This window comes from Clarias gariepinus, chromosome 17, assembly GCF_024256425.1.
Source record: "Clarias gariepinus isolate MV-2021 ecotype Netherlands chromosome 17, CGAR_prim_01v2, whole genome shotgun sequence".
Lineage (NCBI taxonomy): Eukaryota > Metazoa > Chordata > Actinopteri > Siluriformes > Clariidae > Clarias > Clarias gariepinus.
This window is the reverse complement of record NC_071116.1, coordinates 23,712,090-23,856,268: the sequence shown is the minus strand read 5'-3', so window position 1 is coordinate 23,856,268 and position 144,179 is coordinate 23,712,090. Positions and strand designations below refer to the sequence as shown.

Here is a 144,179-nt window from a genome sequence, read left to right as displayed (position 1 = left end):
CCTTAACATCAGATGGCCTGAGAAGATCTTGAACACAGATCTGTGAAAGAGAACGAGACAGAACCCAGTCGGTCAAGACATCAAGAAGAGAAAATGGGGCTGGACACTTCGAAAACCATTCGACAATGTCACAAGGCAAGCATTGGAATGGAACCCACAAGGAAAAAGGAAAGTGGAGAGACCTAAACAGACGTGGAGAAGATCTGTCGAGAGCGAAGTGAAGGCCGCCGGAATGACGTGGACCCAGCTGAAGAAAATGGCTCAGAATAGAGTCCGATGGCGTGGTGTTGTTGCGGCCCTAGGCTCCACCAGGAGTCTACAGGCTTAAAGAAGTGACCTCATATAAAACGAGCCCCTCCCCAGCTTGCTGCTCAGTTCTACTGTTCTCTAAAGGTGTGTGGTTCAGCACTAGCTCATTTACATAGACAGTGAAACAGCACATTTGGTTAAAAATGCATTGTCTGATAAGGATTTTAGCTGGAGTAAACAGACACACTTTGCAGAAGCTCTGATGGTAAGAAACAGTAAAATATGGGACCTTTAAAAATTTTAGGTAACATACTGATAAGAATCTTGGACAGACAGACAATCCTAAAACCTACCATAAAACAGAATTGGAAAAACTAATAAACTGATTTAGTATAATAGGAAAAAAACACATTTTCAATGGAAAAGAATCATCTTTGGGGTGGTAAAGGCATGTGATTTTCTAAATATATGCTAAAGCTTTTATGCACTTACTTCTTAAGGGACTGTTTTTACTCTGGCAAGTAAAGAGGAATAAGGTTAACATTTTATATTTACCTAGAATTTCTAATGTGGGCTAGAATTCAAAAGATGTATTGTGAATTGACATCCATTAATTATGATCATTTACCAAAAGTTGCTGCCCCTATAACATAACAGTGTTTAGATCCAGGGTCGAGTTTTGTTCATAGTTATAGTTAATAGGAAATTACCACATCTGTATCAAGTCTGTATGTCATCACTAAACAACTAACACTGATATTAAACATATCTTGGCTGTCTGAATACGTTGGTGTACATAAGAGCATCATATAAATATTACTTCTGGCTGACCCTTTCATTTAAATCAGGTTTAAAGATATAATCTCTAATTCAGCATGCATACTAGCTATAGATATACTATATTAATATAATATACTATTGTCCCAGTGTCCCAGCCCCGCTCCTAAAACAATCACTAAGTCTTGATCTGCCTGAAATTTTTTTTTTTCAGTTTTATAAGACAGTAAGCACTCTTTGATTTAACAGCCAACATAATTAACATGAGGACATTGATATCTTAAAAGCACAAAGATATGCAGCATTTAATACCTTCCATTTCTTCACAGAGTTCATAATCTTCTTGCAAGGGCCAAGTGGAATTCCAAGATCTCTCAGGTCGTTCTCGGTGCAGAGCATCTGGAACAGTTTGAAGCAACAAGCAATATATTATGCAGATACTGAGTGTATTACTGAATAAATCTACCTGAATTTCCTGTTATTACACATCATGTGAGCACATCATTAACACATACACTGATCAGTGATAACCTTATTACCACTCGCCTAATACAGTATTTGAAAGGGGGCAAACTGTGATGGCCAGATGACTTGGTCAGAGCGACACCAAAACATTTTTGGACATGATATTACAGATGGATGTATAAATTCAACACAAACCGAAATATTACTGAATCATTGTTTAGCTCCTCTTTGTACTTTTATTTAATTAAATGTGCAAAAGTAAATTATCTTCATATTTATTACTTCAAAATGACCTGAAAAATATGCAGATGATGATAAAAAAAAAAGTTTAGTTTTTATTATCTGAGAAAAAAACATGCTTCTGGCTTCTGGAAAACTGGCTTCTTCTTTTTTTTAACTATTCTGATGTAATCTGATCAGTGATCAGAAATAAAAAAGTGGAGCATCTTGTATAACTGTACTGTATATTACAGTTTGGTAACTGCTTTAATTATTTGGGACCCATATGCGCACATAATTAATATGTCCTAATACAAATTGTGTGGGTATTTGAATTGAATCTAAAAAAGAAAACACACCAGAGCCTCCATGTCAATTTGTTCCTTCTGTAGGATTCTGAGATGTTCCTCTACGCCGATGCTCATCAGTGCCTCTTCTAGGTTCTTACAGGAACTGCAGTTTGACACAGAGGAAGTGCCCAGGTCTTCATTATACTGTCCGTTCTAAATGACAAACAAAATTCACATAAAGCTGATATTAATCCACAGTCACATTTGGAAATTTATTTGCATTTACAATATAAATAAAAAAAAAGGTTTCAAATTTTTAAAAGGTAAAAAAAATTCAATTCGACCCAACTTTTACAAGCTCATTCATTTATCGATGCCAAACCTCACTTCATAACTGTTATAATCGGAACATAATTAAGCCATGTAACAAACCTGTGCTGCATTGGTGCTCTCTGCTGCTGTCTTCTGATTGGTCAGGAGGTCAAAGAGGATTAATGAACCTAAGAGGAAAAGGATCTTTAGTGTTAGTTCCCAAGATAATAGGTGGCAACATTTTACTGTAATCATGTTTTTTGTTATATATTTGTTATATATAGCACATCACCCCTATCTTATCTTCACTCCATTGGCTCCCTGTGAAATTTCGCATTGATTTTAAAATACTACTCTTGACATATAAAGCATTAAATGGTCTCGCGCCGCAGTACCTGAGCGAACTGCTAGTGTCTTACGATCCGCCACGCCTACTTCGATCAAAGGATGCAGGCTGCTTGTCAGTACCGCGTATTATGAAAAATACAGCTGGGGGCAGAGCTTTTTCTTACAAAGCCCCAAAGTTATGGAATAGTCTTCCAAATAGTGTTCGGGACTCAGACACAGTCTCAGTGTTTAAGTCCAGGCTAAAAACCTATTTATTTAGCCGAGCATTTTTATAAATAGATTTGCCATAGGTAAAGGAGCAGATCTGGGGGACTCATGGACGTAGAGTATTATGGTAAACTGGTATGTTTGGATGCTGTCTTCCTCACTCTCATTGATCACTCAGGTTTGCTGACGGTGAGGTGATTGTTTGCTTTACATGTCAGGAAGCCCTCATGTTTGTGTTTCCTTCTGGCTCCTCCCTTTTAGTTATGCTGTCATAGTTAGTCCTGCCGGAGTCTCTGCTTGCACGCTACAGTTAATATACATTCACATTATACATTGTGTGACTGTGACCATACCTAACTGCCATCTCTCCTCTTCTTCTCTTTCCCCCCCTCTTTCTTTTTCCTCTCTCCTCCTGTCCCCCCCTTTCACTCTTTCTCTCTCTCTCTGTCGAGCTACACATGTCGTTCCTGAGCTGCCAGTGATCCAGACTCCCTCTGCCCTCCGGACCTGTCTGACCCATCCTGGTGCCCCGCTTCTGGCTGAAGATCTCGTCACATGGATGCCCCGTGTGTCTCTCTGGGATGCGTCTGGTGTCTGGGAATGATTCTCTCTACCTAGAAAATGGTTCTGGCCTTGACTGGTGTTGGCAACTGTTTCTCTGGGGACTTGACAGTTCGATAGTTCATGACTGGAACTTCTTACAAGTCTACCTGGGTCTTCAATAACTACCTGGACTCCATATTAACATCAATTAACATCAGCTATTATAGCTGAACTGCCTCCCACCCTACACACTGTATAAATGCAGATCATTTACTGCTTTTTGTTTCACCCAAATGAGGATGGGTTCCCTGTTGAGTCTGGTTCCTCTCAAGGTTTCTTCCTCTTACCATCTCAGGGAGTTTTTCCTTGCCACTGTCGCCCTCGGCTTGCTCACCAGGGACAAACTGACCATTTTTGATTCATACAAATTCACATTTCATACAAACCTAAATAATTCTTTTGACTATGTAAAGCTGCTTTGCGGCAATGAAAATTGCTAAAAGCGCTATACAAATAAAATTGAATTGAATTGAATTGAATATAAAGCTGATTTACAGACCCAGGCTATGTAAAGCTGTATAAAATTAATCAGTCTGTAAAAAGTAAGATGTATAAAGTTGATTTACAGACCCAGGTTGTGTAAAGTAGGTGTATAAAGTTGATTTACAGACTCAGATTGTGCAAAGTAGCTATAAAAAGTTTAATTACAAATTCAGGCTGTGTAAAGTAGCTGTATGAAGTTTATTTACAGGCACAGGCTTTGTAAAGTATTCTTGTATGGTCTACTTGAAAGTAGCTATGTATGGTTACTTTACAGACTCGGATTGTATAAAGTTGTGTACGGTTGCTTTGAAGACCCAAGCTGTGTAAAGTTTTGTAAAATAAGTAGTTTTGTAAAGTAAGTTGTGTATTTGTTGGTTTACCGACCCAGGCTGTGTCCGGCCACTGATATGGCTCCAGTGAATTGTGGGTTTCTTTGGAGAAAGATACGGTATAGTTGGTTGATCTCTGAGGCTACGGTGTCCACGATGGTCTGACAGTAGGTGGCACTGTTGTAAAAGAACAGGTCCAACACTGTGTCATTGGCGAACTGGCGCAGGCCCCTGATGCTGGGCAAAGTGATCCGCTCAATATCTCTGCAAATAAGCATTTAATAAAGATCAGTATTTTTTAAATTAGCACCACTAAGACCTTACACATGATGCTATTAATGCTGTGCATTAAATATTCTGTAACCTATATTTAACCACAATAACCTGTCGACCCCCGTAGTTTCTCCATGTAGGACTCTGTGCCAGTTAACAGGCAGAAACTCCACTCGACCGCCAGCTTTGTTGCCATCATGGATGCTGAAATGACTTTTAACGAGAGCGAGAGCAGCGCTGCGGAACTCATTTACTGAAAAGAGAGAAAGGAAGTAAACCTTAGGCAGTGTTGTAATCACAGCTACACTTCACAGCATCAGTAAAAGAGCAAAGCAAACTCTCTGCTGGAATAATAATTATATTATATTGGTTCGACAATATAATATAATGTCGAACCAATAACCCATGTCGAAAGATTAAAATCAGAATGTTTATTTATTAAACAGGCGGAGAAATATAGAGCAAAAATCAATGTGAAGATGTGTGCCTGTATGTGTAATCTCACCACACTGCACGATTCCTCTTAAGCGCAGATCACATGCCGGCCCAATGCCATGAACCATGAACACCAGGTGGTCCACAGTATCTGGTTCTCCTGCACACATACACACACAACCCTGAATGCAAATCCTAACAAAAAGCTTTGCAAATTAATAATAAAATCTACATACTTTGAAGCAAACAAAAAGTGTATATAACACAGATCTTGGGATTAAATGCATTCAAGAAAATATTTTTGAGTTTGCTGAAAATTAAGCTGACTGAATTATCGTTTTGATTTTTACCTTTTTTTTAATCAAATATTTAAGTTAGAAAGTAAGTTTAAGTTGTTTTTTTTTTGTTGTTTTTTTGCAGGCAACAATGCATCCAAATCCCATATGCAAGTGTAGACCACACAAAGAGACTGGGTGTGTAAGGCTGGAGGCATTTCTGATTTGACTATTGACAGGATCTGGAGTTTTGTTTCTTTTCATGTTGAGTCGTGTTTATATGACAGCAACATCACATTAAGTTCAACAGATAGAAATATTTAATGTCCGAAAAACCAGTCACAGATGGCCGTATATAGCTTCACTCACCCTCTGGGATTTCCACCGAAATATTCTCCACTCCTCTCTTTAGTGTTCTGGGTTGCGTTCTTTCACCCGGAGACGGAGGACAGTCCAAGGAAAAGTTCAGGTGCTGAGTGATCAGCTGGTGGATAACACAGACAACAAGCTAAATTTGGTTTTCTATTTAAATCTTAGGCCTGAGGGAACACACTGAAAAACAAACAAAATGGAATACTCTGTTTGCCCTGTAGGGGGCACTCTGCTTTATGTAACAGATTATTATTAATATACCTTTGGGTTGTGAAGGATGACTGTTTCCCCTGTCGGCAGCTCCAAGTTTCTTTTCCACTCGTTGAGGGTCACGGAGATCATGTAGGAGTCCTGTTTAACACCGAACATGTTATTTTTGCAAAGTCAAAGTAAAACATGATCAAGTAAAGAACAATTTCCCGAGGAATATGGTCATTCAGTACACTCAGGTCCTCAGCTGACTTCATTTTATTGCCACATAACGTGGCTAAGCCTACACCCAACCAACTGAAGCAACCCCAGATCATAACACTACAGTGAGCACTATGCATGATTTGTACATCGGTTCATAGCCTTCCCTTTTTACCCTGACGCGATCTCCATTCATGATTTTTTCCGACCACATTCCTTCCACAAAGTTGAAGGTCCAGCACGATCCTTGCAGGTTTTTATGTGTTAAAGGGTTTTTAAACTTAGTTGTCTTCATGCTTGATGCTGACCAATAACTTGACCCCTCTGAAATGTATTATCATCTGTATGATCAGAAACCACAGGTGAAAGTTGAATGAAGGTTATAGACTCTGACCTCCAGTAGGTCGCTGTTCTCCTCGGTGTAGGGAGTAAAGTATATCTCCTTGCTGCCTTTGTGAAACCAGGAACATCTGCGCACTTCAGATGGAGGCTGATCCCAATAAACTGCATAGCGGCGACGCTCCTTCAATCTCACATCGTAACGCCTGCCCTCTGTGGCCACCACCACCTCATCAGTACAACCTATACACACACACACATACATGTTGCATGTAACAGTTTCATTAAACTGAGTGTGTACTCGTGTGTGTGTTAGTGTGCACTGGTGTGTGCTTGAGTACTGTAGCATGTAAATGAGAGTGTACTAAATTGCACTGGTTTGTACTGTAAGTGTGTACTGTTGTATATACTTAAGAGTTTATATTGCACAGTGTGTATTTAATTGTGTTTTTGTTGGTCTTACTGGTGTTTAATAGACCATGTTGTGCATTAATGTGTAGTAGAGTTTATTAGCTTGTAATAATGTACTAGTGTGTATTTGTGTGTATAACTGTAGCATGCGCTATTGGAAAGTATTGGTGTTTAATAGAATAAGCTTTCTACTACTAATATTGTACTGTGTTTGACTGTTGGTGTGTGTGTGTGTTTAAGTATACAGTGGACCCTTGGATTACGAGTATAATTCATTCCAGAAGCAGGCTCGTATTTCAAAACACTCATAAATCAAAGCGATTTTTCCCATAAGAAATAATAGAAACTCAAATTATTCATTCCACAGCCCAAAAAAAATAAAGTAAAAAAAACCAAATTAACCTGCACTTTACCTTTCAAAAAAGTAGAAATAAATCCAGACAGATAATTGTTTCCATTTTATCAGCCCCTCCCCTCTTCTTGTCTTACACAGTAACACTTCCCTCTCTCTTATTTGAGTTTCTCACATATACACACACACACACACACACACACACACAAACATTAACAGAAAGACTGTTTTATCGGAAAAAATAGCAAGGAACATCGGTAACAACTCACACACTAACGGAATCACTGCTGTAAAGTAAAAATAAAAAACAAATGAACCTGCACTTTACCTTTAAAAAGAATCGCGACAGAGCAGTGTTTTTGTGTAAAGCAGAGAGAGAAAGAGAGTGTGTGTGTGTGTGTGAAGGCGCGCGTGTGTGTGAAGGCGCTAGGAGGAGGGAAGAAGGTTTGTGAAGGCGAGAGGAAGAGTGTGTGTGTGAAGGGGCACGGTGTCAAATTATGCATGCACACATAACGGGATGCTGAAGGAGAGAAAAAAAAATTGACTCTCTAATGAGACTTTCTTTTGCTTAACACGCGCGCACACACGTGTTATAATAAACAGTACATGCGCGCTGTACACACGCTTACAAACACAAAATAAAATGTTTTACACACACATGGGGTGACAGTGTTATACTAAACAGTACACACGTGCACGGATGTTGATTATACCAGTAAGAGACCCAGCAGGGGAGACGATTACCCACAATTCCGCAGCACAAGAAAGAAAAAAACTGTTGGCTCAGTTGTGATCACGTGACGCTCGGCGTCTAAACGAGAAGCGCATGCGTAATACATGATACTCAGTACTGGTAAACCAAGACTTGTTCATTTTTCAAGTCAAAATGTATTAAAAATCTTCGCTTATCTTGCCGAACACTCGCAGACCGCGTTACTCGTAATCCGAGGTTTCACTGTATTAAACTGCGCTAGTGTTTACTGATGTGTATTGTGTGTGCTGGTGTGTATTAGAGTACATTAGTGTGTATTCATGTGTATTAGTGTGTGCCGGCATGCACCAGTGTTTAACTGAATATGTCAGAGTGTTTTATTGTGTTTGTGTGTTTCGGTATTAGATCGTATTACCATTTATCAGAGTGTACTGGTGTGGGTCTGAGTGTTTATTAGAGTATGTTTGAGCGTATTGGCCTTTAATTAATATCTTCCGAGGTGTTGTGGTCTGAGGCTGTGTTATAAACATGCACACAAACCGTGTGTGTGAGCCGCCTCCAGCCTCTGGGAGTCTTCTGTACTGAAAGGTTTCCAGGAGTCTTTGCCGTCCGCCGTCTGCTTGTAGAACCAGTGACAGCGCACAGGCGTATACAGCTCAGGCTGCGTGTCCATCCTCCTGTCTGTCTGTCTGTCTGTCCCTGAGACCACAATCACACACACATTATCCTTCAGCTTCACTACTTGCATTATGTAGACTTTACTTTTATTTGAAAGAAATACATTTGTCTACTTATTATTATCTTTAATCACTTGATATCATGTTAAACAGGACAACGACATGAGGACAGGACGTCCAACATCCACCTTCATCACTTGGAAAAGGAGATGATGTGATAGGTAGCTTCTTGAATCACAGAAATCTGTTAATTCCACGTTTTTATTTAGCAATGGACAGCAGAATTCTGCATCTGTTCATACTGACGCAACATTTAACACAACAGTTCTTCATTTTATCGTTGTTGCTTTTTTATATAATGCGTCCGTGTTCAACTGGTTTTGATTGTGATTGTTGATTGCCTCATCCAGATTTCTTTTTCTGAATAGTTGTTTCATTTTGTCTTGAATTAATACTTTGTCCAGCTTTACGTTTCCCCCTTTTTCTTCCCTTTTCTCTTTCACTCCCCATCTATTAGCAATGACTTTAATAAATTCCCTTTTTTCTTTCTTTTTGTTCCTCTTTTGCTACCAAATTGAAGTGGACTACAGCACCGGGCAAAAGTACTTATACATCGACCATTACTTTATATTTTGCTTCCAAAGAGCCAGACTTTCTTGCATCTTTAATGCAGTCTTGAGGAGTAGTTCTCCAGGCTTCCTGGAGGACTTTATGGCCCTCAATTTTGTCTCGCATTTTCAGTCCAGTCCCTGTACCTAAGCGGGAATTAATTTTGTATGTTACGCCAATTACAACAAAATCTAACTAAAGGCATGAATCAGTAAAAAACAGGTGCAGGGGAAATGAGGTTGCTGCTGCGGTTCTTACATAAACAACCATTTTTTCCACTGTGTCTTTAGGCACTTTGCAGCATTTATTCCCATTTAATTATAGAATTTCATTTAATATGAAGATATAAGGGGTGGCTCAAGACTTTTGCACAGTCAGAAAATAAGAAATGCATTTATTTTTTTTGTGTTTGTTTTACCGCTTCTTTCTTTCTTTATTTATCCTTTCTCTTGCCCCCAATGCCCCATATACACACATACAGAGAGGTTTACCATTATTTGGCACATTTTTTGCGATGCTCCAATTAATCGCTCGAGGTGTTTTGAGCAGCATGCACGCTTTAAAATCGATAGAACATCACTGGAAGACGGCGTGAAGTCAGAAAGACCTTTAATGAGCTCAACCCCCGAAAATGTTGAAATCACTCGCCAACTTGTGCATGATGATCATGAACTTCCGCACCCACCCTACTCGCCAGATAATATTACTAAATAAGTCATAAGTAATAAAGTACTTTCTTGTAAACAGAGCTTGATACCACCTCATGTATATACTGTATATATACACACAGTATATAGATAAGTAAAGATTTATTAACTTGTATAATTAAACAACGAAACAAAAAAAATTCTAATCTGATTCCACATGAAAAGATAAACAAATAATTCTAAAGTTAGTGTTTTAGTCCAAAATCAGTACCAGTATTCAGTATAGGATCAGTGTATCCCTAAAAACCTCTATAACCTTTAACCATACATTATCTCATTCTGATGTAAAATCCCCTTAAAATGATTTCACTCATTACACTACTGCCAATATGAGATAAAGATCATCGCCAACCTCAATGTGCCAACATATCGCATGTTGATTCTGACTCACTGCACTGGTAATATTGTTTCTATAAGCAGAAGATGAGTCAGATATATGCTGAAGGTCAAACTGGAGTAATAATATTACATAATAAACTTTGTGTTCTTGTATTCAGCCCATGTAATCTATTTATCATTTCATACAAGTATGACTTACAGAGATATAACTTTATACTTATTCAAGTGTGGAAAAGCTCTACACAATCTGGAGGGAAGTAAATCAGACTATAATGCACAGGAAACTCTTTGACAGCCACTCAGATACAGAATACTGAAGATTCCTGCCATGTTTAATAACTACAGGAGATATTATTCAAATAAAGGTCATACCTAAAAACACGGGAAATACGTCTAAATAAGACGAAACGTTCAGGTTAGAATGTAAATATAATTACAACACATGATACGATTTAATTGTCCTAATTACATGCTCAATAATAATAAATGAACAATATTATAAACAGCAGAACCTACCAGGCTGTGTCCTGCGCTACGGGTACACCGCCTGGACAAAAAGGAGAGTAAACAAACGGCCGAGCGCTTCCGGTAGAGTAACAAGTTAAATTCGGCTCGACCACAGATTCGGTTAAAACTGGTTCACTCGTGTATTAACCTCGTTTAGATAGACGTTTTTATTAATATTTTTATCGGAATGAATAAGAGTTACCGACTGAATGTGCTATTTGTAGTTCCAGTCCGTGGAATGCTGGACCAATCAGAAGCCGAGGAAACATCCGGGTACTGCAGCCCTGCTGTTTATAACGGGCTCGAGGCGACCGTGGCAGATGTAAACAGCAACAATATAGTGAGGGGAATTTTGAATCATTTTAGTGACTCGGTTCTTTGAATCTCGTTCGTCAAAATGAACGGAATTTTTTTTTTTTAGTCATTTTGTTCTTTTGTTCAGAAATAAAATGTTGCCTTTTCAATAAAAGACCCCCGATACGTCTACATAAACAAAATTTGGCTAAAGTTCCAGGAATGAAAATATTACAGAATGAGTAGCTCACCCCTTCATATCTTCCAGTCTGAGTCGTTTGTTATTTTGAATCTATTGCACCGCATAACGTCTATGGGAGTCACGTGACAAAGGAACGAACGACTCGGGACTTGAAGACTCATTGAGGAGAACCGTTCAATTCTGTCTCCTGTGTACTGCACTGCATAGCGTCCATGGGAGTCACGTGACGACAGAACGAATGACTCGGGACTAGGGTTGGGTACCGAAAACCCATAACACCATATTGGCACCGGTACCTATATAACCAGTATGTACCGGACCGAAACAGAACGTGAATTTCAGTGCCTCATTTCGGTGCCGCTTAAATTCCTGAACTGTCGATTAAAATATTTATTCCCTGGGGCTATGACGACACAGTTGTAATAAGCATCAGTTTCATTAACACACATGATCGCAAGTAAAATTTACTGCATTTATCGGGTGTCAGAAATGATCAGAAAAATAAATTATTTTCTTAATTAGAAAAATCTTGAGAAGCTTTGATAATACAAATCCAAAACATTGTTGCAGTAATGTTACTGTCCATTTTATTTTTGTAGATTAAAAGTTTATTAGATCAGATAAAATAAAGAGATGCGCGTGAATGCAGCAACTAACGTTACACTTGCTCTGACGGCAGCAGGAGGTCTAACGCTACCTTAGCTAGCTAAATTAAACAACTTTCGTTAAAATGCCTAACTAAACGGTCGAAAGCGTGGCTATATTTCACAAGAAAGGATTCCGACATCGGGGTGTAAAGGGGGAAACACATCAAATCTAATGAAACATTTGAGGGCACACAGAATAAACTTGAAAGCAGAGGGAGGCACCGTGTTTGACAGCTTGCGGATAACAGCTGGCACTATCGGTGTGGATGATCCCAGACCCAGTCATACCAATCGTAGCAAAAAGGAGTCCACAGAGAATAATGACGACAGCAGCCTTTCCGCAGGTTAGTCGAAGGCTAATGTAATGTTAATTGCAAAATGCAAATCTTGCTTTCATGCTAACAAACGGTAAGCCAATTGATAAAATACTAATGTAACATGGATTCTGTTTATAATTATGGCTTTCCAGCTAGTACTAGTAGTACCACAACAGTACTTATATATTAATATATACGTTAAACTTTTAATATATTGTTCAATTTTAAGCATAACATTTTTTGTTCAATTAAAAAGTATTCTTGAGTCATCCGCCATAATTTTTTTTGCTTTTGTAAAGTATCAGTTCAGGCACTGTTTTGGCATCGGTACCGTTTCGAAAGTTTTAACATGTTTTTGGACTGTGGGAGGAAACCAGAGTATCCAGTGAAACACACCAAGCATGGGGAGAACAAGCAAACTCTACGCATGCAGACCCAGAGGCAGTAATCGAACCCTTAACCCTGAAGGTGCGTGGCAACAGTGCTAACCACTAAGCCACCATACCACCTATGAGCACATGCACATGTGTAATATTTTATTATATTTTATTTTAGTAGTGTGTGAATGATATATTTTTTCTTTTTTCAGTTTTTAATTTACAGTTTTTGCACTGCTTTTCTTTTTCCTCTTTCTTTTCTTTCCTCCGTTTTCTTTACTCTCTCCTATTAGTGCCAAATTGAGCTTGATCATTTTTTACTTCTGTCTTTTATTTTATTTTTTGTGAGAATAACCTTGCTTTATGCTTTTGTTTATGTTGGGTTTTTTCCTTATACAGGGTAGGCCACGGAAAAAGTTGCCTGCATTCAACGATTGTATGCAAGATAAGGTTTGGTATATATAATAACATTTTTATAATTACATAATTATTCGAATTTTTATTATTTTATTTAGAATTATTGTAATGATATGATATAATTATTATAATGATAGTGTGACAAAGAGCTTACAATCAATCAAACAAATATATGTTATATGTTCTAACTGGAAACAACATGAAAGGATAAGCAAACAACCAAAAACAGAAGCCAAGAAGAAAAAAAAACCTCCTGACACGTATTTAAGCTCCAAAACCGATAATTATGATCAGTCTGGGATCAGTGCATCCCTTTTTAACCTTTACCATAGATTATCTCATTCTGGTGTAAAATCCCCTTGAAATAATTTTCCCTTTTACACCACTGCCATTATCAGTTAAAGATCACTGCCAACCTCATGTGCCAACATGTGCCAACCTATCACATGTTTATTCTCACTCACTGCAGTGGAATTGTAAATATAAGGAAAAGGGAATGACCTCACTTTTTAGCAGGTATGATACAAGTGAGAAGATTATCTAACTTGTCTTTTAAAAAATCTTGATTGTTAAATCTAACTTCAGTGTATGCCATTAAAGGGCACCATTTATACAGCGTTCACTTTATGACAATATTTGTTAATTTAATGTGTCTTTAGTTTACACTATCAGTCAAACGTCTGGATTTGTTTACTACATTATAGAACAATACTATATTTTTTAAAACTATAACACAAATTGCAGTAGGTATTTAAATAACAACAACAGTCACTTTTAATTGACACAAAGGTCAGCTGGCAGCCGTTATGAAGGCTTTACAGAGCATAAAGCAGACTCATTTCAATATCAACTGTTCAAATGAGTTTATTGCATATTTTGGACGCCTTCAGCATTGTTTTACAGTGTAGTAATAAATAAAGTTTATTACAAGTCAAACTTTTGACTTGTAATGTATGTATGACAAAATATAAACGAAAACAATCTCCTCCTTTTCCCTTTGTAAATTTTTGTCCAAAAATGTGTTGAAAACATGACGGTCAAATTTCCAGCCTGGTATGACATCATTACACACACACACAAAAAAAAGGTGGGCAGGTGGAATAATTTGCCTTCCCCTCCTTTTGCTCAACCCCTGGTCACTATTTTCATGGAAGTCCTTCTTTCTCATTTTAAAAATTGCACTTCTGCAAAGGGGCCTGTGTAGACAGTAGCTCACTCGCATTTAAAGCAAAGCGAAACAACACATTTAAAAGGGGAGTGAAACAAAGAAATTCAAGGGTGCCAGAGTCCAGGAATTTATTTATTTTAGCTAGTACATTAACAGACACATTTTAGAGATCTCCAAGACTTAATTTGTTTAAAGAGAAGTATACCATGGCACATTTGAAATGATTGACTGTACACTTATGTTATAGCATCTATAATAAGTCTTTTCCTTGCTTGTGTCTTCATACAGGAATGTAATAATATGCATGAATATATCATTTTGAATATGCATGAATTTAAAAAATGTGATATTTAAAAAGGGGTGAGTAAATTGTATTGCGTACTGTATACACTCATCACCATATTATGTCCACCCACCTAATAATGAGTAGGTCCCATCTTTTTCCACCAAAACAATAATGAACTGTGTCTTCTGACACCTTTTTTGGAACCAGCATTAGCTTTTTCAGAAATTTGAGCCTTATTAGCACTTCTATTGGATTTAAATACACTGGCCAACCTTTGCTCCCCACGTCCAGCAGTGAGCCTTGGCCACTCATGACCCTGTCAACAGTTCACCGGTTTTCCTTTCTTTAATCACTTTTGGTATGTCCTGACCACTGCAGTTCTCTATTCATCACATTTCTGACCTTGTTACAGTAGCTACAGATACTGTACAACATCTCAATACACTGGCACCTGGAAGTGGGTGGGATATACAGTATTAGGCAGCAAGTTAATCTTTTGTCTCTGGGGTTGATGTGTTGGAAACAGGAAAAAACAATGTTTTGAGTGTCAGGATTTGAGTGACTTTGACAATGGCCAAATTGTGATGGCAAAGTCTGATAAAAGTGAAATATCACCTGGTTTATACAATACTGTTATGCTCTAATGTTTCATGTACTGTTTTTTTTTTTAACATTTAGTGTACACACCAACTAACTTTGTGTTCAACTAAAAACTATTAAATATGCATTCTCTAAACTTCAAGATCTGAAAGTGTCAGAAACACTGTGCAGATTCCACAGTGTTGTGCTCAATAGGTACATTGAGCACAGATGTACAGTATCAGTACAGATAGCACAGAATGGTGGCCAACAGTAGTACTACAACACAGAAAAGCATTTTACAACCCAGAAGAAAGCTTGTTTAAAAAAAAAACAAAAAAAAAATACTAATGTCAAAACTGTGCAGTTGGCTGGCCCCAAAAGTGAGACAATTCCCACAGAGCCTCATGTTACAATGTTAGACTTTACAACAGAAATACACAACGCCCTTCTAGTGATATTAGGGGAAAATATTCTTTGGCCATGGCTAAGGTGTGGGAATGAAGTACTATGTTGTAGCCACGACTTACTAAGGTGTGGAAACAAGATAATATGTTGTGATCATGAATTACTAAGGTGTGGGAACAAGATAATATCTTGTGGCCATGACTTACTGTACTCCTTCTTTGTCTTTCGGCTGTTCCCTTTCAGGGGTCGCCACAGCGAATCATCTGCCTCCATCTAACCCTATCCTCTGCATCCTCTTCTCTCACACCAACTACCTTCATGTCCTCTCTCACTGCATGCATAAATCTCCTCTTTGGTTTTCCTCTAGACCTCCTGCCTGGCAGTTCCAACCTCAGCATCCTTCTACCGATATATTCACAATCTCTCCTCTGAACATGCCCAAACCACCTCAATCTGGCCTCTCTGACTTTATCTCCAAAACATCTAACGTGGGTTGTCCCTCTGATAAACTCATTCTTAATCCTATCTATCCTTGTCACTCCCAAAGAGACCTTCAACATCTTCAGCTCTGCTACCTCCAACTCTGCCTCCTGTCTTTTCTTCAGCGCCACTGTCTCTAAGCTGTAGAGCATCGCTGGTCTCACCACTGTCCTGTACACCTTTCCTTTCATTCTCGCTGATACTCTTTTATCGCACAACACACCTGACACTTTTCTCCACCCATTCCAACCTGCCTGTACCCGCCTCTTCACCTCCTTTCCACACTCTCCGTTGCTCTGGACCGTTGACCCCAAGTACTTAAAATGACTTACTGTACTAAGGTGTGGGAATGAGATAGTATGTTGTAACCACGACTTACTGTACCAAGTTGTGAGACAAGATACCATATTGTGGCCACAGCTAACCAAGATGTGGGAGCGAGACACTACAGTATGTTGTGGCCATGACTTACTAAGGTGTGGAAATGAGATACTACAGTATGTTGTGGCCATGACTTACTAAGGTGTGGAAATGAGATAGTACAGTATGTTGTAACCACGACTTACTGTATCAAGTTGTAAGAACAAGATACCATATTGTGGCCACAACTTACTAAGATGTGGAAACGAGTTACTATGTTGTGATTACAACTTACTAAGGTGTGGAAATGAGATACAGTGTTGTGGCCATGACTTACTAAGGTGTGGAAATGAGATACTGTACTATGTTGTGGCCATGACTTACTAAGTTGTGGAAATGAGATACTGTGTTGTGGCCATGATTTACTAAGGTGTGGAAATGAGACAATATGTTGTGGCCATAAGTTACTAAGGTCTGGAAATGAGATACTATGTTGTGGCCATGGGATACTAAGATGTGGAAATGAGATACTATGTTGTAGCTATGACTTACTAAGGTGTGGAAATGAGATACTATGTTGTGGCCATGACTTACTAAGGTCTGGAAATGAGATACTATGTTGTGGCCATAGACTACTAAGGTGTGGAAATGAGATACTATGTTGTGGCCATGACTTACTAAGGTGTGGAAATGAGATACTATGTTGTGGCCATGACTTACTAAGGTGTGGAAATGAGATAGTATGTTGTGGCCATGACTTACTAAGGTGTGGAAATAATAGTAATGTGATAGTATGTTGTAACGACGACTTATCAAGTTGTGAAAACAAGATACCATATTGTGGCCACAACTAACTACGTAAGATGTGGGAGCGAGACACTACAGAATGTTGTGGCCATGACTTACTAAGATGTGGAAACAAGTTACTATGTTGTGGCCACGACTTTATTTTTCCATAGCTAGATTTCTCCTCAATTGTATGTGGAGAATTTTTATGTACAGTAACTCATCAGTTAAAATGAAAAAAAAAGTGTTTTATTTTGATATTTTAATGAATCCCCATTTATTTAAAACATTAAGACATTAATTTTGACAGCCATAATATATATGTATACCAGTATTATAAAAATAAATGTTACTAGTGTAAACAGTATTGCTTCACAGATTTGACTTGGTATAAAATTTAAAATATCCCAGACTCAGATTGATATTTTTTTTCTATTGACAGAATAGTAGCACCTGAGCTGTATATCATTACATAAAAAAAAATCATTAATTTTTTCCTTTTCCATTGGGATCCACTCATTGGGAGTTATTCAATGAGAGTTATTCAATGAAAATGGAAATTGATCAAAATTAACATGTGTCAGCCTCCAAGTAAAATTGATGGTCACATATCATTTTGACATTTTTACTGATATAAACTTTTTCACTATAAACTGTACTGTACATGGTGCAGCTTTGGTACATGTAAATAGAAAACAGAAATACGAAAAAACTGTGGAAAAAACATGGGTTATTTACATTCAGTGTATCCCCCCCTCCCCCCGCACATTCACACCTATATACACATATATTTAATATTTACTAAATTTACATTATACAAGTAAAAGTCATCTCTTGTGTGCTAAAGCGTACAGTAGGGCTGATGGATGTGACTTTTTATTAATTTTTAAGTAAAATGTTTCTTGTATATCAAGCATATATTTATATATATATACTGCTATACTCCCAGTTTGACTTGAACACAACTCAGATGTGTATGTACTGTATGTTTTAACGCAAACCAGAACTCAATGTTCCCTTCAATTTTTGAACAGTATAGTTAAAGCAGGAGAAGAACGATTGTTTATATGTTAGTCAGTGTTATATATAAATGTGTTACTGTTGGTGATCTGTCTGTTTCTGTCTGTCTGTCTGTCCCTAATTCTATATAAGTTTATGTATATCTCTCTTTTTATGCTCTATCTGTCAGATTTTTAATCTATCTTTATGTCAGTTTATATGTGTGCCAGCTTGTTTTATTTTAGAACTGCTTTATATCTCTCACTTCTGTCAATCTGTCTGCCTCTCTCTCTCTCTCTATTTCTTTGCCGTCCTGTCTGACCATCTTCTGTCCATCTATCTGAGCATAATGCATTATATACAGTATGTGTGGTACATAATGCTCACCCACACTGCACACTAGCTTTCATGACATTAAGGGACAAATGCAGCTCAATGTTTATAAAAGAGGACATTGCCAATGCTCAGAGTGCATTTAAAACATATATCTGTAAACACATAAACACATGTACACACTGAGTTGTTCAGTTAAAACTGAGGTTTGGGAAGAATCTGGCACGTCGACCAAATCGCGCTTCTGGTTCACTTCGTCTTCTTGTTCCCTCATACTCCCTCTTTTTCCGAGCCAAGTCTTCTTCCAGTGCCTTCACACACACAATTAATAATGCAGCTGATTAGTGCTACTGTACAGTATGTCTTAACCTGTTTTTATACTCAGTAACCAAAAGAAAAGATTTAAACTTTTATAAATGTTTAAAAGCTACAAAGGAAAACTTCCATGCGATCAAAACTCGCTGACATTCCTATCCTTGTGTGGACGCTTAGTCTCTAGCAGGACATTAATACACACCCACATAAATAAATTCCCCTGTGTATCTCTTAGATGTGAGGAGGGGGCAGGTTCCATGTCTACAAACACACTTTACCTGACCATATTACTCTCTGCTCTAAATGTCATTTGCTTTCTAATTATTGTTTTATTAGTGTAATGTATTTACTGCGTGATTTTACCTCTTTCCTGCAGGCTAGTTTATCTCTCCACTCGTTCAGTTCTAGTGTGTGCTCATCTTCCAGCCTTTTGATCTTCTTCTTCTCCATCTCCACCAGAACCTGCAGTTTCTCATTCTAAAACAAACACACATCCTGTGTATGTAATGCATGTCAAATCTATAACGTAATAAATTTTAAACTTGTCCGATTTTAAAAGTGATGAACTGTACAGGGTTTCAGGACATTGTCTGTTGTTAAAGTGTCTGGAGCTTTGGTTTCGCTCAAAAGCAGGAGCTTATAAACTCCAGGTTAGCGCCCATCTTCTTTTAACTCAGCAAAAGCACCTTTAATTTCTTTAATAGTGTAATCAAACTCTTCCCAACATGATGCTGTTTATACAATGAAATGTATAAATGTAAGCAATTAGTTGTGGAATTCAGACAGAGTGATGGTAAATGAGTGCAGATTGATATAAGTGTGTCGGTGTGTTTACCTGTAGCTGATGGAGCTCGGTGATGTTGAAGTCGCACTGATCTTGCAGTTCCTTTAACTGGATCTCCTGAGTCTCCTGCAGAGTCTTGAACTCCTGCTTCTGCCTGATCTCCTCCTCCGACATGACCTAAGAGAGAGAGAGAGAGAGAGAGAGAAAAGAGGATAAGACAGACACATAGAGCAAACCAGCAGCAGGAGAAATAAAGAGGGAAAAAAAACAGGGAGATCCAACCATAAAAACAAAAAGGCCAAGGATTTTTCATTCACACGCAAACTGTGTTTTAGGTTATTGAAAACAGACAAAATAAAAAAAGGTGAAGATGTTTAGAAACTCAGCCTTTTCTGGGTTGTACGAGGGTTTGCTGCATGCGTGTTTGATGTCAAAGTGTGGTCTACTCAGAGAGAACTTTGTTTTGATTATCCACAATTGCTTAACAGTTACAGTTCTACAGTATCTCCTCCTGTTTGTTTGACAAGTTTGACAAGTATTTAAAAAGATGGAGGGAAAAAAATCCCATTAAAAAAAACTGTCTAGGTCTTAGGTGCCACGGTGAGATGATGAGATGATACACATGACATTCACCATTAATAACTCTATTCATTAAAAGTTAATTGTGTTTTGCATCTTTACAAAATAACATGATAAACTGTAAATTGTCATTTTTTAAATTTATTTGGAAGTTTACATACAGTGCATTACATCCATCCATTATCTATACTGCTTTTCCTAGGTACGGTCACAATCTTAGGGCACAAGTAAGGGTACACCTTTACTACACATTGTATGGACAGTACATCTATTTCAGTATTCTTATTATGAGAAACCGGAGGGTAATTATTAATCTCTTAGTACTCTTAATTTGTCTACAATTTGTTTTGCCCCCTGTCATTTAAAGAAGAAGAAGACACATCTTTGCCTTCTTTCTTTCCTTATTTTTTTTTTCAGTCATTTCGCTGGAAAATTTTTACTTTTGAGTTTTTATAGTTACTGAATTCTCTTCTTCTTCTTCAAGCTCTTTTTGCTATGTTTGGTTATGTTGGTGTAAATGTTTAGATGTACAAAAAGATGTAAATAAGTACCAGATATAAACACTAAAATACTGTTTAGTAACTCATTAGGAACTGAACAGGAATGTATGAGGAGTTTTTCATTGTAAGCTAAACAATAATTACTAAGTTTTGTATATCTCCCAGAGAACGATTACGTACTGAAGCTAGTAAGTAAAATCATAAAAATATGACCGGAGTACTTTGGGCTGGGCAATTAACTAAAAACTGACATTCAGATCCTCTAACCAACATAATCCAATGTCTATAAAAAAAAAAATCTGTTAATACTTTCATATCTGTGTGTGATCATATACTATTCTATTAAAATGTATAGTCACATGATTCTGTGACATGGAAGCACCATGTAGGAGACATCTTTTATTAGATAAAAAATGCCAGCTTTAATACTTGAGCATATTTACAGTACAAACCTTGCCAGTAAACTATAAGGGGAAAAACTTTAAAAAATAAAATAAAATAAACATCCAAAAGAAAATTGTTAGTTAATCATACTCAAGGAAATATGTTTAATTTATCTTGAAAATTATTTAATATCACCCACCACTAGGAGTGCTGTTATTGGAAAATAGCCCTTGCTTAGGTAGTATGAAGAAGCAGAAGTGGAATCTTTTCCCCCATGAAATCATACTCTAAAACGTTTCATTTCTCTTACACCACTACACTTTGTCAATAATTACAATTATCAAGTAATTTAGAAACAAAACAAGCAGAGAGAGCTCAGTGGGTACTACATTAGACTATGACTCTATATCCGCATCTTAGGAGGACACAGGTTCAAATCCCACCACCATGCTGCTATTGTTGGTCCTTTGCACAAGGCCCCTAACTTGATAAGGGAGTCTGATAAATGCTGTAAATGTAAAACCTTTCGCTTTTTCCAGATTATACTCTTTCACTCATTGTCTATACCGCTTTATCCTGCATTGGGGGGCCGGGGCTTGAGCCTATCCCAGGATATCTATCCATAGGGCATGAGGCAGCTTGCCCGTCAACACACTACGGGCAATTTGGGAACACCTATTAGCCTAAACCACATCAACCACATTGAGAACATGCAAATTCCATGCACACAGACCCGAGGCGGGAATCGAAGGAGGTGCAGGGCAACCATGCTAACCACTAAGCCACCATGCCGCCTCTCAGATTATAGTCATCTTTAATGCTGTTCAATGACCATGACACAAGTCATTTCCTGTTCTCACTTTTGTTGTAAGCAGTCATTCCCTCACCAGCCTCTCTATGTCCTCTCTCTTGAAATGATTAGGACATCATGCAGCTTGTCATGTTAGGTAATATCAGGATGCACATACATTTCTGTCTACTTTTCCATGAGACATTTCAGTCTACCCTCTCATGAGACATTTCTGTCTCCTTTCCCATGGCAGAAAACCTATTTAATATTACAAAGCACTGACACTCAAGACTCCTTCAGTAAATATCTTAATTATTATATTTATATAAATCAATGATTGTATGTTTTGTCTAAATAATCACACATTTTTATGATCTTTTTACACAGACTCAAATCCTGTGAATGAGCTGTTACTATAATATACAATAACGTAAAGCATTGACATAAAGTAGTGATTTACATACAGACAAGACTACCTTTAAAGCTGCTATTATGGAAAATGAATCAACAACTTCTCACTTATTAGCCCTGTGGTGTAATGGTTGTGTCATTAGTGTGCACATACACATGCAGCTTATCTTTTTAGCATGATACAAAAGATGACATTTTTTTATTACTCAAAATCTCAGTGGTCTACAATTTATACAAATAGAGATAACAGGTGCATCAGGTATATTGGTACCCCTTGTGTTAATAAAGTCACATTCTTTTCTTGCCCAAATCTCTTCAGCTTCTGGGTCCATTACTGAAATATTAAATCATGTCTAAAATACTTACTGTAAAATATAGAGTATCTCAAGGTCTGTCCTGCTCTGCAAGCTCCAGTGGTGTCAGAGGATGGAGTATACAGTATGTCAGGTTACTTCTGAACACTTAGATATTTATATTAGCTAGATGCCATTGATTATTTCACCAGAAATCCATCAAAGCACCAGCTTATCGCTCAGTGGATTAAGAAGACTCCATCTTTCCACAGAGGATTAGATGTGAAGCCACTCTGATAAATTCCTTCAAAGCTATTTTACAACCTTAGCTCTCTAGTAACTTTCTCTCTCTACTATCTAAGCTCCCTCCTTCTCTCTCTCGCTCTCTCTCGCTCTTATTTGTCTATTTTTTTTTATTTTCACCCTCCAGCTCTGATCATATGGTAAAGAAAAAATGCTGACTGGACTGTCTTTGGGTTGATATGAAATAAAAGATATCTAGACTACATATCTAAATCAGGTTAAGATTGGCTTAAATATGGTTCTATGGAGTTTGTATTGTGGGTTTTTTGGATGCTTCTCTAATTCAACTGAAAATCAAGAGAGGAGGAGCTGCTTGTTTGGGTTTCCTGTTAAAGTTGTAAATGAAAAATGGCAACAACGACAGCGCTTTTTAAAAACAGCTATGCGTGACGTAGCATTACATCTGAATCAGCCATAACATTAATATTATAACCACCTAGATTTTGGGTCCCCCTTATGCCACTAGGGTGCATATGCAGGGCCTCTGGGGGTGTGTTGTGATGTCTGACACCAGAACCTTGGCCTTGGGTCTAGGGGTGTGCTGTGGGTTGCAGGGGTGGGCCTCTTTAGATTAGACTCGTTTGTCCAGTACTTGATCAAATTGGAATCTGGGGCATTTAAAGGCAGAGTCAGTGGCCTTGGGCTCTTTTCCTGCTAGGCCCCATGTGCAACAGGCTGTGGTGCATGGGTCTTCTGGGGTGTTTGTATTGTGGCCAGCAGTGACTGTTTTGGGTAGGCTATTTGTGCTAAATTGCCTTTTCTGCAAGATGAGATGTGCCCAATTAAAATCCATTATGTGCTCATGATCCTTTTAGTAGTTTCCTGGTGTATAAATATTAACAAATGCTAATGTGGTAATGTTATGTGGTGATAACGTTGTGGTTGTTCAGTGTATGTAATTACAAAGCAAACTGACATTGTACTGAGGCCACCCAGCCTGTGATTACAATCAATCGATTGATCCCAAGATGAAGAACTTTTAGGAGTGGCTGTCAGAGCAGGTACAAAAATACCCACATGGTTTTGTGGATTATACATATAAATCAGGAAATGATGTTACCTGTGTGAGTTTCTGTCTCTGCTCAGCCCCGCTCAACCCCTGCCTCCTCAGATCTTGCCTGACCCGGTTTAGGTGACTTTTGACTTCGGCACGTTGGGCCCTTTGGACTTGAGCTCTTTCCTGAGCCTGAGAAGACTTCTGCTCATCTATTAGGCCCTGCTGGAATCGGGACACGCGGTCCACATCCTGTGCAAAACAGTAAGAATAAGAAAAAGCATTAAATAAAAAGAATTACATTTTTGTGGTTCAACATAGGCCATTCAGATCATTTAAACGTCACCTTGCTGTGTCTCCGGCTAAGCTGCTGTCTCTGTAAGGAGTACTGCTCCTTCACTTGCTGCTTAAATAAATGATATTTCTCCTGCAAATGGCGCTGTTCCAGTTCCCAGATTACTGACTCACGGGCTGCAGATAAACAAATACACACAATCCTCAGCTCATGACTACTGAAAAGGGGGTATGTCTGCAGAGCACTCGACTCTATGGGCATATGAAACGGGTTTGTCATTTAGTCCATACGGAGTGTGACATTTCTAAATAGATAGAATCAACGGTTAAGCAATTTAGATTTTTGCATACACATGAAATATGATACATACATACAACTTTATTCAGTATACTTGACATTTGGCATTGCACACAACTGCTCTCCTAAGTGACTTCTTCTTCTTCTTCTTTGTCTTTCGGCTGTTCCCTTTCAGGGGTCGCCACAGCGAATCATCTGCCTCCATCTAACCCTATCCTCTGCATCCTCTTCTCTCACACCAACTAACTTCATGTCCTCTCTCACTGCATCCATAAATCTCCTCTTTGGTCTTCCTCTAGACCTCCTGCCTGGCAGTTCCAACCTCAGCATCCTTCTACCGATATATTCACCATCTCTCCTCTGAACATGTCCAAACCACCTCAATCTGGCCTCTCTGACTTTATCTCCAAAACATCTAACGTGGGTTGTCCCTCTGATAAACTCATTCTTAATCCTATCCATCCTTGTCACTCCCAAAGAGAACCTTAACATCTTCAGCTCTGCTACCTCCAACTCTGCCTCCTGTCTTTTCTTCAGTGCCACTGTCTCTAAGCCGTGGAGCATCGCTGGTCTCACCACTGTCCTGTACACCTTTCCTTTCATTCTCGCTGATACTCTTTTATCGCACAACACACCTGACACTTTTCTCCACCCATTCCAACCTGCCTGTACCCGCCTCTTCACCTCCTTTCCACACTCTCCGTTGCTCTAGACCGTTGATCCCAAGTTCTTAAAATCCTGCACCTTCTTTACCTCTGCTCCCTGTAGCCTCACCGATCCTGCTGGGTCCCTCTCATTCACACACATGTATTCCGTCTTGCTGCGGCTAACCTTCATTCCTCTGCTTTCCAGAGCATACCTCCACCTCTCCAAATTTTCCTCCACCTGTTCCCTGCTCTCGCTACAGAGCACAATGTCATCTGCAAACATTATAGTCCATGGGGACTCCTGTCTTACCTCATCTATCATCCTGTCCATCACCAGAGCAAACAAAAAGGGGCTTAAAGCCTTGATGCAGACCCACCTCCACCTTAAACTCTTCTGTCACACCTACAGCACATCTTACCACTGTCTTACAGCTCTCATACATGTCCTGCACCACTCTAACATACTTCTCTGCCACTCCAGACTTCCTCATACAATACCACAGCTCCTCTCTTGGCACCCTGTCATACGCTTTCTCCAAATCTAAGAAGACACAATGCAACTCCCTGTTACCTTCTCTGTACTTCTCCGCCAGCATCCTCAAAGCAAATACTGCATCTGATGTACTCTTTCTAGGCATAAAACCATATTGCTGCTCACAAATGCTCACCTCTACCCTTAACCCAGCTTCCACTACTCTCTCCCACAGCTTCATTGTCTGGCTCATTAGCTTTATACCTCTATAATTGCCACAGCTTTGCACATCTCACTTGTTCTTAAAAATTGGCACCAATACACTTCTCCTCCATTCCTCTGGCATCCTCTCACTCTCCAAGATCTTGTTAAACAAACTTGTCAAAAACTCTACTGCCACCTCTCCTAAGCACTTCCATACCTCCACAGGTATGTCATCAGGACCAACAGCCTTTCCACTCTTCATCCTCTTCAACGCCCTTCTCACCTCACTTCTACCAATATTTGCTACTTCCTGTTCCACAACAGTCACCTCTTCTATTCTTTGTTCTCTTTCGTTTTCCTCATTCATCAACTCCTTAAAGTACTCCTTCCATCTTCCCATCACCCTTCTGGCATCTGTCAGTACATTTCCATCTCTATCTTTAATTACTCTAACCTGCTGCACATCCTTCCCATCTCTATCTCTCTGCCTTGCCAACCTGTACAGATACCCCTCTCCCTCCTTACTGTCTAGCCTAGCATACAAGTCATCATATGCTCTTTGTTTGGCCTTTGCCACCTCTACCTTCACCTTACTCTGCATCTCCCTGTACTCCTGTCTACTCTCTTCAGTCCTCTCAGTGTCCCACTTCTTCTTAGCTAGCCTCTTTCCCTGTATACACACCTGGACTTCCTCATTCCATCACCAAGTCTCCTTGTCCACTTTCCCCTTACCTGATGATACACCAAGTACCCTTCTACCTGTCTCCCTGATCACATTGGCTGTAGTTGTCCAGTCAACTGAAAGCACCTCCTGACCACCCATAGCCTGTCTCAACTCCTCCCTAAAGACTTCACAACATTCTTCCTTTCTCAGCTTCCACCACTTTGTCCTCTGCTCTGCCTTTGTCCTCTTCGCCTTCCTTACCACCAGGGTTATTTTACACACCACCATTCTGTGTTGTCTGGCTACACTCTCCCCTACCAACACTTTGCAGTCACTGATCTCTTTCAGGTTACAACGTCGACACAAGATGTAGTCGACCTGAGTGCTTCTGCCTCCACTCTTATATGTCACCCTATGTTCCTGCCTCTTCTGGAAGAAAGTATTTACTACTGCCATTTCCATCCTCTTTGCAAAGTCCACCACCATCTGTCCTTCTACATTCCTGTCCTGAAGACCAAACCTGCCCATCACATTTTCATCACCTCTGTTCCCTTTCCCAACATGTCCATTGAAGTCTGCACCAATCACCACTCTCTCCCCTCTGGGGATGCTCTGCATCACTTCATCTAACTCACTCCAGAATTTCTCCTTCTCTTTTAACTCACATCCTACCTGTGGGGCATAACCACTAACAACATTGAACATTATCCCTTCAATTTCCAGCTTCAGACTCATCACCCTATCTGATACTCTCTTTACCTCTAGAACATTCCTTACAAACTCCTCTTTTAGAATAACTCCTACTCCATTTCTTTTCCTATCCACACCATGGTAAAACAATTTGAACCCTGATCCTAAGCTTCTAGCCTTGCTACCTTTCCACCTGGTCTCCTGGACACACAGTATATCCACCTTCCTTCTCTGCATTATATCAACTAACTCTCTTCCCTTCCCTGTCATGGTCCCAACATTCCCTAGACATGGTCCCTACTATCACTCCTAAACTCTTGCCTTTCCTCTTCTCTCTCTGCTTACGAACACGCCTTCCTCCTCTCCTTCTTCGACTGAACTCTACTTTAATTTAAAAAGTGTATGGTGCCACTTTGCATCCTGGTGGTTTAGTGGTCGCCTTGCTCCTCCAGGTCCTGGGTTTGATTCCCCTAGTCGGGACTGTGCATTGAGTTTGCATGTCCTCCCCTTGCTTGGTGGGTTTCCTCTCACAGTTCAAAGTTATGCATGATTAGGCTAACTAGCGCTCTCAAATCGCCTGTAGTGTGTGAACGAGTGTGTGAATGTTGCCTGGAGGTCCTACCACTGTTGCACAAATGAGAATAAATACAATGGTCACCACTGGCTTCCACAGTCCCTAGTTGGACTACTGAGGTTCCTGAATAAACGCATGAATAGTGCTACTTTATGTCTCTTCTAATAGTTTACCATTTGCTTGTGTATCTTTCTTTACAGCTCTGCTTCAGTCATGTTTCTATCTTAAATATTATAAAGAGTATGAGTTATGTGACTAAATATGCTTTTTAAAAATATTTCTGAAATGTTCATGAAAAATTGCATATCACTGTTTTTATTTTTATTTTCATATACAGTACAAATGTATTTTATTTATTACATTGTTTCCTATAAAACCATTTATAACAATGTAACTTTTAAAGAGGCTATTTTTGTGATTCTTTCACAAAAATGAAAGATAAAATATAAGCCAAGTACATTGTTAAATATCCTCAAAGAAATACCCTTAAATCTAATTCATGGAAAAATTAAATCCTGTCAGGTTAGCTCATGTTAGCTACACCCAAGCAACCACATTAAAACCTAATAATATGTCTTTATATTATCGTTTATATAATTAAAAACATGACAAACTAAAACTATTTTTATTTCCAAAACATACAGTAGGTTTACTGCCTCAAAATCATTTTAGCATTGCTGCTCAGAAATCAAACTATTTCTCTCTTGTAAATTTGTTGCCTGAATAGCTAATGTAGCTACTGCTACAAAGCTAACCATTCCCCCTCAGTGTCTGCCTGCTGTCTAGAACATCTTTCTCATTGGTGGTGAAGGTGCTATTGAGTTTGTGTGTATTTGTGTGTATTTAATACACCTATACACTGTTAGATTTGCCACCTGGTAAATTGAGATTTCTGTTTCAAAAGTAAATACACCATATATATTGCGCTTGTGTACGGTGTGGCCGATGTACCTCTCTTAAGCTGCTGAGATTTGACAGTGATGTCCCACTCCATGGAAGCCACTTTCCTCTTGTGTTCCTGTACAGCTTTCTGTAACGCTTCATTCAGCTCCTGCTGCTGCTTCTGCAGGAAACGTTGCTCCTGAGATAAACACAAACATTGTTGTTTATATCTAATTTGAAATAAGAAACTGTGTGAAGAACAAAAAGTCAACTATTAGATGAAGCACCATTTCATTTACATTACACTAATTGAATGGTAGTAGCACTAACTAGGTCTTACAAATTCTTCTTTTATCACAGGTGTTAGGAGCCCTTTAAAGGCACTTTACGTTGGTGAACTTTGATTTTGGCATCTATGTTTGGTTTCGATTCTTGCTTCACTGTTCGTGCATGTTGTTTTCCTACTAGCCATCATTTAAACTCCTTGTTTTTCCTCGATCGGTGTCTTGCATCTGTAAACCCTCTGCTCATTTTGTCATCATATATACAGTATTGGTAATTTCACAGTGGTTTCCAGGCTGCTGGTGCTAACACTGCTAGCACTAGTTCATAGTTCCTGGGTCATTAAGATTAACACATTAAAGTATTTGTCACATGTACCTTACAGTACAGTCAATTTTTTATTTTTTTTGTTGCATATACCAGTTAGGAAGCTGGAATCAGAGTGCAGGGTCTGCCAGGATTGAAGCAGATAGAGCTAACATAACGTTGCTGAGCCAAGACTTGAACAACTGAAACAACCCCAGATCACAACACTGCGTCCAGAGGTTTGTACAGTGGGCACTGCATCACTTCATGCTCTTCCCTTCTTACCCTGACGCACACATCACTCTGGAATAGGATCAGTCTGGACTCATCAGACAAGATGACTATTTTGCATTGCTCCAAAGTCCAATCTTTATGCCCCCTAGCAAAATCTAAGTGTGTTTATTTTTCTTGATTGGTCTCACTAACAAGTGGTTTTCCTATGATCACACGGCGGTGAGTTTTTGTAATGTTGTGCATGTGCAATGTTCTTACTTTCACTATTAAACATAGCTGTGTTTCTATTGTAATTTTTTTACCACGCAACTTGACCAAGCATTTATGTGATCTCTATATGTGATATTCTTCTACGTTTTATTAATGTGTCGGCCAGCTCTTAACCCAATTTCAGATGTCCTTTATTGTTTTTGGTTCTTGATGTACAGCAGGCCAATAATTTAACAGTTCTAAAGTGATGCTTTTTTTGGCCTGACAGTGTAAATTCCTGCTGTTTGTTCACTGGTGAAGAAAGCAACAAGAACTTGAGTTTTTCTTACTTGAGTTTTTCTAACAAACTTCCTGCCCAGACAATAGTCCACCTGTTCATCTTATATGAGGTGATTTGTTACCTCTTTAGGGTCCATCTTAAGCCCTCGGAGCTCTTTCTCTTGCTGAGATTTAAGACGTCGTGCTTCCTCTCGGAGACGTGCCGTGTGCTCAGTCTCCATTTTTTGGCTCTGCTGTTCATACTGTTTTTCCAGACGCTGCAGTTCACTATCATAGTACTGTTTCTTACTCTGTAGTGGGTGACAAAAAGAGATGGATGGATGGATGGATGGGTGAATGGGTGAATGGATGGAAAACAAGTTTTTGTGCACTCTTGATTCGTGTATAGTGTGTGTCTGGTGTGTGTCTGTGTTGTGTAGTGTGTGTGTTTGCATACGTTGTGTATGGTGTGTGCTTGTGTGTTTGCACATACGTACATATGTGTTTTAATGGGTATTTGCGTGTGTTTGTGTTTTGACTTACAGTCATTTCCTGTTCAATATGGCGGAACATCATCTCTCTCTGTTGCTGCAGTTTCTGTTCCAGCTGTGTAAACTCTCGTTGCTCCTCTCGCTGCAGCAGTTTCAGAGCATGCAACTCTTGCCTTCTGCTCACACACACACACACAAGCACACACACGCGCGCGCACAAAGTGTGTTTATTTTTATGTACACACACTAGGTGGTGGATGGACTTTTCCTTTCCTTCACACAAACTTTCATTTTTATATTCACAGTTACTGCGATTATACACAATTTCAAGCAAGTACTGTACACAGGACTATACAAACACACACAACTTAATTAAATTATTTATTAATATTTACTTACTCACTTGACTCACTTCTTATTACATTTAAAGTGAAAATACCTGATTGAGCGCATCTGCTCTTCTTTATTATTTTTCTCGCTGATCACTTTTGACGTGGTGACGCTCACCTCACGGCCATCCACCATAAATTTCCGTGTTTTCTTCACGGTTTTTCGGCCTGGAGGTAAATTCTTTAGGTAAACAACAAAAGAGTGAGTTACAGTAGTGCTTAAGTTTCAATTCACAACCAGAACGTGTTGATACATATTTATATCTTTCATTGATGAATACAGTAAAGTGTTTTCTGATTGTTTGAAAGAAGGATCATTAGACAGAACATAAAAAAAAGTGTTTTGATACTGTTAGTAATGTACACTAATCATACATAACATTATAGTTACCTGGCTAATATTGAGCAGCCCCTATCACCATAACATTGATGCACTGTGCTTGTCCTTTCTATTACAACCATCAACACTCACAACAAATCGGCCCTTGTCAAAGTTACTCAAACCACGCCATTGTAACGAGATATTAAAAATGTAGCTACTGTGAGAAAGACCAAATTGTAATGGCTAGACATCTGTAGTAGAGCAACTCCAAAACTGCTGCCCTTGTGGGATGTTCCCAGGCTGCAGTGGTCAGGACATGCCAAAAATGATCCAAAGAAGGAAAACTGGTGAACTTGAGACAGGGTCATTGGTGGCCAAGGCTTACGGATGCACATGGGGAGCGAAGGCTGGAAGGCTGATCCTAGAGCTACTGTAGCTCAAATTGGGGAAAAGTTTAATGCTGGTTCCAGTAGAAAGGTCTCAAACACACAGGCCATCACTGATTTGGTAGCAAAACTCAATATTAGGTGGGTGGCAATAATGTTATGGCTGATTGGTGTCCATATTAGGTTATGTTAAGATTGGACATGTTAAGAACTGGACATCAGCTGTCTCTTTTTTTATAGAAGACATAAGGTCAGCCTCGGATGCCACTCATAATTTTACAATCCATATACCAACCAGTCACAATTTCATAGTCATAATTGCATTATCCATTTAAAAATCATTACACTGGCATACAATGGCAATCATGTGGGCCAATTAACCTTACACCTTACACCAGCCAGTCAGACTTTCACAGTCATTACCACATAAAAATGTTAAAGCTATTATGTATTAACCAATTAAAGCACAACAGACAGTATTCTAACTAACGAAAAAGCTCACAGTCTTTAGACTGGACAATCAGGATTTTCCACCACCAATGCAAACCTCTATCCTAATACATTGCATCTCAATCCTCATTATTGTTCAACAGACTAGGTGTATAATGGTTTTTACAATAATTGCAGTTGGTACACTGTAAGAACTTTGCGAAAGGCAGAAAAAAGACAAAAAAAAAAAAAAAGAAAGTGAGAAACAGAGAAAACCAATCACTTATAAGATCTTTTAAAAGGTGTGATCTTGTATGAAAGATGACAAATAAGGAACTTGCGCAACTAATCACAACACAGTGTCGGAAATACTGTGTTATGTTGAAAGGAAACTCTTCCCCGCATAACTTACCGTTTCATTTTTTGCTGAACTCGCTGACTCATCGTTATGATGTAGTAAACCATTTGACTCTGCGTCAGGTGCTTCCGTGTTCGAGTTGCCGTTCAGGATGCTGTGTGACTTTTCGCCCAATTCCACTTGCTCGGGCTCATGTGCAAAGCTAACCTGCTTGGTGGTTTTGGTAACTTTATTGTCTAAAGCAACACCATTGATCTTTTCTGAGCTCACTTCTGCTTGCTGGATATCGTTTATAGCGTCAGTTTGAATGTCTGATGTTTCTGCTGAGTCATTTGCAGGTAATTCGTTTTGAATATCAGGCTCTGTGAGATTGCTAGGTGTAGCTGATTGGTCAGTTTTTACCTCCTCCGTCTCATGTCTGTTCTCCACACTCTGGATCTCCTCGAGGCTTTTTTCATGCCTGGACTCCTTCTCTTCCGGTGAATCTTCTTTCCTCAGTTCAATTTTAGATGGTTCATCTTGCACAGTTTCTTCTTTCAGTTCTGATTCTTGCTGATTTTCATCTTGTGGCGTTTCGTCTTCATTTGAATCAGCCGTAAGCTCTGGTTTTTCAGCATTCTCAGACTCCTTCACTGTTTCTACATCTTCTGTTTCTTTTTCCCTAACATCTACCTCTTCTTCATCTTTGCCTCCATCCTCAGCTATCTTAACTCCCTCCTCCTCTTTAGCATCATCTTGTCCTTCTCCATCTTCTTTCAAATTCTCCTGCATTACACTCCCTGTCTCGTCCTCACTTGTCTTTTCCCCAGAACCAGGAACACACAGTTCCACAACTGTGTGTGTCTCGTCCTCGCTTGTCTTTTCCCCAGAACCAGGAACACACAGTTCCACAACTGTGTGTGTCTCGTCCTCGCTTGTCTTTTTCCCAGAACCAGGAACACAGAGTTCCACAACTGTGTGTGTCTCGTCCTCGCTTGTCTTTTTCCCAGAACCAGGAACACAGAGTTCCACAACTGTGTGTGTCTCGTCCTCGCTTGTCCTTTCCCCAGAACCAGGAACACACAGTTCCACAACTGGCTTTCTGATTAACTCCACTGTTGTTGTTGTCGGGAATTTAGAAGCTCCAGCTAAATCCAGATAATCAAGCAAACATCTCTCTTTAGTTTTATGCTTCCTGTTAAAGTGCAAGGTTTCCAAACATAACGTGTCAATCGGAACATTTTGCAAATCAGCTGCTCCAAGATTATTGTCTTTTTCTACCGGTTCACCAAGACATCGCCAGAAAGTTTGCTCGTCTTTAGATTGTTCAGCATTTGGACTATTCCTGACTTCTTGATCCTGTAGTGTTTCCTGTGTACATAAATCCTCTTTCTGTTGAATTTCTGCATCTTTGCAACTGTTTGCATTAATGTCCTTGCTCTCCATGTCACTCTCTGGCTCTATGGGCTTTTCTTCTGTTACTTCAGAGGGTTTATCCTGGCTCTGAGGAGGTCCATCTCTTAGCTCCTCATGTTTGTCCTCGTTTTCCGTCCTTTTCTCCTCTGTTTCTTGTGGACTTAAAGCTGATGCAGCTTCACGGTGGCTGACAATGGCTTCATGTTGTTCCTGATTCACCAGATTTTTCATATCATCAGAATAGATTCCTGATTTACGTCGACTCAGAAACGATAGCAAGTTTCCTGGAACAGATAGACGCCTGACTCTTTTCTGTGCCTTATCTAAGGCACCAGATGCCCGACGTGTCACTTTGGGGATTTTGTTCGACTCAGGATTAGTAGGAATCTCAGGAGGTTCTTCACATGTAGGTGTCAGAGGGATTTCTGGCTCTGGAGTTTTAGCCTGATCCTGAATTACTGCTGCTTCGGTGAGGGTTGACGGTTCATTCACAGACAAATGCAGATCTAAGAGAGACTTATAGAAAAACAAAGACCTAAATTAATGTTCAATACAAGACAACCAAGTACTAATAACCCAGTAGTATACTGTATTTGTATTCGTAATGTAAAATATTGTTATTGTGGATGTTTTAAAAAAATTCTCATTTTTGAGAAGAAGCCTTGAAAGTTGGACCAGTCATGTTGAGTCCTCTGACTGTAGTGATATGACTTAGATGTGAACGTTTACATAGTAAAAATTTTACAAGTTTCTATTGTACATAATGCAACCTGACTTAATATATGAGCTAGAATTCTATAGTCAGTTAATATATTTTTATAACAGCATGCTTTAAAGTGTTCAATATCTCACACATTAATCTGCCGATTTGACATCAAATGTTTTAATTAGTTCATAGTTATATTTAGAAATGTAGAAGTCCTCAAAACAAGTTGGGTTCTGTTATCTCTTGTTATGTCAGCTATAAACAGTCATTTCCTTTACCAGCCGCTCTCTTTCCTTTCTTTCTATCTTTATAAGAATGTCATGTTACTGATAAGCCAAAGCTCAAACTATACTGTATCTTGACGGGTTTCTCATGTAACATCTCATTGGAAACTTATGCAATAAATAAACACCACCTTACACAAAGTAGGCATATTAACTGTTTGATGCTTTTCCTTGTTAAATTAAAGTATGCTTTTTTTTTAAGAAATATAAATTATTGTAAATAATTAGGCTATTATCTGTGAATAATACACAGCTGTTATTTGCCTTCTAGCTAGAATTTACTGTTAAACCTGCTGGACAATAAATAGACAGTTTCAGACCAATCAGACTTGCCAATGAGACATTTAAACAATGTTTGTTTATCAAGCAATAAATATAATATGGTTACAATTTAATATCCAGAATGAGTAGTGAAGATATTTCTGGTCCTAGTTTTGTAGTAATTTCATTTTAGTAATTGTACCTCTGCCTCTATGACCTCAGTGACCTCTGCTTTAGCCTCAGCAATAAGCTCCTTGAGGGATTGTCCGTTCCGGCCAGCATATGAGAATGGGTGAGCGAGGAGTTGCTGTGCTCCCCATCGTGACTCAGGGTTTTTTTGTAGCGTCCTCTTAAGGAAATCGTGAAAATGGTTTGACCTGGTGAAAGAAAAACACGGAAAGAGCATTTATTATTGAGCTTCTGTGTGTTGTATATTCATCTCTATCAACAATATAAACAAAAAAAAGTCAGCTTTTAGTTCCAGGAGAAGATTCCCATTTTGGGTGAGTGAGTAAATGAATAAACAAGTGGACAGATGGATGGATGCATGAATGGATGGACAGGTTCAATATAAGTAAAGTCGGAGACATTGTTTCAATGGGTAGCATGGGTGACTGCTTCACCATAGACATGTGTTGGATATAGTGGGTAGTGGGTTTGATGGATGAACTGGATGGATAACTGGTTGGAGGGATGAATACATGGCCTAGTTTACTACTGGTGAAGTCAACGACAGAAACATTGGTTAAATAGGCATTGTGGATATACAGATTCAAAATAGGCATGTGTTGGACATTGAGCGGATGAATAATGAATGGACAAAATTAAGGTTGGAACAATAAATGCATGGATGGTCAATAAACAGACAGATTTAAGATTTTTTATGCACAGTTAGAGTAAAAAACAATGGATGTTTGGACAAATGAATGGATGGACAGATGGATGAGCAAGTTTGGGTAGAAATTGAGACAGAATTCCTGTTTAAATGGGGAACGTGGTTAAGTGGATGGATATACAGGATTACCATTGACACAAGTTGATCTTAGTGGATAGATGGATGGATGATGGCTAGATAAATTTACAACTGGTGTATTTTGGACTTTGTGGGTAGGTGGATGGGTGATAAATGCATGGTTGGAGGTATGAATGGATGTGTCATGGTTATTGTTAGACAGAATGGGTGAAAATATGGCAAGATGGATAAACAGATTGCCCATAGTTGAACACATGACAAAGCAATTAGAGGAATGGATAAATGGATAGATGGAGAGAAAAGATGATTAAAGGAATAGATTGGTGAAGAGATGAACCAAATCCAAGTAGTGGATGAGTGAGTGTAGAAATGGACAGATGACTAGATAGATCCACTAGGTTTGAGTGTTGGTCAGTGGGTGTGAGTGTAGGAATGGACAGATGGATGAAAAGGTTCACCATATACGAGGATTGGTCAGTGTGGGTGGAGAAGACTTGGTGATCTTCAGCAGCACTCTCATGGGGTTCAGATTGTGGTGTGGAGGCTCCATCTCAGCTGCCTCAATCAGCGTGATGCCCAGAGACCAGATATCAGATTTATATGAGTACGCATTCTCCTTTGATGTCTCACACATGATCACCTCTGGTGCCATCCTGGAATACACAGGAAAACACTTTAAGTAAGGTTTGTGCACTTGACCTGTACTCTACAAATAAGAAATGAATAAAAAGTGCTCACCAATATGGCGTCCCGATGAAAGTCGATCGTCTCTGGAGGGTGTAGTCATTTTTTGCTGAAACTCCAAAGTCAGCTACAAAAACAGAGCATGGGAACAACTAAACATACACATTCTTTAAAAACGTGTACGTTATGTGCATGCACTGAATAGCTGTAACATTATGACCACCTGCCTAATATTGAGTAGGTCCCTCTCTTTTGCAACCATAACAGATGACTCTGTGTCTTCTGACGCCTTTCTATCACAACCAGCATTAACCTTTTCATCAATTTGATGTATCCCAGCGCTTCTATTGGATCGGACTACAAGGGCCAGACTTCGCTCCTCATGGGCATCATTAGGCCATGGCCACTCACGACCCTGTCAGTAGTTCACTGGTTTTCCTTTCTTGAATCACTTAGTAAGTCCTGACCACTGCAGACCAGGAACATCCCACAACAGCTGCAGTTTTGGAGATTTTCTGACCCAGTCGTCTAGCCATCACAAATTGGACCTTGTCAAAGTCACTCAAAACTGCAGCTCTTGTGAGATGTTCTTGGTCTGCACTGGTCAGGACCTACCAAACATGATCCAAGAAAGTCCGATCCAATAGGAGTGTAAGGAAAAACTTAATGCTGGTTCTAATAGAAAGGTGTCTGAACACATTACTGTTTTGGTAGCAAAGTGGGGACCTACTCAATATTATTTTGGGTCATAATGTTATGGCTGATCAGTGTACTGGTGTGTGTGTATGTGTGTGTGTGTGTGTGTTTGTGTGTGATGTATGTTTGTGTATACCAAGTTTGATGTTGCCCTCCATAGTGAGCAGAATGTTTCCCGCTTTCAGGTCTCGATGGATGATGTGGTGCTGATGCAGGTAAGACAGAGCCTGCAGGGATTGGAAACACACCTCACTGATCTGCTGCTCTGAGAGGCCACGCTCCAGCTCTGCACACACACAAAAACATGTCCATATACTGTAATTGGATTATTCAGAAAAATTAGGGCATTTAGAGGATAATTAGGGTCAGGTCACACCCACCCAACATGATGTCATCCAGCGCTCCGCCAGGACAAAACTCAATGATGATCTGCACACAGAGAGCACAGTCGATAAGCCATGATAGATAGATAGATAGATAGATAGATAGATAGATAGATAGATAGATAGATAGAGTTTTTACCCATAACCATCCTTCAAAATAGATAGCGTCTAGCAGGGTGATGATGTTGCCATGGCGACAGGTTGCCAGGATGTTGATTTCAGTGATGTAATCCTGCACCTGATCCTCACCGTGAACACCTATAACTTTAGCTGCTGCTAACATACCACGTTCATTGTTTTGAACCTAAACCATGCACACACACATATACACACACAAACACAAAATTAGCTCCTTTTTAGGTAAATGAACAGTTGTATGCAAAAGTTTGGGAACTCCTAGACAAATTATATTTTCAGTTGAATTTTCCGTTTCAAAATAACTATTAAAAAGACATTTTTAGAAATATTGATTAACATGTCCATATAATAACTTAAATTTAAAAAAAAAATAAGGAAAAAAAAGTGATTGATGCTTAAAAGTTTAGCCACCATACTAAATAAGTATTTATTAACACCCTCTTTGACAGATCCTCAGTTATCCTCATGGTTGTTGAATTTTAAAAAACAAAACGAAATTCAAAGACAGGCATGGGGGAGGAAACCTCTAACAGAGCTTTTAGAGTTTGCTTGAACAGGAAGTGAATTTAACCACACTGTATGTCTGAACCTGTGTACACAGTTACCAAGGAACCTAAAAAGAAAACAAAAAAATAAAAACCAGAAACAACGAAACTTCTGCAGTGATAAAGAAGGAAACATCTCTGTTCTAATTAGGAGCATTGCTCATTTTCTTTCTATGCTCTTTCGTGTCCCACCACTATGAGTCACTGACTTCACATTACTAAAATTACCACAATAGTTCGACCAATAAGAGAATGTTAACGTACATCACACTGTGTTGTATGGGCGCTGGGATGGGCGCGCCATCATGTGAAGTATGCGTTCTGCATTCTATGTTGGTGATCTATAGAAATTGTCAGCTTTTTTCTTTGTTTTAGATGAAAGGGTGGTGAAAAAGACAGAAAAGGGACCCTCGCAGCAATTTTTTTAAACAATTTAAGAGTGACAAATAACTCACAACCTGATGGGCTACCTCCACACAGATCATAAACATTTCCAGTTTATACAGGTTCGCACAAGTTTAAATTTTTCACCTTTTTTGTCTCACTTCTGACAATAGCTCCATTTGTGAACACTGGTGGATCAAATGGTTAAGGCTGTAGGTTACTGGGTTTGTAATTGGAAGGTTAGGGATTTGAACCCCAGCACTACCAAGTTGCCGCTTTTGTGACCTTGACCTATGCAATAAAAATTATTTAATTGGGCTGTAAAATATATGTGACAAATAATTGTATTTAAAATATTTTAAACTCTCAAAGGTAATGAACAGATTCGTAGTTTCTGCTGTTCCCAAACTGGGAAGCTCTGAGAGCCCACCCACACAGGTAAGGTGGCACGCCTTCATTTGGCCAAAATATTAAATAAAACAGAATATTAATTTTTTATTATGTAATAGAGAGTGAATTTGAACTTTGTGTTATTAATTAATACAGATCTTTTATTATCTCTGACCTTTTTGACAAATGCAGGCCACAAAACGTTTTCTATTGCCCTGAATGCAGGCGTGACACACTGTGGCAGGTCTTGATGCAGTAGCACTGACCTCCCATGGTAAAAATCAAAATACAGCCTTCAACTCACTAACAGAAAACCACTGGGATCCTGATGGTTACACACTGTTACACAACATTCAATGGTATGTCAACTTCAACTTTATAAAAGAAAAGTAAAAAAGGAACTAGAAAGTCTGTGGACAGATACAAGCCCAGAGTACTCTCATTGTGGTGGTGTGGTGTTGTCCCCAAACTTGAAAAGTGTCACTCCTTCTGCATTCTGCATCTTACTCCTGTCATCTATAAGCCATTTCTCCCTCAGGACACCACACTGAGGTCTACAAAATCCCTGAGACCTACGAACTGCTGCTTTCCATTTGGCCTACTTCTTCTTTCAATCTGCTTTCCACAAGCTCCAAGCTTCTCAGGACAAAACTCACTGTAGCAGTTCACTAAAGACAGCAGTGTAGACATTCTTTACAGAGAAGACATACGGTTTGAAAGAACACTACATCTACTGTACATTTAAATGGAATGATGCTCTCTCAACAGATGAAGGTAATCACTCCTGAAACAGATTCATTCTTCAAGCAGAAGGTCATTCATAGTTTTGGCCACATACAACGTGACCGAAAGGGTGTCAATGACTTAATGACTTCGCAAAGTGTATGTGCCTGCCACGCAAAGCCAGTTAGTTAATAAGACCTTTTAGGTGAAAGTTGAAATGTCTTCAAGTGCTTCAAGCAAGTCTAGTTGCACAACACCTTAAAGATTACCATAATCTGATTTAAGGAGAATCACCACAGGTACTACAACCCCTTGCTTCCATTTATTGCTAATCCTGCAATCCCAAGGTCTACAACCCTCCACTCAGATCTGGCTGTACAATTCTACCTTTTGTTATAAGCTCCTGCCCTCATTTAAAACCTCTTTCCATCCTGAGGTCTACGTAATCATGCCTACATACAGATCCCATCGGACTTCTGCCATTCCATGGTCTACTGCATGGGCCCTTGCTTCCATCTGGATGCTATTCATGTAGTGCGTCATTTATAATATCCTAAGGTCTACAAGATCCTGCTCTTATCTGAATCCTGATCTTGAGGTCTACCAGCATCTACACCCCCTTCTTTAATAGCCTGGTGACATAGACTGGTGATGTTGTAAGCCTTTTGGCTGCTCCTGTTGAAGGGTCGCCACAGCAGACCATCCGATCCGTGCAAAAAACTTGGCACCGGTTTTACACCAGATACCCTTCCTGTTGCAACCTACCCGTTTTATCCGGACTTGAAATCAGCACTGCATTCAGTGGCTCGAGTTTGGGCATTGGCTGGGAATCGAATCCAGGAATCGAATCCTTCATGGCAGGTGAAAAGTCTGGTGATATTACCTAATACAGTATAATACTATTGATTACAGTTTTAGGGGTACAGTATATTAGTGTCCTTGTTGCTAGCAGTAAGCTTAAGGGATCCCACATTGTTCATCTTAGTTCTTCTCAGGAATTTAACATATCGTTAGCTCCTTCTTTGTTACTTTAACTTTTGGCCCATTTCACCCAGGGTAAATATTATGGAACAATCTGTACTGCAACAATTGCCAATTGATTATGAAATTACCAATTTTTATTACATAAATTTATCCAGTTTTTTGGGACAGTGGATCCAGACCTCACCCCGTGTAAGAAAGCGTGCAATGCAGGTCCACACCCTTGAAACACAAGCCAGCACTCTTTCTAATTCTCACTAATCTACTGTAAACATGAGCATGATTGTCAGTGGAAACCAGAGCAACTGAAGCAAAACAACATTGATTTTTCAAATTGTTACAGGCATGAATGCAATTACAAGGTGAAATTTCATAATTTGTGATACACTGACAACACTCACTCGACCGCTGCTGACATACATCAAATAGAAACTTTATATCTGGGATTCAGGCATCAATGGCTGCCTAGTAAGGTCAGTAAGGTTTAGAACGTTTCCACCAAGTCAGGTACCAGAAATGCTGCTTAGTTCAGGAAAACCTTACTCTTAACCTGCTTACATGATTTAACACCGAAACACAGTCAACGCTTGAACAAGACTATACCTGTCTATAGTCCAGTAATGGATTGGCACTCTAAGTCTCCATAAATTGGCTTCAGCCCCCCCTCCTGTATTCAGGATAAAGCGGTATAGACAGTGAGTGAGTGAGTGAGAAGTTAATACTAAGAATGAATATGGTTATCAGGAACTCGACAATTAGAGATTTATTCACGTTGTCACGTGACAACAATAAAGTCAGTAAGTCAATAGTTCTGTAAAACTGGCCTCAATATTTTATTATAGACCTTTAGCCCTGGGATACTCAGTATACTGTAAATTTAAGATTGTGGTCAGTGTCTAAAAAGCAACACATCAGCAAGTAGGTTTTACTCCATTTAGAGCATGGCAAGCTCTACATTCGTAAAATCAAGTCCAACTAAAATCACTCGAGCGTCCATTTTCTTTTTGAAAAGGGGCGAGTCAACCTGACCACACTTGAGTTATAACCTCAGACTTCCACTATCTGCCAGACTGTCATGTGGTAAAAGGTATTTAATGGGTGTTTAAATGTTAGTATGTGTATGTTGATGGTTAGAAGTGTTTCCTCAGGCATCTGAAAGACTTCTTTTACAGACTTCAGAGAATCAAACTAGTCTTTCTTCATAGTCTAGTCTTTATTGATTAGGGTTAGAGGTAAGTACTGTAACAATCGTCTAATTGCAGTAGGCATTATTACTGTCTCTGTATGTTCTGGTGACTTGAAAATATTTTATTTTCTATTCACTTTAGAAACCTCATGATGTTTTTTATCATAGAGTTACTGTATAGTGCAGCAAACTGTAAAACACACATTCACATCCTCAAACACTAACATGACTGAAGCAGTGCCTTCAAATCTCTTGCATGAGTCTCAGATTTTAAACACCACACAAGACTAACTTCCTCCACCACAGTTGGTTACCTTATATACTTTGCCAAACGCTCCATCCCCGAGTTCTCCGAGCGTGTCCCAGGTCTGACGTGGGTCCACGTCCCTGCGCAGGTGCTCATAGTGCTGAATCTTCTTCTTCTCTGCACCCACACGAAATAAACGCATCAGGAGCGACGCCATTGCGTCTTGCTCCCTAATTTATCCCGCCAAACTCCCTAATAAGGAAAGAAAAGGGTATATCAGGTACCCTGGAGAACCTCCTGAGTAAACACATACAGCTTTGTCAAAGAGACAGAGAGGAAAAACTGGTGTGCGTTTCGTTGTCGCACACCTAACAGCGTGTCAGGAAGCTGCTGTCTGAAACCACATCCTTCACAAAACATAAATGCCGTGTTCAGAGAAAAAAACACGCACGCACACACACACACACACACACACAATGCAGCATCTCAGCTCTGATGCTAGAGCTTGTTCTTCTTGACCAGGTAGTATGGCGATGTTCAGGCCATCACGGTATCAGCTCGAAGATTCCCAAAATATTAAATTCCTCATCTTATGTCAAATAACTTTTTCTACAACATACTGATTGAGAACACATCCAAGACATTTGTACACACACACACACACACATATAGATGGTAATATTGTAGGCGTCACAGAGTCTCTCTTCTTCAGTGTAATGCCTCCTGGCCTGTATTATGTGTATAATATGTGAGTATATGTTTCCTGTGTGGTTCTCTTTGTCTTGTTCTCTCTGTAATGATCAGCTCACATCTATACTGTGCACATTGATCTACACAACAAGACCTTTAACTGTGTATCCACCAATACCAAAAGCGCCACTTGTGGTCTTGTGGGGATTCTGTGTGTAATCAAGTCAATTTTAGATTCAAGAGGTGATACTAAGATAATAAGCAAAAAGTCAGTTCACACCTAAGTTACGTTTAATGGAGCAGCATATTTTATGAGCAGCATATTTTCCTGGAGTACATGTTTTTTTGGAAAATACTTACATGAGTTTTTCAGTCCCTAGTTACACATATTATCAGTGTGGTTATGTATAACTTATATTACAGATCATTTGATAAAGGATAAGGAACAAATGAATACAACATTTTTTTGATGTTTGAAAATGTAAAAATTTATGTCTGACCTATCCTCACAAGTTCAGTCCTTAAGTGTAATACTTACACAGATGTATTCTGAATGGCAACAAGTACAGATACAAATACACATCTGTGCTCAGATGTTTACATTCTCTCATTATGAATCTTACAACGTCATGGCAATATTTGGCACACAAAGATTTCTTTAAACTGGGTTTTTTTTTGTACAACATACACTCACTCATTCATCCTCTATACCGCGTTATGTTGTATACAGGGACGCGGGGGGCCTGGAGCCTATACCAGGAGACTTTAGGCACGAGGTGGGGTACATCATGGATAGGGTGCCAATCCATCACACTCACACACTACGGGCAGTTTTAGAAAATGCCAATTAGCCTAATCTGCATGTCTTTGGACTGTGGGAGAAAACCAGAGTACCCGGATGAAACCCACTAAGCACAGGAGAACATGCAAACTCCATACACACAGGAGGTGGGAATCGAATTTTTTGTTTGGAGGTTCTCTGATATCAATACAATACAAAGATGTCAGATCTGCACTAGGATCCTTGGACTTTCTCATTGTACTGTGTGTTGGCACGGCGAAACTACCAGCTGTAGTCAATCAAGATCAATAACAGGAAGTTAAGAGGACTTGGCAAATTAAAGTACATTTTGGAACTTTCAGCACTACTGAATGAATACTCTACAGTGTAAGTGGGTGTATGTTTTTGACCCTGAATGTATAATTTTAACCCTGTGTTGATTGCAGATATATTAAAACTTCTGGCCTAAATTTTTGGGACTCTGTTTGGTTATCTAATAAGTGTAGAAACAGTTTGACAGCAAAATGAGATAATTAAAATTAATATAAATTAAATAAATTAAAATTATTATTATTTATAATATCTTTATAATTTACTATACCTTCTGTTTGTTATAATGCATTGATATTTAATATTTATTTAATTTAAATACCCCACTTTTGCCCTTTTATTGGCTTTGAATAATGATAATAGAGTTATATACAGTACTGTATATACAGTACAGTACATATACACTAATACAATATATTCCCAAAATTCATGCTTGATGGATCTGACTCAAAGCCAATAATGATGTAGAAATATAGAAAATAGAGATATAAAAAATAAGAACGTGAAAAGATATTTAAAACCATTAACCATTAATAATTTCTTAAATTCTATGATTTTTACAGTGACACTATAGCCATAAATTGATGCAATTTGGATTTTTTTTCCACTATGGAAGGACTTTTGGAGGGTTGCTTAGTGTAATTACAATGTCATTCTAGTTTTATAGACCGGGCTGCCAGCTGGCGACTGCAGACTGGTATTTCAGCAAATTGAACCAAGTACGTTAAAAAAATACTGAAGCAAAGCTATAAACATGAAAAAAAAGACTGCTTCTTTTACACTCGTTCAAATTCCAAAAATAGACAATAATGAGCAAAACATTGGTTTAAAAGCTTAATGGCTATCTGTTTGTTAGAGCTAAATCATTTGTGTCGCAGTTGGTGTCCATACCACGTACTTACCTGGATAGTGTTTTATAATTTGAACATCAAGCATGTTTCTGTGTTTGCTTTACTGAGCATAAATTCAGGCTAAAAAAAAATTAAAATATGAAAGTCTAAGTAGAGCTCTGGAGTTTAACCTGTAAGATTTCCAAGCAACTAATTTTACTCAGCCAAAGTATGCTGAACCTGCTGATTTTGGGAAATCCACCTCCCAAAAGAATACAACACTGGTGAGAACTTAGGGAACAGATACAGAACTATTATACAAAAAATATTAATAATGGAACATAATGGGTTGTGCAGATACATGGATAGATATAAAAGTATTGTTTTAACATTTTGCAAAAACTAATTAAATGTATGAGCAGTCCAATACTCAGCTTCTGCAAGGTGTTGAAAACTACTGTAGTAAAAATGAGTTCATGGTTAATAATACTAAATGTTAAATCCACAATCCAAGACTAATAATTTATTATCTCGAAAACTACTTAGAACATTTTAAAGCTTTGGGTCAAAGATTTCTAAGTCAGAACACTAACATTCTTCTTACTCTGCAAGACAACTTCAATAAAATATATACTTAGATTAGAAACTCTGGCCTGCTGTGGTACCCGCTGTATACGTGTGTGGTTATGGGAGGGTGTTAGTTTGGAAATCAAAGTATTTTGTATAGTTTTTGAATAGAATATTTTTTCAGACAAACCAGCTGCATGACTGTAGTGACAGTTTTTGTAATGTCTGTATATATTAAAGTGACTTCAATATATATGGTTGTCAAGCCAAATGTACCTTACATACGACACAGCCTGGTCAAAAAAAAAAAAAAAAGGTTGAACATTCTAAGCTTTTAATGAACCAATTTTGTGTTGCACAATGTGGTGGTCAATCTATGTGTAAAAATGATTCCTCGTGCTCCCAGAAGCACTCTTTGCCAATTTGAGTCCTGGAATATCCCCGTGCCATAAGGACAGTCCATAGATGTAATAACCTGGTCATTCAGTACATTTCGGTCGTCAGCTTCAATCTATTTCCACTGTGACGCTGAGTCAGCATGAATAGGATCCATATGCAACTTTATTGAAAACAAACTCATATACAAACAAATCAGGGTCAAACCGGAGCAATAAGAACAGTGTAGACAAACCAGATGATCGGAGGGATGGCATTCGGAGGGATTGAAGCGTTCCTCTGGTCCATACCCCTCCCAGTCCACCAGGTACTGAAGACCTTAGGCTCGGCGACGTGAATCCAGGATTTCGTGGACCCGGGAGGGGTACTCTGGTCACCAGCCACCTCCTGGTCCTCCATTCCTCAGAAGATCTCGGGTAGACCGTCATACCCACTGACCAGGATGGTAGGCTGGGTTAGGACGTCGATGGCGGTCAGCCTGCTCCCTGGTGCGACGAACTCTGGTGGTGTACATGAGCCTTACGGAGACAGTCCTGAGCGTATTCTGCCCAAAGAAGGTAACAGCTCCAGTCTGTCTGGTTCTTTTGGCAGTATGATCTGAGGAGGCGAGTAAGTTCTTGGTTTAATCTTTCAGCCTGGCCGTTGGATTGCGGATAATAACCAGATGTGAGGCTGATATTAATGCTGAATAGTTTACAGAATGAGCCCGGGAGACTCGGGAGGTAAATTGGGGACCACGGTCAGAGAGAATATCTTCGGGGAGGCCGTAGAATCGAAATACCTGGTTGCACAATGCCTCAGCCGTCTCGAGTGCAGAAGATAATTTGGGTAGGGGGGTGAAGCGACAGGCCTTCGAGAAGCGGTCGACAATAGTAAGGATGGTGGTATACCCTGAGGAAGGTGGCAGACAAAGTCAATGGCAATGTGAGACCAGGGGCATCGAAGATATGGGCAGCGCTTGGAGGAGGCCGGCAGGGAGTTGGTAAGTGGATTTGGAGGTATTGCAGATGCAACAAGAGATGGTGTCGGTCTGGTGTGAGGGCCACCAGTAGTGGTTGATAAGGAGTTGGGTGGTTGCAGTGATGCCAGGGTGACCAGAACTGGGTGTGGAATGGCCCAACTGAAGGAGTCATTGTCTCAGTGTTCTCAGTACATAGGTGCGGTTAGGTGGGCACAGGTGATGGAGGATTAGATGGGCCTCAAAAATCTCTGTTGTGATGTCCCACCGTACAGGGGCCACGATGATGTTGGGAGAGAGGATAAGTTCATCGGTGGAAGTAAATGTGAGTGAATCGTGGAGGTGTGATAGAGCATCGGCTTTAGTGTTCTGGAGCCTGGACGGTAGGTGACTGAAAAATTGAATCGAGTGAAAAACAGAGCCCATCTGGCCTGCCTGTGGTTGAGTCGTTTGGCTGATCGAAGATATTCCAGGTTGTGGTAATCTGTAAGAACGGTGAACAGATGTTTTGCCCCCTCCAACCAATAACGCCATTCCTCAAATTCCTCCCGATTGCCGACATCAGAGTTCTGTTCAGTGGGGGTGAGAGATGTTGAAGGACTGACCGAACATGATTTACATGATTGTGGAAGGAGTCAGAATAGATCAGGATATCATCAATGTAGACGATGACCCAGCGGTTGAGCATGTCCCAGAAGACGTCATTAATGAAGGCCTGAAACACAGACAGACAATTGACCAGTCCAAAGGGCATAACGAGGTATTTATAATGACCAGTGGTGATTGAATAGCCCGTTTTCCATTCGTCACCCTCCTTTATGCGAATGAGATTGTAGGCACTGCGTAAATCCAGCTTGATGAAGAACTTGCCAGTGCGTAGTTGTTCTAATGCAGCAGGAACAAGTGGGAGCGGGTAGCGGAACTTGATGGTCATCTCGTTAAGACCTCAGTAGTCGATGCAAGGGCGGAGGCCACCATCTTTTTTTAAGACGCCAGCCGATGCAGGGGAAGTGGATGGACGAATAAAGCCTTTTCTCAGTTCCTCCTCTAAGTAGGCCTTTATGGCGATGGATTCAGGTTGGGAAAGGGGAAATATGCGACCCATGGAGGTATATGCGAGGATGAGAGCCTGGCAGAAAGTCAATGGCACAGTCGGTGGAGCTATGAGGAGGCAGTTGTGATGCCTTGGTCTTACTTGAGGCCTCAGCGAGGTCCCGATATACACTGGGTAATTTAGTAGAGTCGGGTGATGTGAGGCTAGTCCCGTCAACCTCTGTTTTGGGTGAAATGTGATTGAGGCATTTTTTCTGGCCGAGGCTGAATTTGTGACACCCACATAACGTTGCTGCACCTAGACCTGAGCAGCTTAAGCAACCCGAGATCAAAACACTGCCTCCAAAGGCTCGTACAGTGGACACAAAGCATGATGGGTACATTCCTTCATGCGACATCCTTCTTACAGTATAGAGTATCCGTAGGGTCAATCTGGACCACATGACCTTTTTCCCATTGCAATTTTTTGTCTTTATACATACTTAAAGCAAACTTAATTTTTTTTCCTAATTCCTCACAAACAACTTCTAATGACCACACAGCTGTTTAGTCCCAATCCTATGAGTTCCCATTACATTGTGTTTCTCTCACTTTAACAATTACCATAGCTGTGATTCTTTATAACCTCAACAAGATTTTAGGGGTCTCCGTTTATTATTTTTTCTTGACTATCATACTTTGATGAAGTTGACAGTTTAGCACTAACTTTCCAGGTTTTAATAATAATAATTTTCTGTTATAATGATTTAATCTTACTCCAACTTCAGTCATTTTAAATCTTTCTTCCTTCTTTCTTTGTTGTTTCTTTATAATGCAGGCAAATAATTATATGACGTTTGTTGAAAAAACATTTCATTGTAATTTGAGATCCTGCAAGGAAAACAACGTGAGATTGGTAGATGTTAAAGTAGAAGTAGAAGTGTTTCTGTTACTTTTGGTTGCCCTTCAGTTTAACAACTACGTTCATCTGTCAGTGATGAAACATAAAATTATATCTAAATGAATATATATTTTTGGATACATTTTGTATAAATTATTTGGAAAAAAGTTTAATTCTTATAGATTATTTCTAGGCACAATTAAACATAAGTAGTACTTTTCTAACCTAATTATCCATATAAATGGTTATGTATGAATCTCTCTCTCTCAATTCCCTCCTCTTTTTTCCAATTCTACATGCTCTGTTTCTCTCTCCTCCTTTTCTTTTTACTTTGACATGCTCTCGGTTCCTCTCGCTCACTTTCTCTCTCTCTCTCTCTCTCTCTCTTTCCCTCTCTCCTCCCAGTCTTCATAAACTCTTCAAATTTTATGAGCAGCTGCAGGAGGAATCAAACACACACACATCCCTTGTCAGAGCTCCACTTAAGTTTTTTTTTCTTTTTTGTTTTTGATTCTTCACCTTGCTCAACTCTATTTCTCCCTGCTGGAATAATGTGTGTGTGTTGTGTCAAGGTGTGTGTGTTGGTGTTTGTGTTGGTTGGGGGCGTTGTTGGACAGAGTTATGGACCATCATGTTACGGTGGATTTGACCTGTACTTCGTCCTGGATAAGTGAGTTTCCTCCTGTTGCTTCATATTCTCATGATTAATTACAGTTATCTTTAGAATTTAAAATAATTACAGAGTGTGGGGCTGTGTGAGGCAAGAGGAGCCAGTTATTGCTCAAATGCAGATAAAGATATCATGTCGTGTATGTATATGTGTGTTAGGTACTTTCAGGTAATATTTACTCAATACATTGCAATATACAAAACTCAGTGAAAAATACTGTCTTCACCATATAGATTTACTGTGTAAAATGTTGGTGTAGTGAATAATTAAAAGAAATAATATATTAATAATAGTCAATATTGGCAATAAAAAAAACTTTAAATGCATTTTAAATTGTGAAATTGTTTTTTAAATTTTTACAGACATTCTTCATGTTTGTTTATAATAAAGCAATGATTCTACTTTAATTTACATAATAATAATAATAATTTGCGCTCACTGGCTTCATAAACAGCATATTTAACCTTTTCATCAAGTTAAAGTAAACACTAAACTCCTGAGGGACTGTTACGGTTATTGCAATTGTTTATTGAGTTATTGAGTTGTTGTAATAGCATGTGTGTGACACACGGGGCACTCTTTCCTCATTTTACCCTCACACTTTGCTCATAAGGAACCTTTTCCATGCAGGAAAAGAGCGCCAAAAGTTTGAGCCGGAAATTTGGTCACTCAGCATTATAAATAAAAACAAATATGAACAAAAATATCTCTTAATAAAATGAAAGTGCAATGAACGGCTCAGGAGACTCAATACTGAGTATTTATTTATTTATTTATTTATTTATTTATTTATTCATTTAAAGTTTGTTCAGAAGATAATGAACCCATTATTTACATGTTCTTTGTTTTTTTTAACGTAATTTATTAAGTTTTATTATATATTTCAGAGTGATGCAATACCACTCTCGTTAATAAAGTTGTGAAAAAAATAAACATTCAGTCATTCAATTGTAAGTAAGCGCTTTATCCTGGTCAAGGTGATGATGGCTCTGCAGATTGACGTGACCAGAGGCACAGCTTGTCAACAAGCAAGGCAGGCCATCTGCTCAGAGCCCCAGGCCAGTAGCCCCCCTGAGGGATGGCAAATTTATTTATTATTTCTAAGACATTACTGGTTTAGGTGTTAGCACTGTCACCTTGCACCTCCAGGCCTACAGTTAGTGGTTCGATTCCCATCTTGGAGCTGCATGGAGTTTGCATGTTCTCCCCATACTTGGTGTGTTTCCTCCAGGTACTCTGGATTCCTGCCTCAGCCCAAAGACATGTAGATTAGGCTAATTGGCATTCTCAAATTGTGTGTGTATCCCAGTAGCGTGTGAATCTGTGTGTATGCCCTGAGATAGATTGGCACCCCATCCAGGGTGTACCCCGCCTCAAGTCTCCCTGGATAGGCTCCAGGCCTGCGACTCTGTTCTCAGGATAAAGCAGTGTGAGTGAGTAAGTGAGTGAGTGAGTGAGTGCGTATAAGATGTAATGTTGATAAATGCTGTTTGGAGACTCTTGAATCATCTGTGGACATGGCCCAAGAAAACTTCCTGGATGGGATGCTAGTGCACCATTCACACACTTTTTCACATGTAGGCAAAGTTTGCCAAAGCCAGTTAAGCAATAGCAATCAGATCACTGACTACATCAAATACACTTGTAGTCAATTAATAATTAATTAATAAGTGCACAAAGCATTATTAGAGTCTAAAACCTTTATAAACCTAACTGTGCTGGGCAGCCAAAGACATGCAAATGCACACAATCCTATTATTCCTTATAACAAAGGCACATTGGGTTTGATCACCATGTGCCTTTAGATAAGAGAATCTTATTAAAAATATATAAACTTTGCCCAAAATTTGCATTTTGGTTCTAAGTGAATTTCATAACAGGTCAAAGGTCAGACTGAGCTCAGCAGAATTGAATGGAACCTTTTTACCAGCAGCACCAGATGTTCCCGAGCTGCATGGCTGCGGTGTGCACAAACACACACACACACACACACACACACACACACACACACACACACACACACACATCTAAGAGAAGAAAAGAAAATAAGTGAGGAAGCCAGAGGGAGGGAAAGAAAGAGAAAGAATGCGTGTGTGTGTGTGTGTGTGTGTGTGTGTAGAGTCACTTCAATGTCATGCATGAAAACCAGATTTAAAAAACAGCTGTGAGACAGATGAAAGTAAAATGAAAATTGCTGACCTATTAAAAAATTTACCATATATTTGTTCGCACACGCAGTATTTATACACAGCAACACACAGTATGTAACATCCGGAGCGTTTAATTAACACCCTACAGTGTTTATATACAGTAAGTCCAGCTGGAATCAACACTGGGGGCTTTATTTGGTAGTTCTGCAGAAATTACATCTCCACCATACAAGTGTCACCATATCTCGTGTTTACATGTGGCCTTATTATCACCAATATAATAATATCTTGTACAGATATAGATTGTAAATTTTATTTGACTTGGCACTAAAGATTTTATGCTTTCAGCTGTTTGTTTAGGGTTTTAAAAAATTTCTTGGCAGTTATGTAAATTTGGTCTAGTGTGTGTGTGTGTGTGTGTGTGTGTGTGTTTCTTACATTTCTGAATGATGATTACCCCTGCACTTAATGGTCTCCCTAAGCACTTGATTCCCAGCTCTGTGAAGGGTCGGCGTTTCTCTCGGGAGCTAAATGTTAGGTTAACAGCTCAAGAGTTTAACAAAGTAAAGCTGAAGATTTAACAAAGTAAACATGCGCTGACTGTTTTAAATTATTAGTTAGAGGCAGATTTAAATCAATTACCTAATGTGTGTGTGTGTGTGTGTGTGTGTGTGTGTGTGTGTGTGTGTGAGTTAAATGGGAAAGAAACATTTAAGAGGGTCAACAAAAGGCCCTGACCTAGTTTTAGAAGAAGCTTTTATTTGTCACAGCTATATCAGGGTCAGTCAAAAATTATCCGCACTCAGGCTGTAGGATTTTTTACGATTATTATTACATTTTAGAAAAGACAAAGACATCATTTCCGACATTATCTTCTTGCTTATAAATACACTGTCAACAATAGCCGTCCTTTGTGTTTAATCAGCTCTAGGCTTCAGCTCTTCAATAAACCTCTCACTGTAATGAGCACTGTTGATTGTTGAACCTTTTTCCTAATAATGTTTCAATCCTGGCTTTTGAAAATCCCAGAAAACTGTAAGCATTAATTTTCCAGCTGATGGTTGACTTTTATATTTTTTCTTGCTCGGCAATTGAGGTTGTTTTCTATAAATCATTCATGGGCAAATGGGCATCCATCCACTGCAGTTACAAATGAACTGATGTAACATGTTAACACCTGCACAGTAGACTTTTACTCAGACAGAGTTTTATTATAAGAGGAGTGCAGATCATTTTTTTAGTATTACAGCATAGTGATTTTTTTTTCTTCTTACATATCCCAGTTTGTTAGGATGCTGGGGTCAGAGTTCAGGGTCAGTCATGATACAGCACATGTGGAGCAGAGAGGGTTAAGGGCCTTGCTTAAGGGCCAATGACATTTGGGTTACAGTAGAAACTACTGTTAGAGCTCGGCAAACTAATCAAACACCTTCCCACCATTTACAGTAAGGAATTTTACAGTAATGTGTCAGATCTTATATTATTTAATTTACTGTTTAAATAAACATTGTGGATATTGTCATAAAACAGAAAATATTATCATGGATGCTAAATAATCCAACACACACTGTCTAGTTAAGGTTCTGTGTGATACGAGCCACACTTTTGACTCAGAACAGGTTTTTATGTCGGGTCCCCCTCCCGACACTTCCTATTTTAATCCAGGTTTGAGAATTAGGGCCTGCCCTACAGTCCCAGTGGCTGAGTATTAAACACTACAATTGAGTCAGAATAAATGGTTCAGCCCAGATAGTCACCTGAGCTCTTGCCTTTCTGTCCTTATTAATACAATGTGGCCAATAGTATTAAGACAAAAGTAAAATTTAATGTTTTAATGACATTCTCATACTTTTAAAATAATGATTATTAAGATATTAAGAATAATGTGTTATTTTAATTTACTCATTCATCTTCTACACTGTGAAGGCCACAGGCCTGAAGCCTATTCCAGTAGACTTAGGGCACATGGGCAGGCCAATCCATCGCAGGGCACACACACACATACACACACTATGGGCAATCTGGAAAAAATAAACAATTAACCTGTGGGAGGAAACCCAACAAACACCGAGAGAACATGTTAACTCCACGCACACAGACCAGAGGCAGGAATAAAACTCTTGGCCCTAGAGGTGCAAGGGCACAGTGCTAACCACTACGCCACCATGAGGCCATGTGTTATTTTATGCAATGAAATGGCAGGCTTAAACTTGAAGTATTTAGAATAAATTAGATATTTAGTTGTCCTTTATTCTGCGAATAAAGTCAAAAATATGTCTGCAATACTATGGTGTCACTCGCTTAATTACTTCTTAAGATCATGTACAGAAGACGGTTTCTTGACTGCTGCTGCCTTCTTCGTCATTGTCTAACAGTTTTATATTGGCTTTAAGTCTGGAGGTGAGCCAGGCCGTGGCTCCAGAAGCTGAATACCATTGGGTCATAGCCAGTTCTTGACTTTTTATGTTTTTTAGTTAATTCGCACAACTTTTCAGCCTGATACAGTAGGCAAATGAAATCACCTGTTTTGTGAACAGGCAGAACTATAAGGTCCCAAAAGTCTTTTAAAGACTTTTTCAATTTAAGCCAAAAGTTTTCATGGCAAATGATATTAACAGCAATAGCATGGGTGTAGAATCTTTTTATACGTCCTCAATGACAGTGTGCACGTGAGCAGGTGTGCGTGAACTCCACAAGCATGTGGCTCACAGAAAATCTGACTTTTTGTATGAAGATATCAAAGTGTTCAACGTCACAAATTTGCATAAAGATTCAAACACTGAACTAGAAATTGTGCAATTGATCTACTATTATACTATTAAATAATCAAAATATTACATATTTCCCAGGATTTATTGTAGAATTTCCAAAGTTTTATTTTATTTTAAAGAAAGGTTCGACATGGTCTCCGATATTTAGACTCCACTGTACATGAATCGATATAGTACGAGGGGCATTCTATTCAAAAAGGGATCGTGTGGACATTTCTAGCGAATGAAGGTGTACAACCAATTAACATTACCAGAAGGCCTCAAGCACAAAATTTGAAAGAAGGCCGTACATCCCATTTCAGCCTATGGTGGCTTGGAGCCCATTGCTGTCGTTCCCATTAATGTTCAGCAAATTAAACACCTGATCCTTGAAAATCGACAGATAACTTGTCGCCAACTTGTGGAAACAACGCATCTGTATGTGGAAACTGTACACAATCATTCCATCAACTCAGCTTGGAGTTATTGCCACTACCCATGAACAGTCCTGAGCTTCTCATTAAAAGAGTTCCTGGGGGCCAGAATTTCGGACATGAAGCGGGCAGTCTGAAGTCACAGGGTGAACGCTTATCATGGCTTCAGCGTACTGAGAAAATCTTCTACCTTGATAGTATCCAAGTATCCCGGTTTGATGGCCTAGAACATTAACTACATTAATGGGAGTTACTAGAGCTCCTTTAAAACCTTTGTTTTAAATTTGTATGGATGTTTCAATTATATTCATAAAGCATTTTAAACAGTGAACATTTCCACAACTCAGCTTTACTGAAATCTAGCATTAACTAAAGCAGCTCAGCTTGAATGACCCAGTTTAACTTGTACACTTACCTGAACCATGTTCTGACTTACCTTTTTATCATTTGTCTTAAAAATAAATATTCAATGTGTTCTAACCCAGTTTTGTTAACCTTTTTTAAAATCAAAAACAGTTCATTTGCTCCATTTTATCCTGATGGTTCTAATTTACTTTCCGATAAGCTCAAGACAAAATATTTTATTGGATATTTTCTCTCATAAATCATAAATATCACTGCTGATTAAAATCCCAAGACTCCAAATCTAGCTCATTTATCATGGCTTATTGCACCCAAAAATCCAATCAATGTTTGCTAGCACAGATGGATGACTCACAATACACACAGAGAGGCATTTTAATTGTGTTATTTCTAAACCATTAACTCTACAGAGCAATGGCTTCATGCAAGTATTATATAACCTGACATTTGGATTTTTTTTTTTTTTTTCATTCATGACATCAGTGCATTACTAAAGCCAGGGCTCAATTCCAAAATAACAGAATTCCCAATGAGCTTTATAACAGGATTATAATAATTCTCTCAGTGCTTAGTCCTTTCACAATGGAATGGTTATTTATCATTATATCCACATACTTAGTTTAAGTTTACATTTCGAAATGGTTAGCTCTGTGGCCTTGCAACACCAGGGTGGAGGGATTAATGAATTATTGTCACCTTAAATTACTGTCACCTTGAATTACTGTCACCTTGCACCTCCAGGGTTCGGGTTCGAATCCCTGCCTAAGTGAATAGAGTTTTCATGTTCTCCCAGTGCTTGCTGGGTTTCCTCCGGATACTCCGGTTTCCTTCCATAGTCCTTAAGTCTGTTTGCATGAAGTTGGCATGTTCTCCCCATGCTTAGTGAGTTTTCTTCCAAAGACATGAGGATTAGGCAAATTAAAAGTTACAAAATGTCTGTAACATGTGCCTGTGTGCCCTGCAATGGATTGGCACATATTCAGGATGAACCCTGCCTCATGCCCTTAGTCCCCTGGTATAGGCACGAGGCAATTCCCATGAACATTATAAATGGTATAGAGAATGAGTGAGTTACATAATAGTAAATAATATATGGCTGTTCTTGCTATTCTTTTACACATTTTAGCCAAATGCTACGTAGCACTATTTTGTCCAACATTCTGACAAAGCTTACTCAAAATAATAACCAGCTGTGACATTCTTTTTAAATTGTTTTAAAAGAATTTAGCTTATTATGCACCAAACATTTAAAAATAAACTCTTTAAATTTCACAGAGCTTGAAAAGCAGGCTAGTGCCTAATCAGCTCGATGCTATCATGCTAGTTTGTGGTTAGCCTGTTTACTATAATGCTAGTTTGAATGAGCTAACTTTCACAAGTGTTTTTAATAGCAGTGTGTTTAATGTGTCCCAAAAATGCTGTACTAAAAACTGTGACTATTAAAAACATATCATATTACCCTTGAATGCATTTTCAGCTACTGAAACTCTCAGTTTAATAACTTCTTTAGCAGAGCAGCCGCAACAAATGAATGTGCCATGTGTAAAAAAAAAAAAAAAAAAAAAGAGGTTTTCTTCCAAATTCACTGAGGTAAGGCGAAAATTGCTGTCTGATCCATCTGCACCGCACACAGACTGAAAACAGCCAAGACTACCAAACCAGACACCCCCTTTTTTTTGTTCTTCATGACTATTTTTGTCCTCAGGCATGTAGAAATAGGACGTTCTGTCTCACATCATATGATCAGATCAAAAATATATTTTTGCCAAATGTTTCTGTTGTGCAAGTAGATACAACCATTAATTTCATAAGAACACAAACACTCATCCTTTCAATGATTCTGGGATTTTTCTTTCCTTATTCAGTCATATTTTGTGGTCAGAAAAAAACAAATACAAGGAAGATTAATGTGCATTTATCACTTGAGTCATCACCAAAACAGTTAAAAAACAATCCTGACTTTCGTAAAAGGATGATTTTATCTATTTATCTATTTAACTAAATTTAAACTCTTGTCTTAAGCACATTTATAGATAGCACAGTACCTTTATGCTAGCCGTGTATACCTTTAATAGCCGTGTGTATACTCTAGCATATGTACAACCTTGACAAAAAGCTAATCTGTGCTATATCATTAGTTTCAGAGTAAACCCATTTGGTGTAAAGCTAAATATTATTTAGGCAGCGTGGTGGCGTAATGCTAAGTACTGTCACCTTGCACCTCCAGGGTTCGGGTTTGAAGCCCTGCCTGAAGTGCATGGAGTTTTCATGTTCTCCCAGTGCTTGCTGGGTTTCCTCTGAATACTCCGGTTTCCTCCCATAGTCCAAAGACATGCAGGTTAGGCTAATTAGTGTTATAGTGTGTGAATGATGACGGCAAGTCCTACCTTGGGCATAAAAATGGGAGTAAATACAGTGGTAATCACCATTGGCCTCCACGGTCCCTAGTACAGAGGTTTCTAGATGGATGGAAATCATATGCTATTTTCCATGAATTTGAAAGTTTTTTTTCCCAAGATAAGTCAGGTTAGGCTTTTTATGAAATTGTTTCTAGTGTTAACATTCTACTTTTAATGTAAGTTGGTGGACCTTTTCTGTCTAACATGCTTACTAGGCTTATGTAATTTCCTACAGTATATTAGCTCATCATACTATCAATTATTGTGTCAGTCTGTTTAAAAAAAAAAAAAAAAACAAAAAACACTAATTAAGGCTCACTGTCAATTTTTTGTGTTAGTATTTTTATCTAATCTAAGGATAAATTAGGTTTATATAATATAATATAATATAATATAATATAATATAATATAATATAATATAATATAATATAATATAATATAATACCTTGTTTGTCTGGTGCATCCCATGGCTGCTTGATTGGATTGAGCCTGCTGGGCCTCATGCATTGTGTGCGGTGGAGTTCCTGCGCATTGAGTTTTTATTGAGGATTTGTTCTGCATTAGCTTTTCTGTCGGATCAGACCAGAAAGTTGGCCTTTGGTCTGTGTCGTATATAATTGGTGATATTCAGTTCACCAGAGTCAAATTATTGTGCTGCATCAAACAAAGAAAACAACTAAGTAAACTAAAGTAAACTCCTTTTCTGAAACCATTTAAATTGGTGTCAACAGAATGTTGTATGGCCATAAGAAAATCACTTTTTACTTAAGTTAAACCTTTATTTGTCACATATACATTACTGCACAGTGAAGTTCATTTTTTGCATAGCTGGGGTGAGAGCGCAGGGTCAGCCATGATATGGCATCCCTGGAGAAGATCAGGTTAAGCCATGCTAAAGGGTCCACCAAAAGCAACTTGGGGGAACTGGGGCTTGAATCAGTAACTCATTTCCTAAACCCTTTGAGCTACTAGAAAGAAAAAGGCTGGAATTTGTTAGAAAGCATAAAGGTCATGTTTTCTGATGAGTCCAGATTGACCCTATTCCAGAGTGACGGGTGTTCCTGGTAGGAAGGAAAGTGTATGATTCCATGTACCCATCAGGTATTTGGCCCTCTGGAGGTGCCGGTGTCAAATAGTACAAAGTGTACAAGTAAACCCATCTGATTTAAAAATGGTAAAGTTTTTACCCATATGTTAAAAATTAATCATTCTTGTTGTTGTGTTCAGGTCTGGAAGTGTTCAACATCACTGGAATGAGATTTATTACTTCGTGGATCATCTGGCACACAAATTCATCAGGTGAGATTTTGAAGGTTTTAAAATGGTTTTGAAATGTCAACCAGACATTAATTCTTTTCTGAAAGAACTTGTCATGAGGGCTTATTGTTATTTAGCAGTGTTAACTCATGTTGGGTACTGTAGCACTGAGGATTAACCATTTACTGTAATTAGCTTAATTTACTGGACAGAGTAAAAAAAAAAGTAAGCAAAAAAACAGGCTAACATTCATGAATATGAGAATTCCCTTTTGGTTAACTTATATAGATGCAATGGACCTATCACCAAAGTACTTTATGTTAGTCAAACAAAGAAAATCACCAAAAAATATACTTTATAAGCAAATCAGTCCTAGTGATTTCCTATGTTAGTCTATAATACTGTCAATTATTGTGTTAGTCTTATTATAAAACACTAATTAAGGCTAATTTTTGTATTAGTATTTTTTAACTAAAGATGCAGGGTCAATAATAGAATAGAATAGAATAGAATATCAAAATAGAATATCAGTAATATACACAGATTAGTCATAACAATAAAACGTTTCCCTTGTGCATTTACATTTGAGCATTTAGCAAATGCATTTGGCAGACTTACATTTTATCTGTTTTTTTTATTTATTTATTTACATTTGAGCAATTGAGGGTTAAGGGCCCTGCTTAAGGGCCCCACAGTGGCAATCTGGTGGTGCTTGTGTTTAAATCTGGGACCTTCCAAACTGTAGTCCAACACCTTAATCACTGAGCTACCCCAGATTCCACCAGTATATTTATGGCATTTGGCAGACATTTTTTTCCAGGGCCACTTACACTTACGATTTGTGCTACTGGTGTTAACCTGGGACCTTCTAATGAGTAGTTAATACAATAACCACTAAGCTAACAACGCCCACTCAGTGGCTTCGCAGGGCCTCTGCGGGTGCGCTGTGGCATCTGGCACCATGACATCATTGACCTTAGATCTGGGGTGTGTTGGTGTGTTGTGGGGTGGGGCCTCAGTTGGTCGGACTAGTTTCTTAGTGTATTCATGGGTGATTGATTGAAATGAGCCTGCTGGGCCCAATGTCTGGTGTCCTTCTTTTTATAGTCTGCATTGAGTTTTTTCATTGAGCGATTTGTGCTGCATTAGCTTTTCTGTGGGATCAGACCAGACAGCTGGCCTTTGGTTGGCGTGGTATAAAGTTATTGATGTTCAGTTCACCTGATGGTGGTGTTGATGTTATGGCTGATCGGTGTAAGGTTATTTCAGAGTTAGACTCTTAAGTACGTAGCTAATTCACATTCATCTCATTAAGTTCATATAATAAATTATATTTATTATATACACATGATAATGTGTTAGTTTATGTGGCAGCCCATTAGTATGCCTTAAAAGGAACGATATCAGGATTATAAACTGTTACAGAATGCAGGCATAGAATGTTCATATGAGCACATTGTGAATAAGACTTCTGAGACAAGAACAGGACAGTTTGTCAGGTCTTTAGGGTGTGCATGTGGGACCATGTAAAGGGAGAAGTTGAGGTTGAAATACAGAAAGCTCCACTCAGAAGCAGAGTATCAGGATGAATAAAGCAGGTCTGCAGAGCAGGAGCAGTGCGTCAGGGTCTGGCACTGCCACCCGGATTGTGTATTTTGTCCGTGCTGCTTCTTGAACTCCGCCCTGACCACACCCTTTAACCATAGTTACCACATTTTCCATCATTATTAGCGTCTTTACTTGGCATATACATAGCTGCGTCCCAAATTCTAGTATTTGATAGAAGAAATTTTATTCAATTTCATCCTAATAAGTAACAGCTGACGAGTAAAACGAACATCTGGTTTGTCAATTTCAGCTGTCTATTTATCCCTCGTTCTGTTTTATATAAGCCTCCTCTTATTTAATGCAGCTCAATTTCATCAGCATAGTTAGATGGATTTTACCCTCGAGCACCAAAATCCATCTTTAAACAGTTGACTTTGGCCATATTTAGTTATGATAGTGATCGTGAAAAGAAGAAGCTGCAATAAGAGCAGAACTTACGATAACTCTTAGATACAGTTTTAACGCCTCACTCAATCTCTCTCCCTCTCTCTTTCAGTCCTAAGCTCCGGATGTCCTTCATCGTTTTTTCGACAGAAGGCAGAACACTGATGAAGCTCACAGAAGACAGGTGAAAACAAGAGGTCCAGGTCAACGTGGCCTCACAAACTATCAGACGTGTTCTTCATTTTATTATCTGTTCTGTTTAGAATAGAGTGACTTAATAGAATGGTTTAGATTAATAAACAGTTTATTCTTAAATAAAGTCTGTGTGTGTGTGTGTGTTAGGGATCAGATACGAGCAGGACTAGAAGAACTACAGAGAGTTTTACCAGGTGGAGACACTTTCATGCACAAAGGATTCGAGCGGGTAAGAAAGTCTCCTGTCTGTCTCTCGTCTCTCTCTGTTTCCCCTGATCCATATCTTTGTCCTAATAAAAAAAAATGCTTTGCTCTTTTACAGGCGAGTGAGCAGATTTATTACGCAAGTGGTGATGGTAAGTGGTGATAATGCGAAGGGGAAAAAAATGCATTAAAAGTACTTAAGTAATTTTTAAAAGTTAAACCCACAGTAACACCCAATGCCAAGTGTCTGCTTAAGTTATATAAAAGATTCTAACATTTTGTCTGCGTATTTACACATGTTATTATTATACATGTTGCTATTTCTTTATTTACGATGGGTGTTCAAGTCAAACCAAGACTTTTGATTGTGCAGAAAAACGGAACTCATGATTGGTTTTCTCTTGATTGGACTGCCTGCTTCGCGTCTGAAACACTGGCCTCCCAGAAACCTCTTAATGCCCCGAACATATGGAATTGTCTTGGAGCAAAGTCAGGTCTGTACAGGGGATATGGCAAAAACTCCCAGCTGAGTTCCTGTAATGTGGGGCCATTTATTAAATGTTTGCACCATTCGGATGATTTACTATGTTAAAGAGTCTCATCACAGTACTGTGCTTAAAGTATTCTATAAACGTCTATCAGTTTTTATACCTTCATTTACATCGGGGTTTGACTTGAACGCCTCTTGTGGTTAATGTTCTGTTCATATTTCTGTAATAATTCCACATGAATGACCTGCTGTTGTGTAGTTCATGTTTTTGGTCAACACTGTTGCTGTTTTTCTTCATGGTCAAGCCCTTAAGAGCTAGATGCTACATGGAAAGGTGATATTTCTGATGGCTTTAGCTTGTGTTTATTGTCCCTGTCCCTTTACATCGTTTGTATCTAAAAGGTTTAAGGTGTACTAGCTAAATCTAATGGACATGTTTTCTGGTTGCCTAGCAACACAGTTCCTTCAACTTTTCCCACATGTAAAAAGCACCGAAATTTTAGTCTTGCACCTCTAGGGTTGGGTTTCTGTGTACATGGAGTCTGCAAGTTCTTCCTGTGCTTGGTGGGTTTCCTCCGGAAACTCTGGTTTCCTCCCATAGCCCAAAGACATGCAGATAATTGGCGTGCCCAACCTGCCCATAATGTTTTAATGCACGCGTGAATGTTGGCTAGAGGTCCTACCACAGTCATAAAATGGGAATGGATACAATGATAATGACCTGGGAGGTCTAGAGGTTCTAGAGGGATGGATAAAAGTTGTCGTAATCTGTTTAGGGTATATCATGACTCCAATACATTATTACTGCCATGGTGGCGTACAAGTTAGCGCTGTCACCTTGAACCTCCAAGGTTCGGATTCGATTCCTGCCTTGGGGTCTGTGTACATGGAGTTTGCATGTTCTTCTCGTGCTTGGTGGGTTTCCTCCGGGCACCACCGTTTCCTCCCACAGTCCAAAGACATGCAGATTAGGCTAAATGGTGTTTCCAAATAGCCCGTAGTGTGCGGAAATCCTACCATGGTTTTAAAAATGGGAATAAATTCAGTGGTTACCATTGGCCTCCCCGGTCCCTAGTTAGACTACAGAGGTTTCCCGATAGATGGATGGATTACTGCCATAGCATTTAAAGTTCAAATACAGGACAGTAAATATTAAAACAGTCGTATTAGTAAGTATTAACAGGTGTTCTGTTTGCAGGTTATCGAAAAGCAAGCGTCATCATCGCGCTGACAGATGGAGAGTTACGTGAGACCCAGTTTGATCTGGCAGCGAGAGAGGTGAGATACTGTCAAGATAAAGGTTGCTCACATTTATTGTAGACAGTGACATACTTAAGAACAAATTAAGCAATAAAAAGTCAGCAGCACCAGCAGCCCATTATGGACTTGTCCCAACCACACATCCCAATATTCCCAATAAAGTTTTTTTTGAATTCATCTAAATAAGGTATTGTGTTTAACAGGCAGGACGGTCACGTCAGCTCGGAGCCACGGTGTACTGCGTCGGAGTGAAGGACTTTAATGACACGCAGGTAAGATATTCAAGTTGGATAATAAATTCAGTTCCACTCTGTTGAGCAAATTTGATCTATCTGTAAACTTGTCTTAAAAAGAATTCACTGCTTTTTTTTTTTTTTTGCAGCCTGCCTCCCCAATATGGCTAAAATAATTTGATTATAATGTCAAAATCCAATCTTCTTTCCTATATGTTAGAAATGTAAATCTTTACACATTCTCGTATGATGTAACATATGAAACTCAGGCAGAGTCCATAATATGAGGGAGTCTGAATGATTCAATGACGAAACCTTACATGAGAAGGTTATAAGGTTAAGATACTCTGTGTTAAATGTTAGTGATTGACTGTAACACACTCCCTCACACACAGAAACCAGCAGAATGGGAAGTAGTACCAGAAATATCTACACACGTGTAAATCAGGACCACTCATGCTACATATTTAATATATTTAATAGCATGCTTTTCTTTTTGTCCTTCGTAGCTGGCTACAATCGCAGGCAGTGAGGATCATGTCTTTCCTGTGAATGATGGATTCGAGGCGCTGCAAGATATCATCGACTCAGTAAGCAGCCAAATCACTTTTTCCAGTTCAAAAAAAAAAAAAAAATGCTGACTTTCCCACTGGCTGAAAAAATAGATTTATATATATCAACATCAGGAGCAGAATTTCCACTTAAGTAAAATATGAATGATGAACAAAATGCATAATGGTAAATAATGGTTAAAAATGAATACGTCTGTTAAGTTAATTTAATAAAATGAAGTACACTGCATACTTAATTAATTTTAGTAAACATGATGTCAAATATGTAAAAGCTACATTAGGCCAGAATCCTCTTTTTGTAGACAAGCCATATTTATATATTTATATCATGCACTTTATCTACAGTTTACCCTATGTTTGTATGTTTGTACCCTATCTATCTTTTGGCTGCTTTCAATAAGGGGTCGCACAACAACTTGGCACAGGTTTTACGCCGCATGCAACCCTCCCATTTTATCCGGGCTTGGAACCCGCTACATCCACTACACTACTGTACATCCAGCGGTTGGGGTTTGGGCAGTGGGTGGGAATTGAACACAGGCCTTCAGCATGACAGGCGAGGAACCTACCACTGAGCCACAGTTTACCCTACATCATGGAGTAATAACAGTTAGCATCATAATTTTATAACACAAGCTAAGTTATCGAATGTATTAAAGCATACTAATAAACTTTAACATTTCCTTTATTCCGATATTAAGCATCTCACTTGGTGGTGTAAACAATCATCAATTCAACTAACGTATGTTAGCTAAAGTTTTCTTAGCTAACATACCATAGTTCACTGTTGTACTGTACTTATACAGTATAAACGCTCGAGGTCATGCTGTTATGTAGTGCGCTAGGGTGTACAATCACTTATCCAATACACTTACAGTAGTAGTGCCCTTAATTAGGTGTTAGTGAGGGATTTGGGATTCAGCCTTGTGTTGGAAGCTTGGTAGCTTAAAAGCAATCATTAAGTGTTAATTAATAAATAAATTTTGAAAAAGTGTGGTTTAAAATGATATATCGTTATCAGGTGTTTTTTTAATTTATTTTTGAATGTGGATTATGGATACTTTTACCCATTCTGCGACCGACATTTAATGTAATGCTGTAATTCTTCTGTAATACCTTCTGTTAAATCAGATTGCTTGGTCGGAACTGATTATTGATTAAAGATAATTTCTGCAGCCAATAATGGCTTCACCATTTCGATTTGATTTAATGCTTACAATGTTTTTAATCATGTCACAATCTATTGTTACAGTCCTACAAACACCGTAATTAACACTGGTATTCCATGCAAGCTATCTTGGATGAAAAAAAAAAAAAAAAACTCTTCACATTTACATTTCAGACAACCGCGGTATGTCTTTATCTTCTCTATTTCAGATCCTGAAGAGATCGTGCATAGAAATATTATCTGTTGAGCCTTCAACTATATGTGCCGGAGGTGAGCGAAGACAAATGTATTACAGTAAAAACCTACTGTGTACGAAACCGGACTAATGTTTATGTAATATGCCTATTAATATATTATTGCATCTGCAATGAATTTTATTTACTGGAATTATTTCTCTATATCTGTATTTCATTTAGAACACATCTGCTTAGTTAGGCTGAAGTTTTGAGCAGCGTTTTTCAGGCATTATGACAAAGGGGTCTTCTAAGGTTCCTTGCTTTGGCTCCATTTATCCTTTCCAGCAGAGGAAATCCAATAATTCTGTTCACCTTAACAAGCCAGCTGAATATTTTACAGCTTAATATTGCAATTTGTTTTTCCAGGCATTCATAGAACTTTCATCCAGTGAACAGATTAATGACGTAAAGGCATAAAAATTATACTGCCTTTAAATTTGGTGGAAATAAGGAATCTTTGGAAATGAACCGTCCTTACGCTCTTTCCTGGACACTGATTTTACATCCAAAGTATAAAACTGCAGTGTTTGTCAAAATCTGTCTCCTGAATGAAATGCAAGATTGATCAGAAATAACTTCCTACTTCCTGTTGCTTACACTGAATGATCAGGAGAACTGGACAAGACATGGATCTGGTATGATAAAAAGTTCTTAAGATGTTTTGTCTGTTGCTCTTGTTGTATTGCAGAATCCTTCCAGGTGGTGGTGAGAGGAAACGGTTTCCTCCATGCGAGAGATGAGAGACGAGTGTTGTGCAGTTTCCACATTAATGACACCTTTACTGTCAGTAAGTGCTTGTCCAAAAAGAGAAATAATAATACTAATAATGTACATCTATCATGGTCCTACATCACAACAAAGATTGTTCAAGTCAAACCAGAACGTTCCTCATGAATGAAGGCGCAGGTGATTAGACTTTTAGGCGCAGGAAACATTATAATGGTGCAAACATTTTAAAGAACACCGTACGTCTGTGAATAGCTAAGGTGGCTCGGATTCCCCTGCACTGGTTCCTGTGAACATTCATCAAGTGGAACCACTGATCCTTGAAAATTGACAGATTGCATCTGTAAGCGCCCATTGAGGGAGTTCCTGGGAGGCCGGTATTTCAGAGATGAATCTGGAAGTGTCCGATCATGGCCTCGGCGTCCTGGAAAACTTTCTATGTTAATGGTACCAAACATTAGTGAAACGCTAAGATTATTGCAATAGTGGAGCAGAGGGTTTGTATAAAGAAATGAAGGTAGTTTTTGTTCTTACAGCTGGGTTCTGTTATTCTGCACAATCCAAATGTTTGGTTCAGCTGGTACCATGTTAATTGTGGTATCCTATACATTAACACCTGATACCGATTTACTTAGCACCCTAGGGGTATATACTGTATAATATATATATATATATAGAGAGAGAGAGAATCTATAGAATGCAAGAATTATAATCAGAGTGCTTATTGACAGTGAAAACATAGGAATGCAGGTTTATTACAGGACAACTAATCATTAAAAAAGCGAGGGGACTGACCCTGGTCAGGGTGCACGGTCCAGGAGATCCATTAGCAAGTGGTATAGGCTTTCAAAATTGGCTTATTTTTGTGGTATTTTTTAAGTTCAGGCTTTATCCCAGATGTGGCTTTCTTGCTGATTTGTTATCACTACTTGCTTTATACGAAACTAAAATTTAGGTCTTTAGTTCACAAAAGTAGGTGTGTAATTGTTAAAAGTCATCAGCTAGAAAAAAAAGATGTAATCACTGACCGGTGAAACTGATGTAGATTTATGAACATATTTATTTACTCTGATATTTTCTCTGAATGAACATTTATGCACGTCATGCTATCAAATAAATCACATTAGTTCTAGTCTACTTGCGGTGTTGCCTCTCTGTTAACACACACCAGTAACACTTCCATATATGCACTTTTTTTTGTCGTCAGGGACCTATGCCTTTTTGCTGGCACGGATCTGTGCCCTTTGGGTTTTATTTAAAAGAAAGTTTCAAGATTGATTTGGCATGCTCATGAAAATTGTGAGATACCCTATTATACATACTGAGCAGAAGTCTTAACCCACCGCTCCTTTCTTTAAAGTATTTTGCTGCAAAAGAGTCCGACATTCTTTATTTGAATGCAGTCATGAGGAATAGTTCCACAACCATCCTGAAAGACTTTTTGGCTCTCATTTTGGCAAAATCATTTTGACCTGACCTGAGCAGTTTCAGAGGAATGTTTTAAGCCACACAGTGACTTGAACCATTCAAGCGTAAAAAAACCTAACTAAGGTCAGGAACCAGTGGGAAAACCGGTGCAGATGATGACAGATGATCAGGCCGGTGATTAGTGTACTGGTGATGATGAATGCTGAGCGGTTGGAACAGACGAGAGGGGAAATGAGGTCGCTGCTGAGGTTGTTACATAAACAACCAGTTTTCGGTTTATCTTGGAGTTTCTTTAGGCATTTTGCAACCTGAAAGTCCTATTTCTTTAATTTACATAATTACATCTACATAATTGAATTTTATTTGATATGGAGAGATGAGAGCTGACTCTCACTTTTGCGCAGTCCTGTAGTTTTGAATCTGATTCACTATAATGTCGTTGGCTTTGCTGCTCAGTCCTAATCAGAGAGACGCATTTTTATCAGTGAGAACTGATAAAATCAAAGTTGAGACAAAACTGCAGGAATAAAAGTATCTCTCGTATGTGCCCTCAAACTCTCAGACCCAATCATTTTATTCAGGTTTGAATAAAGGAAAGCAGATTTTAGATTCCAACAAAAAAAGAGAGAGAGAGAGAGAGGAAAAAGGAAAAGGAAAAACGTATGACATTGAAGAAGGTAGATGCCGTTTTTGCTTTCCGCAGAGCCGCACAGGACAGCTTTTCACATCTTTTTAACCAAACCGCACCGCTGAAATTGCAGTCTGCATAAAAGGGTAGAGATGCCTGTGTGCTGGTTATAAATCGAGGAAGAAAATGTCTGGATGGGGTTTTCGCTCTGGAGAAATAAGAGAAAGAGTTCGATTTGTTTTGGAAGTGAACGGGGAAGGAGTGCAGTCTTCAAAAAGCCACTAATCTCTTCTGAATTTGGCTGCCTTCATTCATCCAGCTGCTAATGCACTTAAACACCATCACATTACAGAAAGGAATGTAGAACCGTGTGTGTGTGTGTGTGTGTGTGTAAAAACGTTTCTTGCTTGTGGAATGCTCGAGTGTGAGAATTGGTTCCTAATATATTTATTCTGTACTGTATATACGTTGTTCATTTTCTGTAGTCTTGTACTCGTGCTACAGGAGTAATGTAGATAACAAGCATTTATGCAACAACTTTGCATAAACCGAAACTGACAGCTCTTATCGTTTATTATTATTTATTAATTGCTAGCTATTATTCTTGCAGCTTTTGAGCAAAATGAAGTAACGTGATCTAAGACATCTTGGCCGACTGCATTAAGAGTAAAGGTCTCTAAATCTGTGGGTGTTTCACTTAAACTGCTTTTTTTTTTAAAGGTCTGTTTTGTGATTCACTTCAGACAGAGTGGGAGGAAGTGCACTTTTACTGTACTAACTATAAATAACCTGTGTGTGTGTGTGTGTGTGTGTCTGTGCATGCAGTGAAGAGGCCTCTCGCTGTGGAGGACACATACTTACTTTGTCCAGCTCCTGTGCTGATGGAGGACGGGACGTAAGTGTAGCCTCTTGAGCCCCCTGCAAATCTTTTTTTTTTTTTTTTTTATGTAATAAATAAATCTTTAGTGGAAAGAAACACAGCCAAGTGAAGTCCCCATAAATTTTGGCCGATAAATACTGCTTAAACCATAGTTACTAATCTGTTTTGGAAACATGCTTACCTGTAAAACTGTGTGTGTGTGTGTGTGTGTGTGTGTGTGTGTGTGTGTGTGTGTGTGTTAATGCTCCTGCTGAAATACCCCTCAGATAATGTTTTTTTCATGCTTCAAAGACCTTCTGATTCTCCAAACATGTGGTTCTGTAAGCAACAAGCCCATGAGGGAATTTCTTATATGAGGTCACAACAGGGGGAAAAAATCTCATTTTTGCATAATATGTCTGTTGTGAATGAAGGTGAATTTCCCTAAAACACACTCTTTCCAGTAATCGCTCGTGTTATATTAGCCATTGATTGTCTTGTGATGTTAACGAAACAATCCAAGAAACACAGCTGGTCATGTTATCGTGTAACCCATACAGTTCATACGGTTCACTCTATTGGTTATAGAGCAAAACTAACCTGTGCCACTCAAATCCTGACTTGATAAGAAAGGTTAGATATAATCCTGTGATTTGTCAGAGCTACTGGTATAAGGTTGTAAGCTTTCAGAATGAATAATTCAACAGCACTTAACATAGTTAACATTAGGCGGCAGAGTGATTTAGTGGTTAGCGTTGTCACCTTGCACTTTCAGGTTCCGGGTTCGAGTCCCTTTTCGGTCTGTGTACATGGAGTTTGCGTGTTCTCCCTATGCTTGGTGGGTTTCCACAGGGTTCTCAGGTTTCCTCCCACAGTCCAAAGACATGCACATTAAAATAACTGGCGTTCCCAAATTGCTTGTAGGGTGTACCCCGCCTCGTGCCCTGGGATAGGCTCCAGCCCCCTCCCCCAACCCCCCACGACCCTGTATACAGCATAAGCGTTATAGACGATGAGTGAGAGACATTTAAACAGATGTTTGTGTAAATTGTCTAATTTGCTAGCACGCTTGTTAATAAAGCATTAAGTATATCTCATTCTTTCATAGACTGAACTATTTCCGAAAGAAAAGAGACTTGTCTCATTTAAAGACACTGTTAGAAATCAATATGTGTATTTTTTTTTTATTCACTTTTAAGCATTTAACATCTATCCTCAGACTTGCATTATAAGTGGGTTTGCAGAAATGTATCATACTGTATTTGGTTAATAAATGTTGTTCTTTTTTCCTCTCACCTTTAGATCTGCGTCGCTCTTCGTCAGTCTGAACGATGGCGTAAGTTTTATCTCCAGCTCGGTCAGTATTTCAGCACACGGCTGCATGAATACGGTCCAAACTCTCAGCACCTCCACTACCGCAGACCTCACCACTGCAGCTATGCTGGACAATAACGCTCCTCCACCATCAGTCTGTACAGTTAGTACACACACACACACACCCACACACACACCCACACACACACGTCAAGTATCTATCGCTCTGATATGAGTATAACCATCAGTGGAAATGACTCTGTATGTGTGTGTGTGTGTGTGTGTGTGTGTGTGTGTGTGTGTGCAGATGGGTGGGACAGTGTTGGCCATTGCTCTACTCGTCCTTCTGCTGTTGGTGATTCTGAGCCTGATTTGGTGGTTCTGGCCGCTCTGCTGCACTGTGGTCAGTCCATCACCTGTGCATCTCTCTCTCTCTCTCTCTCTCTCTCTCTTATAATAGAGTATTTACCATGACAACTTTTAGATCCTCTCTATTAATCCGTCAAATCAGATTAGCTAAGATGGTGTTTTTCCCCAGTTCTCTAAATACAAGTCAAACCGGTGGTGTTCAAGTCAAACCGGGACTCTTGATATAATAGAATAACTAAATCAGTTATGAGAGTGCTTAGATATCATAAAGGTAGAAAGTTTTCTTAGTATGCTGGAGCCATGATTAGACTACCTCCTTCACGTCTGAAACGCTGGCCTCCCAGCAACTCCTAACATGTGGAAATGGTCTGGCGTGAGGTCAGGACTATACGGGGGATGTGTTACTAACTCCCAGCTGAGTTCCTGTAATGTGAAGGTGGCGTTGGTTCCCACAGATAGCTACGTCTCTTGTTCTTCATCACAAGTCCCGGATGGGTTTGAACACCCTTTGTTGACCTACTGTAATACACTAAGGGTCTAAAGGTTCTAAAACAGTTTTTCTCCATTTACTAAGTCATCATAAATCAAATTAAATTCGTTTTAATTAACAACCAAAAAAGTATTAAAAGGACTTAAATGGAATTTGGAAATAGTCTTGCAAAAGTATAGAATTTCTTTTTTATTTGAGTACAAATGTAATATGTATTTGAAAATGCAAAATTTTGTTAATAATGAGCTTAGAATTATTAGTTATTGGCTTTTTTTTTTAAATCAAGTTTCTTAAAATGACACTTTTGTCCCAACAGGTTATCCATGAACCGCCTCCACCTGTCATAGAGGAGAGCTCGGTGAGATGCAATTCTCCCACGCACCCCCCACCCCCCACTCCCCCCCCAACACACACACACACACACACATACACACACACACACTCACTCACATACAGGGGTTGGACAATGAATCTGAAACACTGGGCAATTTAGTTTTGGAGGTTTTATGGCTAAATTTGACCGGCCTGGTGGTCAATCTTCATTGATTGCACATTCCACCAGTAAGTGCAGAGTGTGAAGGTTTAATTAGCAGATTAATAGCACAGTTTTGCTTAAAATACAGTGATTACAAAACATAATTCGTCCCGGAAGCGGGCTCGTATTCCAAAACACTCATAAACAAAATTAAATTTTCCCATAAGAAATAATGGAAACTTAAATTATTCGTTCTATGGCCCAAAAAAATAAACACAGAAAAATAATTAATGAAAAATATAAAGTAAAAATAGAACAAATTAACCTGCACTTTACCTTTAAAAAAGTAAAAACAAATCCCGACAGATAAGTGTTTCCGTTTATGCGCGCAGGCGCTATGTGTGTGTGTAATGTGCGTGCACACACACACACATTAACAGAGAGACTGTTTTATTGGAAAAAAATTAGCAAGGAACATCGCTAGTCACACTTGAGTGAGCGCATACTAAGGGATCCACTGCTGTAAAGTAAAAAACAAAAACAATACAGAACAAAAAAAAAATGAACCTGCACTTTACCTTTGAAAAGAATTGCGACAGAGCAGTGTTTCTGTGTAAGGCAGAGACAGAAACAGAAACAGAGTGGGAGAGAAAAAATAGATCTTTACCCTCTAATGAGACTTTCATAATAAACAAAACATGCGCGCTGTACACACACGCTTGCAAAAATGTTTCACACACACACATGGTCACAGTGTTATAGTAACCAGTACACGCATGCACGGATGTTGACGTAGAGCAACGTAGCACTAAGACCCAGCAGGGAAGACGATTAGCACCAATTCCGCGGCGCAACAGAGAGAAAAAACATTGGCTCAGTTGTCATCACGTGACGCTCGGCGTCAAAACAAGAAGCACATGCGTGATACATGATACTTGGCACTCGTGAACCAAGACAATGCTCGTTTTTCAAGTTAAAATGTATTAAAAATCTTTGCTCGTCTTGCGGAACACTCGCAAACTGCGTTACTCGTAATCTCGTAAGTTTCACTGACATATCATAGTTCAAAAGAAGACAAATTGTTGGTGCGCGTCTCGCTGGTGCATCTGTGGCCAAGACAGCAAGTCTTTGTGATGTATCAAGAGCCACGGTATCCATGGTAATGTCAGCCTACCACCAAGAAGGCTCTGGATAAGAGCATCTGCCAAATACCTAAATGTAAATGTAAGAAGGACGAACCACATCCAACAGGAGTAACTGTAGACGCAAGAGGAAGCTGTCTGAAAGGGATGTCTGGGTGCAAACTCACTGAAGAATTTAATGTGCACCTCAGCTCTCCTGTTTCCAGCAAAATTGTTTGTCGGGAGCTCCACAGGGCTAATATACATGGCTGGGCTGCCTTGGTCACTCGTGCCAATGCCAAATTAAAAGTCTTTGCTCGTCTCAAACGTCACTTTCAACGGTGCCAGCAGTGAAAATCTTGGGACAATGGAAATTCACCTTCACTGTCTTTCCCACATCCGGGAGAGTTACAGTATGGAGAAGCCCCAAAGAAGCGTACCAGTCAGACTGTTGCATGCCCAGAGTGTAGCATAGGGGTGGATCAGTGATAGTTTGGGCTAAAATATCATGGCATTCCCTAGACCCAATACTTGTGGTAGATAGACGCGTCACTGCCAAGGACTACCGAACCATTCTGGAGGACCATGTGCACCCAATGGTTCAAACATTGTATTTTGAAGGCAGTGCCATGTATCAGGATGATAATGCACCAATACATACAGTACAGCAAGACTGGTGACAGAGTGGTCTGATGAACATGGAAGTGAGGTTGAACATCTCCCATGGCCTGCACAGTCACCAGATCTAAATATTATTAAGCCACTTTGGGGTGTTTTGGGGGAGCGAGTCAGGAAACATTTTACTCCAGCAGCATCATGTAGTGACCTGGCCACTATTTTGCAAGAAGAATGGCTCAAAATCCCTCTGGCCGCTGTGCAGGACTTGTTTCTTGGACTTGTAAAAAGGAAAAGGAGGCCCTACACAATACTAATGAATTATTGTGGTCTAAAACCAGTTTCATCCCTGTATATATATATATATGCACTAATCACCAAACTTTGGAGATGTACTTAATTTTTTTAACATTTCCAAACCACATGGCAATCCTGAAAAAGAAACTCCAAATTGCAAATCTTTGAAAAAAATCCCCAAACCAAACCTCAACTATGTCTAAGAGATTTAAGCAGTTAACTCTTATAAAGCAGTGTCTGAGGATGTGTGTTTATGGAATAAAATAAAAAAACATTCCTAACCATTCCAAACCGTCCCAGACAAACAAATCTAACTTTTTGAAGAAAATATCTTCTTAAATAAAACCAAGCTTGGGGCTCTGAAACTGTGGAAAGGCAGGCAGTTTGAATAGTTTATACATCTGCATATGAAATACTGTACATAGTGAACACACAACTGATACTGAAAATTATATAATATATGTGTACGCACACACTTTTAAAGTGTTCGGCGGGCAGTTTGGGAAATTCCAGAGTTTGCACATTTATTTGCCCGTTCTTAAACTAATTTTCAGATGGTTTACCATTTGCGACTGCGTTTTGTAATTTTTGCTTTCCTTTTCGTGATCACTCGCTGGCTCGTGATTCTTCTTCTGTGCAGTTTTACCAGCTGAACTCATTTTAACACAGCCATATAAATGTTCTGTTTTTTCTTACTTATGTATCCTTTCAAGCCTCATCCTGTTTTTAAGCACTCCTAAAGTTTTAGAAATGTGTCAGAATATGGACATTTCTTTGCTGTTTTATTATTTTTGGCTCCATCACGATGATAAATTAAGCAAGAGGAGTTTGAGGGGGAAAAAGGAATTGCATGTGTAAGTTTGGAATTTATCGATTTAATAGCCCAAAACCACTTAATCCAGATGAGTTGCGCTGGTGCTGGAAAAGGGAATGAAAAACAAAAAAACAGGAAATGCCGTCGACAGAAAAGACATAAAAACACACTTGTACGTTTTTCTTACCTGTTTTAAACAAAACTTTATTGCACAAAGCTATAAATCTTTCTTCAGTACAATTGAATTGACATTGAACAATCCATGACTTTAAGAAACGTGTATTACTGTAGGATACAAACCCGACTAAAAGGGAAGAGATGGTACAAATCGTACTGTGCAATTAATGTAATACAACTGAGTTTATCAACTGATTCAGTTTGTCCTCCTGGTCTATGCTCTTTCTACTGTCCAAAGGATGAAGAAGAAGATGAAGATGGCTTCCTAAAGAAGAAATGGCCGACGGTGGACGCGTCCTATTATGGAGGAAGAGGAGTAGGAGGAATCAAACGTATGGAGGTGAGGAAAAGATGGAATGGAAGTGGTTGATATTTTGAAACTGAACTAAGACTCAGTTAGAAAAAATTAACTTATTTTGCCTAATTAATCTGCTTATAGTGCAGTTCAGGTTTATTTTATGAACACAATCCAAGAATTAGGTGGCACGGTGGCGTAAGGGTTAGCACCTGTGGCCTCGCACCTCCAGGGTCCAAGGTTCGATTTGTGCCTCAGGGCCTATGTGTATGGAGTTTGCATGTTCTCCACGTGCTTGGTGTGTTTTCTCCAGGTACTCAGGTTTCCTCCCAAAGTCCAAAGACTTGCAGATTAAGTTAACTGGCATTCCAACTTGCCCATAGTGTGTGTGTGTGTGCGCCCTGCGATGGATTGGGACTCTGCCCTGGATGTACCCTGGCACAAGCCCAATGTCTCCTGGGACAGACTTCATGTCCCCCGTGACCCTGTATACGGGATAAGTGGTATGGAAGATAAATGAATGAACTACTCCAACATTTCAAATACTATGCTCATCATTTAAATGTTTACAATTATACGCTGCACATTTTTAAACTTTCCTTTGTCCAAGTTTGATAACTTGATGATGATGTTCTCCTGGCTGCTCCCCTTAGGGCTCTCTACAGCAAATCATTTTATTCACATACTTGATTTGGCACAGATTTCTTTTGCCAGATGTGCTTCCCAACAGAAACCTCATCATTTATGGAAGGTTCGGGACCAGCACTAACAGTGCACTGACACTTCAGGCTGAGGTTCCCCGTCTGGGAATTGCAAAGCAGGTGGAGATACTCCCACTGGACAAATGGAGTCCAAGTTTGATAACTTTGTAAAATGAATAATTTTACAAAATGAAACAATGCAGAGCCGCAGCTCTGCTTCATAAATGTTCAGATTTAGACCTTTTAAAAAGTAATGTCACAAATGCTAAAACCAAGTCATGAAAGGTTTCTGGCTATTTTGTGCCTGATCATCCATTGGCGTTATGCACAGACCCACTCAGTCATCGTCTATACCACTTCATCCTGTAATTTGGGAACTCCAATTAGACTAATCTGCATGTCTTTGGGAGGAAACCCACAAAGCACAGGGAGAACATGCAAACTCTATGCACACAGATCCACAGTGGGAACCAAACCCAGATCCTAGGGTTCCAAGGCGACAGAACTAACCACTAGGCCACCAAGCCACGCCATTGATGTTAACCATAATCTAACAGTGATACATTTTGCAAGTTATTAATGTCAAATTCAGTTCTGTGTCGCATCATTAGCTGGAGGTTACATCAGTCTAGACTTCTTGTAAGTTGCTCTGGATGAGAGTGTCTGCCAAATGCCTAAATTTAAATGTAAATGTGAACTTATGGTCAATGGGTAATTCTATACAGTATGTACAGTATGTATAACTCTGTGTATGTGTGTGTGTGTGTGTGTGTGTGTGTGTGTGTGTGTGTGTGTGTATTTGTAGGTGAGGTGGGGTGATAAGGGATCGACAGAAGAGGGAGCAAAGCTGGAGAAAGCAAAAAATGCCAAAGTGACGCTGCCTGAAGTGGAGTACGAGTTTGAGTTTCCACCTTCGCGGACTCTCAATAACGGCATGCGCAAACCCATCTCGCCTCCTAAATGGTACACGCCCATTAAGGTAAAACAAAAACAAACAACACATACATATTATCGACATACATATTATTTACAACCTACATATTTTGACTTTCATCTAAAACTGTAAAAAATAAATAATATAAATAACTATATAATATTAAATCTTATCCTTTGGCTATGGTAGCTGTTACAGGGAAGCTCTTTCAGATTAATCAAATAAACGCCAATGAAAGGTCTGCCTCATTTATACATACAGTTTTAAATATTAAAATTATTAAACTGTACCTAAAATAGAATAAAATAAAACACTAAAGCCATACATTCAAGGATGTTCAAATGAATCAAATCAGTTAAATGAATCATTAATACTGTAAATTTAGTCATGTTTAAAATAATCAAGTCAGTAAATATGAATTACCGTGTCATTAAGATCAGGGATGTTTAAATGAATCAAATAAAAATATATTTGAATCACTTTGACACTGAGTTTAGGGAGGTTCAAATGAATCAAATCACTAAATTGAATCATAAGGACAGCTCAGGGACGTTCAAAAGCGCCAGATGGGAAAAAATCAAAATGAATCACTGATACAGTGAACTTGGGCATGTTTAAAAAATCAAGTCAGTATAACTGAATCATTAGGACAATGAGATCAGGGACGTACAAGTGACTCAAATCATTCTGTTGAATCACGAGAACTGTGAGCTCACGGACTCAAAAAATAATTGAATGTGGAAATTAAATCAAATGAGTAAAATAATCACTAATACAGTACAGTGGATTCAGTTATGATAAAAAAAAAACGTCAGTAAAAAGTATTGAATCACTAGGACACAGGGTTTGGGTAGGTTCAAAAGAATCAAACCAGTAAATAAGATCACAAAACAAAGAATTTTTGATGAACGTTGAATGATGCTACTAATGATGAACTAATCAAAGCTCACAGTTTAATTGTGTTTAAAAGAATCAGAAGAGTAATGTGGGTCACTAATACAATGTGCATCTTTATAAAAGTGGCTGGGATTTGGACTACTGTTTAGAAGGTCATGAGTTCAAATCCTCAAAAAAATTCACACAGTGTTTAATGATGTCTTAAAAGAGTCACATAAACTATTGATAAATCAGTAAAACATTGAGATTAATTTGATCCTCCAAAAGAATCAAATCACTGAATGCACACTCATTGGGTTTAATAATGGATTTGCGGTTTGGGACGGACCCAGAGTTCATTGGTTCAAGTCAAGCATGAGCGCTTACAGTGTTTATGTGCGACAACAGACCCTCGTCATGCTGTAATCACACACACACACACACACACACACAGTCAACAGACACAGTATGAGTGTATATGAACAGTATTTAAGAAGGGATGAGTATGGCATGACAGTATGGCCATGTGTATGTGTGTGTGTGTGTATACAAAGCGGTAGTGTGGCACTCCTGAGGAGTCAGATAGCCGTGTTGTCTCATCATTCATCTATCAACTGCACTGAAGCATAAGATCACAGTCATTTCAGTTTAATCGAAAGCAGACACTGAACTGAGCTCAACTCTGTACTGTGACTGGACTGTGTGCTCACGACACACACTCGTCCTCCACTACATACATGGTGGATTTTGATGAGCAGCTCTGAGACAAGTACAAGACATAGAGAAATAGATAGATATAAGATTAGAAAGCTTATGGACTTGCAATAATCTTGAATAGTTTTGTATTATTGCTATGTAATTGCCAAGAGATACCTACAGTAGTTCCGTTATATAAGATTTCATGTTTTTTTTTTTTTCTGACTCGGAAATTTACTTCACCTGTCTGCATGCTCTTGAGTGATTTTTTTTTTTTTTTTATCATTTTTTAAAATCTCATTAAAAATGTTCTTCAGCATAGGATTTGTTATTTTTTCCAAGTGCACATCTAGTTGTTTTGTTTTGTATCCGGTTTCCTCGGGAGGATAATCGACAGAGCACAGATGAAAGCATGCAAAATCTGGAAGTGCTCAGCATTGCAAAGGCTCTGCACCAAACACATTCCTCTTACACACACACACACACACACACACATACAGTACGAGAATGCTACGGTCGTCTGTCTGTATCATCACGTTTGGCCTACGACCCTCACTGGATTTAAACTAACACGATTATGATGATGTCATCGACTATATCCTGTTAAATGATGCTGTGCAGATTTTTATTAACAATGCTTTATTATATGCATGTTGTTGATGTTGGTTTTTCGGCTGCTCCCGTCGAGGGGTCACCACCGGACCATCGGATCTGCACACAACTCGTCACAGAAACACAGCGGCTTGGGTTTGGATGTTGGGTGGGATTTGAACCCGGGTCTTACTTAACAAACAGCAATGAATAATCAAAACTTATAACAATATAGTGACTATTACCTAATCCACATCCAATCCAGTATGTCATGCTCAATGTTTTAACTATATCCTAAAAATAGTCCTTCAATTTGCGATATGATGATAACTGATGATAATGTTGTGTTAATGTAGTGAATGCATCTGTTTAAAACATCTAATTGTTGTGTCTTTCAGGGCAAGCTGGACGCTCTGTTTGTCTGGCTAAAGAGAGGATATGATCGTGTTTCTGTGATGAGACCGAAACCTGGAGAGAAGGTGAGAATCTGTTAATCCGATTTATCCCACATGACTTACTGAACGGCACAGTGGCTTAGTGGTTACCGCTGTCGCTTTGCACCTCCAGAGTCCGGGTTTGATTCCCGCCTCTGTTTGCATGTTCTCCCAGAGCTTGGGGTACTCCAGCTTCCTACCACAGTCCAAAGACATGCAGATTAGGTTGATTGGGGTTCCCAAAGTGTATGTGTGTGTGCCTTGCGATGGATTGGCACCCTCTCCAGATCGTACCCAGCCTCGTGCCCTAAGTCTCCTGGGATAGGCTCCTGGCCTCCTGCAGCACTGTATACAGGATAAAGCGGCATAGACAATGAGACGACTATTTTCTTAACACATCCTGCAGTGTCGCATTGCAAAAGTGCACCTCAATGTATTTACAGTTAATTTGTAAATTTCTAGAACCCTATGAGTTCTGTATGGCCAATAGGTAATGGTCAAAGTTTCTCTTTATTCAAAGCATCCAATGCACTCAGGTTGTTTTTAGGTTTCAAGTTGTACGCTATGCCTATAGGCTGTTCCTTGTTTCCCTCACAGAAAAGTTATAATAACTGAAGATACCCCTATTAGCCGTTTAGATTAAAATCACTGCCAGGTGAGATGAATTACATTGATTATGTCATTACAATGCCAGTGGTCAAAATATGGGATATATTAGGTAGGAAGTGATCAGACAGTTCTCAAAGCAGTTCAAATGGTCAAGTGTAAGGATCTGAGCAACTTCGACAAGGGCCAGATTGTGTGCCTAGATGACTGGCTTATAGCGTCTCCAAAACAGCAAGTCATGTAGGGTGTCCCCAGTATGCAGTGTTTTGTACCTACCAAAACAACAATTAGGGTCATGGATGACCAAAGCTCAAGCTCAGCGCTTTGGAGAGCAAAGGCTATCCCGTCTGGTCCAATTCCCCGAGAATAGCTACTGTAGCAGAAATTGATCAAATAAATAAAAAGGTAAATGCTGACTGTGATAGAAAGGTGTCAGAACACACAATGCATCAGAACTGGACCACAAAGCAATGCAAGAGGGTGGCCTGGTCTGATGAATCTGATTTTCTTTTACATCATGTGGACAGCTACAGTAGGCATGTGTGCATCGCAGGGTGCACTATGGGAAAAAGGAATGGTTTGAAGAAAACGACTTGGCCTTAGAGTTCCCTGATCCAAATCTGTTTGAGCAGCTGTGGGACGTGCCGGATAAACAAGTTTGATTCATGGGACACACACCTGGCAGCTCACAGGACTTAAAGAATCTGCTGTTAACATCTTGGTGCCAGATACCACAGCACACCTTTAGAAGGCTGTCGGAGTCCATGATGACCTGTTTTAGCGGAACAAGGAAGAAAATCACTGCCTGGATTTAAGAAGGCAAGTAGGTAAGAGCTGCCATTGGACAATTAGTGCATTGTTTAAGCTGGGAACAAGTTATTTAACCCCCCCAAGTTCTTAAACAACCATGGCAGAAGACAAACCCTGTGGTCGTGGCAAAGATGTTACTCTGTTTCAGAAGAGTCAAATTATTGTCCCGCATCAAGCAAAAAAAATAAATAAAGATATTGTTGAAACTACTTAATTGGGTTAATACCCGTTCAACGCATAATTAAAACCTGGAAGGAAAGTGGTTAACCATCTATTAGTTGGAACCATCCACTGTGGAAGAAATGTGGTTAGAAAAACATGTTGAATGATCACTATTGGAGAGCACTGAAATACTTAATGAAATCAAGACATAAACAACATAACAGTGGAACTTATGGCTGTATTTAATAGTGAAAATGAGATTTCCACATGCACAATGCCAAGAGAACTCATGGAATTGGGACTAAACGGTTATGTAGCCTTAGGAAAACCATTTAGCAGTGCTAATTGGAAAAAAAAAATCTATTTGGTAAGAAGCATAAAGAATAACTGTAATGAAAAAAAGTTATGTGGTCTGAAGAGTCCAGATTTACCCTGTTCCAGTGAGTGATTGGTGCACCAGGGTAAGCAGAGAGGCAGATGAAGTACCTATCTTGCCTAGTGCCTACCTACTGTATGGAGCAGTATTATGATCTGGGATTGCTTCTCTTGGTTAGGTCTACATCCCGCAACGATATGTGGCCAAATAATTAGGTCATCTGACGACCTGAAAATACTGGATGGCCAGATTTTTCCATAAATGGATTGTTTCTTTCCTGATAGCACGGGCATATTCCAAGATGACGATGCAAGAATTCAAATTGTGAAAGAGTGTCATCATTTTTACACATGGATTGGCCATCACAAAGTCCAGACTTTAACCCCATTAAGTATCTTTGGCTGCATTGAGAAGAGTTTATGCAGCGGTCCAGCTCTCCCATCATCAATACAAGTTCTTGGAAAGAAATAAATGCAACTCTGGATGGAAATAAATGTTGTGAAATTGCACAAGCTTGTCAGAAGGATGCAATGCTGACTGCATGGCATAATCAAAGCAAAAGGTGGTCATACAAAATATTAGACTGTGATTTTTTTTGGCCGGCCGGTGTATTTTTAGAAACATATATACCCGGGGACCTTTGTTACTAGCATCCAGACTTCCAGGTGCCTGATTTGTTATATTTGTCAAATATATGACTATGTATATATAAATTTTATCAGGTTCTGAGTTATGAAGATAAAGAGCAGAAAGTCTCTGTGACTCTAATACACATTGGGTGCAAAGTGCCTTGATATACAAGCATTTATTTCATCAATGTTTATTCCCTCCCATGACTCTCAGCAGTCTCTTATATAAAAGTGTATAAAAAGCTCTTATATAAAAGAGCAAAGGAAAAACAAGCAGAGTCAGACATAATCAAGTAATTTAGGAGTGAATTAACTGACTGTCTTCCTGACTCTGCACGAGATGAGTTTGGAGACGTTACAGAGAAGTAAAGGATTTGCAGATGTTGGGAATAAGAGTGCCAAGGAATGAAGCAGACTGGTAATGGCACTCCTCTCTGAAGGAACGCAAATGCTTCTCTAAGGGATATCTGCTGAGAGCATTAGAGCGGAGCGTTAAAAGACAGCAGGTCTGTGGGCTGAGATAGAAAGTGTAGAGAGGAATTGTACTTTTACGACAAATTCTACCCAGGTTTGAGATTAGCACTTAGGATATCTAGGATTGGGCATTGGCTGAGATCCGGCTGGAAATCAGACCCCAGGTCTTTCTCACAGCAGGCGAGAAGCCTACCACTGAGCCAACAATCTCCCTGAATGCTTATTGTAATATAATAATACTTTTGGCTGTACTAAAAAGTAATGCAAAAGAGCCTAACCTTTTATTATTATTATTATTATTATTATTATTATTATTATTATTAACTGACAGGCTCAAGGTTTGTACAAACTATTGTACCTAATACTTTTGCACAGTGCATCTGTACCCTCCTTGAACCCAACTGTTAAATCCTCTTTGAAAATCGTTTATCGTAGTTGATGATCTCCCACTGCGCTACAGAACATTTACAGTGATGAAACGCCTAATGAGATCCACCAGCTTTAAAGACCAACCACACAGTGGGAGACAGTGAGATCGAGAGTTGGTTTCAATGACAGTGCAAACACATGTGCTTGTGATAGAGACTAGGTTGAGTAGTACCTTTGTATAGAGGAAGAGTTTAATAAATTCAATTAAAAGATTATTAAAAGTAATGCCCACTTTTTGAATTATTCTCAGTACAAAGGTCGGTACAGTAGTTATAATAAATTATTTGTATGGGTGGCACAGTGGCTTAGTGGTTAGCACTGTTGCCTCGAACCTCCAGGGTTATGGGTTTGACTCGTCTCAAGGCTATGCATGAAGTTTGCATGTTCCGCCTGTGCCTCCGGGTACTTGGTGTTTCCAGACTCGTAGTGTTTGACTGGGTCTGGGTGTGTGCTGGTGCTCTGCATTGGGTTAGACCCTGAACTCAATGGGAGTACCCTGCTTTGTACCATTACACAGAATAAGCAGCACAGATAATAGATGGCTGTATAGATGGATGCACACCACTGCTAACTACCAGCTTACATTGACGAAAGCCAAATACGAAGTATTATACATTTTTAAACATTAATTAATAAGATTAGACTAGAATTTAAAAATAGGGATGAACACAAACCCTAAACTTGTCTTTTTTTCCACCCAGGGTCGCTGCATGAACTTCACCAGGTTGAAATCATACCCTCCTCCTCGTTATCCACACAACAACAGCAACAAGAGCAAAGGCAGCCCCAAGCCCATCTACAGTTTGCCCCTTAATTCCACCCCACCAGCCCCACAATGCAAACTGCCTCCCACCCCAAACTGCAATTACGCTGCCTACTCTTCATATCCTGACCACTTTTCCTACAACTCCTTCCCTTCTCAATCCCCAACATCCTCTCTTCCTCCTCTCCCATCCACTCCACCCCCTCCTGCCAGCACTCCTCCTCCATACTCTCCTCCACCTACTAGATCCCCACCCTCCCTCCTGGCCCCACCGCCATCCCCTCCACCTTCTCCTCCTCCAAGTTTTCAGACTTCGACTACTTCCTGTCCGGCTCCACCTCCATACTCGTCTCCATCCATGCGGGCTCCTCCTCCATCTCGCCCACCACCACGTCCCTCCATCTAAAAGGAAGAGGCTACTAAAGTGAGGCGGAAATTGCGACATGGGCTTTTTTTCTGTTTCCACATGATGAGTCCAGATGAACAGCTTGACGTCATCGCATGAGTGGAGCTTATAAACAAGTTCATCCACCGTTTCAAGTAGGAAACTGTACCAATGCATCCTGGGTATGTTTCGCTCTTGATGACGACAGGCATTTAAGTTGGTTTAGAAATTAAACAGGAATTAAGCGTAGTGTACATGAGATGATTTTGAGAATCACAAGATGTTCCCTACCTTCCAATCTTGTTCTTGTTCTGGGATGACTTTTTGGGAAAAATGATTGCACAATCATTGTGTATGTGGAAGTGTGGAATGGAGAGCGACCTGCATTTAGGAAATGTGGAAGATTTCCTTTAATGGAATGGAATTTTCCTTTGATGGAATTTTGGAGTGCTCCCTTATGATGTCATAGTGCTACAACAGCTGACCAATCACCAACTTCACATAAATTCATATGAAGTAAAACTGCACCATCATTACAGTCTTATCTTTCTAGCATTTAACTTCTCTTTCGTTCTGGCCTTCATTCATTTTCTTTTCTTATGTAATTGTCCTTCATTCTTTCAGCACAGCTTTGTTTTTCCCTATTCTTCATCTCTGCATTATTTTTCCCCAGTATTTTTACTTGAATCCTGTTTTTATTTTTATCTCTAGATTTTATCTTTTTCCCCATATATTCCATCATTCCTCTATTTTTATTTCCTTTCCCTTTGTTCTTTTCCCTCTGCGTCATTTTTGTCTTTTTTTTTTTACTTAAAGTAAGAGCAAAAGCAATCCTCTGCATCTCTTTGCACTTGATCAGTATCACGCCTGGCTTTCTACTTTCAGAACAATAAGCATGTATTTGCACAAACATTTGCTTTAAAGTAATAAAAATTTGAAAGGATGATGTAAAGGTGAATGAAGTTACAATTGGGTGTAAAAAAACTTTTAAGACTTTAAATGTGTATATACAGCCGTATTGTATTCTGGACAGAAACGGAATAAACGTTGGCAAATTTTGCTTTCAGCTATTGATCATTTTTTGATGACGTAACATTATTGCATTATTCCGATATCCTGATGCCTTGTAAGTAATTGCAGAAATAATTACATGGTCAAAAGGGCTATTTCCATTTTTGTAATTAATTTTCTTATTTGGAGAACATATCTGTATTTTCTGGATGTAAACTTTATCTTGCTTGTGAAAATACAATAGTAGCTCTTTTTTTTTGTGAAGACTTTTTTTTGAGGCATTAATGTAATCTAATCACAGAGCATGTTTTGTACATTCTTACTTAACCTGATCACACAGTTTGTCATGTAACTCTACAATTTTTTTTTAATAAAAACAAATAAAATTTAAATCAGTCTGTATTTTAGCATGTTTTTCTTTAATATTTTTCCACAGTTTTACAGTCAATCTTGAGCTGTCCTACAGAAACAGACAGGTAAACAAAAAATGATAGTACATACATAGAGAGATGAAGACAAATTGACACATGGACATACAGATATATGTGATTATCATGCACTATTCCTAATGTTTGGAGCATATTAAGCTCCACTTGCTGCGTTTACTCCCAAAAAGAAAGAAAGGAGACAAAATGACCCCCTTCGAGCCCACGATGACACAGCAGCTTTCACTCTGAGACACTTAAACTGTAAGTGACATGAGAGTGGAAATGGAACATTTCTAAACGCCAGCAGACACTGACAGCTGAGGCTTATATACGGCCAATAAACACCGCAGGCGAAGCACAGCAGAAGCCAAAACGTCTTCATAATACGATTTAACTCTCAGAAAAGATTTAACATTTGCCTCATTCTTTAAACAGTACAGCGAAGAAGAACATACCTCCAAATAATAATATGAACTTACAGAGCTGTCCATGTGACAATTTACAGCAAAAAATGTACCATGATTAAAAAAAAAAACCTTAGAAATTCTTTAAACAGATTGAAAACGCTGACCTTTGACCTATACAGTATAACTTAGTTAGCAATCTCAAAATTGTACCTTTAATGCTGTTGTCACTGCTTTCTCCTCATTACAATATCCTCATTATTTATGACAGAGGTATCAAAGGCTCATTTTCATTTACACAGCACCTGCTAATGAGAAATTAATGCTACAGTACCAAAACGCAAAATATTCTCTGAAGAAAATTTGAGACGTGATTTAATCAGTCTGTTTAAATATTTGTATAGAAATTAAACAAAGAAACGTAACCTTGTAAAATGCAAATCTGTAATCAAATCTGTAAACCTGCAGCTGAACTTTGTAAGCACTGAATCCCTATGTTAATATTACAGCTACATTTCTTACAGCTTTGCATAATGATTGGCTCCAAAAGGTTAGAAGCAGGACCTGGGGAATGGCTCTAGGGAGATGAGGGGTGGAGCCAAGGGAATTATGGATGTAACTAGGAGAATAATGTTAAAGGGGCCAAAGGGAATGGCTCTAATAAACAAAGGGGTAGGGCCATGGAAATGGCTCAAAGGACGTCAGGATTGGGGCCAAGAAGGGGGTCTCCAAAAACTAAGGCGTGGGGCCAGGGGAATAGCTCCAAAATTCTGATGGATGTTGCTAGGGGAACGGCTATAAATAACTGAGGGGTGGAGTCAAGGGACTGTCTTTAAAGAACCAAGTAATGGAACTAGGGGAATGTCTAAAACTGAGGGGTGGGGAAAGGGAATGTCTCTAAAAAACTAAGAGGTGGGGTTAGGCAATGTCCCTTAAGAACTGAGGGGTGGGGCAGGAAACCATCTCTGTAGAACTGAGGGATGAAACCATGGGAATATCTTTAAAGAACTGAAGGGTGGGGCCATGGGAATGTCTCTAAAGAAGTGAGGGGTGGGGCAGTTAAAATGTCTTTAAAGAACTGAAGGGTGGAGCCAGGGGAATGTCTCTAAAGAAGTGAGGGGTGGGGCAGTTAAAATGTCTTTAAAGAACTGAAGGGTGGAGCCAGGGGAATGTCTTTAATGTACTGGGGGGTGGGGCCATTAGGATGTTTTTAATGAACTGACGGAATGGGACAGGGGGCATGTCTCTAAAGAAGTGAGGGGTGGGACATTGGAAATGTCTCTAAAGAACTGAAGGCTGAGGACAGTGGAATGTCTTTAAAAGAACTGAAGCACGGGACCAGGGGAATGTCTTTAAAAAACTGAGAAATGGAAAAATGGGAATGTCTCTGAAGAGCTGAGAGGTGGGGCCAGGGGAATGTCTCCAAAGAGCTGGTTTATAATCAGAAATAAAGATGCCTATGATTTTGCATTGACGTATGGTATTACAGGCAGTTTATGAATTAAGATGTAAAGAAAAATGAAACAGTTTTACATTCTAATTAGCATTTTAAGTTCTATTTGCTTAATTCACATTCTCCTTCGTTTACGTGTTGAGTATATATGTCTAAATACTGTTGTGGTTATATGGATAAGTCATAATTTACTTATGTAAAAACATAAAAAGTAATATACGGAGGTGCTAGGTCTAAAAATGCTTTACTACTTCATACCTTGGAGCATTATGTTGATGTATAAAGAAAATAAAGTGCTGCACAGAAGAGGCGGCTAGTTGAGTCCTCCTACAGTCCCACACATTTCTGAGATAACGTTGTGCTTGAATTGTGTGGTTCTGTTTGTCAATAATCACTTCCCCATTATTCACTTTTATGACCAAACATGATTTTTTTTATTTATTTATTTGCAGGATAAAACTTTAAACGATGTGCCTGTTGAACAGTTCACACTGTTTAAAATGTGCCTGTTAACCAGGTCATATACCGAATATCCTGACACACTGAACAATGCTGAAACTCACTTCAGAGAGAACCTGTTGCTCAGCTGGTGCCATCTCTGTGAAACAGATACTAATTTAGTTGCATGGTGTTCACTCTAAATAGGCCTTTACCACTGCAATTCTTTGTTAAACACGTGTGTGTGTTTGTGTGTACAACATTAAGGCTTTTCCTGATGACACTTGGGCTGAAATGTTGTTCTGACATCTAAAGTCCAGGAATAAAGTGGCCCAACAGAGACAGAGCCAACCGCAGCTTGCTGTCCCACACTGGACACGACACGGTGCGCTGTGATTGGCTGCTGTCCCACACTGGACAAGACACGGTGTGCCGTGTCACGCGGCTGAGGATTGCCATCAGGCAAGACATGCTGTGCTGTAATTGGCTCCTGTCGGACATTAGATGTGACTTGGGGCACTTTGACTGTTTGCTGCCTGACAGCAGAGACAGCCTGGTGCCCTGTAGCTGCCTGCGAGTTGACACAAGGCGCTGTGATTGTCTGCTGTCCCTCACTGGATGTCTCATAGTTCACTGTAAATGGCTGGAGCACTGAAACATTTTTACGAGGCCCAAACGGAGCCTGAAGAAAAACATCTTGTTGCCTGGAAGGGAAGGGAGCGAGGGAGAAAACGTCCACAGACGAGATGCCAGCGAAATCCTCTTTCTTCTCCTGGTCTTGTTCAGGAGCTCCAGGTGTGTAACCGTTCATACTGATTGGCTCACCTGCACATAGAAGAAGAAAAGATCAGGTAATAATTGAATGATATTCAACATGGTGTGACTCCACAGAGCCTGCAGTTGATACCATCATCTGGAGGTTTTAACGGCCACCAAATAAGACTGTGCATTAAATTACCTGAGATGGAAGAATTGAGTCCTGAACTGGCAAATATTAGTCACACACTGATTGAAACGTGGGTTTAAAATAGAAGCGTAACTATTCTGTTAGACATGCATGAAGCTGTGCAGATGAGGAAAAAATGCCCCATTGTTAAAAGATCAGGAATCCAAATCACGAAGCTAGAGCCACAGTCAGAAGTCCCGAAGGGCACGAGTGTCTTGAGCTTTGGTGTAATTTTAGACAGCACCATTTGTTTAACTTTATCTCTCAAGGCTGCACCGTTGTCTCTCTTAATCCTTAATCGAGCACCGAGTCCTGGTCAACGCTCTAGTTACATCTTGCATTGACTATTGTATCTCTGTTTTATTTGGCACCCCCCCAAAAAACAAAAAACATTTACAGCGTTACAGGTTATTCATAATTCTGCAGAAAGAGTTGCACGATAAAAAATAATGAAACACATTACATTTAGGCATTTGGCAGACGCTCTTATCCAGAGCGACTTACATTTTTATCTCATTACACATCTGAGCAGTTGTGGGTTAAGGGCCTTGCTCAAGGGCCCAACAGTGACAACTTGGTGGTTGTGGGGTTTAAACCTAGGATCTTCCGAACCGTAGTCCAATGCCTTAACCACTGAGCTACCCCTGGCCCCATCACAAGTATCTCATCGTGTTCACTTAAAATTTTTACTGACATTTAAAGCTTGGACCAAACACTGCAATCTGCCTCACCTTATAATAGTGAGACTCATCAATACAAAAGCTTCTATTTACTGAGGAGTATGAAGATTGGATTTTGAAGCGATGGAAAAAGGTCATGTGATTTGAGGAGTGCAATTTTTCCTGATTCCAGAGCGATGGGCACGTCAGGGTAAGAAGGGAAGCGTATGAAGCAATGTACCCATTATGCTTTGTGACCACTGTATAAACCTGTGTTCTTCTGATCTGGGGCTTCTTCAGTCGGTCAGGTTTAGGCTCACCAATGTTATGTTGTTGTTACCACATCTATGGAGTTTTTCTTCCCTGATGGCACGGGATATTCCAGAAAAGGTTTTGGGAGCATGAGAAATAATTTTCACAGATTAACTGGACACCACATTTGATTACACCACCTGTGATTAAATCTAAAAGTGACTGAATGACAGTGCGTTACTTTTTTTTTTTTTTTTGTCTTCCCTTTTTAGGTAGTGTGTTTAGTACTTATTTTACTTTCTACACAAGGATTATCAGCTTTTACTAATTAATTGTTTATTTCAATTTAAACAATACTTAACCTTGTTTATTTCACTTGTCTACTATTTTTAATGACTTGCTTTTAATACTTTTATTAATATATCAAATACTTTGATATTTTGAGTTTTCGGGCCTTTTACTTTCAATGTAAAGAGTCTTTGGGTGCTTAAAAGGTACTTTTATGCTCTTATTTTCAACAAATCAATTCGATTAAATTTACCACTGAAATGTTTATCTGCTTCTTAGAAGAATGTATATATATAAAAAAAAAAAAAAAATTTTTATATAGAATAGACGATTAATAAGATGGCGGCACAATGGCATAGTGGCCCTTACGTGGTCCACACACACAACTTTGCTCTACAAAGAAACACTGTGCAGGTTCATCTGTTGTTTTACTTTACATCATTGATTCCGTTAGTATGCGCTCACGCGAGTGTCATTACCAATGGTCCCTGCTTTACACACACACACATACACAGCGCCTCCGCACATAAACAGAAACACTTATCTTTTGGGATTTATTTTTACTTTTTTTAAAGGTAAATGCAGGTTAATTTGTTTTTTTTTTTTACGTTATATATTGTATTAATTATTTTCATGTATTTATTTGTTTGGGCTGTGGAACACAAAAATTTGAGTTTCCATTATTTTTTGGAGGAAAATTCACTTTGATTTAGGAGTGTTTTGGAATATAAGCCCGCTTCCGGAACGAATTAAGGTTCCACTGCATGTGATTATATATGTGCTTTTGTGCCCTGAAACAGACTAGCACCCCATTCGATGTGTAGCCTGCCTAGTGTCTCAAGTCCCCTAAGATGGGCTACAGGCCACCTGTGACCCGGTACGGGATAATGTGGTATAGAGAATTAGAAAGAGGGTGAATAAATTGTTAATTCTTGTAAATCAGTGAAAAATAAATCTTACCTGAAGAAGATGAAGCAGAGGCTGTTAACCAGAGTAAAACCAAAGCAATTTTTGCTTTAATTTCTGAGTTTGAGCTTGTTAGTGATTACTTGTCTGCACTTGCAGGTGCACTGCTATAAAATAAAATAGCATTTTTTTTATGACTACATATTTTTACTTAATTGCTTATAAATGAACAGAACAATGAGACTTCCTGCTACACCATATGTGTTCAATATTTTGGCATACTGCATAAGAGTTTATACCACAGCTATGCTCCATTCTCAGTCCTGACTGGTCATGAGGTGTTGATTAAGTATGAAACACAAACACACACACACATGACAGACTGTGGAGCTATACGGAAATAACCGCATCTAAGGAGTTGCACATTTTAATGGTTTATAGTTCAACTTAATGTTGTGTAAGGTCTGAGAAACTTATCACTTATGATATAATAGTCTTTCTCTCACCAGACTCTCTCTCTTTCCTTTATTTGGGACTGTTGAAATCAAACCATAACATTTGATTGTGCAGGATAACAGAGCACAGTTATGAAAGTAAAAACTCCCTTTATTTCTCTATATAATCCCATACTTCACTAATGCACTATTAAACCAGCGTTTCACTAGTGCTTGGATTTCCACGTCTGAAACGCTGGCCTCCCAGGAATTCCTTTAATGACCCAAACATGTGGAAATGGCTTGAAAAGAGGTCAGGACTGTATGGGGAATGTGGCAATAGCTGTAATGTGCAAATGGTATTCATGAATGATTCTGTGTACAGTTCCCACAGATAGGTGTGCAGAAGGCATGTTGGTGACAAGTTTTTCAAGGATATGTTAGATGTACGTTAAAAAAAAAACTTTTGCACCATTTGTATGATTTACTGCAGCTAAGAGTCTCATCACCATATTGTACTTGAAGACTACTGTAAACGTCAATCAGTTTTAAGTCTTGAGTTGATCACCTCTTGTATTTCGATATTTCTGAGTGGGCAGAGTCGCACTCTCTAAACCAGAGGCTTCTATAGTTTAAGGAAATGAGTTTAGAAGATTCGGCATAGCCGTGGGCCTATTCAGTTAGCACTTTACCATACCTAGAAAAGGTAAGATATGGTGTATGGTGGTTATGCTGTTGTTGATTTAAAGTTTTCTCTAAGAGATGATGGTTTTGCATTTATGGAAGGAGGCTCCAGTTCAGGTGTTTTGTAACAGCTCTGTAGCCTACAGCTAGCGCCTCTTACCATGTTCATGCTTTTCGCTCGACCGGAAAAATGAGACCAAGGAAACCCTTCAGCACCATGGCCAGCTCCACGGCTCGTGGGGGGGGGTTCGTCTCGATACGCTAAGGCTGGCAGTGTATTGCTCTCCAAGGCCTGCTATCCTGCGGTCACGGGCTGATTATGTAATGCCAGCAACACATTGGTATGGACGAGAGGTACGACTGTTCTGTCTCTGTGCGTTTCCAGTCCGTCCGTGCTGGAAACTCTCCCACACGGAGCAAGCCACCAAGGAAGGGTCAGCACCATGCTTCAACAGTCTCTCCTGGTTCCTTGCCAACTATTTGAACCGTCTTTCACACATCTGCCATCAGAGGACACTGCTTCCCGATTGCGGGAGCTCAAAGACACCCATGATTTGCTAGTGTAGCTACGATGGATGTGAGTGCGAGTATGCCATCCCTCCTGCTCTCTCTGTGCTCCCAGCTGCGGAGAGCTGCAGCAAACACCTGGACTCAAACTCGCAATCTCAGGACGATAGTGATGAGCACTTGATGGTGCATGTTATATATTAACTTTAATACAGAGATTAAAAAGAGAGACTAGTGAGGGAATGACTCCTTATAACTAATACATGAGTAATAGCAAAAACTTACAATACATGTTATGACCACCATAACGATGAACAAATAAAAAGTATGTGTTAAAAAAAACAATAATCACTGGGAAATGTTCTACTGGGACTATTAAGAAGACGTTGTGTAGTGTTTCATTCCTTGTTGCTGCTGAGAGAGAAAAGTGAGGTGTTTGCACCAATGAACACTACTGACCACTTACGGTTCACATGTACATGTTTATTGAACACGCGTTCTTCATTTTTTTTCTTCTTTTTTTAACCTCTTTTAGACAAAAATATAGAAGGTGCACATGGAGTCTCTGCTCTTACACACAGGTTCCGGATTTTGCTACGGTGACAATTCGAACCCCGACAAACAAGAAAAACAACATCTGAGCGCATAAAAGGAATTGTAGGTAATCTCCGCACAAACACACAAGAAGTCTTAACTGCGGCTGCAAGGCGACTGAAGGACAGAGGTGTGTTCTACGCTGAAACGCTGAGATTGCATAGGGGTTAGCGGCGTTTTTTTTTCTACACGCGACTGTACACGGCAGGGAAATATGAGCTTGGGCTTTATCGGGGGTAAAAATAAATAATTATCATTATAACAGAGCGCTAAATCAGGATGGACCTGCGTGTGGACTGTGACAGGTTCGGTAATAATCCGTGCACACTACAGCAGAGGGAAACCGTTTAAACAGGCAAACACTCAATATGGTCATTCACATTAATGAATCGATAGTGCTGATTAGCAGCGCGACCGATGATTAAGTTATGGGAGTACAGTTCAGCATTGTTTGGTAAATCATTCACCTGGTTAATCAAGGGCAAAGTAGGATAGAGGGGGAGTCAGATGACACGTTAAAAAAAAAAAGGAAAAGGATGAGATTAAATGAGGAGATAAAGAAGAGTGGGAAAGGATTGAGAAAGATTCAAAGAAGGGAAGGAATGAGATATAGGGGGAAAGGTGGTGAGAAAGATGAAAATGATAAATTGTGAAATTGAAAATGTGACAAAGGGAGAAAAATAGTTCACAAAAGAGGATCAAGAAATCTATGAAAGAATGGAAGTCGGACTAAATAAGGTTATAAAAATAAACATAGAAAAGAGAAGGGTTTCACAGACGAGCCCTCTCTGGCAGTTAGGAAGAGACAGAAGGGAGAAAATGGATGAAAAGAGGAGAGATTGTGCTTTTAACAGACGTGTTTATACTGGACCCAACTCTTAGAATTGCCATTTCAAAGAGAACACACACACATACACATATGAACACACACACACACACACACACACACCTCTGACTGAAATTTTTGTCACAAGCACTTAATGTAAAAGTAATTCATGCTGAGATGTGTGTGTTTCTAGGCATCAGCTTGTCATTATTAAATACACACGTTTGTATAGGTCTAGATCTTTCTCTCTTTTACACACACATACACACACAAGGAATTGCTGCAGAAATAGACATCAGATTCCAATAAACTCAATTTTTTTCCCACATTCGCATAAACACACACACACACACACACACACACACACACACACACACACACACACACACACACACAGGGCTCAAAGACACCAGGCGTGTGCCAATATTTCTTTTTCATTTCATGATCATTGCTAAACTTCATATCATGGCTCTGCAAGATCATCACAATACTGAGTTCAGAAACTCTGCGTATGCCTGTGGACGTCTCCGCTGGGCAGCGTCTGGCTCTGGTGGCGAAGGACAGGTTTACTGCTGAATCACAGATCTCCATATCGGGCCCCTAATGACATACAGACTCCAGGGGGTTCCTTTGACTAGGGGTTAAATGACTGTAGGTTGAGTGATTGAGTGAGACTAAGAGTCACTGACTGAGTGACAGTGACTGAGACCGTTTGACTGACTTGCGACTGACAGCAAATGTTGCACCGACCATGACTGACAGTGGAAAAGTACCGGACAGAATGAATGAAAGACCTAAATTGTATGGCAGTGAATGAGTAACGGATTGAGACTAACAGGGCATGACTGAGTGACTGACCACCTAAGAGACTGACTAAGATGAATGAAGACTTACTGAGTAACTGACCGGGTGATTAACTATCTGAGCAGAACATTCTGCCTCTTCATTTGTATCGTGCACCGAGTGTCTACACTTTCAGGCAATACTTCCACAGTCGAGGAGGAAACGGACTCACGGCCCTCTAATATTGCTATTATGCCCCTAATATGGAGATCTGAACACTGTGTTTAATTCGCCCCAAACAAGAAGACGAGGGAGCCAGTACTGCGTCCACGATCACGACATCGCCTGACGATATTGCAATAATATAATCGGTTATCGGCCCAAGCCTATTCAACACACATGACGTAAAGATATAAAGAATTCTTCTGAATAATCTATGACTCATATACATATGTTTATATCTCACACTCACTCGTTCACTAACGCTCTATTCATATTCACATAGAATCTTATTAATTAGGCATACAGGAAAGTTCTCGTTAAAGTCTATAATAATCTCTAATATCACTACGGTAACGACAGTAAGACTCTCTTTACACACATCACTGCATACAGTGCAGATACACTGCTCATTTACACTTACAGCTTCACACACACACATTATTTACATCAGAGGGGGAGGAAGGGGTAGACGGTGAGGAAACGGGGAGAAATGAGTCCATGAGCATGTGGGAAGAGAACAAACAAAATGAACAGAGTGGAAAAAAAGGAAGAATTAAAGAGGAAAAAGAAACAAGAGCAAGATAAAAAATGTATGATAAAAGAGAAAGAACGTGAGAAATCGGAAAGAAAGAGAAAACGCATATATGAGAGAGAAAAAAAAACAAGAAAGAAAGAGAAAAAAAAAACGAAGACTGAAGAAAATAGAATGAAAAAGAAAAAGTATAAAAAAAGAAAAATAGAGAATATAACAGAAAAATGACAGAGAGAGAGAGAGAGAGAGAGAGGAGGAATAAGACAAAAACAAGAATAAAGAAGAAAATGATAAAACAAAAGGAAATAAAGAAATAAAGGTAATAAAAATGCAAATAAATATAATAAATAGTATTACATAAAATAAAAATTAAAATAATAGAAACTATAAAGTGCAGTGCAAGTCTGAGACATGATAAGATATAAATGTTTAATTAATCGATAATGTCAAGATCTCTCTCTCTCTCTCTCTTTCTCTCACACACACACACACACACACACACGAATAAAGCAGGTTTGTGATGAAAGAATAACGAATGGACGAAACACGAATGAAGTAGAGATGAACCACAAAAGAGTAAAAAAACCAGCCTCAGAGGAGGATTGTGATGGAGAGATGAAATAAGAAGAAGGGGGGCAGCAGGATGGAGCGAAGCAATAAGACAGATGGAGGGAATAATGGACGGGTGGATGAAGGGATAACGTAAGAGATTTAGACAGAAAGCGTCGAGCTCTACAGGTCGATGAGCTGATCCACCAGCAGCAGTGAACAAGCCAAACTGGGCAAACTGGAGTCAGAACCAGTAGCGCTGTGGGAGGTGCCTAAGAGAGAGGGGCGGGGCAATTCGGGTGGGGTAAAGTAAAAAAAGGAACAGGCAGAGGGGAGAAGTGAAAGAGAGGAAATAATAAGATAAAAGATAAGAAAAGGTAATAAGAAAAAGGAATTACGAAGGCAAGAGCGAAAAAAAGGTTAAAAATGCAAGAAATAAAGAATTAGCAGGCATTAGTGTTAGAAAGGAGGGCAAGAAAATAAATCAGGTAGGACAGAGGAAAAGAGGGCAGAGAGAGGTAATTATTAAAGAACAGTTCTGTAGTAATAAAGCACTTTAATCAAGTGATAGAAATCTATTTAGGATTTTTTCTTTTTTGCAAGACACTCTGAAAGTACAGGAGGTAAAAAAAGATCTAAAGAATTCCAATAATTACAAAATTCTTACACACGCCTATGTTAAAAGCAGCTGTTTTTCTTTTATCTAATTTGATCTCACAAACCACGTGCTCATACAATATTGTGCTAAAAAAAAGTAAGGCATTTTAAACTTATTACCTTGAGACGTTTTGGAAACCAGCACCGGGATCGGGTCAAACTCGTCATCTGTCACTTTGTCCGAACCGGGTGGCTCGAAGCCAGAGATCAAGCATGTCGGGTCTGGAAAAAAAAAAAGCCAAACAGCAACACGAGGGTTGGACATATAAATACAGAAAAAAAAACGTTGATGAAATGTTGGGAAGGTGGAGCTGACAGCCAGAGATGCATCGAGTGTTACCCCACAGTAACACTGAGTGAGCAATAAGCGATCGCACCTGTCGTGCTGTGGGCGGATCCTCCTGACACAGGTGCAAATTCGTCTAGACAGGGGGCGGGGCCAGAGGAAAAAGGACTGCCTAGGAGAGAGTCTTCTCCACTCAGAGCATCTATATCAGAGAAGGAAAGAGAAAGAGAGAGAGAAGTGTTCAAGGGCACTAACATACAGTATAAAAGACAACATACATTTGGTTTATGTAATTATTCTGTAAAAAAATAAAGTTTTTCAAAAATAAATATGCATTTTATATTGGTCTATCTGACAGAATGCAAAAGCACAAAGTTATTGGTCTGCTGTAGGATGCAACAATATTTACACTCATTTCTCAAACATTTCTCATTACCCTTTACTGCCACAATCTTAAACTGTTGTCTTTTGTAGGACTTTTTCTCACTTAAAAAAACAGCAATGTAACAGTAATTTCCTTTGAACCATGTAAAAATAACTTAATAAACATCTCAATAAAAACAAAAACAAACAAAAGCCAACAATTTCAATAAGATGAAAGGGAATAATGATGATGGGAACGTTAATATCTATACTATCAGAGTTTGTTTTTTCCTAACAAATTTAAAACGGCTGAAAACATCTCTCTATTGTTCTATCTGTGTTGAATATTCCAAAAAGTCATAATTTTTAATGAACCAGCCCTACCAGTCCTCACTGCTTCAGTCTGCACAGGATGAACCTGAGGAGCCTCCAGTCCAGGAATCAAGGAATCAACACAAGCCTCAGTACATCCTGTGTGTTCATGGAAGAGATAGAGAGAGAGAACTATTTATTATGCATAAGTTTTATTTGGACAGAAGAAACCCTGACTGGTGTCAGAGGTAACACAAGTGTGTATGTGTGTGTGTGTGTGCATATTACCATCTCTTATGTCTTCTACAGAACTGCCAAAGGGGTCGGACATTGACAGGAGGTCAGGGAGCATAAGAGATGCATCTGGAGACTTCAGACCCTCTATTAGCTTTTCTGTACAGGGGAAAAAAAAGGAGACAAGCACAGACTGTCACTCTCTAAAAACCTGTGAAACGTCCATCAAACTGTCTTCTACCCCCCATCTAATAACATCCAACCTTCACCTGCTTTCCATCTAACCTTCATCAAACAACCATCTAACCCTCATCTAGCCTTCATCTATTTTCTATTTAACCTCATCAAGCTCCTATTTAACTTCTCATCCAACAACCATCTGAGCATAATCTAAAACTCACCTAATTAACCACCGAGCCTCATCCAAACACCATCTGATCGTTATTCAGCAACCCTCTTACATAGTTTCTACGGCTGAGGCCAAAGATTTACATACTGTACTTCAAGGCTAATGATGTTCACAATTCAAAACAATTCATGTCACCAAACATTTCTTATGTCATATCAATAAAGACAATTCATAACAGAAATCATTTTAAAACAATATGTTTTAGACATTTATTTCTACTTTAATTCACCGTATCAGAATTTCTCTGAATCAGACATATAAATACCCCAAGTAAACAACATCGATAAGCGGTATGGATGAATTCATGAATTTAATGTAATGGCCAGTTAAAAGAACAAAAATTCCAGTAAACTATGTGAGAAGCTACGTATAAAGTTTGATTCAAGATCAAGCTATTGAATTGAACCTGAGGCTCTGAGTCACTAAATTTCAACAAAATGTATGTTAACTTCTGACCTACTGAAAATCTAAACTTACAAAAAAAAAAATAATTTAACTTTTTGATAATATTTTAAAATGACTTCTTAAGGAAATCAAGTGTGAATTCACCCAACACATGAAATGTATGACATGTTTAAGTTTGAATGTCTTTGTCCTAGATTTATGTAGCTTTTGTCTACCATCTAGTTATCAGTTAGGAAAAGTATACCGCCCAATAAACTCTGTACAACTCCCACTGGACACAAATATCCCTTGTGCAGATTAAGTAATAACCGCACCCTTTAAGTTAAATAAACTCAACAAAGGGAGAGTAAACAAGGGTGCATTAAAAACAGCAGTGGGACTCGAGGTTGGATCAGACATTTGTGCATCATTTCACCTCTTTTTGTCTTATTTTCCTCTTATGCATTGCAACAATTTCAAAAACTCAGACGGGGGAAATACCTTATTGTGGGATGTGTGTGTGTGTGTGTGTGTGTGTGTGTGTGTGTGTGTGTGTGTGTGTGTGTGTGTGCGCGCGTGCGTGCGTGTGTGATTTTCTGTTTTCTGGATTTACATGCTTGGAATTAGCTGGATGAAAACTGATGAACTCACCTGGTACTGCCAGTAAATCAGCACCTGAATCCAACCCCAGAATATCAGAAGGTCTTTCAGCTGAGCATAAAGAGATGAAGGAGGAACAAAGTCATGACTGTCACCTTAATCTCTATCAGCATTTCCTTTATTCTAATTTAGAGTCCACATAAGGAGTTTTATACAGATTGCACTAGATCGAATTAAGACTGTGGGCATGTAAAAGGATCGAGAGTGAATGTGAAGTTCATCCGAGGACGAAACATCTGACTGTTCAACGCTTTGAAGTGTGTGTGTGTAGCTCTATGTATGCAGGCCTGATGCATCAAACACCCACACACATGCTTATCCCATGCCTGTACTCCAGGCCAGTGGTATCACAAACATAGATTCACACACTTCCCTTTCCACTGGTAAACACAGATATACAGTACACACACGCGCACACACACACACACACACACACGCACACACCCTGTAGCTGCGATCCTACTTGAATGCTTGTGTAAAAAAAATTATATCACCTGAAAATGATGATATATATAACACCAGTTAACCTAATCTGCATGTCTTTGGCCAGTGGGAGGAAACAGAAGTATCGGGAAGAAACCCATCAAGCACGGGGAAAACATGCAAACTCGACACAGAGCCAAGGAAGTAATCACACAGTCGACCCAAGAGGTACGAGCCCACAGTGCTAAGCCACCTGGTATCACATTTCTCCCTCCCAAAAAATATTAAAATATATAATCTGTTAAAAATAGTACAGAGAATTTTCATAATTTGCCACACAATGGATTCGAACTAATTAATAAAGATCTGACCTAAAATGTGCATGTTTTCATCTTTAATTTTAAAGGGTCAATACAGTAAATATCTTGCATTAAAGATTAAGTAATTACAGCAGTTTTTTTAAAGCCCTACATTTTTACAGCTTTAAAGGTTATCTGAGACAAATTTGTACTATTTCTAACTAACAATATTAAATTAGGATTATTTCTATTATTTAAACGCAAAAACAAACTTGAAGTCAGGAACCCATGAACATTATGAAACGTGGCAAATCTTGAGCTGCTTTGCCACATCTTTACTGCAGCCACCTTTAGTTGTTGCTCGTGTGTGGCCCTTTCCGCCTTCAATTTTGTCTTTAGTAAATAAAAGCCATGCTCGATTGGATTGAGAACTGATTTCGTGGGTCTTCAAGAATATTTAATGCCACTGTGTTGCTGATGTCCTCAATTAATTCCAGTTTATTTTAAGAATGTTAAATTTTTTTATTTGCCTAATAGGTCTGTCTTGTTTTGTTGTTGTTTTTTTCGACCTACTGATGGCCTCCTTTACTTGCATCAGCACTTCTTTAGACTGCATTTTAACAGCTACCGAACGCAGGATCAACACAGGCCACGGTAAACCTTTAATCTGTCATGAAATACCAAGAAACAGGGCACAACTGGCCGGGAAGCTGCTTATGAGTCAGTTGTCCAAAATTCTCATGAGCCTGTTAAAATAGAGGGGACTTTGTATAAATTTTTTTTTTTTTTTTTACTTGTACTTGGCAATGAATAATGCAACATTTGTGTTAAACTGATTAAATTAAAGCTGAAAACCTGCACTTCAATCTTGTCTTGATTGTTTCATTTCAAATCCTTTTGTGGTGGTATATGGAGGAAAAGATAAGAAAAACTGCACAGATGTCCAAATACTTATGGCCTTAAGCGTGTATGGCGAGCAGATTATCGGCTCAGTGATATGTGCATGCGTCAACTGACCATATGCCAAGTTGCATGTGGGGGAACGCATCTATACACGTTCGTCACTGCTCCATGTGCTGTACACACTCTGATGCCAAACATTGTGATGTAACATCAAAAAAAGTTCCAAATAAAAAACATATGTTCCCCTTTATAGCCCTTCTTTAGCTGGGATAAAAGCTATACACTATACATACACAAGAGCTCGGTGTGTGAACAGGATATTAAGAAAGATTTGGTTTAATATGAACCACATGTACAAGTGTATGTGTGTGCGTGCGTGTGTTTTTCTTTAAGTACCTGAAGGCTGAGTAATGGGTTCAACAGAGTCCAGTCCAGGGAGAAGTTCTTCTGTGCAGCAAATGCTCTGAGGCTCTGCGGTTTCTGCATGCATGCACACACACACACACACACAACGTACAGTACACACTCAGCCTCTTGGATATGCATTATAGCTTATGACGTCAGGTTTTCCTAATATTGATTTTTTTTTTTTTTTTTTATCAAGTTTAACCTTCTCCTGTAGATCTTTACATATGGTTTCCCCAGAACTGCTATGTTCCCCTCATGTTCGCTACGTTACAGTGATTACTTATCATTTGTACTCAATGTGACAGTTTTCCTGTCCAACAGAAGCAAGTCTGGAATAAATTTAGAGTCCATCCAGTATGAAAACTTGCTGTTGATTATAAGCCTCCTATGAGAGAGGAGCGTGAGAGTCATAATATCATAACTGCTACATGAGATCCTCTAATAGCATCCAGTAAGTATGTCTGTAACTTAGTACCTGAATCAAATCTGGGGGGAAAAAAGTATTTACATTTGGAAAAACTACAGCATTTGGTAGCTATTTGTTAAAGCTGTGCTATTAATCGTTATTATTAAGTAATCTTTTTTTTTTTTTTAAAGAATATATTTTATCGATGGCACAGGGCATGTCTCAAGCTTGATGCAGTGGACAGGCTTCTGTTCCTTGCTAAAAATAGTTTACAAAATAATTTTTCTTTAGTTATTTAAAAATATATATATTCTTTTTATTAAATTTTTTACCTGTAGAACTATTTATTTCATGAAAAAGTAATTTGGGACTGCAGCTTGCACTTTACCAATTCCTCATATTTTGCTAGAATAACGTTAATAAAGTTAGTGAAGTTAGTGAATAATAAAGTTTAGTGAAAGTAAGTTTGCACTTTACACTTTTAGTCTAAATATGCGAGTCCTGTTAGGTTATGTTGTTTTTGCTTAAATAATAATAAAAAAAAAAAAATCCTGTACCCTCTAGTGTTTTATTCCCTTTTTTTTAAATTTGGATAATTTTTTTTTTTTTTTTTTTTTTAAATAAAAAATCAAATTTTGTCTTAAACAACCGGAGATTCAATTTGTAGGACATATCGCCCAGCTCTAATATTTGTAAGAATATTGCTGAGATTTGTTACATTCAAAACTTAATAGAGATTCAAAGTGAGACAGCGACTTGTGGTTCATTCTGAATAGCTGAAAAACGGAAAAGGTAACATTTCATACCTTTGGAAAGTTTGGTGAAGTTTTTGTTAAGCAGTTCCTCGGCTGTCAGCTTGGAGAAGTTGTCGTCTCCAAACGGGTTCCAGGACGGCTGGTCGAGGGCACTGAGACATGAAGCAGCAGGGGTGCTAAGACTTGGAGCAGGTGGTGCACTTAGGCTCGGGGCAGAAAGAGTGGCAAGACTTTGAGCAGAAGTGATGACAAGATTCGGGGCAGAAGTGATGACTGCACACTGCTGGCCGGTTTCGTAGACACTCTGCTGGGAAGACTGTGGTGAGTTGGATGGAGTGGCGCTGGCTGACCTGTGGCGTGAGAGTACAAACACACGTGAGAGATCGATCTCAAAACAGCTTTTCAAACACACGACGAGATGTAGAGTTGACGCGAGGAGGCCATGAAACCACTGAACCCAGATATTCAGTATCCTAACATAGGTGCATTATCCAGTATGTGCCGAAATATAGAGTAGTGAGAAACACGAATACACGTCCGAGATGCGCGAGTTTCAGTACTGTATATTTTGGCACATACCTTACTTTGTCTGGATTCATTGTCATGGTTACATCTAATGTAATGTCACTTTAATAGGAAGCAGACAGTTATCTCACTGTGTAGCCTGAATTACCCTGCAAAATCCAGCTATTTAAACTAGATCACATTTTTCACCAAAATTGAATTCAGTCCAAAGCACCCATTGACCTTTGAATGTGAACAGAAATTTGTATGTAAGGAAACTGTAACAAGTCTAACTGTAACAGTGCGGTTGTTACTTGGATTTGTTGAGGTTCGCCTCGGCTGAGGCAGCCTGCAGCTGCTGCGTGGACTCGCTTACACACACACCAACCATTGCGCTGTGTGTGACATCACTCTGGATGCGTCTGTGGCCTGCCTTTTGGGTTTTTGGAGAAGAGGGCGGGGTCTGGGAAAGGCCAGGGGTGATTGGCTGGTGGGGAAAAGTTTTAAAAATGTCAAAGGACAAAGCATAAATCACACAGGACATTAAACAGACTATGCAGGCGTTTTTCACATTAGACACGATTTATTTGTACCGATTCCCAGGAATGACTGCACCCCCGAAAACGAACGAAAACGCCCTAAATTATAAACTATTATATTTATATGCTAGTTATTAATTCCTGATATATTTTATGCAATTTTTTATATGATTTATGATAAAGGAGGTGCTTGCTGATTTGTTTTGTCAACTCTGTAAATGTGAACACAAAGATGATTACCATTTCCCCAGCAGTGGGTGGGGCAGGAGGTGTGGTAGTAGGTGTAGCGTCAAGTGGCTGTGCTGCAAGAGGAGGCTGTTTTTGTTGTTGCGGTGCCGGTTGTTGATTTTGTTGTTGTTTGCGCTTGGAGCTACGTGCTGGAGCAGTAGGTGGAACGGGACTTGACGGAGTGGGTGTGGCTTTTTGCGGAGCAGGACTTGTTGCTGCTGGAGGGGCGGGGCTTGTTACAGGCGGAGTTACACTTCCTGATACAGGTGCTGAAACTGGGATTGGCTGGACGGGCTGTTACACACAAACGCGCACACAATAACTTCGAGTCGAGTAATGAATGATTGATGACTGCGGGATAAAAACACACTCACATACTGACCTGTTTGTGCTGGGGCTGGTTAGAGGAGTGTGTGAGCTGGGACTGCAGTGCTGCGGCTGGCTGAGCCAAATTCACACTCACGGCTAGAGAGAAAGAAAGAGAGAGAGATTGGAAACTCTGGCTGTGTAAAGTTTCCTACGGTTTGTGAGCGATGTGCGTCACATGTCTCGGCAGGGAATCAGGTTTGCCCAAGAGTTTGCGTCGTTTTTGCCAATGGTTTATGTCTGAAGTGTATGAGAGGTGTGTGTGACGTGTGTGTACCTGAGTGTATAGGTGTACCTCTCTTGCGTGGCGTCAGTGCAGCAGGTTGGATCTGCAGGACGCCTCCTATTGGCTGAGCCTGAGCAGCTTTGGGCCTCTGGCGTGGTGTAATGGACGTTTCAGTGGTGGGAATGGGATCTGTAAGCCTAGACACACACACACACACACACACACACACACACACACACTTAACATTCATTTGCTCCGAAGTTTATAAAGTTCTGTCACCACAACTTAAATACATTTGAAACATTTGAAACCAGGTCCCATTTTAGTTTTAAAAATGGCCCAATAAATAACAAAATAAGTACACAAATATCAGCATAAATAACGCAACATAACAGTGGAGACCTCCAGGTCAGTCTCAGTTAAAGTCAACTATGAGCGGTTTACCTGGCCTTCGTCTGTGTTTGGCTCTTCTTCGCTGCTGCCGCCTCACTCGCTCTTATTGGCTCAGGGAGCTTAGCAGGGAGTGAAGAATTCTGCAAAATTAAACAAACACCATAGATATACTGTAAATCGTCTGCTTATTTCCAGTGCTTTTGAAATAGGGTACAAATTAGAGAATACAGTAGAAACAAACCACCAGAAACCACAAGCCGAGTCAGTTTCATCAGTTATCACACACTCGTTCTTTTCTGCTAATTAAGCAATAGCACACAAGAGGTGAGCAGCTACATCACATCTGTGCTGATACAGTGGAACCTCAGATTGCGAGTAACGCGGTTTGCAAGTGTTCCGCAAGACGAGCAAATATTTTTAATAAATTTTGACCTTGAAAACAAAGTCTTAGTACCGAGTATCATGCATCACGGATGCGTTTCTTGTTTTGACGCTGAGCGTCACGTGATCGCAACTGAGCCTAAGGTTTTTCTCTCTTTCGCTGCAAAATTGTGGCTAAGCGTCTTAGTGCGTGTCTCTTACTGGTATAATCAACATCTGTGCACGTGTGTACTGTTGACTATAACTCTGTGAACACGTGTGTGTGTGTCTGTGTGTGTGTGTGTATAATAAAAACATATTCTATTTTGTGACTGTATGCGTGTGTGTACAGCGTGCGTGTAAATCAAAAGCAAGTCTCATTAGAGTGGTTAAAGATACATTTTCTCTCTCTGCTCAAGACTCAGCCTGCTTTTTGTGTCTGTGTGCACGCGCGTCTTATTGGACACTGCGCGCACAAACAAAAACACTTATTTATCAGGATTTATTTAAAGGTAAAGTGCACTTTATTTTGACTTTATATTTTGTGTTAATTATTTTTATGTATTTATTTTTTGGGCTGTGAAAAGAATAATTTGCTTTTCTATTATTTCTTATGGAAAAAAATCTATTTGGTTTACGAGTGTTTTGGAATACAAGCCCACGAATTGTAGCATAACAGAACAACCTTGAGCGTGATATTGCTCCTATACAACAAATCCACAAACACCATTTATCATCAACAGATTGTGATTTTCTCCTTTGATTAAGGACTTTATTTTGCGACTGACAGTTAGTGCAATTAACAGAAGTGAAAGTAGGTTTAAATTGTTACAGGTACTTTGTAGCCAAAAGGTGAAAAGAATAAACTGTGTAGGTGGTGGACAGTCTGGAGGTTGTTACGAGATTTACTTTATATTTAAAAAAATTTTTTTGCTTTAAAAGCTGTTTATTTAGATCCCAAATAGCGTTTAGAAAAAGCTAGTGCACTAGGGTGTACAATCCCTGGTCTCACACACCAAATAGTGACCAAATAGGGTTGAAGAGCGATTTGGAATTCAGTACGACTTAGAAGCAATTATTAAGGAGAAAAGGTTTTTTGTTTTTGTTTTTTTTTTAAGATGACATCTCACACGCTTTCTTTTTTTCTTTTGTTAAACAGGACTCAACACATACCTCTACTTATGTGTTAAACTCCTCAAGTAGATTTTTTTTTCTTTTAATAAAATTTATATTGTTTATATATGAAAATATGTGTTGGTACTAAAAATAACTGTAAAACCTAGCCTTTTTTTTTTTTTCGACGTATGAATCTTTCCTAATGATGGCATGTTGGGAAATTTCATTTCCAGCTGGCAACAGAGAAATTCGTACTTAGAACAAAGATCCTCCAGAATAGGACTCTTTTATATCATTTATTTTTCCTCTTTACTTCTTCTTTGCCTCCCTCAACATCTTTGAGATTATTTTTCATTCCGGAAAAAAACAAAAGAAAGAGAGAGTGAGAGAGAGTGAGACTGACCTGTGTGTTTTGGACAGGACATTCACGTCGAGCGAGTCGGAAAGCAAAGTGAGACACTTGATAAATATCGGGACGTTTATCCGGATCCGGCTCCAGCATGTAGCCTGATCCAGAACCACACACCAGTAGACAGAAGAAGGACGAGTGGAGGAAAGAAAGAAAGACAGACAGACCATCAGAAGGTGAAGAATGAATCAGTGGCTCCCACAACCATAGCTGAGAAACGCTGTTAGTGCTTTTATCACCTTATTACAAAAGGAACAGGGTTATTAAAGAGTGTGTGTGTGTGTGTGTGTGCGTGTATAAGAGTTATGTCTCGTGAAGCAATAGTGCAATCATGCGTTATTCCTGTGGTTTTCCTGATGTCCCTGTGGACCTCTGCAGTGTGAGCGGAGACACTCACGGATCAGACAGTGCATGTCGTAGGAGTAACGCGAGTTATCTGGGATGGTGAAGCTTCCGTCGCATATGGCCACCTGACTCTCTCCAAAGGGCAGCGAGAAAAAGCACAGCTTATACAGCAAGCAGCCTAGAGCCTGTGTCACACACACACACACACACACACACACACACACACACACACACACACAAAACTAATGGAACTACTGATAAAAATCAAAAGACAAAGCACATCAATCTGGAGTACAGTGTTGGAATGTAGATACGAAATCTGACATTTGTGTGTGTGTGTGTGTGTGTGTGTGTGTGTGTGTGTGTGTGTGTGTGTGTGTGTGAGAGAGAGAGAGATACTGACCCAGATGTCTGCTTTGGTGGTGATAAGTTTACCATTATACAGATTCACCATCTCAGGAGCGCGGTATGAGAGAGTGGTATACCTACACACACACACACACACACACACACACACTTTTAATCAAAACACATAGAAACCTCCTCAGCATCAACCTTTGGTGCTTTACCAGATTTACCAGGTATAACACAAAGGAAGGAAAAGATAGGAATTGACAAATGATTATAAAAAAAAACAGTGATGGAGAAAGAAAAAGGGAAAGACGGAGTGCACGTTCATGCACATTCGCACACACTCCGGTCATCTCCATTTGAATTCTGTTTTAAACTAAAGGTTTCTTTATTTGTAAAGCTTTTTTGTTGTTGTTGTTCTATGTGTCTAAAGCTAAAGTTTTTATCTATATATTTTTTCTTATTTTATTACATAATTTATTTCTCATTGATAATCTTTTTTTTTTAAGGTCACGGGTGTTCATATAAGCATTTCATTGTGAATCATACTGTGTATGACTGTGTACGTCACGAATAAAATTTGAATTATACAGCCGAAAGAGAAGAATTCAAGAGACAAACCGAAAATGGTAAAAAGGGTGAGTGAAAGGAAAAGTGAAAAATAAAAGTATGATGACTGGGGAGATGGAGGAAGTGAGGCAAAAAAACTGAGGAGATAAAAATTAAGAAAAGAGGAAACTTTGTACTTTTTAATCTCTTCTTCCACAACAGTCACTCCGTCAGTCTGGGGGTTTTGGAACTTCTTGGTGGCGCTGCCGAAATCACACAGTACATAATGACCCTGGTCGTGTAGCAGGATATTCTCCACCTGAAGCACACACACACACACACACACACACACACACACTAAACACTTCATGTACTGAAATTAACACTCCACCTACATACACTTGCATTTCAGTTACTGACGGGCATTCTACCATGCATTTTTCGTTGTGTGTGTGTGTGGCTGGCTGTATTCTCAGTGTTTTGTATTGACAAGCGGTAACGTGGATCTGTGTTTCTTTGTGTGTGTGTGTGTACATGTGTCCATGTGTGTACCTTCAGGTCCCGGTGGATTATGGGAGTTTTATTTTGGTGCAGTTGAGCTACGGCTTCACATGTATCACAGAAAATCTGCAGCACTTCCGTCTCTGTGAATCCCGTCTGCAGACGCTGGTTCATCAGATTCACCACCTGACCACCTATACACACACACACACACACACAATACAATTAGCATAGCAGCATGGTGGGTGTTCTAGAGTTTTAAAAAAATCATCCAATTGCTTTTTGTTTTTCTTTATCAAGTAGTCGTTCGAAATCAATGTCAGTCAGAATTCGAGTCTGAGACGTGTTCGGTTGTGCACGTGTCCTCAGGAATTTACTTTTCTCTGCTGATGGAAAGGCTGCCAGACGCATTTATAAACACAGACAAAAAGAAAATAACATAATTGCTTTCACCCTGTGACTGTTGTCTCGGACAACTGCTGACTTTAGAATTAAAGCGAAACTTCTGGATAGTCCGAAAAAACTAAAGATCAGTGCAGACGATCAGACAAAAAAGTGTAATGAAAAGAGCACCAGACAATCCTGCGCGGAGACTGTGGCCCCGGTATGAAAAATATATACACTTACTGGCCAGTTTATTTGGGAACACCCACACACATTGTCATTCATGAACTTATCCAAACAGTTGTTGAGTCTAGTACTTCTCAAAGTTTCTTTCTGTTGTGATCTCAGGGAGTTTTTCGCCTCGGCACCATCAGCCCGGGTTTGCTCATCAGGGACAATCTGATCATTATAGTTTATACACTTCCTTCCAGAACTTTTCGGATTCTGTAAAGCTGCTTTGCGACAATGATTGTTTAAACCGCTCAATTCACTCTGAGTTGAATCAAACAACCAGAGTGAACAGAAAAGCATCTCAGAACACATGACATGTCAAACCGTGATACAGATAAGCAACAACTGGTTTACGCTTCTGTCAGCTGCAGTTGGCACTGAAACCAGACAGCAAAGGGTTGTCTAGTGTGTGTATGTGTGTGTGTATGTGTGTTAACAGTTAAATAAAGAGGATACCTCCCGCACAACATACATGTGGTATAAAGAGAATAAAAAACAGGTGATGGTGAAAACATGGGATAAACAGTACCGGTCTGAGATGTGACTGCCCCCGTGTGGCTCACTTGTTCTGGTACAGCAAATAGAAACCTACATTTTTTTTAAGGTGCTGTACAGTAGACTGCAAGCATCCGGAGTGAATTTTTAGACAAGATTATGTAACACCATTTTTCATCATACTTAATGCTTCTTATCTCCCGATCCATGCTTTGTTTTTTTGTAAATATGCATACACATTTATATTTTTATCATAAAACTTACATCATTTGCTAAATACCATGTCATGCCCTTTCATGTAGTTTCAGTAACTTTTTTCGAATTCAAATCTTTTAACAATCTAAACTGTCATTGAGATAAAACTTGCTAAACCTGAAAAAGTGTATAATTCTAAAATGCTAATTTTTTACAATATTGCAACATGGATTTGTCGTGGTTACGGACACTACAGATTTTTTGCTTTTTAAGCTTTTACCAAAAAACTTTTTTTTACCATTTACAGGGTATATGCTTATAGCAGCTTCCACCAATTTTGGTATCAACATTTATAAAGAAATATAAATAATTTGCATTTTAAATTATTATTGTTTGAAGCAAGACAGTATAACGCTGAAAAATGGAAATTTTTGGGGCACATATTAAATCATCTTTCCAAAACGCTTGAAGTTAACTACTTGAAATTTTTAGGGAAGCGAGATTGGTCACATCCACGTGGCATAAACCTCAGAAGTAGCTTCTTTGGCACATTCTGTATTACATGTAAAGAAAGAAAGAAATCAGCACCAATACTGTGTTTTTGCTGATTGTTTTTTGTTTTTATCCCTGTATTTATGCATTTTAATGATCTGTCAAAGTAAACTCAAGTTTTCCCTCACTGAGACTTTGCCCTATTAAATTAAAATTCACACGGACTAAAAAAGAAAGACCATTTTACCTGCAATAACATGCGCATGCTTAGTATCACTTAGTACTTAGTATCACTATTCTGAGTGTTAAAAGCAGAATGTACAGTAAGCCTTCACACGGGGCATGTAGAAAGAACGCCAACGATTCAGAGAAATAAAGCTGTACTGAAAAACAAGTAGGGACAACAAAAATTAGCAAAATTAGCAGCTGCTGCTTGTGGAGCTGTCCATGTCGAGTCCTCCCGCACTGACGATGCGCTGCCTCCCACATTTGGCCTGATTTACTGAGTGCATTAAAGCATCATGCAGGAGGAACAAGATGCATGAATGCAAGAAGATTGCAATTTGTACAAACGTTCCAGAAAAATTCAGTAATTAAAAAAAACTTGGAGGTAATAAGGAATAGGGCTGCAAGAAATTAGTAAAATATGCGTTATGCAATATTGTTGTTGAATACTGCGATAACGATATTTCCTGCGATATAACATTTCCCTAAAGAAATGCATTTTTTATTATTATTATTGGCTATTTTTTTTTTTATCATTTATATATGTAATGATCATACTAAAATAAACAGGTAATAGATATCCGTCTGATGTAATTAAATCTAATTGATTAGGCTAAGAAGAAACTATATGTCAAGGAAGTTGCAAATATTTAGACTTCAAAACACTATTAATGACTTAAAACCCTCAGCAGATATTCTGATTGCCAGAATCACCTGCCAACACAATATAAATTACTTTCAAACATTACTTTTTATTTACGTGTAACCACACACTCACCAAGAGTGTCTTAAAACAAAAGCATCTATTAAATAAAATACTTCCTTCCTTCCTGGCTTGGCTGTTTTTTGTTTTTTTAAAGAAAAATAAATATTATTAATTCAGAGGTCTTCATATTGCTCCCTGTGGTTGTGTTCCAGGTGACTGTGGAGATTAGTTGTATTTCCTCTCGATGTGAGCACAATTTTTCGACACAACCTGCACTATATACACATACAATTGTTTAAAGGGGACCTATTATGAAAAATCCACATTTTAAGTGCTTGTGCATGTATAATTTGGGTATTTGGAGTGCTTACTGTAAAATAAAACCTCAGTCAGAAATCTTTAGAGATAGGAGCGACATCAACTCATTTATGAATCGCAATTCTTTTGTGTGGTTATTTAAATAGATTTTATTTGTAAAGCGCTTTTAGTAATGGCCACTGTCGCAAAGCAGCTTCACAGAATAATGAAAATGTGTATGAAAATTGAGAGAGCAAAATGGTCAGATTAGTCCCTGATGAGCGATTCGAGGGCAACGGTGGCAAGACAAAACTCCCCAAGACGGCAACAGGAAAAAACCTTGAGAGAAACCAGACTCAACAGGGAACCCATCCTCATTTGGGTGATAACGTAACTCACGTGTACTCTGATGTACATATTGCCACACTGACTCCAATATAGATTTTCTTTTTTTTTTTTTTGTTTACATTTATAACAGAGATGCATCGGTTGATCAGCCAGTGACCAGAAGCGACTGTTTTTTACTTGATCGACTGATCCATGTGATCAGCCCTTCAGACTCAGATATAACGAATCCTGCACTAAGCGCAGAAACTTCCACGTGGCACAACAGAAATGAACCTTTAATGTCGCTTTACGTTATCAAAAACTGCTTAAAATCCTCTGTTAAAAGCCAGCCTTTTTCTCCGAACTCTGCTAGCGCATGTCTCAAAACCCACTCAGTACACATGCTTACTTACACAAGTCTCAAAACACAGCAAGAGCACATTAGTTATGAAAAACGAGTGCTGCATGTCTGCGTTAGAAGCCGCACGTGCCCACGTGCTCGCAGCTGCTCAACACGTGAACTCACTGTCACGTTGAGTTTTGAAAAAGTACATATGTGCAGCAGTAAAACGTCTTTATCATCCTACATATGGTACACTCAAAACAACTCACACATTTACATAATGTGTGGTAGGAGTAAATTACTTGTTCAGAAATAATAATCATGGCGGATGACATAAAAGAGATACGAGCTCTGTGTCCTGAAGTGATTTCGGATTTCTACACACACCCTTTTTAGCCTTTTTATCGCCATAACTCTGACTAACAAACAAAAGACTTTCACAAGCATTTTTAGAGCTATTTGCCAAATCGACTAATTTCGCTGTGATTCAGACTCAACACCCGGACTAACAGGTGTGAAGGCACCCTCATTCAGAACGCTTTACACCAGATCATGCTTACCTTTACACACGTCCATAAGGATGAGAACTTCCCACACGTCACCACCTCCTACAGCCGTCACGCTTGAGTCCACGTAGCCCACAATGTTCCTATGGCCTGAGAGATCCCTCTGCGCGCGCACACACACACACACACACACATTATGTGTATACAGCTGCTGCACTTCATAGACAATCTTACTGTTAGTCATGTGAGTCTGGTAAAATAAATTATAGGTGTGATATATTATCATTTACAAATATTGACATCCCTTCACAATCACTGGAGCGTATGCAGAAAATACACTCACCATGATTTGAATCTCTCGGCGGCACACCTGCAGGTCGTGTTCGTTATTCACGTACATTCTCTTCAACGCACATCGAACCCCCTGACTGGTCCGGACCAAGAACACGATGGCAAATCCACCTGCAGACACAAGCAAAGAAAAAATTAATTTACATTTGACTGACACCTATTACTTTGTTTGATTATAAAATCAAATTTGTAAAAATAAAATTTTATTTGGATAGAGAGCTGGTAGAGCTCCAGTTAAGTCACATGTCTTTATTCCAGTAAGATGTTTTGATCGTGGAATCAGGAAACCACAGATGGATAAGAAAACAAACTACAAATCCTTTTTTTTCCACTGCAGTGAGTCAGGGAGTGCAGCTTTTTTGTGGTATTCAAAGTCACGCCATGTCACTCCGCATAAAAGCCCTGGATTCGTCCTTCCAACACTCAGTCCACTAGGACAGAACGCTCCAAGTTCTCACATTGGCCATCAAAACAATGTGATTCAGTTCAACAGCACCACCATGTGGCAGGTAAGAAAAGCTTACAGGACAGATGAGTTGATGATTCATCAGGTAAATAGTTTTATATACAAAACTAGCGTTAGTATTCATTGTTGGCGGGTAAAGAGTTTGTATATTTTATACTACATAATAAGCGATATTATTAGTTCAAGTTAAAGCCCGTGTACATGTCTGCCTGTACGGCAGAACTCTTTGTCTAACTTATTAATACAAAGAAATAGAAGATTGTACGGTTGAGTATCTCACGCCTTGTTTGCGCAGTGTTGTACTTCTTTCATCGTCAGCCAAATACAATCCCTGTTTGGTAATCACAGAGTGAATTACTAATGAGAAATCGGAAAAGTGGATCGAATAAAGATTAAGTTAAAATTCACTTATGCCACTTCAGCGCTGTTATTTCGGTGGTGAAAATATGAACTAATCCCAGTAAAAATATTTAGTTTAGTTTTTCTAGTTAAGATCCAATGGTGCAGGTGTTTGTTTAAATTGAGCAAGTAGCTTATTGGTATCTTATTTTATAGTAGACTATTAAATCTGGCACATAACTGTTTAGACCATCGCTTTTACTTAACATTTTAATTTTAGCGCCTAACACTGCGCTCTCAGGTCAAGTGTTATACATGCCCTCACCTCATACTATTGCGAATATGTTTGCTCTAGAAATCAGTGTTTTATCTCTTAGTTATCTCTTTACGTAACTGCTTGGTATTAGAGGGACAGGTTCAGAACATATGAGACAAACTGGTTTTAAACTTCCTGCAGGAAGAATAAACATGAATGTTTAATCACTGTTGCCTTTTTGTTTTTGAGTACGCCATACTACTGTATGTAACATGTTCGTTTCTGTTTGGTGAGGATTTGGGCGCATTCTAGGTGCATAATGGTTGTTTCTGTGTCATCTGCATACTCTGTGTATACACGGTAAAGTATCGAGTTGATTGAATGACCCGTATAGCCACACCCACCTCATCCAAAAAAGCAGCAGATGCTGTGACATAATCTTGCACATACCTGCTTATAACGACCTTTCCGCTCAACATTTTGATTTGCGTTTATCTACGCAAAATACCAATGAACTCGCAAAGCTACATTAAATTCTGTCGTGACAGTTTTGAATGATTCTGTGACAAAATCTGGCTGGACAGACATACAAACATACAGACAGAAAAGAAATTCTTCTGAGAAGGGTTTATGGTTCTCCAATGTATGAAGCATAAAGATATAATTGAAAGTGCGAGTTCTGACCAATATACAAACAAAACCTCTCTTTTATTTATATACTGCGGATAGTTTGTTAATAGTTAATAGTCAGTGTGATAAACACTCACAGACACACCATTAGCCCTCTTTAACCATACAGGACAAGATTTACATGATTTTACACATTTTTACAGGAGTATCTCAGGGATTTTTTAAATCAATATTGCTAGTCATTTTTATACTTTGTGAAAGCACATCTTTTTTTCAATTTTGCAAAATGAAATCACCCAATCCAGTCTCCTACGAGCTCTACCTTATCACATCACAACTACCCTTTAGTGAGCGTGGGGCAAATGCATGCTTTCCTCCGAAACATTAATCCAAATGCTTGTTATTTTGCCCCTCACAGGGCAGTATAGTGCAATGTAATAAAGGAATCCGCCACCCTAATTCTGCATATATAAGCAGACACTTATGACTGGTTAGTGGTGGTAATGTTGAAACTGAACTGGACACCACACTGTGTGCTGTAATTAAAGATAAAGGTGACTGAATGAAATTTGAGTGGGTTTTTTTGTTGTTGTTGTGGTTGTTGGCCAGACAGTGTAGAGAGATCTGTGAACAAATGACCTCAACAACAAGCCCTTTAATTAATTCACAACATAAAATGAGCCGTATGTTATGTGAAGGGATTAACTACAACTATGCATATGTTCTAAGGACAGGGTATAACTTGTACCGAGACTTCTTCACTGATTGATGAAGTTGAATTCGCATATACTGTACATACAAAGAGCAGAGAGTCTGGTGACCTTAAATGACCTTCCACCATTCATCATACAGAATGAATCCACCGCTTAGCTGGGGTAATGTAAAACAGTTCCATTAATAGTGTTATTCCTTATACTGTGTAGTAATGTAAGGCTCACGGTGAGCATCTAAAAGGAGTCAAATGAGACAAGTGAGACATTCAGATAGATTTCTCACATGGCATTAAATAAAACTGTAAACAACATAGCAATTATTAATAATAATATTCTGTTGAGTGAAAAACCTGCTTACTAACTGACAGAACTAAAGCAGCTCTCAAGCCATCACGATGTGTTAGAATTCGAAATACAATCAGTACAACGTTCCATCGAGGGGAGGAAAATCGTTTCACAAAAAGATTTATACTGCTACAATAATGTAATTATAAACAAGTTATTCACTACCCAACTACAATTAAAAGACAATCTGTATTTAGACAAAAAAAGAGAGCAAAAGGAAAATAAAGCCAAGTTGTGTGTTGGAATTTGTCAGTGAGAAATACTGCCATCATCCTCTCATTATAAGACGAGCAGAAGAATGTGAGAGCGGAGAGATGTATTTTGTATTTCATGTCACATGACCATTGTGGACATAATGTATCAAAAATCCTATGGTTGTTATTTAGGTATCGCCGTTATACGTGAAGGAATGAAAGGGGATTGATTAATAAAATAAAATGAACAATCTTTAATATCTCTGCAATTTTACATTACGGCATTTGGCAGACACCCTTCTCATTATACATTTGAGCAGTTAGGAGCTTTGCTCAATAGCCCACAGAAAGGCAACTTGAACCTGAGACCCTCCGATCCGTAGTTAACACCTCAACCACTGAGCTACTTGGGGATTCACTCAGGACGTGGGGTGTTAATAAGGCAGAGAGTTTCGAATCCAACTCTATGTAATCAGAAAGTATAAATGAAAAAAAAAACTTTGTGTAAAAATGCCCTGAATAGATCAATATGATTTATTATATTTGCCTTGCTGTGTTTTTAAAATAAAATCAATAACAGGGTCTTGGCAATTTTTACTCTGTGAATGGTAAAAAAAAAAATTTTAAATTAAAAAAAAAAAAAAAAAAAAAAAATTATTACAAACTCGTTTCAGTACTCATCTTATCATCTTAATGCTGTATATACCATCTATTCGATATGGGAATTATAGAGACGTTCAGTGATGTACCGTGATTCTGTTGTGTGGCGAGTCCTTTAGAGCAACACAGACCTTAAACCTTTTTTTTTTTTAAGATTCTTTTTGTCTACATATATATTTGCATTCGAGCTGTTGAAAATGTGCCTACATGTGGAGCAATCCAAACTATACAGATTGTCAGGCGGCACAGCATTATGTGTGGTAGAAGCAAGTTATTTGATATGTTTTTTTAACTGTAGAAAAGAAAACCTACTAAAAATAAAAGTAATAATTTCAGCACTGTTGATTAGTTTTCTATAACAGCATTTTTGACCACAAGCTCAAAATTACAGCTTTATATATGAATGCACTCATTTAATACATCATTTCTCTGGTAACACCTACTGGACTAGAATTTTTTAAACATGTTATCATTATGATGAAATATTCTGTAAGAAGATAGTTATAAAAATCTAGGCATGTACTTGTACAGAGTCTAAGGTGTCAGAGATTCGCAAGGCTCAGAAATTTTCCATCAGTAAAGGCGTTCGCACTTTGCAGTTTCTCCGAAACATAAAAAGCTGCATTTTGTGTCTTAATCATCTCAAGAGGTGCTTTTTGAGGTATTGATAGCTATCTTGATAAATAAAGCAGTTTATTAAACTTTATTAATTACATCAAAGCTGATTAAAAGCATGGTGCATCATTTAAGAAATAAAATAATGCTAGAAGTGTCTTATTGGAAACTAATCAGCTCTTAGAGTAATCATGCTTTACGTCATACATTTTTTTAAGAACTAGGTTTGTGTGGTGATTTCTCCTCATAATCTGATCAGATTTTCAGCTCGGGTGATACCCCTGGATGATCATGCTGACCTTCGGCGAGGGTCTCCTCCACGGTGACCTGATGATGTCCGATGGTAAAGCTCCTTCCAATGAAGTTCCCACCGACTCCACCGGATCCTCCTCCACCTCCAGAACCCGGACCGACACTAACCAGCTCCCTCCGAGAATCGAAAAACTTCTTCATGCTGAGATCCTTGACTTAAGATACGGCTTTCTTACAAACTGGGTTATCACAAATGATCCAATAATGAAATAACAGGGGTTCTCGGAGCCCTAATGAGAGGTTGTATATATATATTTATATATATATATATATATATATATATATATATATATATATATAATTGAAGCCTCTTTTAATGGGAATGAGAAACTGCCTCAGCTGCCCGGGGTGACATTCTGTCTATAGTGTTATATAATCCTATAGAAATCACGGTGTTGTATCTTACAGCATTGATAAACATCTGTTCCCAGTTATCTGATGTTGGCTATCTCTATAAACAAACCAGAAAAAGCAACTGACATTTAGATAAACCCCTGAGAAAAACAACACCACATCTTTCCCGACCTTAAACCATTCCTGTTACACTGAGACACCGAATGTTTTTAGCTCGACTGTGATTTCGGTCATTCAGCGCGCGAACGTTATCGTTAATGCTAACACTAACGGATGACAGGCTGCAGTTAGCCAGTTAGCACCGCAACATTAAACACAGCCATACACCGCCATATCACTGTACAATATTACCACGCTTAACGGACATTACTTATAAACATTAAACACGTTACATTAAAACAACGAGCAAAAATAAACAAATAGTCGGGCTAATCTAAACCAGCTAAGCTAACCCGCTACAGAACGCACTGGTCTCAACTAAACTAGCATCTTACTAGCTTAGCCTGTTCAGCTACCCCGAGAAAATCATAACATAACCTAACATGATATGTGCTGCGCTGACGATTTCCATCAGCACACGCGATATTTATTATTTTTAAATTTTTTAACTAAAGAATCATTTTCGGATTAAGAGACTCCATCATTTCTATGAGGGGGGGAAACCTGTGTCGCAAATCCAGCGACAAATTGTAGCTGTCAGTACGCTATCCGCGTACGCATGCGCAGAAGTGTGAAACTCGTGCGCACGCGCAGTAGGATTCATTTTCCCCCTTACCCTTTCATTGAAAAGTTACTTTGTTGCTTGCCAGTGTGACGTCACAGAGGTACGTTGCAAGCACATTCGACTGGTGTAGTACACAGCTCTTACCATTGCAATGGTTTATAAAATGATTATCGCTTTATTGTTAAATATCATTACTTAATCACTCGGACGTCTATATCGGCCTGGGGCCTATCGTAGGAGACTTAGGTCACGCAGTTTGGTACATCCTGGGTCCATGGGATCACAGGGCACACGCACATAAACACACTCACATGCTCATTCACACACTATGGGCAATTTGGGAAGGCCTTGGGAATTAGCCTTATCTGCATGTCTTTGTCCACCATGCATGGGGAGAACATGTTACAATTCTTGCTACTGGATATTTAAAAGTTCTAATAAAGCATCTATCTATCTATCTATCTATCTATCTATCTATTATAAATTATTTTGGTTGAAAATTACTCTTCAATATGTCAGGTAAATTGCTAGAGCTTAAATGTGGTGACATCAGTCGTGAAAGCGAATGCTCTTACATTAACGCTGCCATTTGAGGAACTCGTTCATTTGAAAGAGCGATCAGTTATATCAGTTATAGGGTCATCCAATCTGTACAACAAATCGGCACAGGTTTTATGCCAGGTACCTTTTTTGATGCAACCCTCCTATTTTATCTATTTCTGCAAAAACAAAGGTTACAACCCGCAGAGCCCCCTGTGTGCACATATTATCCTATCCAGCTCGGTACAGGGGATGAGAAAACACACTAACACACATTCACAATTAGGACACAACCCTGATCATGACCCCAGTAAAACCTCGCCCTGACTGATGGTACACTGGGTCATACAATCAGATGTGACACTGATTAATTAACCACTTTAACTCTAAAAATGAAGCAGTACATCTTTTAACATTTTCGTTGACCTTATACCTTATATCTATTTTTATTAACACTTTATGCTGATATTTAGCTTTTAATTAATTAATTTTTTGCAGTTATTGCATAGACAAAATAAATCCAGGTTGCTGCATTTGTCGCAAAACTACCTAACGAAATCCTAACCAAGTTAATCTTTTTATAAGCCAATAATTTTAACAGAATTTTCTATTGGATACCTAGGCACTCAGGAATCCCTGGTAATGAGAAAGCAGACAAAACTGACAAATAAGCATTATCCAAAAAAAAAAAATAATAAAATGCTCTATACCCTTCACAGAGTTAAAATTAAAAATAAATGGCAATCAGAATGGGACCAATGTCTAAATAATAAATTACATTAAATAAATCCTGATGTTGGATCAAGACATACATTTCCTTTTAATAATCATTGTGATCGAGTTACTTGTACAAGATGCAGAATAGGACACTCTAAAGCTACACACACATTTTTACTGTCTAGAGAAAACCCACCACAATGTCCTTTCTGTCCATCAAACATATTTTATTTGACTGTAAATTTTTTACTTCTTTGAGAAAGGTGTTTTATTCTGTTGGCACTTTTAAACAAGTTAATTCAAATGTAGTTTTAAGTTCTTAGAAAAAAAATAGATTTTAAACCTCTTATCTAGTTTTAATATTGAATAACAAAACTGACTCTCGCCATGAATATAGCAAAGCTGTATAGAAGCTGGCATGGCATTAAAAAAGAAGGAAAGAAAGAAATAAAGACAAATGACGTATAAATGATGACAGATAGAATTTGCCCATAGTGTGTGAATGAACATGTGAGTGTGTATATGTGCGTGTGCCCTGTGATGGCATGGACCCAGGATGTACCCTACCGCGTGACCTAAGTCTCCTACGATAGGCTCCAGGCCGTTATAGACGTTCGAGTGAGTGAGTAACGATATTTACCTATAATAGTCACTTTATAAATCACTTTATAAACCATTGCAATGGTAAGAACTGTGTACTACACCAGTAAAATGTGCTTGCAACGTCCTTCTGTGACGTCACACAAATCCAACTACTGCGAACCTTAGTGACTCGGTTCTTTAAATCTCGTTCATCAAAATGAATGAATCTTTTTTTGAGTCATTTTGTTCATTTCGTTCTTTTGATTAGAAAAAAAATAAAATGTTACATTTTCAGTAAACAGACCCTCAATATGCCGACATACACAGATTTTGGCTATAGTTCCAGTAATGAAAATATTACAATGCAGCCAAGGACATATTATGATAAACAGAATGAGTAGCTCATCTCTTATATCTTCTGGTCCGAGTCGTTCGGCATAGCCGAGCATAGCGCCTATGGGATTTTGTCACGTGACTAAAGAACGAACGACTCGGACTAGAAGAGTCATTTAGAAGGAATTGCTCAATACTGTTTCCTTTACATAAACTACAGAGGTTTTTTTGCAATGATTTGTGCATGCGCGCTCAGTAGAAAATGGACGAATCACTCTTCGAGACTACTCGTTCAAGTTTCGTTCAGAAAATTATGACATTTATGTTACGACATGTAACACAGACAGTATGTTTATCCAGAGATCACAAGTGTGAGTCCTGTCTAATCTACAGCCATCCAACTGACCACAATAGGAGGATTTGCTGTCCCCTCTGTCCCCTGTCAATCGCATCACTCAGACGACTGAAAGTGTCCCAGATCCTGTGGCTGCAAAGCGAACCAAAATAATCAGCCCTCCATCACCATGCATGGGATTTGGTTTTTGGTGATGCACTGTGTTAGGTTTTTACCCAGTGACTGCATTGGCATGAACCTTTTTTTTTTTTTTTTCAATTCTTGATTTATACTTCTTTAAGAAGAAAATGTCATCTTGTTTTTATTTTTATTATTATTTTTTAATGTCATCAGTGATTATTCATTTTATGGGTGGAAACCATTGATGGGTTTCTCGCCTGACATGTGGAAGACCCGGGGACTTTCCAAATGATCGTCCTGTTCTGTCTCATGTAATCCAAGAAGCCAAACCACAGTGCAGCTGACATTAATTGGTAACACTGAAATAGAAACAGTGGTAAAGATGACATTGAAAAGATGATGCTTATCATGATGAGGGATTATCACGGCCAAGGTGGTTAAGTGCATTAGTGCAGCAGGGGATTAATTTAGAGAAATAAAGGACTTTTTTACCCCCTAAACCATGTTGTGTTATCCTGCACTAGTGATGGGTCGTTCATGAACGATTCGTTCTTTCTGAACGAAACTTTAACGTGACCCAGAAGAACGAGTAGTCTCGAAGAGTGATTCGTCCATTTTCTACTGAGCGCGCATGCACAAATCAGCGCAAAACCTCTGTAGTTTATGTAAAGGAAACAGAATTGAGCGATTCTTTCTAAATGACTCTTCTAGTCCGAGTCGTTAGCCCTTAGTCACGTGACAAAATCCCATAGGCGCTATGCTCGGCTATGCCGAACGACTCGGACCAGAAGATATAAGAGATGAGCTACTCATTCTGTTGATCATAATATGTCCTTGGCTGCATTGTAATATTTTCATTACTGGAACTATAGCCAAAATCTGTGTATGTCGGCGTATTGAGGGTCTGTTTACTGAAAATGTAACATTTTTTTTTTCTGATCAAAAGAACGAAATGAACTAAATGATTTAAAAAAAGATTCATTAATTTTGATGAACGAGATTCAAAGAATCGAGTCACTAAGGTTCGCAGTAGTTGGATTTGTGTGACGTCACAGAGGAACGTTGCAAGCACATTTGACTGGTGTAGTACACAGTTCTTACCATTGCAATGGTTTATAAAGTGACTATTATAGTTAAATATTGTTACTCACTCACTCGAACGTCTATATCGGCCTGGAGCCTATCGTAGGAGACTTAGGTCACGCGGTAGGGTACATCCTGGGTCCATGCCATTACAGGGCACACGCACATATACACACTCACATGTTCATTCACACACTATGGGCAAATTCTATCTATCTATCTATCTATCTATCTATCTATCTATCTGTCATAATTTATACGTCATTTGTCTTTATTTCTTTCTTTCCTTCTTTTTTAATGCCATGCCAGTTTTTAAATAGCTTCGCTATATTCATGGCGAGAGTCAGTTTTGTTATTCAATATTAAAACTAGATAAGAGGTTTAAAATCTATTTTTTTCTAAGAACTTAAAACTACATTTGAATTAACTTGTTTAAAAGTGCCAACAGAATAAAACACCTTTTTTTATAAAACACCTAAAATTTACAGTCAAATAAAATATGTTTGATGGACAGAAAGGACATTGTGGTGGGTTTTCTCTAGACAGTAAAAATGTGTGTGTAGCTTTAGAGTGTCCTATTCTGCATCTTGTACAAGTAACTCGATCCCAATGATTATTAAAAGGAAATGTATGTCTTAATCCAACATCAGGATTTATTTAATGTAATTTATTATTTAGACATTGGTCCCATTCTAATTCCCATTTATTTTTAATTTTAAATCTGTGAAGGGTATATAATTAATTAAAAGCTAAATATCAGCATAAAGTGTTAATAAAAATAGATATAAGGTATAAGGTCAACTAAAATGTTAAAAGATGTACTGCTTCATTTTTAGAGTTAAAGTGGTTAATTAATCAGTGTCACATCTGATTGTATGACCCAGTGTACCATCAGTCAGGGCGAGGCTTTACTGGGGTCATGGTCAGGGTTGTGTCCTAATTGTGAATGTGTGTTAGTGTGTTTTCTCATCCCCTGTACCAAGCTGGATAGGATAATATGTGCACACAGGGGGCTCTGCGGGTTGTAACCTTTGTTTTTGCAGAAATAGATAAAATGGGAGGGTTGCATCAAAAAAGGCACCTGGCATAAAACCTGTGCCAATTTGTTGTACAGATTGGATGACCCGCTTGACGGGAGCAGGTGAAAGACTAATAACATTCGATTAAGTTTTTGGTTATAAACTTTCTTTCGAGTGAACGAGTTCCTCAAATGGCAGCGTTAATGTAAGAGCTTACGCTTTCACGACTGATGTCACCACATTTACAGTAAGCTCTAGCAATTTACCTGACATATTGAAGGGTAATTTTCAACCAAAATAATTTATAATAGATAGATATATAGATAGATATATAGATAGATATGCTTTATTAAAACTTTTAAATATCCAGTAGCAAGAATTGGAAAATAATAGACAATAAACATGTAGACTATAAACATTTCAAATGATCTAACTTGCTTTCTAAACATGATATTTCACTTGATATTTTCAAAAATAATATAGTGTAATAAAAGGGGAGAGATAATTATTTAGTTCTATTATTACTAAATAATTTCCTTTATTTAGGAATTTGCATGTTCTCCCCATGCTTGGTGGAGAAGACATGCAGATAAGGCTAATTCCCAAGGCCTTCCCAAATACCCAAGTACCGTGCAATCGATTGGCACCCTGTCCAGGGACCGCTTCTTGTGCACAAGTCTCCTGGGGCCCTGCACTATTTAACTAACAGCTTCCTACACAGTGTGTCCATTTCATGTCTCTGGGACACAAATCACTTATGCATATGTTACATGTTATGATGTTATTTTTCTGCTTCACCACAGTGCTTGCACTATAATATCTCACATCGTTTTGTTGAGTATATAACTTACAGTTACAAACAACATCCAAATCGCATCAATTTCACAGAACATACTGCAGATGTTAAGCGCTGCATACTGTACCTGTCATTTATTACTGCTGGAGTCTGAAAATGGTGTTTATCATGTTATGCTGTCAAACTGTTCAGATAAGGTGTTGCATTTACCTGTTTCCCTGATCTGGGTTATATATCATGCATGTAGGGTAATTCTGACTGGTAAATGTTCTGGGATACTGACTATAATGAAGTTCATTAAAAAAAATAATGTTAGAATTTTCAATCCTTGTATAAAAGGATTGGTCTATGTCCAATCAGCTGTGTAAAAACAGAGATTCAAACTTTAGTGAAGTCTGAAGAAAAAGAGTCCACCCCATTTTACATATCTGTAATCGCCTTCCCCTTTTTTGTATCCACTACGTTTTTGTCCCATTGCTGCATCAATAACTCATTTGCCCCTTCAGTACAGATACTGTATGCCTAGTTGTCTAGCATAAATCAAAGTTCACTGCAAACTTCTCCGTGAGCTAGCACAGTTCTCAAACATTTTCACAATATTTCCTATACTGTTATCAATTAAAGATCTAATTCATACCCTGACACAAGCATATCCAGGATTTAGAAGCAGAGATTGGGAAATCTTCATATCCTACATGTATTTAGATAATTTTTATAATACATGTGTACAATTTCCACAAAGGCAGTATTGTATCTAACTTGCTTTCTAAACATGATATTTCACTTGATATTTTCAAATACCTTTCACTGAAGCTTTACTTTTTAATCTTATCTGGTGTGTCATTGGAGATGATATAAGTTTGTTTAGACAAAGACCACCAGATAGATAACCAGACAGATGAACTGATTACAGCATGATTACTTAAACATGCTTATCCATAGGTTGGGTTTCATAGATATAGTATAATATATTTTTGCCAGTAGAATTTAAAGCCCCTGCAGTGGGTGCTCGTAGCAGTCTGATACTTTGTCGGTGGGAGCTTGACTAGGAAGCATTGTAAAACTCAAGTTAACAATAAACATAGTGGATACCAATAAAGCATAATAAAGCATGGCATTGGAGCGGGTGGTAGAATAGGCGCCCTCTGGACTGCAGGTATAAACAAACACAACAACAATGTGAACACCTGCCATCATGCAACACATTAACTCATCCCTTTTGTAACAAGCAACACTATAACTAACACACCAACACAATAGGCAGCCAATAGGAAGGACAAAGCCCACTACGTTATAGTTATTAATAGTTTTATTATGCCACTTAAGCAAAGAAATCCATAAAATTAACCATTTTTTGTATGAGGAGACAAAGGTATTTGCTCCCCTGCCTTCAAATGCATATGAACTTGAGTAACATCCAATTCTTAATCCATAGGATTTAATGTGATGTTGGCCTTTGCAGCTATAGCAGCTTTAACTCTTTACAGCTTCAATGCTTTCCATAAGGTTTAGGAGTGAGTTTATGGGAATTTTTGACCATTCCTACAGAAGCACATTTGTGAGGTCAGACACAGATGTTTGATGAGAAAGCCTGGCTCGCAGTCTCTGCTCTAATTCATCCCGAAAGCGTTCTATCGGGTTGAGGTTGCTCATCCATGTCTTCATAGGCCTTGCCTTGTGCACTGGGTGCAGTCATGTTGAAAGTGGTGTGGGGCTGTTTATCAGTCATTGGGCTTGGTCCCTTACTTCCACTGAAAGTAACTCTACAGTGAAAGTAAATGCTTCAGAGTCAAGACATTTGATGCTCCCAGCTATGCAGAAACAGTTTGGGGACAGCCCCTTCCTGTTCCAACATGACTGCACACCAGTGCACAAAGCATTGTCCATAAACACATGGATGCGCGAGTTTGGTCTGAAAGAACTTGTCTGACCTGACCTCAACCCCGATAGAACACCTTTGAGATGAATTAGAGAAGAGACTGCGAGCCAGGTCTTCTCGTCCAACATCAGTGTCTGACCTCACAAATGCGCTTTTGGAAGAATGGTCAAAAAGTTTCTGATAAACACACTACAAAACATTGTGGAAAGCCTTCTCAGAAGACTCGAATCTGTTATAGCTGCAAAGAGGGCGGGGCCAACATCATATTAAACCCAATGGAATAAGAAGTTAGTGCTACTCAAGTTCATATGCATGTGAAGGCATGTAAGCTAATACTTTCAGTAATATTGTGTATTTATAACATTATGAAGTAGGCTAAAGAGTCAATATTTTGTAAGAATAGTACGTTTTCCGCTGCACAAAAGTCTTCAGGACATAGTAGTTTATGGTGTATGGTTTCTCAGTAGTATTACAAGCTGTATTTTCGTCTTATTAACATCATGACAGAGGAAACAGGCACTCAATGGCAATCAGACTTCAAACACTTATGCTTTCCTAACGTCTTAAAGCCGGAAGTCAAGTCAACTAAAAAAAACCTGAGTCAGTGTTGCCAACGCCTCAGCAAGAAAAGTAGCTATATAATTTTCTTAATTTTTTTCTTTCTTTATTTATAATTAAAGCACTCCAACCAAAAGAGCAATGATATGCAAGTGCTATAACAAGTCTCAGTTAGCTTAACACAATGCATGTAGCAAGGTTATTATTATTATTATTTTTATGTAATAAAATAAAATAAAATGAAATAAGATAGAATAGAAAAAGAATAGAACAAGCTAGTGTTAGAGACCTGTTTTGCTTTTGTTTAATGTATGATAAAGAAAAAGCAACTAAATAGATAGGATACAAAAAGAAACCTAGAACCTAAAAGATTTTTTTAAGAATTAGTTTTTTATTTTATTTTTAATGTCAAAATTCCTCCTTTATCCGGACTTGGGACCGACTAAAGTGACCCAAAAGAGACACTTTGGCACTTTTTGGCACACCAAGAAACACTTTTTTTTTGTTTTTTCTATATAATACAGTATAAAGGGAACGCTTTGGGACGGGGAGGCGGCCGGTACGGACACATCAAAGTCTCCAAAAATCTCCAGTAACACCAGAAAAAGTCGCTAGATTTGTCGCTAGTTGCTTTTTTTTTTAAAAATGGGGTCTGAATACTCGCTAAATGTAGCGATAAAGTCACTAAATTGGCAACACTGACCTGAATAAACAGCCAGATTAAAGCATTACAGATGTCATACACATGTGGATGCGGAAGTAAAATCCTGTCCACACCCATAAAAACCGAGTCAACCTCCTTCTCCACACACACACACAGACACACACACCACCTCCAGGCTTTCAGAAGGATCAACTCCATTGCACAGTTTTTCCGCGCTGTTTCTGCAGGTAGGACTCTCCTGATCTCTAAACTTTATATAATACCAGAACACATATAGGATAGTTGCTCATTTAATACTCTGTAACACGGGTTAACGCTGAGATAACCTGTAATAATAACAACAACAATAATAATAATGTGTGTGTTTAGTGTAAACACCCTGTAACGGACATTATCCTGAACAAGGCAACATTTCCATTACAATGGAGAGTATTATAACCGGCTTCATGTGAACTTTATGTGTAATTACATCGAAGTCTTTACGGAAGTGAAACAGGAAGTGTCATGTATCTTAAAAAACTTCTAGTGTCTTTTTATCTGTTTGTTTTCTGTTGATAGTTTCTATGTTCAGCCTGTAGGCGGCGGGAAACGAATTCCAGCCGAATAAATGAATTTCAGCTGTAGCAGGACACGCCGACAGTCCCGAGTGTGTGTGAAGATCAGTGGAAATAAAAGTCAAAGGCTACATGTTAAACGAATGCAAAGTCTTGGGTCAGGGTCACGTGATGCAGTTTCGTTGCGTTTCGTTGCACTCGTGCATTTCGGTTTGGCGCGTCACTGATAATAAAATCCCAACGATGATAATAGAGCGGAGCGCGCGGACGGGCCGCATTTGCAAACCATCACCCGATTTAGTGAGCAGACGCAAAGTACTGAATACACATAAACACACATCTACACACACGCTTGCGTAGAGTTTTATGTTCTTTATACATACCTGAACCGAATGTTGTAGCGCTGAAATCTCACGCATCTCACGAAAAACACTTACAGTACTTGATTAAATATTGCATCTATAAATAAATCATCTATAGTACTAAAGCAAGGCAAGTTTATTTGTATAGCACATTTCATACACAATGGTAATTCAAAGTGCTTTACATTAAAGAGAAGAAAATAATTATAAAATGAAATAGAAATTAATAGGAATAAAACTGGTTTAAAATTTGATCAAAAATAAAAATAGTTTGCGATGAAACTTTTAAAACTACTTAAAATTTGATTTAGAATCAAAATAAAACAGGTTAAAATATAAGATAAACATAAAATACAGTGCAGTCAGTTCAGATGTAGCACAGTGTTCATTCAGTAAATGCACAGCTAAACAGATAAGTTTAAAGTCTATTTAAAGTCGATTTAAATGTTTTAACACATCTGATCTCCTCTGGAAGCTGTTTTCAACTGCGGGCTGCATAATAGCTAAAAGTAGACTCCCCTCCCCTTGTTTTGTGTGAACATTACACTTACAGCTCTAGAAACACCTACAGTCCCCATAAACCCTTATACATCTAAAAACGTCTCAGTAATACATTCAGTTCATTTTAAGCTCGAAAAAAGAAAATCCCGCAGTAATGACTTGAGACTTACAGCTTTAGAAACACCTACGGTTCGGACTTAACTCTTACAGCTCGAAAAACACCTACAGTACTGAATTAACTCTTACAGCTCAAAAGCACCTAAAGTATTAAATTAACACTTATACCTCTAAATAAAACATTTCCTGTACTGAATGAAAACGTACAGCTTTAGAAACTTTGAATTGACTCTTACAGCCTTAAAAAAAACCAGTAGTACTGAACTAGTGCTTAATTAACAAAATCACCTAAAGCTGAAAACTACTTAGCTGCAAACATCACATTCTTTATCGAATGAACCCTTACAGCTTTAAATAAATCTCATTCTGCTTAGTCAAAAAGTTGATATTAAGTTTCTATAACTGCAGGTATGATGGTAGGTTCAGCTGTAATTCAAATCAAAGGTTTGGTTTTATTTAAGTGATTACAGGCGCTAAGTTGCCTCATGGGCATCAATCAATTTTGTACAATTAATGTGTTCATTTATTTATGGATACAAATTTTTTTTATCCATCCATTCATAAAAAAGAAGATCAGTAATATTCATCTGTCATAGCTGGAAGTAGTGTCAGAGCTGCTGTAAAAGAAAATGCATCAACAGCTTTCTGAATCTTTTTTTGAAAGGGCATTGTGGTATAATATAATGAAATGTCTGTGTGTGTGTGTGTTGATATCCTGCACCTGCCCAGGATCACACACCACACACATCGACCTGATCATCAGTCATTAACAACCCATTTATCCTAGCAATAGGACAGTTGCTCAGGCAGATGGCGAGCAGTGTTTAGCGTAATAACATCTCAGAACGGTGTTCGATCACTTCATTCCTGTTTCAGGTTAAGCCCTGTTCATATAACCCTGCTGTGATGAATGATTCACGTGGGTCGAACGGTGTGTCTATGTGTGTGTGTGTGTGTGTATGTGTGTGTGTGTGTGTGTGCGTTTAGGGACATCCCTTTTGTTTTTGTGCGTAAGGTGAGGCAGGAGGTAATTACAGGTGTGTATATGTGTGTATGCATGCACACAGTCCTTAGGGAGAGGTAAGCTGAGCCGCGCAGAGAGAAAGAGAACACTAAGAGTCTTGATATTCATTTGCTTCTTCTTGTCTTCTGCAGTTCTTTTTTTCCTGCATCTTTGCTGTTACTGCTTGAACGTTTAACATCATGGCAGCCGTAAGTATCAGTTATTTATATAACTATTAAAAACAACTATTTTTCTTACTTTAAGTACTTATCACTGTTAAGATGTTATTCCTCATACAGTGCAACAGGTCTATTTGATATGTTATACACGCTATCACAAAGGTATACCCTGGCATTGTGTTTTCATACAAATTTATCGAGGAATAAGACAATGAGATGGTTGTTCTCATGCTGGCGTCTGAGTTTGCTGAGCGACAGACATTCCCGGGAGGTGTTGTGATTAAGTTAAATCTTATCAGCCTGTCACTCGTTTGTGATGATCATATGACACTATGACTTAAGACTTTAATCCAATCTTCGAAGGCCTGATAGTGAGCTTAAATAAGATGTTTAGTCGCTAGTTAAGCCTAATTAATCTCGCAAAACTATTGTTTACTCTTTTATAATAAATATAAATTATTATAATAATTTTATAATAATTCCACAATGAAGAAGGACTAAGTATTTTATAAACCCCTTTGGTTATTTTGACATTAGTCAGGTCAATAGATTAAATCTAATGTTTCACCATCCAAACATATCATCGTGATCAAAAAGCAATGTTGGCGAACATCCTGATTATTGTTACAACCAAGTATGTGCACACAATAAGTGCAAATACAAGTCTGCCTAACATGTGCAGTGTTGTTATTGTGGATGGTGATGGTATTAAAAAAAAAAAAAAAATTACTTTCTTTATTCACTATATAGACAATGCCATTATTCACTCATGCAACGATTTAAATGCTTCTACGGAAACCTGTTCTTAGCTGTTGCTTTGCATAAAACGGGTTTTACCTTCAGCTAGAAAGGGGAAAAATCATTTCAGTTACATATCATGAAGCTTTCCTGTTGGAGTCCTATCCTATATAATTTTATAGGATATAAGTTTGCATATGAGGTGGTGTAATCTGTATGTAAAAACTGTAATCGTACATGTGCTGCTCTAAAGTATTCACACATTGGCAGGCAGCACGGCATCCTGTGTGCGGTCTGAGCAAATTATTCGGATTAGAATTAAAAACTAAATCTTATAAGAAAATAATAGGAATTGGGATATTTATAAAACCTTGATCATTACAGAACCAAAGTACAGCCTGGATATCGTCATAATATCGTATCAGGGGTCCCCGGTGAGACTGTATATGCCAATTATTACTTATGAGGCAGTGGATGATGAGCCAATTCCAATAATTCTTAATATTCAAATAAATTCCAATATTTTTAAAGTTGCTATACTTTTTCACACTGGAGATTAGAGCTGCACAATTTAATAAAGAAAATGCATAATAGTTTGCGATGTTAAACTTTTATACTGTAAAATTTCCCTATTAAATATACAATGTTGTATTCAATCGAATTCATTAAGGATTACAGCTAATAAAGGCACAAATGATCTCATTAAGAGCTTTGTAAATAGTTATCATTTCAAAACTATTAAAATATATACAAATATTTTAATTATTGACAAACACTACATCAATTCCTGACTATAAATATATCACCTGTAATAAATATTACTATAATATAAATATATATAATAATTGGTCTGTATTGCGTTTTAAGTGGGAAGCACTACGAACAGTTATTTAAATGAATAAAAAGTACCTTTACATAATGGCTCCCTATAAATAAAAATGAAGCAGCAATACATAGGCCACAATATGTGCAGAGATGTACATTTGTTGTAAATTCTCTGTTTATTTCATTTTTTTTATCATGTAAATAATGATTCTAAGCAGAAAATGCACATTTGTTGTGAAATACAAAGTTATGACGTATTGTAATGTTCGATAAATAATCATTTAAAATTTTTTATCAAGTTATTGTTGAAAATATCACAGAACGTCTAGGACAGCTGAGCTAAATAATCAGACTTAAAATTCAGCAAAAAAAAATTTCTTAAATTTTCCATCGCTTATAATAAACCCTTTAGATTCCTTTAATGCCCATATATCCCAGTTGGGGAAATGCTGACTCTGTAGGTGGTATTTTTAGAAGCGAGATAAAGTGTGTGATGATGTACGCATGAAGTTTACAGTACACACACACACAGTGCCAGATTAGAGACTTATTCAGTGCAGACATAAGAAAGAAACACTAAACATGTATTAACTGACTGACTGCATTAATTATTTTCCTTTTCTTCTTTTTTTTATTTCATTTTGTGTGTGTGTTAGATTGGAAACCGTGGTACCATCTCCCAGGCATCTGATTTCGACGCTGAAATCGATGCAGAGAAACTTAGACAGGCCATGAAGGGAACAGGTGAGGAAAAATAATAAAAAAGTGTTATTTATGCGATTTTGTTCATTTATACGAATCCTTCGGAAAGTGTTCTCTGTATTTTTATACAGCATTTAACACTTTCACCACAACTCAAGTTGCTGTTTTTCATAATGCTTTATTCTGATTTCTTTTTCCTGTGGGATTAATAAAGTACTCCGTCTACCCGTCTATATCTATCTATTGTAATTTTGAGTAATCAGAAGCTGTTGATTAATTTCCTGTCGACTGTGACAGTGGTTCTGACTGTAAGGTTCATTTTCATTAATGCTCTCGTTCTATCATTTCTATAATGTAAACTTACACAGGTACAGAACATCATGAATGCTTATAAACAGATGTAAGGTGTTATAAAATGCTAACGATTCCTGTAAGGAAAAGTTTATTTAACGTTGATGAAATAAGTCTCACTTTCCAACACAGACTGCGATTGTTTTATTAATTTACATAAAAGTGAGGAATTGACTGTTTATAGCTGCTATAAAACCCTGATGAGCCATGATATTACAATGCAAAACATTACGCCACAGCAGGGTGGTGTTGGTTCCCCTTGAGCTACCGGGGCAGCTCTGGTCCATTGGAGCATGACTCCTCGGGACCCCTGGGGACGTGCTGTGGTGTCTGGCACCAGGACGTTGGCACCATCCTCAGGTTGCTGTGGGTTTTGGGGCGGGGCCTAAATGATCAGACGTGTTTCTCTGGCGCATCCCATGTGGTGCACCACTGGATTGTGATCTGGGGAGTCCTTTCAGCTGTAGTGGTCGAGATGATGCGGTAGGCAAACGCATGCACTTCTGCTATATTAACCCACCAGCTGCAACTCTATTACACCACTCTGTGCTTATTTCTGCCATGCCTGGTTGTGAGTAACTTTTCATGCAATCAACACTGCAATCCATTTCTTTGTTCCTCATTTCTTCTGGGAAAAGGTTTAGCGGAGACGGTCGCGGCGGAGGCAACCTTGTGTGGTCTTTAGTGGAACGTTAAGGCGACTATCGGATCATTTTTGACAGCACAGAGTCAAATGTTAAAGCATTAATTGCGTTAGAGCTTTAAGCAGAACATTGTTTCAGTATCATGGGACATGTTGTTGAGACACTGACGAAGTTAGAGTTGCGTAACTGACCTCAGCTGAATCCCTTCTGAGGCGTGGAAACAAAGCAGTGTACACACACACACACACACACACACACACACACACACACACACACACACACACCTAAAAACCATTAAATACCCCCCCCCCCCCATCATTAACGCAATCTAACACATTCATGTCTTGGGACAAATTTCGTGTGAGACATTGTTGACATTGTCCATCACTTTTACATCAATTTCCTCTTTTTTTTCTATGGTCTATAATATTCTCTTCATCCTAAAACAGGATGTGAACAGAATGTCAGGATGTGTTAAAACAAGCAGCTTTAACAGTTTTTCTAGTTTCCTGTAATAGCAGAACTTTATTTTTGGCCTGAGTTACAGTATGACGTAATATGCCTTTGATTTATTTCACCTTAATCTGTTAAACTCCCGCGATCCTTTTGACTGATTTTCGGACTGCTTCATATTACTTAGATGAGTCAAACATTATCCGCACTCTGGTTATATTATAACTTATCAGCGCTTTCCGTTCAAGGCTACTGTCTCTCCACGTGTGTGTACACTACGTGTTACATCAGAGCAAAAATGGATGCCGGACTTGTGATTTGCACAAAAGTAGAGAAGTGATTAATTCTTTCTGGTGCATGAGCTTGCGGCCTGCAAAAGTTTGGCACCCCATCCAGGGCGTCGCTTGCGTTGTGCCTGAGATGTGCTCCAGGCCTGCAATGACCGTACATTAATCTTATAGATAACGAATGAATAAATATTAAGCTTTTTTGACACACATTTGTTTTTCTGTCTTAATCTTTATTATTATTTTTGTCTTAAAATCTATTATTATTAGTAGTAGTAATAGTAGTAGGCGGCACGGTGGTGTAGTGGTTAGCACTGTCGCCTTGCACCTCCAGGGTCCGGGTTCGATTCCCGGCCATGCTTGATTCCTGTCTCTGCGTGCATGGAGTGCTTGGTGGGTTTCCTCCAGGTACTCCGGTTTCCTCCCACAGTCCAAAGATATGCAGGTTAGGCGGATTGGCATTCTCAAATTGCCCGTTGTTTGTGTGCCCTGCGATTGATTGACACCCTGTCCAGGCTGCCTCATGCCCTAAGTCTCCTGGGATAGGCTCCAGGTCCCTGCGACCCTGAATACAGGATAAAGTGGTATAGAAGACGAGTGAATAGTAGTTGTATTATGATGATGATTATTACTATCAGGTAATGTACTGTATTCTTTTTTTCAGGCACCGATGAGGCGGCCATCATCTCCATTCTGGCTCATCGTACGATTGCACAAAGGCAGAAGATTAAGGAAGCGTACAAAATTTCTATCGGAAAGGTCAGGACTTTTGTCTGTAATTACGTAAATACTGTTTTCCGATGGTAGAACTGTTCTCCCAGGCGTTTGGCTTTCTGATTCTGTTGATCGGCACTGAGGAGCTGTTGGAGGAATGAGGATGTAAAACACAATCATGGACTTTATTGATCACTGATGAAAGTCCCTGAGGGTGTAATTATTTATTAACACTGCTTATCTAACTATCTGAAACCAAACACCCTCTGTCGGGTTTATGATGCGGAAAAATGGCGGTTTTACTACAGCGTTTTGCATTAAGTGCTCCGTTCACAGGGCAACACGATAAGAGAAGCAAGGCTGCGTTTGATTCACAGCTCAGCGCGTGAGTTTGTTAAAGGAGGAGTAACAGATGCCGATTATCGAACGGTAAATACAACGTGGAACATTATGGATGTCTCAGGCGACACGTCGGTGAGCTCACACTGTCAAACAGTGCTGTTTGTAGAAGAGTCTGGAAAAAAACAGATTTCCCTGTAGGTGGTTTGTGTGTGGACAGAAAGTGTGAGTCATTCGGGTGGAAATGTCCGACGAGCCGTCTCACAAAAACACACAGACACACACAAATTCTTTTCTCCTGCTTCACTCTCTCTTTAGCTGTATTTGCATTTTCTTGCTTGTAAATCTAATAGGTTTTTCCTTTTCTCTCTCTGTCTCTCTCTCTGTCTCTCTCTCTCTCTCTCTGTGTGTCGTGGTTTGTCTCGATGTCTCTCACTAGGGACATGTTAGTGCAAACGTGTGCTTTTAATCAATAACTTTATTTGGAGCTGAGAATGTGACCGCAGCAGTAAAAGTCACATTGTTTTGCATTTTACTCACTCAGTGTCAAGTTAGAACCAGAAATGTTTAACGTCCAGAAAGAGTGTGATAAGCTAGCCACACTGTATGGAGAAAAGTATTTGCCCCAACCTGTTAATTATTGAGTTCAGATGCTTCAATCACTAAGACCCCTTCTCCCCAGTAAAGGCCAATCTTAATGCTTCATCATACCAGGACATCTTGGAGAATAGGCCCTTTTCTCTTCCAATATGACCAGAGTGCAATATGCCCCAGTGCACAAACCAAGCACTTTAAAGACATGGTTTGATGAGGAAGAACTTGACTGGCCCAAACACACAGCCCTGTGACCTCAACCCCATCCAGCACCTGTGAAATGAACTGGACTGGAGATTGCGAGCCGGGCCTTCTCGTCCAACATCAGTGCCTGAGTCCAAAAATGCTCTACAGAATAAATAGGCATGAATTCCCACAAAGACACTCCAAAAAGTTTGTGGACAGCCTTCCAAGAAGAGTGGAAGCTGTTAAAACTGCAGAAGGAGGACCAACTCCAACTTTTCTATGCTACAGTACATTTATCAGGTTGAGGAATTCAATGAAGCAAATCACAACTCGGATGCTGGAAGTCCATCTCTCTCTCACTCTCACTTTCTCGCTCTCTTTCTGTCTGTCTCGGGTCACTTGCTCTCTGACATTTCAAAACAAAGTAGCTGTATTATGATGGCGGTATTAAATGACAATGTTGATGAAACATTTAAATCCGTCTATATCACATATCAGGGTATCACTGCACGTGTGTGTGTGTGTGTGTGTGTGTGTGTGTGTGTGTGTGTGTGTGTGTTGGCATGTGTGTGCGTTCATTTGTGTGTTTTTGTATATTCTGAATACATTTTCATCTTTCTTGCCTATGAATATAAGTCCGACCACAGACATCCAAATGTTTGCATACACATTGGAGCTGTAACTACAGGGAAGGACAAAACATTTCTACCCCAAGTTTTAACTATACATAAGATAAAAAAAGATGTATATAACATTATCATGCTTTCTTCTTTAGAACTAGTTTACAAGGGCATGGTGATGCTCCTCAGGACTCCTCTATTTACATTTGAATTGACCATATCTACTGAAAAAAAAAAAAAAAAAAAAATTTCACACAAAATTTCGCCTTCCTGCAAGATGAAGTTTCAGCCCTCGATGCCAAGCGGGGGGTAACGTTTTTAAGAGGATCTGAAATCTGTCTATGGAAGCAGTATGGTTTGAACCTGGACAATTACAGTATTTCATCTGTTCTGCTTTGGGACAGAAACAGAAAGTTTATCGAGATGAAGAAATAGCGGAAAAAGTGAATTTGTGGATAGGAACCTCCTCAAGCTTGCGTGGCCAATTCATTCCAAGACGACGCTCTGAATCATAACATTTTTACTTGGCGGCCGATGCGGAAACGTACTGTAAGCTTTATTTTTTTTTTTTTTTTTTTAATAATAAGGAAAGGAAAGTATTGCCATGATCTTCTAGACTATTTCAAAGAAGAAAGAGTTTAAATTCTGACCTAAAAAGATGGAACCGTAAATACTGTGTGGCCCAAAAAACAACATTTTGAATCAGATATAACTGAAACTATTGGGCATAGTCTGGACCAGCGGTAGGCAAGCTCAGTCCGAGAGAACCGCAGTCCTTTAGATTGTAACTCGAACCCCGAAACGCCTGCCTGTAGCCTTAGTAATCCTGAAGACCTTGATTAGCGTGTGTGTTTGATTAGTGTTGGAGCTGAACTCTACTTGATTGCGGCTCTTTAGGACCGAACTTGCCCTTACTTTGTCCAGACCATGGTTGAGTTCCCCTGAGCCTGATGTCCTTCGGAAATGATTTAGATAGGACAGCATGATGTCGTCAGGACCGTACAAAACATACAGAGACATAATGGGGATATTGTCTTATCGTCTTATAATGGGGATGTGTCTTCAGGACGAATTGAAGCCCGAAAAATGGGGTCAAATTAACTGAAGTCCTTGTACTTCAGTCGTCTTGACGGCTAGCCTGCAGGCTCACCAGGTTCTAGCAAGATTTCTATCTTTCGTCAGATTTAACTGCATAAGTTACCCCGAAACCCCAACACGCCCCAAAATACTGCTAATAATATTCTTAGAAATCTTCAATCTAAAAAAACATACAATTATAGTCATATATATTGAAACCAAACACCAGCCGTCAAGATGTCCACTTGCTTCATTTTATCATCACCAAATTAGAGAAGGGCAGGTAGGAAAAACATGCAAAAACATAAATGCATGCATGAATGAAAGGCGACCCTGTGGCATATTGGTTTGCATGGTGGCCTCGCACCTTCAGGGTGAAGGGGTTCGTATCTTGCCTCAGCTTTGTGTGTGTGGAGTTTGCATTTTTTCCCCATGCTTGGTGGGTTTCCTTCAGGTTCCTTCCCACAGTCCAAAGACATGCAGATTAGGCTGATTGGCATTCCCAAGTTGCCCATAGTGTGTGTGTGTGTGTGTGTGGGTGTGATGGATTGGCACTCCGTCCAGGGTGTGTCGGAATTCTCCCGGAGGTAGGCTCCAGGCTTCCCGGGACTCACAGTACAGTATAGAAAACGAGTGAATCAACTGGCATTTACCCAATAATGTGGACAACTGCAATGAATTATTTTCAGTCATAATAATATTTTATCATTTAATACTTTCTACAGTTTTTGAGTTTATTCTACGTATTGCGCTTCAATATGATGTGTGTATGCAAGTTAACATTGGGGAAAAAAAACAGTTATCAAAGTGATTGTTTTATATATTAAAACATGGATTTATTTAAGTTTTTCGCTGGCAAACTAAATACCTCTTGGATCTGAATTGCATGTTTGCATGGAGTCGCATTCCTAATATAGATAGAAGGGTTCCACACACTTGCAGACACCCTCATTGCAACACTAAGATATAGTCTCTGCTTTGATGGCTTGTAGAATTTGGAAGATGACCTCAAGTCGGAGCTAAGCGGTAATTTCGAGAAGGTGGTGTGTGGCCTGCTGATGCCGGCGCCCGTTTACGATGCCTACGAGCTGAGAAACGCCATCAAGGTGCGTGTATCCTTACATCATCGCTACCATACAGTACGCACATTTCTTTCACAGTGTATCCGTTAGAATCTCTTCTTCAGATCAAACCCCGGCTCTGAAGTGCATCACACAAGCACTAAATTTAAATTTAAATTTTCCTTTCAGGGTGCTGGAACTGATGAAGCGTGTCTGATCGAGATTTTGGCTTCAAGGACCAACGCTGAGATTAAAGCCCTGACCGCTACCTACAAGAAAGGTACACAACCTTGATGTACATTTCCAACACGCACGCATGCTCGCACGCACGCTCACATCACATTCAGGGATTTAAGAACTGGACTCATGCGGGGTTATCCCTCAGCGATTGCATTCGTCAGACAGAGATTTGGTACACAGAGTCACTATTTTGCAAGCAGGTGTTAGCTTTAAGACCACACACATTCCGTCCTGGGATCGACCCTGACTGAAAGACACCCCTCAGGTGTACCTGACCTCAGGTGACCCAAGTGTGATATTAGCTTTGCATGAAGTTCTGCGGTTCGATATGCAAATGAATCTTGGCTTTGTGTTCTGGTCTGATCGATTTGTAACGACGGAAGAGTACGATCGCGATCTGGAGGATGATATCAGCGGAGACACATCTGGCATGTTTAAGAGGGTCCTGGTGTCCCTGGCTACGGTAAGATACCATTCAGCATGCACACACACACACACACACATATCTAGGGCAGTGTGTTTTGCCTTGCAGATGTAAGGTTCAGGCCACAGAGCACCTGTGCAGGGGTGGGACGTCCTCCTGGACGAATGACTGCACATGTGCATAAATTTACATGAAACTGCAGCATCCTGCAAAACACACCTACTATTACTACTCCAACTCTTCATCCTTCTCCTCCTACTATTACTATTAATACTATTCTAAATACTACTCCTACTCCTCTTCCTTTTACTACTTATACTACGTTTAACAATACTATTAACTTCTACTTTTCCGCCAAAACACAGTATTGGTGCAGATAGTATTTATTTTTTTATGTCATACATATAATACAGAACATGTGTGTGGCCAAAGAAGCTACTTCTGACGTTTATGCAACATGGAAGTGACTAATCTCGCTTCTCTAAGAATTTCAAGATACTAACGTCAGCCGTTTTGTAGAGATGATTTTATATGTGCCGCATTTTTCAGTATCACACTGTCTCGTTTCAAACAATAAGAATTTAAAATGCAAAGTATTCATATTGCTTGCAATTCAATTCAATTTTTATCCGTATAGTCCTTTTAACAGTTGTCATTGTCGCCAAGCAGCTTTACACAATCGAAAGAAAATGATGGAAGTTTATACGAAATGTGAAAATGAATGTTTATGAATCAAAATGATCAAATATTCCAAATAAGTTTGGATACTAAAATTGGTGTAAGCGCCAAAAAGTGTATGTAAAAATTGTTGATTAATTTTTGTTTTTTGGTAAAAGCTTAAAATCAAGCAAAAAATCTGTAGTGGCCGTAACCACGTCGAATTTACATGGCAATATCGCAACAATTTAGCATTTTAGAACAATACAATTTTTCAGTACAAGTTTCCTTTAAATGATAATCAGGATCATTAAACAATTCAAAAAAAAAAAAAAAGTTACAGGCACTACATAAAAGGGCATGAAATTGTATTTAGGAAATGTGTTTCTCTTTAACTGATAATAATTTAAATGTGTATGCGTATTAACAAAAAACAAAGCATGGATTGGGAGATAAGTATCATTAAGTATTATGAAAAATGCTGTAATTTAATCCTGTCTGAAAGTTCACTTTCATTTTAGCACCAATACCAAATACCACTACTGTCCTGTTAATTCTACTCCTACTATTACTTTCACCCCAATTACTACAACTCTTGCTCCCTTTCTCAGGGTCCAAGAGTAAAACTACCCAATCATAATTATGTATTTATCCATTACAACCTATGCCATACGTGTCCATTTTTGGGTGAACATGTTCCCATTTGTAGAACCAAAACCAATTTGAAATAAGCAGCAATTATACTGTAATTCATCTTTCACAGGCCGGGAGAGACGAGAGCACCGTCGTGGACGAGGCACTCGCTAAACAGGATGCCAAGGTGAGCATGGAGAGTTAGTGCCGTTCAAAAGTGCGTCATTAAACACTATAATGCTGTGCGCGCATATAACACACTGTTGATGTGCGGTATTCTGTAGGAGATCTTTGAGGCGGGCGAGGCGCGCTGGGGAACAGACGAGGTCAAGTTTCTCACCATCTTGTGTGTGAGGAACAGAAACCACTTACTTAAAGGTGTGTTTAACATGTTAGCTTATAATACACTCCTATCCATTTCACTTATCAGATATATGAATAACCTTCGTATGAACTCAACTAAGATTTATCAATTCATTTCATATGGAGCGTTTCAGACAATAATAAGCCATAATGTCTCAAGTCGATTAAGTTGACGGTCTGTAGTTGCTTAATTTGCCTAATATTTGTATAACTAATTTATATTTGGGTAGATTTTCACTAGAAGGTGTAACATTCTTTCACACCCTATGTAGTGCACTGATAAGGGGTGTACAGCCAAGTAGCCTAATGTGCATGTGGCACCTGGTGGAAACCCGACAAGCACTGGGAGAACATGCAAACTCTATGCACTCAGACCCAAGGCAGGAATCGAACCTGGAGCCTGCAGATCCAATGCAACAATGCTAACCATTACGCCTCTGTGCCACCTGCCTCTTAAATAACAGTATTGAACATTTTAAACTCAACACTGACTCCTAGTGGTGGAAAGCTGCATAGATTATCATTTTTTTTTACTGTATAATTTTACCTTTATAATTTAGTAGAATAAAATTACTACTGCATTGATTTTCATTTCTTGCTATATTGTGTGAATAGATTTCAGTAAATCTAATCATATTTTATCCTCCTTGATTGTTGCAGTGTTTCAGGAGTACCATCAGATTTCAGGCCGGGACATTGAAGACAGCATTAAGAGGGAGATGTCCGGCTGTCTGGAGGATGTTTTTCTCGCTATAGGTCTGGCCTTTTATTATAATTATTCTTTTTTTTATTAGCTATTTAAATGTCATATTTCATGAAACATTCTTACAATATATGCAAAGATGCTAAAAATTTTTTTTTAATGTAATTAATTCAGCATCCATTTATCAGCTTCAGTATTTTAAACAAATTTTATAAAAGTATTGTGTCTAATTGTGTGAATTTTATGTCCATTACCAACAACAACAATTAAATCCACTACAGATTGGGTGTCAAAATTTAGTCACACCATCAAGATGTGTCATGATTAGTTTTTTCAAGATTTCGCCCAGTATCCCCTCAACTTTAACACTAGATCTGTAGTATATCTGTGCGAGAACTCCTAGTTTAATTCAGATAGGGTAACGACTGTATATCGTGTTTCTTTGTTCTGCAGTGAGGTGCATCAGATGTAAGCCGGCATTCTTCGCCGAGAGACTTCATAAATCCATGAAGGTAAAACCACTAGAGCAGATATAATATCCATCCATATATTCCATTCGGGAAATTATGTTTTAAAAGGGAACTTATTCAAGTGTGTGTGTGTGTGTGTGTGTGTGTGTGTGTGTAGGGTCTAGGCACCACTGACAGCATCCTGATTAGAGTGATGGTCTCTCGTGCTGAGATCGACATGATTGACATCAAAGCTGAGTTCCTGAAGTTGTATGGAAAGACTCTGAACTCCTTCATTAAGGTAACTAACATACACACACACACACGTGTTCTTTTTTATACCTATATCTGTTTTGCATATTTAATAAAAAAATGTGTAAGCGTGTGTTCTAATTGGACTTAATCAGCCTTATATGAAAACTGTTCCTGCTTTTAAATGAACTTTATGTATTTCTTTGTGTGTGTGTGTGTGTGTGTGTGTGTGTGTGTTTTTTTCTCTCTCTTTTTAGGGGGACACATCTGGGGATTACCGAAAGATCCTTTTGGATCTTTGTGGAGCAGAAATCTAAGCTGAAAAGTCCACTCCATTGACTATAATATAACATTTATTAGGAGTTTCTAATGTGTGTGTTTAGCTGACTGACTCCTGTTCATTAACATGTAGCTAGTGTGTGTGTGTGTGTGTGTTTGGTCCAATAATTTAGCAAAACATTGTCAAACATTTCCTACTTTGTAATGCCAAATAACCAGAACGAACCTGTGCTTTAATAACCACGAATTAAAATGTAACAGTTTCTCTCTCTCTCTCTGGTCTCTTCTTCTAAAAACTGAGCTAAAAGACTAATCGTGGTTTTATTTTCCAACTGCATGCCTCAGCTACACCATCTCTACATAGACAGATTATTTGTAGAATTAGTACTAAAACAATTAAATTGGAAGCACATTATAATACGAAGTACATGGTTTTTACCATTTCACCATGGTATCGGTACTGTACATGGTATAGTACATAAGCACATGTTAATGCATTGTTCCAAGATACCGACAATATGTACATTGTTTGTGTAGCACATTATGTACAATGGCATTTGGTACAGCCATGTTATGACCAGTTGTATGTGCCATTCTGTGTATAATTATACGCACCTGTATCCTTGAAATGTAATTACCGTTGTGCAGTGTAATACAGTACATTGTGTGTAATATAGTACTGCCTGTACTATACCATACCGCTAATATGTACCAACAGATCTAATATGGTACAGTATGGACAAACGTGTCATATTAGATACTGGCTGAACTTTAATAGTAATTTTGATTCCCAATAAGTACCATGGTATTTAGCCAAGTATGTACAGTACCTTATACAGTACATTTCCATTCACGGCATTTGGCAGATGTTCTTATCCAGAGCCACTTACATTTAATCTCATTATATATCTGAGCAGTTAAGGGTCAAGGGCCTTGCTCAATGGCCCAACAGTGGTAGCTTGGTGGTGATGGGGTTTGAACCTGGTCAGCAGTTGATTAAATGACTAGTACTCTATAAAGTCGCGTGGTATTTGTACCATGGTAATGTCTGACATGCAATGCCAATACTATGGTATGCACTCCAGTTTCTAATTTTTATTTTTCTGATCTTCTCATAAAAATGCTAAGCATACAGTAGTTAATCTCTATTTTATAAACACTGCACATTTTATTAAACACTGCAAGAAAAAAAAAAGATCTTGCTGTCAAGAGCATGACATCTACATTTGTATATCAAATAGGGTCATGTTCAGATCCCTTCCTAACCCTTCCAGGGTTCCAGTGCATAAAGGTCTTACTATTCATTTGTGATGGTTCAGTAGTGCAAAAAAAAAAAACCACATGCATGCTGGTCTGCTAACTGCTGGTCTGCTGGTATCTTGGTAAGCAGGTGAGTGCATAGGAGCATACAGCATACCAGGAGAACATTACACGGTTTCTTTGGTTTAGTCAGTTACAGTTACATGGTTTATGTCCACTTGTCCATTATGGACCAGGCATAATCAATCACATTTGACCTCGTGTTGAGGAATTACAACTTGGACCAGATACTGTCTGTACTTACTTGCCAGCAACACGGTGCATGTTCAAATCACACGCGAGTATAGCCTGGACTGAATGGTATAATCTGGATGATCGTGTGGAAATCACATAATATATCCTTAAAATCATATAACTACCCTATATAGTATATATAACTCATAGGAGATTTTATGGGTGAAGTGTTTGCCAGAGCATCAAGGTTGAAGGTTTTCTCAGTATGGCTGAGAAATTATCGGACTGCCTGCTTCACACCCGAAATGCTAGCCTCCCAGGAACTCCTTAAATTACCCGAACATGTGGAAATGAATTGGAGCGACGTCAGGACTATACGGTGGATGTGGCAATAACTCTACTGTTCCCACACACAGATGCAAGTTGGAAACTATTCATCTGTTGATTTTTAAGAATCAGACGTTTCACTTCCTGACTGTTCATGGGAAGAAATGCAGTGGGCTCCAAGCCACCTTGGCCGGGATCGTCATTCACGGGCGCACAGCTTACTTTAAAACATTTGCACCATTCAAAAGAGTCAGATCATCCACTGTGCTAATCTTGAGAGAGAAATTTCATGACCAGTCCCAGGTTGACTTGAATGCCTCTTGTACATTTGAATAAATTAAATCTCCTCTCCCTCTAAGACTCTAAGAAGCTATGTATCATGCTCTTATTAAACACACTTCTCTATATGTGTCATACAAATAATAGAAATAACGCAAAAATGCTTAAGATTTGCTGGTTTATTCATTTTTATTAATTACTGTTCAAAGGATATTATTAAATACTGTGATGATTCCATAGCTCTTAATGGTGACGTGAG

At 38.8% G+C, this 144,179-nt stretch overlaps 5 protein-coding genes across 8 annotated transcripts in view; 2 read left to right on the top strand and 3 right to left on the bottom strand.

Annotated features, from left to right (window-relative positions):
* ddhd2 (DDHD domain containing 2) overlaps positions 1-10,944 on the bottom strand; it is a 17,384-nt gene extending 6,440 nt beyond the window's left edge. The window contains exons 1-11 of one of the 2 annotated variants that reach the window (XM_053476198.1): positions 10,711-10,944; positions 8,403-8,561; positions 6,443-6,630; positions 5,899-5,988; positions 5,635-5,749; positions 5,061-5,150; positions 4,667-4,808; positions 4,338-4,546; positions 2,433-2,500; positions 2,070-2,213; positions 1,339-1,425 (exon numbers count right to left, since the gene is read on the bottom strand). In XM_053476198.1, coding sequence (XP_053332173.1) covers positions 1,339-1,425; positions 2,070-2,213; positions 2,433-2,500; positions 4,338-4,546; positions 4,667-4,808; positions 5,061-5,150; positions 5,635-5,749; positions 5,899-5,988; positions 6,443-6,630; positions 8,403-8,535 — 1,266 coding nt within the window. In that variant the 5' untranslated portion in view covers positions 8,536-8,561; positions 10,711-10,944. Of the gene's footprint in view, positions 1-1,338; positions 1,426-2,069; positions 2,214-2,432; positions 2,501-4,337; positions 4,547-4,666; positions 4,809-5,060; positions 5,151-5,634; positions 5,750-5,898; positions 5,989-6,442; positions 6,631-8,402; positions 8,562-8,673; positions 9,870-10,710 lie in introns of those variants that run through there. The other variant, XM_053476197.1, reaches the window with a different exon arrangement.
* A 6,169-nt stretch (positions 10,945-17,113) lies between these two features.
* si:dkey-81j8.6 (serine/threonine-protein kinase 10) lies at positions 17,114-42,444 on the bottom strand. The gene is made up of 17 exons (XM_053475787.1): positions 42,141-42,444; positions 37,619-37,783; positions 37,477-37,525; positions 37,233-37,382; positions 36,455-36,527; positions 36,175-36,369; positions 34,946-35,120; positions 32,152-34,008; positions 30,653-30,783; positions 30,266-30,389; positions 29,866-30,033; positions 28,502-28,631; positions 24,054-24,178; positions 23,774-23,959; positions 19,505-19,630; positions 19,033-19,146; positions 17,114-18,665 (listed from the first exon to the last, which is right to left on the bottom strand). The coding sequence occupies exons 1-17, from the start codon at positions 42,288-42,290 to the stop codon at positions 18,546-18,548; spliced, it is 4,038 nt and encodes a 1,345-aa protein (XP_053331762.1). The 5' UTR covers positions 42,291-42,444; the 3' UTR covers positions 17,114-18,545.
* A 6,533-nt stretch (positions 42,445-48,977) lies between these two features.
* Positions 48,978-84,806, top strand: antxr1b (ANTXR cell adhesion molecule 1b). The gene is made up of 18 exons (XM_053476296.1): positions 48,978-49,228; positions 58,552-58,623; positions 60,686-60,757; positions 60,916-60,997; positions 61,091-61,124; positions 62,661-62,740; positions 62,926-62,994; positions 63,465-63,545; positions 64,905-64,965; positions 65,620-65,718; positions 68,539-68,608; positions 69,875-70,049; positions 70,194-70,289; positions 71,062-71,103; positions 74,483-74,584; positions 76,046-76,219; positions 78,736-78,816; positions 82,959-84,806. The coding sequence occupies exons 1-18, from the start codon at positions 48,987-48,989 to the stop codon at positions 83,424-83,426; spliced, it is 2,100 nt and encodes a 699-aa protein (XP_053332271.1). The 5' UTR covers positions 48,978-48,986; the 3' UTR covers positions 83,427-84,806.
* A 16-nt stretch (positions 84,807-84,822) lies between these two features.
* On the bottom strand, positions 84,823-117,850 carry aak1b (AP2 associated kinase 1b). 3 transcript variants are annotated; one of them, XM_053476292.1, is made up of 21 exons: positions 116,777-117,850; positions 112,252-112,370; positions 111,963-112,071; positions 107,759-107,901; positions 107,404-107,525; positions 106,710-106,791; positions 106,359-106,491; positions 105,956-106,059; positions 104,128-104,216; positions 103,735-103,880; positions 103,474-103,556; positions 103,104-103,385; positions 102,639-102,811; positions 101,872-102,170; positions 100,648-100,731; positions 98,618-98,677; positions 97,228-97,332; positions 97,012-97,098; positions 96,356-96,466; positions 96,099-96,200; positions 84,823-87,964 (listed from the first exon to the last, which is right to left on the bottom strand). In XM_053476292.1, the coding sequence occupies exons 1-21, from the start codon at positions 116,928-116,930 to the stop codon at positions 87,402-87,404; spliced, it is 3,150 nt and encodes a 1,049-aa protein (XP_053332267.1). In that variant the 5' UTR covers positions 116,931-117,850; the 3' UTR covers positions 84,823-87,401. The 3 variants fall into 3 exon arrangements, with proteins under 3 accessions (XP_053332267.1, XP_053332269.1, XP_053332270.1); XM_053476294.1 differs by having other exon boundaries at positions 103,753-103,880; XM_053476295.1 differs by lacking the exon at positions 84,823-87,964 and adding an exon at positions 95,044-95,593.
* An 8,760-nt stretch (positions 117,851-126,610) lies between these two features.
* On the top strand, positions 126,611-142,093 carry anxa4 (annexin A4). Its single transcript, XM_053516411.1, has 13 exons — positions 126,611-126,740; positions 129,203-129,259; positions 131,449-131,536; positions 133,894-133,988; positions 137,752-137,865; positions 138,010-138,100; positions 138,444-138,523; positions 139,905-139,961; positions 140,059-140,152; positions 140,798-140,893; positions 141,294-141,352; positions 141,468-141,590; positions 141,799-142,093. The coding sequence occupies exons 2-13, from the start codon at positions 129,251-129,253 to the stop codon at positions 141,856-141,858; spliced, it is 966 nt and encodes a 321-aa protein (XP_053372386.1). The 5' UTR covers positions 126,611-126,740; positions 129,203-129,250; the 3' UTR covers positions 141,859-142,093.
* Positions 142,094-144,179: the final 2,086 nt, after the last annotated feature.

Coding starts and splice junctions, on each gene's coding strand:
- aak1b (XM_053476292.1), bottom strand. CDS start 116,930: ATGAAGAAGTTTTTCGATTCTCGGAGGGAGCTGGTTAGTGTCGGTCCG. Junction 96,467..97,011: donor GACTGAAGCAGTGAGGACTG/GTAGGGCTGGTT, acceptor TCTCTGATATAG/ATGCTCTGAGTGGAGAAGAC. Junction 87,965..96,098: donor GGTTTCCAAAACGTCTCAAG/GTAATAAGTTTA, acceptor TTCTATGTGCAG/GTGAGCCAATCAGTATGAAC.
- anxa4 (XM_053516411.1), top strand. Junction 138,101..138,443: donor GACCGCTACCTACAAGAAAG/GTACACAACCTT, acceptor TAACGACGGAAG/AGTACGATCGCGATCTGGAG. Junction 140,153..140,797: donor CAGAAACCACTTACTTAAAG/GTGTGTTTAACA, acceptor TGATTGTTGCAG/TGTTTCAGGAGTACCATCAG.
- si:dkey-81j8.6 (XM_053475787.1), bottom strand. CDS start 42,290: ATGGCGTCGCTCCTGATGCGTTTATTTCGTGTGGGTGCAGAGAAGAAG. Junction 34,009..34,945: donor CTGAGGTCATAGAGGCAGAG/GTACAATTACTA, acceptor TTTTTCTATAAG/TCTCTCTTAGATCTGCATTT. Junction 28,632..29,865: donor TTAAGATGGACCCTAAAGAG/GTAACAAATCAC, acceptor TGTTTATCTCAG/GAGCAACGTTTCCTGCAGAA.
- antxr1b (XM_053476296.1), top strand. CDS start 48,987: ATGAGCAGCTGCAGGAGGAATCAAACACACACACATCCCTTGTCAGAG. Junction 76,220..78,735: donor AATGGTACACGCCCATTAAG/GTAAAACAAAAA, acceptor TGTGTCTTTCAG/GGCAAGCTGGACGCTCTGTT. Junction 78,817..82,958: donor GACCGAAACCTGGAGAGAAG/GTGAGAATCTGT, acceptor TTTTCCACCCAG/GGTCGCTGCATGAACTTCAC.